At 46.3% G+C, this 144,179-nt stretch overlaps 2 protein-coding genes across 11 annotated transcripts; both read left to right on the top strand.

Moving 5' to 3' along the window:
• The first annotated feature begins 2,464 nt into the window (after positions 1–2,464).
• LOC142566679 (uncharacterized) lies at positions 2,465–7,702 on the top strand. 5 transcript variants are annotated; one of them, XR_012825092.1, is made up of 4 exons: positions 2,465–2,928; positions 2,998–3,162; positions 5,074–5,190; positions 5,982–7,552. XR_012825092.1 is itself a non-coding variant. In XM_075677510.1 (3 exons), exons 1-3 carry the CDS (start codon positions 2,836–2,838, stop codon positions 5,131–5,133), a joined length of 318 nt encoding a protein of 105 aa, XP_075533625.1. In that variant the 5' UTR covers positions 2,465–2,835; the 3' UTR covers positions 5,134–5,194. The 5 variants fall into 5 exon arrangements, 2 of the variants coding, with proteins under 2 accessions (XP_075533625.1, XP_075533624.1); XR_012825091.1 differs by lacking the exon at positions 5,982–7,552 and adding an exon at positions 7,559–7,702 and having other exon boundaries at positions 2,466–2,928; XM_075677510.1 differs by lacking the exon at positions 5,982–7,552 and having other exon boundaries at positions 5,074–5,194.
• Positions 7,703–30,304: 22,602 nt separating this feature from the next.
• On the top strand, positions 30,305–136,341 carry LOC142566730 (uncharacterized). 6 transcript variants are annotated; one of them, XM_075677593.1, is made up of 7 exons: positions 30,322–30,452; positions 38,440–38,487; positions 49,753–49,839; positions 63,376–63,523; positions 96,705–96,834; positions 104,475–104,531; positions 136,103–136,341. In XM_075677593.1, exons 3-7 carry the CDS (start codon positions 49,753–49,755, stop codon positions 136,206–136,208), a joined length of 528 nt encoding a protein of 175 aa, XP_075533708.1. In that variant the 5' UTR covers positions 30,322–30,452; positions 38,440–38,487; the 3' UTR covers positions 136,209–136,341. The 6 variants fall into 6 exon arrangements, with proteins under 6 accessions (XP_075533707.1, XP_075533708.1, XP_075533703.1 ...); XM_075677592.1 differs by lacking the exon at positions 38,440–38,487 and having other exon boundaries at positions 30,305–30,452; XM_075677588.1 differs by lacking the exons at positions 30,322–30,452; positions 38,440–38,487 and adding an exon at positions 30,463–30,611.
• The last annotated feature ends 7,838 nt before the right edge of the window (positions 136,342–144,179 follow it).

Here is a 144,179-nt window from a genome sequence, read left to right as displayed (position 1 = left end):
TGTTCCAAAGCAACACTCCTAGCTGGATCAATCACTTTTGTTGATATATTTTCATGTGACCCTAATTGGCTTCGGGCAATACCTCACACAAATGATGCAACACCTTGGATGATGCGTCATACAAAGTTGAAAGTATCTCATGATGTGATCAAACGATAACATTGCCCACTGACTTGGAAGTGTTAACATGCTGTTTGCGTGAGAAAGTGCAAATTGATTCGTATAGGTGGCAAATTCATCAGTGTATCTATAGCCTCAGGTAATTCTGAGCATCTATGCTGACTTGCAACTGAGAAGCCACTGCACACAAAAAGGTATATTCAAGTAATGGTCCATGCAGAATAATTGCCCACCTAATATAAAGGCAAACGTGGCAGGCTAATGGGCCAGAGCAAATAGATTGATAAATTCTGATAACACCTCCAATGATACTATTGAAATAGGTGATAAAAAACAGCACAGGTAAAATTGCAGTTATGACAAAATTTTAATAGCACCTCTGCAAACTGCTGGAACCATCAGCATCATGCCTGTTCTACACGCACATATGTTGCAGCGCAATCTGTAATAATAATATTTGGGGTTTTACGTGCCAAAACCACTTTCTGATTATGAGGCACGCCGTAGTGGAGGACTCCGGAAATTTTGACCACCTGGGGTTCTTTAACGTGCACCTAAATCTAAGCACACGGGTGTTTTCGCATTTCGCCCCCATCGAAATGCGGCCGCCGTGGCCGGGATTCGATCCCGCGACCTCGTGCTCAGCAGCCCAACACCATAGCCACTGAGCAACCACGGCGGGTCAGCGCAATCTATATCTCAGACGCAGGCGCCTCCACAGATCACTTTGTGATCTCCTCACAATAAGGTTAAAAAACAGTCTGGCACAAGCTACTTGATGCGATTCATTTTGCAAGCGCCAGGCAAGTGCTGATGGTGGTAGAGCGAAATTGAAGTTTGTCCTTGTATGGAAGCCTTGGCCCATGTTTTATCAATTCTAGCGGCAAAGCACACGTTTTACAGCACACGTAAATCTTAAATTAGACTGCTTGCTGACGCTGTACAGTAAGTTCCTGTCAAGAAACTAAATCACACAGAAAACATTTAGAATACCAAACTAATCAAATACTGGCTTGAATACATTTGTGCATTAGGGAAGCAAGGTGTAATGTACACTGTTGTAGAAAATTTTTACTCATGTATGGAATACTTCTATGACACAGCAGAGTTAATTTGTGAGTTCTTGCATAGCAATGACTACCTACAAGTAAATTTTGTAAGGCTTAGGGAAACTAATTATTAGTAGAACTGTGTATGTACACTGGCACTGAGAAATTGGTTATAATAGTGGCAGCTTATAATGGACCAGTGCAAAAAAATGGCCGTTCGTGAGCCACCAACTAGGTATTTTACCACGAAGCGCTCCCTGGCCTTAACCCATATAAAAAGCACTGGGAGGACCAGAGAGGGTACAGTACATTGGCTTACAGTGATCATGATGATGTCCCATCATCCAGCTAGCGCCAAGGTACAAGAAGGATGTCCAGCCGTCTATAGAGTGAAAGGGACAAAATAAGATAGCATCAAGTCAGTTGAAAGGCAGATTTGCAATTACAAATAAGGTGACCCAGTCACAGTCATTCATTAATAAATGCCGAGCTGTCGTGATTTCACTCCCAGACGAAGCACCTACTAGGTTGAAGGTTTTGCTGCTTATTTAGAACAAAACACAAGTGAAATTTGTACATCAGCAGACGATTTAATTTGGAATTGTATAGATTAAGTAAACGCTGCAGTTATATTTTTTTGTTTTGCTATAATATGGGAACGCTACAAACTGCATAGTCACTGACACACGCGCGCGCACACGTAAGAACAAAAGGACACAAAATAGGGCGAGTTCAGTCTGGTTCAGCATTACAGCCAGCGCGTCGTCATCGAATGTACTCCTTTCGGTTGCTCGTGTTACGTTAACCAGAAAGACCAACAAGCAGGGCAAAGTTCTGACTGTTGTTGCGGAAGTCGTGGAGCGCGGTAGTGCTGAACGGCTGAACACAAGCAGAACCCTCGTATAAAAGTAATGACGAAAACTCGCAGGGCAGAAGAGCCCATATATCAAGAATTGTCGCGGGTAACACCTAAATATGTTCATATTGTTGACGAAAAACGAAGCGCAATGTATTTCACTTACTGGAAAAAGTGTTATCCGAACGTGCGACGTACAAAGACGCACCGAGACACGAAGGCGGCGAACGCAGATCCCGCCATTGTGGTAGTAAGCCGTCGGCGAAAACACGCAATACAGCCGATGTCACAAAGCACTGATGCAAAACACACGGCACACAGCATCAGCACAGCTAAATGACTCCAGTTAATGTTCAGTATAAATGTACAGAACGGCTTAGAATGACGCACAACAGGATAACGAACCCACGACCGAGACATAGCAGGCGGCAGAGAAGCGTATCCCCGCAGGCTGGCTGTACCCGGTTTGGAGGCAAACCGGATGTGACGTAAGCCAGTGGCGTACTCCCTGCCCCCAGATAGGTACTTGTACGCCTAGGGAAGGACGCTGCTAGGTGCTGCTGCTAAATCCCTGTGGTGTGTGCCGGCCACATGCCATGTACATGCGGCCACTGCCGGCTCACGTAGGTTCGTTCGCGTGGTCTTGTTACGCCTCGCTGGATCGTGTTCAGTCATGCCGTCCTTGCGCGGCGTCATTGTCGGGTTAAATTCTTAAATAGGTCGCGCCTGCGCCTAATTGAGTCTATGAAAGCCTGCACATTCAGTTTTGTGGGCTACAATGCAGTGCGGCTGGCGTGAGCTGTCTCCACGATGCGCTTCGAGCGTGTCGATTTCGCCGTTCTTTATGTTGGCGGAAACTACCTTGAAAGCAACATGGATCCACAAGAAATATGCGACATCAAGGTAAGTCTACTGAAATCACAAAATTTGAAACAATAAGCGCTAATAGTTGTGTTGTCTTTTAAATTTTAGGCCTTGATCAACGAGATGGCCCCCGTCGTGCTGGTTTTCAAGGAGCTCCCTCGTTGCGTAGAACATGCTGATGCGGAACAGAAAATGCAAAATCGTCGCTTGCTCAACCGCAAATTGACGGCTACGCTGAAGCGCATGCCGTGTCTGCGGAATTTGAACCCCGAGGTATGGACCCCCCTTTTTCCAGCGGCATGCCGTTACATACTGTCAGGAACACGCTTGGCTTATTTCTGACTCGGTAAAAAATGTTTTTTTTCTCGCTGCTCGCTGCGGAAGAAATGCGGACCGTTTGTCGTAGTTGTGTCTCCATTACAGGGTGGCATTACTGCGGTGAACAAAGCAAGTGTTGCCGTACATACTGTGCGCATTTCACCCTTTGTTGGGCGGTCGGAAAATATTGGTCCCACTTTTCAGGGCAACTTCGCTACTCTGTAGCGGTGAAGTGTAATTTCTACCATTGAACATTCCTGTGTAGATATGTTTCTGAATCACGTTAAGCACATTTTTTCGTCCATTTCTTTGTCAAACAACGCGATAGAGCGATTGCGCAGATTTACTTCCCGTTCTACAATGTTTATTTTATTCTATTCTATCGCCTTCCTTCAAACCACCACAGCGGCAAATGGACTCTTTTTATCGGAATTCCGTGTTTTCATATAAGCTGAATTTTGGTGCGGTTAGGTGTCTAAATTTCTCGTGCCCACAGCTACCAAAACAGGTGATCAAATTATTAGCATCGCGAACAAATCGCATTCCTACATATGCGAGCTGCTACATACGAGCCCTCAAGAATTCTCAAGAAGCATCTTTTTTTCTAAGAACCCTTGTGATATCGGAAAGCCCTGATTGAGGATTCTCACACAAAGCATGCTCAGTAAGTATAATGAAAACGTGCACAAACAATGTATACTTTACTGGGTACTCTGGCTGCTTGTAATCACATTACAGGTGACCACGAGTAGGTAGAAACGGGCCTTGAGGCTGTATAGTGGGATGTAATATTCCCACTTTTCGCTATTACAGAATCATAGTCAGCTTTGAGATTTTGCGTTATGTCAAAAATACCTCATAAAAAGAAAAAGCACTTGTAATGTCTCGGACACAAAGCGGCCTGTTCTCTGCTTGCGTCTATGAAAGGGTTAAGATGCACACACTATTCAAAGGTCGCATTAAGGAAGAAATGAGCGGCACCGTACTGCCTTCATTTCTTCAAACCCTTCAACAAAGCTTGAACAAGAAATGCACGCGAGGGTGTCACTATAGACAGCTGCGGCAACACTGACGCATGCGCGAGAATATAAAATGAGGTGCAGCTGTGCGGTGCACGCTGCCGTGAAGTTCGAATTAGTTTCCCCCTTGCAAAACTACCGGAAAGGATATATTGCATCCATCGGTGTTAATATATTTTCTTGTTTTCAGCCAACATACACATCCCCGTTAAATCAAATAGATCACTGTAGATGGTGGCCACAAGCATATTACAAGAACTGTGAATTGGAAGCTGTTAGCTGCCTGTGGCACAAAGTCATGCAAGGGTACATGTAGTCTTTGTGTGCACATTGACTTCATGTTTTACTAATTTGACTGGCTCCTATTGCACTCTGGCTGAATAGCAATAACACACAGGCCACTTTACATTCGAATTACTTGAAAGTCTGCGAAAGCTGAAGGTACATTCATAAAAGTTCATAAGTCCATGGCATTAGTGAAAACAAATCTAAACCTTTTCTGGTACAGCTGTGCGTTGTCAGAAGTGGCTCAATGCATTGCAGTGATTGAACAGGCACATATTGGCTGTACCACTTGGATTTCAGCCTGCATGCGTTGGCTGGACAAAAAATTCTACCATATTTTACCTCCAAACTTTTGCTCATGAGTGGAAAGCGCTGTTTCTGTTGTAAATAGATGTGGCTTGCACACAAGGTATGTGCATGCTAAGTGTCTTGGTAAAGAAAAGTAAAGGTATGCTGCACGAACAGAAGGTGCTGCAGCCACATAACCTGACCTTTGATCTTCATTATGCTCGCAGATTGAAGGGATGGAATAAATGCGTGTCTTTTAAATGCTTGATTTCAGCCAGTTAAATTTGCCAACACGGGGATTCAAACCACTGGTGTCCATCTGCTGTTGGGCTGAACTCTCAATTTAGTGAGAATACTAACCACTGCGTTCATTGGTGCTGACAGATATCAGGTCAGTTGTAGCTTGGCATTACTGTATTACGTCACCAAAATGCTAGAGAACCACTTGAAATCCTTCGATGTCAGCATCCTCATAATCAGTGGGCACCCCATAAGAAAAATAGGTCAATTTTGGATGGTATCCTTGCAAGTGTGAGAAGGCTAGGCCACAGAAATTCGTGTTTCTGATTTGTGTACTATTCAGCCACGTTAAAATATGGGTAGCCTAGACATCTAAAAGACGAGGAGCAAGCAAATTGAATGCAGCTACCAAGCAAAAAATGTGGAAGTGTAAGCTGTTGATTTTCTTACTCTAAAGGCACGTTCACACTGAAGACAAAGCGGCTAAACCGGGCAAAGCTCTTGGCCAGGCGGATAAAAGCAGGCATTAAATGAGGCGGCAAGCCCGATCGCTCGCGGACCACTTTTTTTTCCCGCCCGCCAGAGCTGTCCGCTTTGCCGCAGCCAATCAGAACACCAGACGACGGTGGCGTGATGACGACGGTGGCGTGTGCGCGATAAGGATGGACGACCGGTGCCACGAGACGGCGACAAGTGCGCCACAAAAACGTTTGATGCTCCGCCTCGGCGGTGCGGGCAGCCAGGCAAGCCGTCCAGTATACAGGGTGTTTCAGCTAATTTGTGCTGAGGCTTTAAAAGAGAAAGACGGAAAGAAACTAGGCCTGCAGTACTCAAATGCAATCAATTCAGTAAACTACCCTTTTGAGCAACTTTAATACTTACAGCTCATTCAGAAACATCTGCTTTATTTTATGAAGATAGCTGCTGTGGTTATTTTTTCAGGACAAAAGAAAGTGCACAAGATCGAAAAAACTACCATGCAACTATGCACTTTTGAGCAGTGACGAACAAATGAACAATGCGGCATGCAGACAGGATGTAAAAGATATGCAGATCCTACACACTGAAGATTATGTAACCAGCTTTCTTTGCTGCTTCTGTTCATTGATGGCATTTGGCAGTGATATGTTAAATGTTACCTTGCATGCACCACTTGTGTTTGTAGTACAGAGCTCACAGGCAGACGTGCACTCCGATGCTCAAGGTGGTGTTGTGCACCATCCATATCCTGTGAGAGTAGTGGCACTGTCATTCCCTCGCATGGCGCATCGCATAGCGGGTGACGTAGAGAAATCCGTTTATTTAATCCTTAGGAGAAATAGTTGCTGCCACGTCCTGTGCCCGACAGAGCAGCGCCTGCTGGCCACCCAGGCTTCTGTCATGCAGCATGGCCTCCCAGTGTTGCAGTGTAGGGACATTGAAGTTTTGATGCTGGACCACCACTTGCATACTGTCGTTTTGAGGCCGTGGTGCTGTATTGCAGCTTTGCATCTGCACATCCTGTGTCAATTGCTGGCATGGACACACTTGCAGTGTTTATTTTTTCAGAAATAGCATAAACATGCCATACCACACCTTGAACTATCATAATAATATTTTTAGTTTGCCACCACAACTGTCACCATGTCTAGTTGTAGTGTTTTTCTTTTAAAGAGACTCTATACGAAGGATGCTTTCTGATGGCATCTTTACCTTCTCGTATGATCATTCAGCGACACAAAGTGCTGCAGCTTCTGCAATGCTTTTGTCTATTCCTTCCAGGCACACTACTCTCAATGTATCATTTGCGCTGAAATAGAATACCGCCCATTGCTCAAAGCAGCTTCAATATAGATTCCAATCGGAAGAATAGGCAGACTTGTGGCAGTATGACTTTCTATAGCCATAAAAGGCAAGCTAGCATAGTGGGGCATTTCAATGCTTGTAAAAGCATTCAACTGCATGTATCTCGAAATAACTAAGCTCAAGCAGACACTATCAAAATTCGTGCTTGTCACGGTGAGTTGGTGCGGGAACTTGAAGGTGTCGCTTTTCCTTCATTTTTGTGTGTCTCATGTTTTTGCTAAGGCTCTTGCCACAGCAAAGTTGCACTTGTGGTATTTTAGGAGGGTAATTTACTAATCACCTAGGTGATGTCATTTCCTTCATTTGGTTGCACTTTGTGCATCAGCGCAATAAATAGGTCAAACGGCTTAATACGAAATGTTGCCAGGCCATTTTGGCACAACACTTGTGGATAGCATTTTGGTGTGGCTTGGGCGAGACTGAAAGAGAGAAATTGACACATACAAGCACAAAGGCCAGGCACTGTGGCCTGCACAACCACTAGAATAGCAGCTAGTCTTATCAATTCATACTGAGTATCACAAAGTGTAACGTTGCAAGAACTGTAGCTTGGTTGATGAGACAAGGCACTTACAGCTGTAGCTGAAACATGTGTGATCAACATGTACAAGGTTACAATACTCTACACCCTTTTTGTATTTAAGTTTTTAACTTTGCCCACAATCTGATTACAGCTTTCCAGAGTTCCTTGGAAAATCCTCTCATGCACCTACCATGTGGCGTGCAAGATGGCAGCAGCAGCTGTGGGAACAGTTGAAGAGGCGAAGAAAGGTCCACTTTATAATAGGTTGTATGTAAATAAAACTGATTGAACTCAACCGATTCGGCTTCCACTTTTGTCAAGACAATTGTCAGCAAAGCAATGGGCGATACTAATAAATAGTGCATAGAAATTCTTGGAAGCCCCGTCAGCTTTCTTGCTGTTAACGGGCTGTGTTGGTGAGGTGGTTTAGGCAGGGAATGCCAATTCATGAGGGATGGTCATGGCCACCATGTTCAATGTATGTGCAGCATTAATCAGTTCTCTAGACCGAGTGCACTAATGTCATGGCAGGCCAGCACTTTGTCACATGATACATTTTCGAACCTCGCATGCTTTCTTTGGGGCTGAGAAAATTAATGAAGCATGAAACTAAAATCGGCATGTTGCAGTTTTCAATTAACCATCACTGCATTTGTCCATTCTTGAAACAAATTTTATTGTACCAAATGCATACAGAATGAATTTGTGGAATATCCAAAGTACATTTTGCTTGTTTTGGTCAAGCAGCTGGCAGAACAAAACCACAATGTTCCAAAGCAGAAAGGTAACACTTCTTTTGAAGTACACAATTGGCGAAACAGTGTTGCTAACACACGAGTGCAAAACTTGCGGCAGAGTAAAAAAAGAAGGGAGCTGCTACACACCACTTGGTTCCTTGACCATTCATTTTTTTCTTTTGTGGCTGATTTTTAAAAATCCTTGCTATAGCAAATGCAAGGACATCAGAAACTCAACGCACAACAGATATTGGTGCTATGGTGTAAAGTAATGAAGATATAATTTTGCATGCACATTATTTAGTCTGAAATAGAGGGATACAGCACAAACATTACTCTTCAATCCCAATAAAAAATATGGAACTCGAGGGCTATGGATAAATCTTGAGGGCCTCGGCTTCTGTAATGTGCAGCTATACTTAAGTACACAAGCGTTTTTGAATTCTGCCTCTACCTGGGTGCAGCTTTGTGACCTGGAATGAAAAGCCACAGCCATCGAGCTGCTGCAGTGGCGACATCACAGTAAAAGGTGATAGCGAAAAATTAAAACAATAATATGGCCATGCAACTTGCACATCAGATAGGTCACCTGAAGCTTCTATTTCCAATTTTTCTGGTGTTGCATAGAAGGACAAAAATTTTGAAAAGTAATAGTGTACGATTTTCATACATTACCAATTATGCATATCTAGTTTTTTTTTTTTTAACCATGCTGATATTTAGCAAAAAGTTTTGAGCACGGAGAGCCCGGCGTTTTTGCAAAGGAGTTTCTAGGTCAGGTGGACACACTTTGCTGCTAATGCGAGTTTCAGAAAATTAATTTTGAAAAATTCAGTCACTTTTTTATTAGTAACTTGGCGGCAGCCTTCTAAATGGCATATTTGGAGGCAGTCGCATGTGAACGCACACCCTTTCTTTTTCTAAATCTCGAAAATTGCACTTATTCTGAAATATTGATTATCGCGCTCAATTGAGTACAATCAAAACTTGGTGCATCCTCCTCCACATCAGGCGGCAGTGCCCTGTCAAGAAGTGTGGGACAAAGCTTAAATGATAGCCTGACATGGCACACTGACGCACATGCTTGCCAGGCAGAGTGTGTCGTATCAGCAGCTACAATGACTGGCCAAGATGTTTCCATCTGATGAGATAGCGGGACCTTCTTTTCTGCGCTCCCAGCACACTCGGTTCCAATATTGCCTCGATTTACCAGTAAAATTCAATGATGAATATCTTGAATTAGGTGCAACTTTCAAGATTTGTAAGAAATGAGAGTGCATTAAAATGTGACTGCCTCCAAATTTGTGGAGTTCCAAAATAGAGGAATTCCTCTGCAAGAATGCCACATTTGCCGCGCTCATAACTTTAAAACAAGAAAATCTGTATGGTAATAAAAGACACCCTGCACGTAACAGTGTGCATTGGAGCATTTCATGCAACCAATATTCAAGCACCTTCTGTCTACAAAGAATTCATAAAGCAAATTTATGCATTAAGACTGGAATCAGTTACGAGCACTGGAAATGCAAACACTGTTACGAACCCTGGTCACATGCCAGGCATTGTGTTGCTGCTCTCTGCGTAGGGCCTATGAATAAAAACCACCTTCAACATCGTACAGTAAGCTACCAATTGCTATGTGTAGGAAGACTTACAGTTCTTCCAATGCAATTATGACCTAGACATTCTAAAGCTTTTCTAATAGTGTACTTTTAGTGAACAAGTACCCCAAACTTGAACAACTCTGAAGCTATAATGCCATTATTATCTGAAAGATGCACTACACATTTTTTTAACGCAGTAAGGAAACATTCATAATCGACAATGCCACCATAGACATGAGAGTCATAATATTGCACTGCGTGCAGCAAGGATAGCACAATCTCGCACAAAAGATTAGTCTCTCCCGCAGCCTTTGAGGCCCCCTTTATTATGTCTCGCTTATGATGCCGTGACATGGTACGAAACCATGATGACGTAACTTATGGTCATGAGTTACTCTTGAATGAAAGCTTGTGCACACATGCATATTCCTGCATTGTAATTCTGGAGTGCACTTACAGTAAGGACACTGTGAAAAGAAGAAAAGGCCAACAGCAAGAACCAGGCGGCGCAGTGCTATTTGCACCTTCTCGGCTGTTGTCGGTTTAAGTCACCTTCACAGCAGCAGAGTCGTGTTATGCGGCGAAGCATATTTAGCATCATGCAGTGAAGCATATCTGAAGTTAAAGGGGACACTGTCACGGGGCCCCTGCTGGTGCTTATGGTTACCCGACACTATCAGCTTAAGTACTCGTACTGTGACCTCTTCATGCATTTGGACAACACCAATCGCCATGTGAAAACCTCTGTTCACTGCTAATCTCGCTAAGAGCCTAAATTGTTTCCAAACTACAAATTTCACCAAGTGGCAAACTTGGCAATGCTTCTGGAACCTCATTCTCAAGTACTTTAATACTACCAGGATGCTTCAATGTCAAACTGGATTGAAAACCTGGGATGAGATTGCGCAAGCTTCTAGCTTTCTGACTGTTTGCTTCACCTTCTACATCAGTGAGTAGGCAGTGTTCAATAGGCGCTCCCGCTTCACCAAGCAGACGACCGCTGACGAAAGCACGGTGAAGGCGAATAACGAGAGCGCAAGCAAACATTCAGAATGCAAGATCTCGCCCTTTGATTTAGAGAAAGGAAGGATAATTTCAACACCAAGGAACCCAAGTATGCGTTCAACAACAAAAGCTTCTGAACGGGCCACTTCCACATCAGCACTGCGGAAAGACTGATTAGCTTATCACCCAGCAGAAATTTTCACTCGTGGCAGAAATTTTCACTGCCACAATCGCAGGTTCAAAGATATTTGCATGATGAAATTTTGGGCCAAAAAGAAGATCCGTTTGAGTGATGGTGTAAGCGTGGTGCCCACTGTTGGCTCGGCTTGTGAAGAGCGACCTGCTGATACCAGACACTCTAAGCAGCTCTTTTCGATGTCTGAATCGATGGTGACATGCACTAGGTGTCCCTGCTCTTTGAACATGTTGAGCTGTTGTCCTTGCTTCATGAAACATTAAGTAACTACAGTTATGACATTGTCAAACAAAAGTGTTGTATTAGAGAATTTTGTTAACCACGAAGCATAATATCCCTGTACATTATTTGCTATGCAGTAAACTATTTTGCACCTCTGGTTGGTGAAAAAAAATGGATTTTTGCAATACCAGTAGTATTCATATTCGAAAAATATTCGCTTCGCACTTAGGTTTCATTATTCAAATTAGCTTTGAAATTGAAAAATTCATATTTCCACACCCATAGTTTTGCTCAAATACCTGGAGCATAAGTCATTTGAGGACGTAACTTCAGGATTAGCAACAGTATGCCACCAAAGAGTCAACACAGTTCAAATTTTTTTACATTCTTTTACAATTGTTTCCTAATGTACATTCATTAAAACTATCTTAAGCCTCAATAATTGACTAAACTAAACTTTGATAACAGCTGCATGCTTGGATCGAACGGTGCATGTTCCGGCCACTCTAGGGTAGCAGTTTAGGGGAAAAAATATCCGTTACTTAGGAATTCCACTTGGTGACCTTGTGCAGAGAAACCCCGGCTGGACCTTACCATCTGAATCTGCTTCACAATGGCTATCACTGGCTTTTTTGGTGTTCTCGATGGCATCCACTTGCTTGAGAAGCTCGACCTCAATGATGTCTGACCACTGGCAGCACTTATTTCTGTTTATCACAGATGAAAATTGCCTATGAGCTCTTATTTCGCCCAAAACACAGACTTTTGCCACATTTAAGAAAGTGGCACTCTCCAAGTCAGTGTGGTCAGCATGCCTGGCATGCACTTTCATCTCCTGCGTCAGAGTGAGTTACTATCCCAGATTAATGTGCTACGGAGATGACAGAGAGGTTGGCGAAGAAGTTGTGCCCAGACAGATAGAATGATAATATTTATGTCTATTGCAATTCAAAGCCATCTATTAGAGCACCTTGCACCACCAGAGAAATCCTAATGGCTTCCTTTTCTTTCACCTCATAATGCGGGCGGTAACACCCCATTAAATGATCCCTAAGATGGTTTTTGTCAACCCTGAGGAAATCTCTCACAGAAAACTTGTAGACAGTCTTAATAAGTGTTGTCAGATTACTTTTCAATGTGTTCTTTATCATCACTGTGGTGGTCGTAATTTCAATTCATGTGCAGCACTCACACAGTGCGCACTCCTTGCAGACATCTGTAACTAGTGGCAGTTCACCAGCATATTTGAAGGGAGGAAAAAAGAGCATGGCCACACCAACCACACCACAGCATGTGTATGCATCAGATGACATTGTGGAACCTAATTCTATGTCAGCAGGAAATGCATGGCTTCTGTCGCTATTTTGAGTGCAAATATTTGTCCCACGGGTACAGAGAAGTCATTATGGCAACCACATAATCCAGGCAGCTTAGCGCTGGGCAACTGCAATATTTATGAAGCAGCACACTGCATTCAAAGCCAGGCACTGTCACACTTGTCTGGGAAAATCGGTGCTTGTATACACAGGGGCCGGACCATTTCAAACCACAGTCACGTTGAAACTCTGTCCACTCTTGTAGGGTGCATTTTCTGTGTAGTCGCTGCCACTGCAGGAATAATTTTCTTCCAACTGCACAAAGAGAAAATTGCAGCACTGTGCTCTGCAGTGCTTGGTGCAAAGGCAGAACAGCCATGAGCCTTCTCCCATCCACAATTCAGAAATCCGCCAATACATAGATGGCTTACAGTGGCATCCCTACAGGCAGCACACACCACCTATATGCCGCCACTTAGTTTGCAACACACTGAGGGTCTCCATGCCTTTATGTAAATGCTCAAATATACTACAGGACAGGATCTTTAGGGAATAAAGGTTGTTTCACGGTCCTCACATCTATGCTGTGACAAAGCCAACTCCAACTGCACAGGTAGAAATTGCTGTGGAAAATTAAATTTTACAGTTCCATGTACCATATTTTCCATACAGTACTATAGTCTGCAGGATCTAATTTGGGCTGAAAAAGCCCCTCTCATTAAGCACCATGGCAAATATTAGTTATAGGTACATTGGTACGTTGGAAGCCGTCAAGGGAGCATTTTCTCAAACAAATATTTCTAATTAGTTCATTATTAAAGGAAATGGAAGAAATTGAAATGTTGCATTTTCACGCTGCCAGGAGGAGAGTGCTAAAAGCAACAGCACTCAACCCCTTTGCCTCCAAGTGATCTTCCTTCTTCATCTTCCCCCATGACGGAGCCAAGGGTTCACGTCACACTCGCATGACAAGCCCAGTCTTTTCTTTCCTTTTTTTCTTCTCTTCCTTTTTTGCTGTGGGGCACACATCCAGGGATGGCATTTAACATTGTTTGGCTTACGAAAGTCACGTGCCATGGTTGGTGATATTGCAGGCAGCACGTTTTACATAGAGACATTTGTGCATGTAACCTTGACTCTGGCTGAAGCAGGGCTTCATTGCGACCATGATGGCATTTGTTTAAAATTTCAGCTGTTTTCCCACTGTGCATCATTTTGATAATTTGGAGACAGGATTGTTAGTGTGTGATCTATGCATTGCACTTGTCGGTTTGCAACTTCTAATCTTGGTGAGACGCCTTTTCAAATAACAAAGTGCGACTGAACTTCCTGAAGGCATTTGCCTTCAGGAAGTTCAAGGGAAGCAGCCCACATCCGCATACCTTATTCACAGCTGTCAATTCTTTTTTTGCTGCTGCTCCGTATTAAAGATGGAAACCCAAGACTGTGGAAGTAGCGTGGGCTTGGTGGTCTGGAGCTTACCATCGGTTGTCGGATCGAACCGCTGGCACCAATTCTTACAAACTGTGCACCCAGGTGCTCAGGATCGTGCCGCTGACTGCATTTTGCAGCGGCTCGTGAGTCCTCAGGGGGCCAGGCAGGAGATACGGCAACAAGGCAACGAGTAACAATGAATGTTTACTTCACATTGTTACGGAGTGGTCAACTCTGCAAGTTTCCCGATGGAGAGCGACAGACATGCTAGTTTGATCAAAAACTGAAGGCTCAATTCCATTGGCGAAGACGTCCTTTATAGTGTTTGGAATACCCTTGCTCAAAAGAAGGAGAGAGAAAACACTTTCTACGCTGGCGGCCACCGCTCGATACATGGAAGTGTTCAACAAATTTTCTAACCCCCACTGGCTCAGCAGAAGGAAAGGCACTGAGGTGCGCGCACACACACACACACACACACACACACACACACACGCACACGCACACACACACACACACACACACACACACACACACACACACACACACACACACACACAGAACGCTGGCACCTTCCCTGCCGAGGACGAAGAGAAAGAGCGAATGCACACACGAAGCTTAACCGTCCCACTTGCTGAAGGGAGACAGCACTGTGGAGACTACGCAGACATCAGGGTGTTGTGCAAGCCGTGGGTAAGAAGGTGAAAATGCCTGTACAAATGATAAGGTCTTTTTGCTATTAGGGCCTCCTAGGCGTTTTCCAACGGTTGCAGGCGGTTCGGCGTATTTAAAAGGTCCAGCCTTTCACTGTTGCTTTGGCGCCGCGACACAAATCGTTGACCACACAGGCCAGTCATAACATCAGTTAGACTAGTTCTTGCGCACGCTCAAGGACACTGAGCTTGAACGACGCCATGAATGCTCTGTCTTTTCAGTGCTATTAGAACTGTTCTTGTATTTTCTGTGTATACGAAGTCGATAAATCTCTTGTGCATTTTGCAATGTGGCCTTAGATATCCAAGCACTGAAACGCAGCCACATGATCAGAGTGAGCAGCATTCACTTGCATATCGTGAGTTGCCAGAATAAATTGAAGATATTGTGCTGCGACTATCATTACTGCGTCATGAAGCAACCAGAAATGACAGTACCATGCTTCACAATGCGACTTTCATTTCTCCCCTGGTGCGCTTGTACTTCTCTGGTCCCCTTTCCACTGTGTAGGGCTCCCAGAAAAGCTTTTCTCAGGACAGGGGACCATACTGTGCGCTCAACCAGGTGGCACCCATCACCACAACATTGCCCCAATCAGACTCACCTTGTCATCTCTCGTCCTGTCCAGTGACGTCCTTCACATTTCAAGGATGAAGGTTTAGCACTGTGTTTCCGATGACTCTCTTTAGAGCTCTGGGACAGCGCTTCCGCTGCCAGGGGTAATGCTACAGAACAGCGATTCCACTGACCCCAAGCAGGTACGCCATGTTTGAAGAGACAAAGATAAAACCTTGTGCAGGCTGTCCGGCATGCATATACATCTTTTTCTGCGCCTCTTTCTAAGCAACAATACTTTCACTGGTGAACAGGAAGGCAGCCTTTGTTTCTTTTTTTCATTATCGTTTCTCAGTTTTACAAGGCCATAAAGAAAAATAAAGAAAACAGGAAAGATTGCAAACCAGCCCTGCAATTTTCCTGAATTATTGGAAACGAATATGTGCGAACAGAGGATGCCAAATGAAATGAACAGCCAGGTGCAACAACAAGTGACATCATTCAGGTGGTGCAGGCGGTTTGGCGGGCCCATAAAATGCCTTAACGAGATTTATTTGAGCGTGAACATGGTGAGAAGGCTGCTTCTGCCTTGCAGTGGTGTAAAGACTGCTGCATGTCTGGAGGTCAAAATGCTCATCATTCTATCATACATGGAAGTATTCCGACTATTTAGTGGAGTCATGGGAAAGCCACTCAAGCCTACATTAGCAAAATGTGTAGTACTGATTACAGCGAACACACTCCCTCCATATTCATGCAACCGAATGCAAACATACTGAAACCTGAGGTGTACCTGACGAGCGTACCTGCCAACAGCCCATAGGACAGGAAAGGCAAATCCCTGTGCATGCATAGTGAATTCGTCACTGCTGTGCATGCTCATTTCGGCAAACTGGCATAACAGATGAATTGCGAGTGCAATATGTGACTGTAAAGCACGTGGCGCATCTTTGTCACCATAACTTGAGCTTGGTGAGAATCAAGTGGTTTGATAAATGTACAACAGAGTCAGCAATGGTGGGACAGTTCTTAGAAACTTCACAGCATGCCCGTCTGCCTCTACAATGTAAAAAAAAAATTGGCTTTGATCCAAGAGCCAGATCTTTTTGACTGGGCAACATTCATGCACCAGCTTTGTCAGTTTTTTGATGCTCCCACTACTTGTGCTTAGGTCGCGAGAAAAGCCCGGAGAGAGTATAAAATTCGAGAATCATGTACCTCTTACATTGTGGATGTCCTTGCACTGTGCTGACGCATGAACACCACCACGTCTCAAAATGATCGAATGCGACATATTAAAGGCGCAAACACTGTTACCTTATACGTCCTTGGTATGCAGAACCCCAGCACCTCCACCACTTCTAAGGAACCGCTTTATTCTTGCCGAGCTAGAGCTATGGCGAGGAAGAAGCGACACACACTACGTACGGATGAGGAAGATGAAGGAAAGTCACATTGCGCTCACAATATCGCTAACGTGGTAGTTTCCCAAAGGAAGCGGTCACACCACTGCATATAAAGTGTATGCACAGGGATTCTCATATGTCTTCCCTGTCCAAGGGACTGGTGGCAAGCACCACAGAGCAGCACTGGTCAGGTGCATTCCAATTAAATTCTTAAGAATTGAGAAAAGGCCGATTCAACACAAAGCAACGACCTGACACCCTTGCCAACAAACCTGTTGCACTGGCATTAAGTTTCAGATATTTGCGGCCACACATAGGTAAACCAATGGGCAAGGTTCTGACTGGTGTTGTAGTGAGTACTGCTCCAGGAGGGCACATGTAACCGGCAAACAGAGGCCTCAGGAGAGCATTAGAATATAATCAAGGAGGCGGCAGGGTACCTAAGGGGCAGCGGAGGGATCATAACTGGAAGCAGGGCGGTCCTAAACTGGAAGCAGGTTATGTTGCTCCAACTCACGGACCACCCTGACTCCAGCCTTGTCCGCGAAAGCGGACAGCTGATCTTAAAATGCGTCAGAAAATTCGGAAAGTACGACTTACACACAGCCTACAGACATCATAGATATACTACTAGCACGCGCAGGCCTCGGCGAGCCCCAACCCATAGACCAGTCCGCGTTCTAGCTCTGGTGTCCCCGTTATCGATTTGGTGTCCTGGAGACGCCGCCAATAATATGAAATAGTGACACGTTGTTACTAGTAAAAAACACGATTTAAGCCGCTAACGCTACGTTCAGCACTGCCGCGCCCAACAACTTCTACAACGCCTGTGAGAACTTCACCAAGCAATGGTTGTTCTTGACAATACTAAGAACTTGTGAATTTTGTGTACCGCTCATGCTTAACTTTGTAGTGCACTGTGGCTTAGTGAAGCACTACGATTGCGTGTAGCATACGTACACATCTTACCTGATAGACGGTGAACAGGGTCTTGTACAAATATCCGCTGAAGAAGAAAAGACTACACCTTCACATGTGTTAAAACACATGCCAAACTTGAAAAAACAGACGTACAATGAACCTCCACACGTTAAAATAGCAAAAGCATCACTTAAAAGGCGAAAACTATTGAAAACTTTGCAAGCGCCATGGCAAGCGCAAATCCGCCATTGCTGCTGATATTGATGTTGATCAGGCTGTCCCCTTGCGATCGAGTCGGCAAGCGCGTGGAAGCGCGTTTCCTTATTCTATGGAAGCGCAATTGGCGCAATGTAGCCAAAATAAATAAAGAAAACTGCATCAACTCCAAATACACACACGCAAAAGAAAATCGTCGGGATTCTCTATAACGACGTTTCCAACCCCTTGACCGATATTTCATACAGCTCGTTGCATTAATTAAAATACCCGCAGTGCATTGTTTTCATAACGCGCTAAAAAAATTTTGCGCTTAAGCTTACCCGCACAAACACGCGGCGCAAATTCGTAGAACGCCACCAGTGCAGCCCCCCACCCCCCAAGAATATATATGACTAGTCAATAATAATAGCATGTAATTATAACGTGAGCGTCGGCGCAATCAATGGAGAATTCAATTTTATTTGTTATAGAAAATCAAATGCAATGCAGTAAACAATGGATAGAATTAAGCATATAGCTTCGAGTCTAAAAAAAATCTGCCTTGAAACTTGACGTGGTGACGCGGCAAATTGTGAGTATATGATTGAAAATAATTGCTATAGTGTGTTCGTGTATGAGTAAGCTTCTCAAAAGGAGTTTCAAGTGTTTCCATGGTATGGTAAGCTTATATCTTGATTCCTCAAGTTTTTTTTTTATTCATATAGGTCAATTATGTTTAAAAAGCGAATTGGAAATCCCAATGGTTTTGTTTTTTACCGGGGGAACACAGAGTTGAGCCACTGTTTTGAAACAAACTTTTATGTAAAGTAGTTACAAGTAACACCGACACCCTCGCTCATAACAAAACAACTTTCACTCACTGTGTCCAGACACTTGGTTCAAGTTGCATGTAATGCTTCATCTCCAAGCTTTGCGTGGTTTCTTAAAGGCATTGTGAAATCTACACGGTGTTTTTATTTTACACCTCCTCATCTCACAGTACAAGATCTGAAATGCGTGAACAAGAAGAATCAGGCCAGCACATATTCACAGAAATGAACTCTTCACAGTGCAGTTGACAAGTGCAAAAATTACAGCAGAAACTGCCAGTCACATGATATGAGCAAAACATAACTGTTCTTTTTGCGGGAAAGCCTCCGTCCCATGCCGACATTAACCCATATGGTGGTCATCACTGGCAATGTTTGAAAGATTTTCATAAAATAGAGACTGAATGTCTGTAGTATTTATCATAAGGGAAGTAGAAACTCGCACGTCTTCTAAGCAGCCCTTTGCAGTGCTAAATGTATGCTGGCTATTGATAGTAATAAATAGTATGACTGTTACAACTGTTAAACAAGACAAAAGCTCACAGGAATATGAAGGCTTGAAGTGATAAACAGTGTTTGGAGGGAGAATGTAGCTGGAGTGAACCTTTTGACAAAGATTTGTCTTCGTCAGTGCCGCAATTAAGTTCGGCACAGCAATCTTTATGCACCTTTAGCTCACTTTCCCACACCCTCAATGTAGGATGAAGAGGAGAATAAGATAGTGCGTAGAATGAAGTTGAAGTGTAGAAAAGAAATGGGGATAGAGAAAGTAGGAGCACTGTTGTAGATTATTCTTCCAAGGTTACTCTTCCAAAAGAAAGAAAGAAAAATATTAAATGTGTAAGGAAGCATTGCCAATTGTTATTATGCCTACTCAAGTAAGAGATGCACCATAAGGGATGCAATATAAAACTGATCTGATATGTAGGGTGGCCTAAAGCTTTCTGCATAGTCTTTACAATCATTATGACACTGTCGGCTGCAGCTAAATATGCAGTTTTAATTGAGTGCTCATGACCAGAGCAACTTATCCAGACTGCACACAATACCATTGCATATGCCCTCTATTTTGGTAATCTGAAAAATAAAAGTTTATTCAAATGGGCAATAAGAACATCACATGGAACACAAAATCTAGATCGAATTATGAGGCATGCCACAGTGCGGGACTCAGTATTATTTTTGACCACCTTGGGTTTTGTGATGTGCACTTAAATTCAACTACACACTTTTTTTTTTTTCATTTCACCACCACTGAAATGCAGCCACCTTTGCTGGGATTGAACCCGCAAGCTCGAGCTCAGCAATGCAACATCATAACTACTGCGCTACTGAGTGTTTACACAAATTTATAAGTAGCAAAACACATTGGAGGCTTTTGCACTCTGAAGCACTACACACCATCCAATGCACTTCCTTACATCTATGTACAGACATACTTACCAACGGTTCATATGACAAGCATGGAGACGTGCTCTAACACACTACCATCCAACAGCTGCCACATACCAGAGATGACCACTGGGTTTGTACCTATTTTCACAGAACACTTACCAGCAGCTCATACAACAAGCATGGTGGCCTCTCTCGTGCTCTAACACACATACCATCCAGCTGTGACATATGGCTGCACACCACAGACAAAAACAGACGGGCTAATCATCAGAGACCACATGTCATGATTTGTTAACATGCGAGCCCTCAACCTGCTTCAATAAGGCATGACAGCACAGCACTACTGCACCACTTCGCTCTTCCTAACTGCACTGGAGGCTTGTTACCAGTAATCGTGCCCTGCTGACGTGGTTATCTCTTCAGTTTCTATGTTGCTGTCCCTAAGCTGTTATTTAAGGACTTCCTTTTGAGCTTCAGTGGGCCTTGAAAGGCTAGATGATGGCTGCCACAATCTAGGGTTTTTTGTAGAGTGAAACCTTAACAGGCGCACAACTTTTTTGTTGGCTGGTTTATTTGAATGGTCTGGCATCTTTCTTTTTGGGTCACTTTCACTTTCAACAAGCATGAAAACTGGCTCAAACAAATTGTTTGCCTTCTCAGCCACACCCTCAGAGACTTCACCATCTGATATTTCCTGTCTGACTGAGTCCATTTTTGCTCTTAAGAGTGCTGAGCTGGACACTGCTTTGGCTGCTTCCAGCTTTGTTATACTCTGTACAATGTGCAATGCCCGACTTGCCTCACATGCTTCTTCGGGTGAGCTCTCATGGGCCTTGTTGCTGCTAGTTGGATTAGCGTTGACCACAAAGTGAATGTGCTTGCACACTGTAAAGTGTATAAGATGGTCATAGCAAGTGCACATATAAGTATGCACACACACTGCGCATTCCTTGCACCTCAAAGGACAGCAAGCACCATCTCCCACTTTTGACACTTTATATGAGAGCCCTTTAATAGACTGAGATGGCACAGCCCATATGCCATCTTCATTTAATTTGGCACAAGCTGCCATTTCACTGCCAGACCTGTAGTTCTTCTGAATTCTGCTCAGCTTCTTACCCTTTGCGCCTTTCATCATCTGGATAGCCCTTTTCATTAAAAAATGATTTGTCAAGTCCATGAGGACAGAAATTAGTTTGTCACCATGCTTATTCTGTTTTCTCTCCAGCATAGTATGCTTTAACGTCCTGTGCTTGCTCTCAACGTGCATGTTAGTGTTGACAGCTGCTCTAGTCCTAAAGCAATAGGCCCACTCTTGCGGCCTAACTGCATAGTGGTCATTGAAGTACTTCAGGAAGTCCCTCAGTTTTTCTTCCTCACTAGAAAGGAATTGCTTAAAATAATCTTCAAATGCCTTTTCCGCGAGGAACTCTAAGAGTAGCCACACACTATGGTAAACATGTGGCCTTAGCTGTTTCTCTACACACTCGAGTATCTTCTTACGCCAATTGTTATCCACATGCCAGGCACAGAGAAGTTTCTGTTGTGCAGCACCCATGACCATGGACCATGCTTTGTAGAATTGCGACGCATCATCAGATATAAATGTCTTAGCAGCCACTTTTTTGGCCATGGCTGACTCCAGATATTTGAAGAATGCTGTCAAAGTTTGCTCGTTCATCCGGTTGCAGATGAAATAAGCTATAGCTACACCTGATCCTACTTTATCTAGCACCAGAAGAGTGGTCAGCTCAAACTGGTACTCTGTAGTTCCATGTGTGGATTCAAGACATACAGTACCTGCAGGGCCCAATTTTTCTAGTAGCTCCTTCTGAGGCTCTGTCATCAGAACAAGAGCAAAGTCTGCTGAAGGAAATGTACCACTTGGGTCCACTGCACCTTGTGCCTTGTACAGGCGGACAAGTGTTTCACCTTTTTCTTTCATCACAAGCACCCACGTGTCTACACTGATAGCGTCATTAGTGTGACAATGTTATGGAGCAGCAATGTTAAACTGCTGTTTGTTGTTATGCAGGGTTGAGCACTCTGCCAAGTGCACTGGCCTCAGCTTGGATGCCACAGATGTTCTTACTCGCTTTAGAATGGTTTTCATGGGCACACCCCTTTCTAGGTTCTCTGCTACGCTGGCCTTTTCCTTGTCGCTCATTCTCAAGTGCTGAATTTCTGGCTTATGACCGTAATGGTTTCTTTGATACCTGACTTTTATGGTGGTGCCTTCAGGTGTCGGACTCTGAGTATTGTCCATTGTGACGGTAATAAATGAAAGACATATCTTACCAGACCTACAGCTCCCCTGACTTTTCTCCCGACGGTCACTATGACCTTCCTTTTTCCTTGCCTCGCCTGATCTATTACAGTGATAGTGGATCCTTGTCCCTCCACTGGCCAGCTTTTCGGAGCCCGTGCGCAAAATGACCCAGCAGTTCTGGCTACTCTCTTCTTCTGCTTTCCATTCATGAAATTCTGTAATAAACGCACAAAATAACATTAGATAGTGACAAGTACCTTGGGGAGAGAGATACAAACAAAAATAATCACATTGAAGGTCTTGGACATGGGCTAATGTAGCATTTATTTTACTCCCTCACCTTCAATTCGACCGTGTCATGAGGTCATCCTTGATATTGCTTAAGTTTCTGTTGAAATTGAATTTCAAACGCGGTGCACCATAACTTCAAAAAATTTATCATATTAGTTTTGTTTTAATAAGAAACAAATATGAAACTTAAGCATGATCTATGCTCACTCCTTCCTCAATATTGAATAAGACTGTACATTCACAGCAATGCTGTTACAATAAGACAAAGACGAACTGAGAGCACGTGGTGCAAGCTATGCCCCAGAACAGTGTGAATCCCTTCCCTCAGTTTCTTCTTGAAAAGCTCCTTCTTTTCAAGAAGAGCTTCATTTTTTACTGTACATAGGGGCTTGGCGAGGGAGTGTTCCATCGTCACGCGGTTATGATCTGGCTTGGGCATGCGCCTGGTTCGAAGAGGCAGCATTATGTGCCATTTCAATAAACCAGTTGCTAGTCTGCGTTCTTCCTGTCTTCTTGTACGTTGGTGTCTTTTCCCAAGCGCAGTTTACGTTCACAAAAAGATGTCTTACCAAGTAGCCTCTCCTAACACACTCTTCTTAAAGAAAAAAGGATTGCGCGTGCGTCAAATTTCGCTCTACCTTATGAAATCTACAACCAGAGTCCTTCAATTGAAGGACTGTGGTACTACTAAAGAATTTTCCCAAAGTACGCCGGGAGACCAAGCCGCTGACAGCCGCAATTGCAAGTGTGGTCCTGGACCTACGTCGGCCTGCATTCGAACCTATTGCGGCCTGCACTGAGGCGAAGACTACACCACGCACGCAAGTAGCGCAGAGCAACGTCAGAACGCAGAGCAAATTCCTCCTCTTGTTTAAGTAAAAAAAAAAGGGGGGGGGGTTGCGCGAGCGTCACATTTCGCTCTATTCTATGAAATGTACTGCTAAAGAGCTTGCCCACAATACGCTGGGAAACCATCCCGGCGACATCCGCAAATTCAACTGTGGTCCCGGTTCTGCGTCTCTGCCGCATTGCGACGTGCATTGAGGCGAAGACTAGGCCACGCACGCACGTGGCACAAAGCAACGTCAGAAAGCAAAACAGCTTACTCTTGTCGCTTAAAAAAAAAAAAAGATGTACAAACGTCAAATTTCACTCCACTTGCTGTGCAGAAAAGCAGACCATGCCAAACGTATGTGTTGTAGTGCATCGCGGAGAGCGCGCACACGACTAACTAGAGATGGATAAACAAAGAATTAAATTATATTTAACGAGGATACAAACTTCAATATGCCCCAAGGAAATAGATTAGGCACCTGCGCAAAAGCTGCTCTTCGCGAAACAGATGGAGAGAGAGAAAACAAAGGCGCAAGGCATGACCAACTACTTTTTAGAGGCACACTGCGCAACAAGAAATTAAAAAAAAGTCCGAGATATAATATTGCGTTTCAACATCATTTGCTCACGATGAATGAGAATAAACTTAATAAAACTGTTCCTCACCCTTATCGTTCCGGAACACCAGGTGCACGTACTCAGCATCGAAGCTGTGCGCTGCGATATGGTGCTCCGAATACTTCTCCATTGTAGGCAGGGAAGTGCCACATACGTCGCATTTCATCAATTTCTTGACATCCACGGCCATTTTGTGAACATTCCTGATGTGTTGCAGCATGTTCTTCCTCTGGGTGAATAGTTTGCTGCAAAATTCGCAGCGACGATCGTCATCGCCGATGGCAGCTCGATCACAGACCTGCGCCATTCCGATGCGGAGTAGGCAAGAGCAGGAAACGCCGCGAGCAGAACTCGCGGCGTTTGGAAACACGTGGTTTCCGTGTCATTGCACGCACGTGGGTTGTATATTCCGGCGGCAATACAGGGAAGAAGCCTCCCCAATCACGTGACACACTAGGTATTCTGTGGCCTCATAGGGACATTTGGAAACCGACTTAGGGAACCAACATCCGGGAATGCAGGGTCACGTGGATGCTGCCTTCTATTGTTCACCGGCCTCAGCCGGCCTGCGGGGAGACGCTCGTGTTTTTTCAAACTTTTTGCCTCCCAGTGTTTCCAGCACAGAATGAGATGTCCGACAAATTTGGATTGTGCCGCCGAAGTGATCGCAGCGCGGTGGCTCTGTGACACCGCGCTGTGCAACACCGGCGTTTCGCTCCTGCTGCTGTAAATACCTGCTGCGCAAGCATAGAATGGTTTCCAGGCGTCGTGTACGCGCCCTGTATGGAAAACAATAACACGCCTTTGATTGTTGAAGTTCTGGTGTGAAATTATTTAATATTAAAGCCAATTAACTTATGTTGCTTCCAACGAGTTCGATTTGTCTGTGGCGTCTTTTATTCGCTAATGTCGACGGCCGACGGTAACCGCACATTTAACACGTCGTTTGGCATTTTATGCACTTTTAGACAAAAAGATCTAGAAAAGTTCTTGAGTTAGACATTCTGAATGCGTTTACCAAAACAGACTCTAGTGACACCAGTAGTGGGTTTTACCGCAGATAGAATATTTACTAGCATATTCCAAGTGCTGAGATTATGTTTAGAAGAAATTCTATTTTCAGTCTTATCATAGACCAAGACGTCTATAACCGTTTGTAGCCGTTTCAAGAAGTTTTTAAGAGGTTCTGTGTTTCGTGGGTAGTACTTGAGCTACCTTCTGCCCTTCCAGTATATAGCTTATGTCAATTCCTATTGTGCTCTGTTCTAGTCTCTTTTCCATTTGGCTCATGTAGATCATAAAAAGCAGAGGCGACAATGGACAGCCCTGCCTGAGACCTCTTCTTATTTTAGCTGGCTTTGTAGTTTCCCCCTCCCATTTTATCTCTACCTTATTATCTGTATAAACTTGTTGTAGGAACTCAATCATCTTTCTATCTAGACCATATTCCCTCAACTGGCTCCATAACTTTTCTCGGTTTACATTATCATAGGCTCCTCTAATGTCTAAAAAAGCTATCCATAGCGGTTTCTGCCTAGCTGTCGCTATCTCTATGCACTGTGTTATAACAAATAAATTATCATCTAGCCTTCTGTTCCTTCTAAATCCATTCTGCTGCTCTCCCAAGATCTCTTCACGTTCTGCCCATTCCTCCATTCTCTTTTTCAACATCTGCATTGCTACTCTGTATATGACTGATGTGATAGTTATTGACTTGTAGGATTTAATGTTGTCCTTGCTTCCCTTACCTTTGTAAACTAATATCATTCTGCTTGATTTCCAGTCCTGTGGAACATCTCCCCCTGCTACTATTTGTTCAATAATTTGTCGTAATTTTAATTTACTTTTCTGGCCTAATATGCTTATCAATTTCATAGGTATGCCATCAGGTCCTGTAGCTGTTCCCACGGAACCTTGTGTTCAATTCTGTCCCATTCCTTACTTGTCATCCTTCTGTACTCCTCCTCTAATTCTGTCCTGCTGTTGTCATTGTTCTCCATTTCGCTACCCACTGGCTCTGCAAATGCTGCCTCTATTGTTAACCTAATATATTCCTGAGCTTCCTCTCCCTCTACGTTTGTTCCTTCTGGTGTGGTCAGTGAGTGCTGAACCACCTCTGTCTTCTTACTCTGTTGCTTTATGTGTTCCCAAAATTTCTTAGAGGCATTTCTGTCTTTTTTTCGTATCTCTAACATCCACTGTACTCCAACTTTTGCTACCTTGGCTTGAATTAATGCCAATGCTTCTCTTTTCATTGCAAGGTAATCCTCCCATTTTGTCTCCACCTCTTCTGGTGTGGCTCCCCTTTTCTTCGCTGCTCTGTGTTTTCTGCACGCATCTTTGCGTTGCTCTATGGCCTCCTTAAAGGGGTTGGGACACCAAATTTTGAGGCTATAAAAAGCATGTTGTAGGCTGCTTCCGTATGCAAGGACACCCAGAACGAGGTATTGGACGCTGCAAACATTTCAAAATAATTTTAATTCAGCTCCAAAGAGTCATTAAAAACTCCTTCTCGTAGTCGAGACCCATCGCTAGCGCGGCAGTTACTACGTCACAGAGGAGGAACGAAAATATTGACGTCATAGCACACCAGCACAAAAACGTGACGTATGATGAGTAGCGATGAAATGCCGATTACGGAGCCTGCTGAGCCGAGCAACCGAGCATAGCCTCCACTACGACCGAGCTACAGGCATATAGAAATCGTTTCTTAATGCAAAGAAGGGGTAAGGCGTGCAGACACGGACACAAGAGGAGAGAAGTGGACAACACGAACGCCGCACGCCGGCCCGCGAACGGCAAACTGCGTGCGGCGAGTTGCCCTGCGGACGGGCCTTTACACGTTTGAGTGTAACACTAGCCGGCCGACTCCAAAAGGGACCAGGATATGCGGCGTTCGTGTGGTCTGCTTCTCTCCTCGCATAGTCGCATAGTTCGGCAGCTCGGAGCGGACTCTTCTTCGCTTGGCCTTTCCACGTTACCGGCCCGTCCACGTTACCGGCACGGAAACTCGCCGCACGCCGTTTGCCGTTCGCGGGCCCCCGTGCGACGGCGGTTTTGCTCGCGAACGGCGAGATTTCCTTGCCGTAGAGAGGACGGGCCCGGGAACCATTTGTGCGGCAGCCGTACGGCGAAGCGGCCAATCAGCGACCGAGGAGTGGTCACTCTGGCATCGACGGCAGCTTCACCGCCTCTGATCGTTCGGCGCCGCCGATATCGTCGCTAGGCCTTTTCCAGTTCACTTCAAAGCTAAAGCTTACGGCGCTTCGGAATGAATCACCGACTCTCACAAGCCGCAATATTTTCTTACCGTTGTTGTCGCTCTTCGCAATAATTACAATAATCGCGATATGCACTTCGAATCGCCAGTGGTTAACCTCTGCTGGCAGAGCACGCGTATGCGCGAGCAGACGACGCAGCATAGTTTTACGTCACTATTTTTTGTGGGCCACGTGACCAAGCCATGTTGCGTTTCCTCCTCTGTGACGTCATAGCATCCCCCGGAGCCAAGAAACCGAAACCGAAATCGCTCGGTATAATAACGCTATTTTTAAATTATTTATCGGATATATATGAATCCCGCTGTGTGTATCGTGCTCCCTGAAGCATGACGCAACGTTTGAATCAACAAACGCATGAACGAAAATTTTGATGTCTCCACCCCTTTAACTTCTCGGTCCCACCAGCTTTTCGGTTTATATTTTCCCTGCTTACTTCCTAGTTTCCTAATCTGTCCCTTCTCTAGCTCTCGTTTAAAAATACCTATTTACTCGTCGTATGTCCATGCCCTTTGCGGTTGCTTGGATTCCATGCTTTCAATGTTTTTGGCCACTTCTTGTAGCTGCCTGTCATTCAATTTGCTCATACCTTTCCTTTCTTTAGTTTCTACCAGTGGTACTGTCCTTCCAAAACTGATTTTGATTCGTTTGTGATCACTCCCCAGGCTTTTTGTACCTTCCTCATCAATTTCCATACATCCCAACCGTTCATACAGCTTGTGGGACATTAGGCAGTAGTCACGTGAAAGATCGATGATGCTGAACACTATTTGCGTTTAGAGTGACAAAGAAACAATAAACTTTCTTACAAAGGGTACAATATCTAATTAGCAATGATAATTTCGCCCTCTTTTTTATGTAATAAAAATGCTTCGGTAATTGTAAGAGAAACTTTATAAGATAAAGTTGCGCTTATTACGGCGCCTCTAGCGGAAAGTGTTCAAACCAACGTAAGCATCCTGAAGTCATTCTACTGTGCTAGTTTTCTTAGCAGCAGCGCGTGGTCGATTTTTTCGCCCTCTGTGGCCATTTGTTGAACTTGAGAGTGTGCGGGGCCCGCCCAACGTTACTAGACTATGTTCAGTTGTCAAACTCTCCGTAGGTGCCGTACATCGCGGATGCCCCCGTTTCTTGGTTTGCCGCCAGAGGGCGGGCGCAGCTCTGCGTTTGCGAAGGGGTTCGGGTCCTCCGATTTCGCCATGATTTCGCAACTTACGTACTCAGCAAGTGTTTTCACCGATGCGTTTTTAAATGTTTGTATAGTCTCGCGTCTAGGAGATTGATTAAAAAACTTTACGTAGCCGTGATAATGCTGCTGCGCTGCCCCAGTGTGCGCTGTGGAGTCCTTAGTCCAGGGCCGCAGCAGCCGCGGTCGTCCACTGCGCCCTATTAATCAGCTGTTGCTGCTTAGTACTAATTAATTAATAATGCGAACGCATGGTATGACTCATGAGGCGATGTTAGCGCGACCACACGATGGTCCAAAAAAGTCACGGGAGCCTAAGCGAACCAATCGAGGCAGTTGACGACGCCAGTTAAGTATAAACCCCATGCAAGCGATCTTGCACGCGACAGCGACAGGCGACGCGATGGAGATGGCTGTCGCGTTCGCTCGTCGCCTACAAGTTGCACCCCATGCGAGCGATGACTTCGAGCGACGTCTCCCCAGTGTTGCCGGTATGAGGGCAGCAGTATAGGCGCCGAAACTAGCGTGACGCGTGCTTTATTAACTTAAGTTGATGTATTTTACTGTAAAAAGCAACATAAAATATTTCTGAGTCTTGCAGTAGGTTCTTATCCTTGCACCTATAAAAATTCAATCGTTTGCTCGTTCCGTGCGACAATCGGAAGTACTGGAGTTATGTACATCCAGTTCCGGCTTTGCGCTATTGGCTAGTCGTTCATAGCACTTCCGGGCGACGAGCGACGAATTCTAGATTTGCAAAACCGAGCGATCGCGCGACAAGACCTAGCGATCTGTTCAAGCGACGGCCTGATCCGTCGCGCGAACCCGTCGCTCGTCGCTGTCGCGCACAAAATCGCGCTAATGGGGTTTAGCCTTTAAGGCAGCGTGGATTAGGCGAAGTTAATTAAGGCACAGTTAATTAAAATAGAGCTAAGGCACTCGAACCAAAGACCATTGGGGGAACCTTCCTAACCCACGACCATTGGGGTCAATTAGGGCGATGTTAATTAAGGCCCAGTTTGTGAGATATAGTTAAGGCGCTCGAACTCGCGGTCGTTGGTAAGAGTTGAAGCTTTGACCTTTGGTGGTGGCAATGAATTACCTAAGCGGGTAAATTAATCAGTTATTAATTATATATATATATATATATATATATATATATATATATATATATATATATAAATCATGAATTAACTACGCATTACCTAACTAGGCGCACTTAATATAATTTGAATATCTCCAAGCTACGGCAAACAGCATTACCTTGGTTGTGACCAACTAAGCGGCATTCGCGTATTTTAAGACTATAGCTGAAGTTAGCTGGGACACACGGTATATACGCACTCTTAGCACTTCATTTCAGGATGAAAAAAATGAAGCTAACACTATTTCTTTTATCAGAGCACTGCATTCGCAAGTGCAATGTTGAAACCTACGTGAGCTTTGCTCCCTTGCGAGCAGACTTGCACATTCACAGTAGGTTATCGCTGCAGGAACGGAGCATCAATATGCATTCGCGTCACCAAATAAAATTGGATGATACGACCCGTAAACTCTTCAAAACGCACAAGAGTGTCGCAAAAATGCACCGAGACTGCAGCAAAAGCCAAAACAGATAAACAACGGACAGTGCTTCGTCGTCCCGTCCGTGCCGTGCTGACCGAGCAAAGTGCTACAGCAGCGCCACGAGATGCGAGGATTGGTGGTGGGTCCACGCAGTCACGGGAGTTTGAAAACTGAACCTAGTCTAAACGTTGGGGCCCGCCGTAGCAACGTAGCAACGCCGTACCTTTGGTAGCACATACAGTAACTCTAGTGCCCATGTTCCTAGAGCGCCATCTCGTGCTATCTACATGAAGCGCCTCAGCGGCGAGCGCTTCCTGAACGCACTGTCCATATTATAGTACATACACTGCAGCAACTGTAGCCAATTGTAGCACGAGCGCGTGCGCATGTAAGCGCCTTGGTCGAGCGTGTCTTCGTTCTGGTGGGGGTTATTTTGACTGCGCCTCTTTATTTGCTCCTCCTTGACAAACGTGAGTAATATTGTATCATCGTTTCTACTTTTGCTACTGTTGATGTCACTGCTAGTAGTCTTCAATTATTCAACTTATAGGATAGGACATGCGAGCAAGCTCTTGTCCGGCACTCGCATTTGTACTTCGTCGGGTTTTGTGCTGGATATCCGCCAAAATGTGGGTATGCCACCTTGCGAATTTTAATCCTTGTCGTTCCGGCATTGTGATACGTAGCATAATTTCTCGTGTTGGGCTGAACATCAGGTTACGTGTTGGCGGTATTCAAGGGGCGCTGCCTCTCACGGCCAGTCAACTTATGGTTGGGTGGCCGTGCGAGCTTGCTCTATTTCTAGCCGAATTTCAGTTGGGTTGAATACGGCTGAAGCGCACTGAGCCATTAAATTGTGGTTTTTGCTTTTAACGTCAAATTCCTCGCCCTGTGCAATTCCTCGTCCTGTGCCTAAGGTTTTGCATGTGGGCAAGTACTGCTACTTGTCCTCGTTGAACATGCGAGCCATGTGCCTTTCCTTAGGAGTGAACGCTTTTTTCTCAGTGAGATTTTGTCGCGTTCTTGTGGGTCCACATAAACTAACATGCCTTAATTTCTGTTCATATTCTAAGGTGAGATTTGACATGACAAAATTGTAAATGAGGCGAGTTTCCTCGAAGCAAAGCATGTATTGGCTCCACAACATCTGAAAAATGCGGGATGAACTTGGTGTAGAAGCCTGCGAGTCCCAGCAGCGAGTGAAGTTCATTGATATTTGTAGGTGATGGTGCCTTGGTTATCGCCTCGATAGATGACATCAGTGGGAATAACCCTTTGGCACTGACAACATGGCCTAGGAAAGTCAACTGTGCGGCGTCAAAAACACATTAATGGTTGAGCTTGAGGCCAGCATCAGAGAGCCGTTTCAAAACAGTGCGCAAATGCTTGATTATTTCGTTGGTGTAAACCAAGACGCATTTGCATCCTTTGAGGATCATATGCATCATCTTCTGAAATGCTGACTGTGCCGATGCCAGTCCGAAGCAAACACTCTTAAAGCGCAATAGTCCGTCGTGCATTATAAACGTCATAAGATCACGACTCTTTGGGCTTAGTGGTAACTGATGGTATGCAGAAGCTAAATCTAGCTTAGAGAATCGCTGTGCACCAGCTAAGCTGTTCAAAAGTTCCTCAGTTTGTGGCCGGGGAAAACTGTCCACTACTATAGCTTTGTTTGGCTCTCGTAGGTCTATGCACATGCGAATCGAGCCATCCTTTTTTCTGGCTACGACAATTGGCAAGACCCGCTCTGAACAATCGACGCGCTCAATGATGTCCTGAGCTTCTAATTTTTGTACTTCTGCCTAGACTTGCTCACGAATGACTAGTGGTAGTCGTCTGTTTGCTGGTCACAGGTTGAAGAGATGCGCGAACTCTGACCTTGTGAGTGAAACCTTTGACAGTTCCTAGCTGCTTTTCAAACAAGTTCTCGAACCCTGAACGTAATTCAGCAGGTAGCACAGGAGTTTCTTGTGTCATTAGCAGACACCTGAGAGATGACCCTTGAATATTCATATCTGGAGCCGCAATACCATCTAAAGCCAAGAATGGTTGTTCCTCCCGACACAACGTACTGAAGGACAGAAGTGCATCGGCCTTGAAATGAAACTGGAGCAATGAACCATCCTTTTATAGGAATTGCTGACTTAGAATAATCAAGCAGCTGGATGGATGTTGATGTCAGAGGAAATACAGTAATCGAAATGACGTCGGTAATGTTCTTTGGCTAGGATTGAAACCGATGATCCAGTGTCAATCAGGAACGACACGGAAATTCCTTCAATTTTCCACACTGTGTAAATGCCCTTCTTACGGCTCCAGATGTGACAAACACTTACGTGATCGTCGGTGTCAGCTGTATCTGTGTCGTCTTTCATGACGTGCTGAATTGTTTTACAGACTTTCGGAAAGACCTGCACACCTTTCCTAGATGGCCAGTCGCCAGTCTTTCCACATCTGCGACACTTCTGTGTCTTAGCGTTGCAGTGAGGGCTATTCGCCAGATGGTATAAATAACCACGATAACATTCTTGCTCTTTCGGAGCTCGATGACTTTCAGTTGGCATCTTATAGCATGTGCACGTGCCACAGTGCTTTTCTCTCATATTTGAAGTGTTTGTGTTTTTAACGTGATGCACTTGTGCTTCATGTCATGCAAGTTCTCTCGCTTCTCTAGTCGCCTGATCATGCTGTCTCACAATGCTAAGGGCTCGAGAAAGCGTAAGAGACTCTTCCAGTAAAAGACGTTCACGCAAGTGTTTGCTAGTAGTTTTTTCTACAAGCTGGTCGCGCATCATGTCATCCGCCAAGTCACCGAAGTTGCACGCTCCTACGAGACCTCGTAGCGCGGTGACCTAATCGACCGCAGTCTCACCTGAGGCTTGTGCACGTCGGTGGAAATGGTGACGCGCTGTGGTGACATTGACAGAGCTCTTGTAGTGATCTTCAAGTGTCGCAATAGTGCAGTCGAATTCATCTGGGGCAGGAGTCTTCAACGTCCCTCCGGTGGCTCTCGAAGCCAAAATGCGCGGGTCGATCTCCGATGTGAGTCTGGAAGATACGTTGTCCTTCCAAAGCCAAGCAGTTGAGCAGAATTGCCTTCTGACACGTGGCAGGTAGGTCGGAGGCGCCTGACGCCACCATGTAGTTCTTGAACATGTGATTTGAACTCTGCTGTTAGCGGCATTCTTTGTTGGGGAACAGGATTGTCGTGCCTTCAACTTTGACCCGCCGTCTTATAGATCTGGCTCATGAGTCACACCCAGGAATTAGTCGTACCAAAGCTCGTCTTATACCGCAGTCACACAGGCGCTTTCAAAGTCCTTTGAGGTTAAGGAACATTGAGCTTTCAAAGGCACATTAGTTCAAGGAATATGTGTTGGGGGCTACACGGTCTCCAGATGGTCTCCGTTGAGGCTTTTAACAGAAACCGCAACGTATCCTTAGCGCTGCCATCGCCTCGAAAGTAATAAAAAAATATGGCCCAATTTCGTCTTATAATTAATTTATATCATTTTTTTTCAGCAATATTTATTTTTCTAATACATAAAAACATCAAAACAAAATGCACCCATAGTAAAGGCATTACTTTATTAAATACAGACGTACTTATTGTAATGATGGCCACCACGTGTACCGCTTAGTATACTGCACGTTGGCGTCGATTATTCATTGTTGCCCTTGCTTCAGCGTGAAGCAGCGGTGGCGTAGAGGTAGAACACCCGCCTCGCGTGCAAGAGGTCCGTGGTTCGAATCCCTACTAAATACAGACATACTTATTGTAATGATGGCCACCACGTGTACCACTTAGTATACTGCACGTTGGCATCGATTATTCATTGTTGCCCTTGCTTCAGCGTAAAGCAGCGGTGGCGTAGAGGTAGAACACCCGCCTCGCGTGCAAGAGGTCCGTGGTTCGAATCCCTACTAAATACAGACGTACTTATTGTAATGATGGCCACCACGTGTGCCGCTTAGTATACTGCACGTTGGCGTTGATTATTCATTGTTGCCCTTGCTTCAGCGTGAAGCAGCGGTGGCGTAGAGGTAGAACACCCGCCTCGCGTGCAAAAGGTCCGTGGTTCAAATCCCTACTAAATACAGACGTACTTATTGTAATGATGGCCACCACGTGTACCGCTTAGTATACTGCACGTTGGCGTCGATTATTCATTGTTGCCCTTGCTTCAGCGTGAAGCAGCGGTGGCGTAGAGGTAGAACACCCGCCTCGCGTGCAAGAGGTCCATGGTTCGAATCCCGGTGTGGCGCAATTTTTCACCGGATTAAAAAAAAAATCTGCGCGTTGATAAAATTGCATAAACAGGCCTGGAGTGTGGCCTGATCCCAGTGACCAGAACCAGTAACGCACTCCCTCACCAGAGCAGCATTGGCCACCCTGGTGCAGTAGTTGGCCACAACCTCCTATATGAACACCACAATCAAACCCCGGCCCTCAGTCCCCAGCAGCTGCGAAGCAACTGACCACAGCGGCGGTCAGAGCTGCGATACAGCAGAGGGTGCTAAGAATCCCTGGCTCCGGACAGGCTGCCATTGGAATATGAACCTGGCAACGTTTAACGCTAGAACGTTATCTAGTGAGACGAGTCTAGCAGTGCTATTGGAGGAATTAGAGGGCAGTAAATTGAATATAATAGGGCTCAGTGAAGTTAGGAGGCCAAAAGAAGCATATACAGTGCTAAAAAGCGGGCACGTCCTGTGCTACCAGGGATTAGCGGAGAGACGAGAACTAGGAGTCGGATTCCTGATTAATAGGAATATAGCTGGTAACATACAGGAATTCTGTAGCATTAACAAAAGGGTGGCAGTGCTTGTTGTGAAACTTAATAAGAGGTGCAAAATGAAGGTTGTACAGGTCTACGCCCCTACGGACAGTCATGATGACCAGGAAGTCGAAAGCTTCTATGAAGACATGGAATCAATGATGGGTAAAGTCAAAACAAAATACACTATACTGATGGGCGACTTCAATGCCAAGGTAGGCAAGACGCAGGCTGGAGACAAAGCAGTCGGGGAATATGGCATAGGCACTAAGAATAGCAGGGGAGAGTTATTAGTAGAGTTTGCGGAGCATAATAATATGCGGATAATGAATACCTTCTTCCGCAAGCGGGATAGCCGAAAGTGGACGTGGACGAGCCCGAACAGCGAGACTAGAGATGAAATATACTTCATACTCTGCGCTAACCCTGTCATCATACAAGATGTGGACGTGCTTAGCAGAATGCGCTGCAGTGACCATAGGATGGTAAGAACTCGAATTAGCCTAGACCTGAGGAGGGATCGGACGAAACTGGTACATAAGAAGCCGATCAATGAGTTAGCGGTAAGAGGGAAAATAGAGGAATTCCAGATCAAGCTACAGAACATGTATTCGGGAAGAGGACCTTAGTGTTGAAGCAATGAACGACAATCTTGTGGGCATCATTAAGGAGTGTGCAATAGAAGTGGGTGGTAAGTCCGTTAGACAGGGTACCAGTAAGGTATCGCAGGAGACGAAAGATCTGATCAAGAAACGCCAATGTATGAAAGCCTCTAACCCTACAGCTAGAATAGAACTGGCAGAACTTTCCAAGTTAATTAACAAGCGTAAGACAGCTGACATAAGGAAGTATAATATAGATAAAATTGAACATGCTCTCAGGAACGTAGGAAGCCTAAAAGCAGTGAAGAAGAAATTAGGAATTGGCAAGGATCAGATGTATGCGTTAAGAGACAAAGCCGGCAATATCATTACTAATATGGATCAGATAGTTCAAGAGGCTGAGGAGTTCTATAAAGATTTATACAGTACCAGTGGCACCTATGATGATTATGGAAGAGAGATTAGTCTAGAGGAATTCAATATCCCACAGGTAACGCCGGAAGAAGTAAAGAAAGCCTTGGGAGCTATGCAAAGGGGGAAGGCAGCTGGGGAGGATCAGGTAACAGCAGATTTGTGAAGGATGGTGGGCAGATTGTTCTGGAGAAACTTGCCACCCCGTATACGCAATGCCTCATGACCTCGAGCGTACCGGAATCTTGGAAAAACACTAACATAATCCTAATCCATAAGAAAGGAGACGCCAAAGACTTGAAAAATTATAGACCGGTCAGCTTACTGTCCGTTGCCTACAAAGTATTTACTAAGGTAATTGTAAATAAAATCAGGAACACCTTAGACTTCTGTAAACCAAAGGACCAGGCAGGATTCCGTAAAGGCTACTCAACAATAGACCATATTCACACTATCAATCAGGTGATAGAAAAATGTGCGGAATATAACCAACCCTTATATATAGCTTTCATTGATTACAAGAAAGCGTTTGATTCAGTCGAAACCTCAGCAGTCATGGAGGCATTGCGGAATCAGGGTGTAGACGAGCCGTATGTAAAAATACTGAATGATATCTATAGCGGCTCCACAGCCACTGTAGTCCTCCATAAAGCAAGCAACAAAATCCCAATAAAGAAAGGCGTCAGGCAGGGAGATACGATCTCTCCAATGCTATTCACCGAGTGTTTACAGGAGGTATTCAGAGACCTGGATTGGGAAGAATTGGGGATAAATGTTAATGGAGAATACCTTAGTAACTTGCGATTCGCTGATGATATTGCCTTGCTTAGCAACTCAGGGGACCAACTGCAATGCATGCTCACTGACCTGGAGAGGCAAAGCTGAAGGGTGGGTGTAAAAATTAATCTCCAGAAAACTAAAGTAATGTTTAACAGTCTCGGAAGAGAACAGCAGTTTACGATAGGTAGTGAGGCATTGGAAGTGGTAAGGGAATACATCTACTTAGGACAGCTAGTGACTGCGGATCCGGATCATGAGACTGAAATAATCAGAAGAATAAGAATGGGCTGGGGCGCGTTTGGCAGGCATTCTCAGATCATGAACGTCAGGTTGCCATTATCCCTCAAGAGAAAAGTTTATAACAGCTGTGTCTTACCAGTACTCACGTACGGGGCAGAAACCTGGAGGCTCACGAAAAGGGTTATACTTAAATTGAGGACGACGCAATGAGCTATGGAAAGAAGAATGATAGGTGTAACGGTAAGGGATAGGAAAAGAGCAGATTGGGTAAGGGAACAAACGCGAGTTAATGACATCTTAGTTGAAATCAAGAAAAAGAAATGGGGGGGGGGGCCATGGGCAGGACACGTATTGAGGAGGGAAGATAACCGATGGTCATTGAGAGTTACGGAATGGATTCCAAGGGAAGGGAAGCATAGCAGAGGGCGGCAGAAAGTTAGGTGGGTGGATGAGATTAAGAAGTTTGCAGGGACAACATGGCCACAATTAGTACATGACTGAGGTAGTTGGATAAGTATGGGAGAGGCCTTTGCCCTGGAGTGGGCATAACCAGGCTGATTATGATGATGATGGCCACCATGTGTACTGCTTACTATTCTGCATGTTGGCGTCGATTATTCGTTGTTGCCCTTGCTTCAGCTGCTTTGTTTAGTGTTCTCGCCATGTTTTTTCAAAGCAACAATTGTGAAAATGAGCTACGACGCTGAATATGCGAGAAAAAAGTATGAAGTAGCACTGGCAATTGCTGCAGTGGCATTGCTAGAAATGGACGTCCAGGCATCAAGCAAAAAGGTGCGTGATATACGGCAGCGTCTCATAGCCAACAACTGCCTGTTGACGGCGCTCGCTTCATCGCGATGTGCAGTTCAGCGACGGGTCTGGGCCTATCGTCGCCATGAAGAATGGTTCGAAAGAACACTACCAAAACTTGGCAGCCGACATTTCAAACAGTTGTTCAGGTTATCGGAAATGACATTCAGATACTTCGTTGACGTCTGCCTGCCAGCAATGCAACGGCAAGCGACAAATATGCACGAGTGCGTTGCTCTAGAAAAGCGTGTGGCGGCCAGCTTGTAGGAGCTGTGCTCGTGTGCGGAGTGCAGAACAGTAGCGGACATCTTTGGCATTGGTCGTTTTACCGTGAATGTGATCTACAAGGAATTTTGCGCGACTGTTGTTGCTACCCTCGAAAAGGAATGGGTCAAAATGCCTTCACCGGACGGCATGTCAGCTTATGTAAAAGAATTCTAGGCAGCATGTGACTTTCCGCAAGGCGTTGGGGCCCTGGAAGGCTGTCACATACCGGTATCACCGCCAAAGGAGCACCCAAGTGATTATAGCTACAAAGGCTGGTAAGTATGTCTCTATGGGTCTTTTTTGTTGTTGTTGACGTGATGAATAATTATGGCTGTAGTTGATGAAAACGTTTCACCAAATTGAAAGATTAATATTTAACATTGCCTTCGTTAAATGTTTTCAAAGCAATTAAAAGATAAATGCTAGGATTGCTGCACGTTTTGATATTTCACCAGTCATTACGCTCATTCTTAGTGGTGCACTGTGACGTGTGTAATTGTAACTCATTGCTACGTGTATTTATTTTCTTGTGCTCTGTAACTTCATAGTTATGTTGTTCATTGCAGGTACAGCATCGTATTGCTCGCCCTGGTCGACCATAAGTACCTGTTCAGGTACGTGAACGTCGGTTCACCAGGGCACTGTCACGACGCGTATGTGTACTGCCAGTCAGCATTGGCCGATATGGTTGAGGGACCCTTGTTCCAAGCCCCAACAGCAACAATCAGCGGAGTTGTGGTGTCACCGTTGATCCTGTGCGACCAGGTGTTTTTGCCGACTTCTAACCTAATGAAACCCTTCAAGAGCTTTGGAGAGAATGATCGGCGCAGCTCGTACAATTATAATTTATCAAGATCCCGGAGGATTGTTGAAACTGCGTTTGGGAGGCTCAAAGCTCAATTTAGGCTGGTTCTTAAGAAAATGGACGCCGACATTAGGAATATGCCAATGATCATAAGGGCCTGTTGCGTGCTCCACAACATATGTGAACACTTCAGACTCTTTCACAGCAGTGGCTGCAAGAGTGATATTCAAAGTATGGTGTATGTGCAACCTGAACATTCTACAGATGTGCACGTTGGAAGCGGACCATATGTTCGAGGAGCCCTCATTGAATAAAATAGCAAATGTGAAGGCCACCAAAGTTTGTGATGCAGGGATGTGTTCACTTTGCTGCGCTTCTCATCATTGTCCACTTGTACGCATACATATCCACGTTTTTTGTCTCCCCTTTTGAATTCTCTGTGAACTGCAAAGCAGTTTCTAAGTCAAAGTAAAGTAGCTAAGTCACTGAATAACAGCATGTTAGCGGGATCATCATGTTGCTTCACAAGCTATCTTTATCAGAAACAACAAAGTTGCCTGCACGATTGTGTGCATTACAGTGATGCAGAATAGTATCAAATATTTTACAGGCCTTTTATCAACATTTTCTCTAAGCCCATAATAGCTGTTACCTTCAGTCAAACTAACCATTACACAGTAAATAGCGAATTATAGGAGCTGCTGAACAGCTCCCCGTTATGTCTCTTGCATCTAGCAACTGGTATGTCACACACGATCATGATCCTCATACAGTACATTTTTTTGCTTCGTAGCAGAGAAAGTAGGAAAATTGAAAGCTGAATGACTTATCTTACACTGACCTTACAATGCAATAACAGTGCAAGACCAAAAGTTTTTTACACACCCCAAAAGTGCAAACCAGCATTTATAGGCAGGCTGAACTACGGCACAGATCACCTTTTAAGCACTACAAGCACATGTAAACATAGTGGGTAGCAGGTGACGGCTCTACTGTAGCACAGCCAATAGTTCCGACAAATTACGTCTTGCCCCATTTATTCAACTTTTTGTTTACTGAAGCAGCAGTTCTGTATCAATACGACAGGAGACTGGATTGAATGAAAACATGTTTTGTGGTCCCTTTTATACATGTGTGTTGCTGATGTGTGCCAGCTGATGCTGGCACTCCGTATATTCATAATATACAAGGTTTGTCTGGGAAGTAGTAGGACTGATTTTTTTCCCACCACGACGGGGTGAAGGAGGAAGATGTTATTGCACTGGTTGGGTGGCTTAGCTACGGTTGCACCAGATGTCTGCAAGCCTTCAGGGAGTGTAGATAGAGCTGAATCACTTTAAAAGTGCATTGTCATCTGCAGAATGAATCGTCTGTTAGAGCAGCGTTACGCAGGCAAGTTTTGCATCAAACTGGATAACTGTGAGTGAGACCCATTGCATGATGAAGTGTGTTCGAGTCACACAAATTGTTTCAGGAGGGAAGAGGGCAAGAGGGGGGAGGGGTGTAACGAGGAAGCCGAAGAGCATTTCAGTTTCTGCATTCCAGAGAGCCTTCAGTGATTGGCAAAGTCGCTGAAAATGCTATGTTGATACAGACGGGGCATATTTTGCAAACTATTAAGTCTGTGTCAAAATTGTGAATACATTTTTTTTAATTCAGTCCTACTACTTTCCGGAGAAACCCTGCATGTATGTTCACAATAGAAAACATCTATTAAGAATGCTTCTGTACTACTAAAGAATTCCAGCATCATGCATAAACAACCTGCAGCCCTGAGGCTGTAAGCTGAGCAACAGCTGCATCAGTTTCTTCACTAGGTACAAGGACGAAATGACCAGTAGGTCGCAACAAATGCGGGACGTGACCTCCCGTCAATCTTTATTAAAATACTGCTCCAGCAGGCCAACAAGTCTTCCTTGGGCATTTATCTGTCTCTCTCTGAGCACCCGCTCTTTTTTGGTTGCCAATTCCAATGCCTGCCGAAGCAGGCGTTGCTCATTAAGAAGGTCCCGCTGAAATTCGCTTGTGCCTGTAAGCTTTCGCTTTTGAGAACGACGCTGGTTCTCGTTTGTTAGCTGAGTTCTCTGATGGCACCCCATCTGCCAGTCCTGACGTGGGGACTGCTCCCGATGGCTCCAGCTCCCATTCATCCTGGGTGTTATGTGGCGATTGGTAGCCATGCTACAGATCAACTGAAGGGTGAAAAGAATTGTATCTTAAGCGCACATACACAACAGTGAAACTTGATTTAGTGGCATCCTACTTAGCTCATTAAGGCTACCTCATCACACCTGATTATCAAAACCATACATTTGTCTTCTATAGGCCTTTTTTACAATGTGGCTCTAGTGTGTTCATGACACCAAAAAACTTCCTGTTGCACATTTTCTGCACCCAGTTTTACCAGAAAGCATGTGATTTGTAGCGCTATACGTGAGAAGATGGGGCACTACCTCATTGTATGCCTGCATGCACATTACAGTGCTTGAAAGGGCATTCTTGCCTGCATATGCAGGTACATTGCTTGATATGTGGCCTTGTTACTGCTTGAGTGCACATCAGTTCATGTCAGTAAAAGTGCGACGAGAGCAAGGGAAATTGCTGAATCATTTTAATTAAGCTTGATGTGTGTAAGCAATTCATCAACAGTATCATTAAACTGCACTTAATCATGCTTTTATTTCATCTTGCTTTGCGTGCTTTTCTGTCACCTCGTCGTCATTCACTTGATGTACACAATTTTCATGCTTCTGAATAAGAAATTTTCGGGAGCACTTGCCCTGCCTCAATTGGCAGTTTGTTTTGTTTGCGTTTTCAGCCATACCTATCCAAAACTGTACCGACTTGTCCATTCTTATGCATTTAAATGCACAACATGCTGAGTATGCTTCATGCAGTTTTATGAGCATGCATTTGTACAGGTTTATCACGACGAACTTGCCTGTTCAAATGTGGCATCTGTGTGCACTTCTGCCAGTGACTGGTCATGCGCTAGCGGTGCTTCCAGAGAGCGGTGCGGTTCGTTAGAGCACAGCCGTGGCACAGGTGCCGAGCCTGTTGTGCCCAACGTCTGGAAAGGTCGGTGAACAGTGCCAGTGTATGAACTAGGCAAAATCCATAGTAAGCACACTTCATGCAGGAAAATTACAGTATGTGCTTTAGCGCTATACTTTCAAAATAAACAGTGGCCGTGTGCCAGTGACCTCGATTAACAGGGATAGGCGGGCTAGTTGGTGGTTGGTATTGGAATGCATCATGTAACTGGGCAAACAACAACAAAGAAGGAAACATACAGGACACACACCTGTGTGTGTGTTTCCTTCTTTGTCCGTTGTTTGCGCAGTTACTTGATGCATTCCAATATCGACCTTGATTATGCGTGACATAACTAGCATTTGCGCAACTCTCAAAATTAACATGCATGCATGCACGCACTGCTGCTTGAATTTTCACTGTCACTGAGCAGGCCAGCGGATTTTGCACCATCTAGTAAACATGGTTAGCAGTCTTGGCAACAGAGAATAAATACTTCGGGTGATTTTATGTTCCATCAAATCACACTATAGTTACACACTTCAATTTACGCTCCCAGCCGGGGTTTCTTTTTTTTTTCTTTGAAAGACGAGCCCAGCACATATGGGTCTGAAACGGATGCTGCGGTAGTGTTCTTTTGAGGGAATTCAGCTGTTGCTTCTAATGTTTCAATTCGGAAGGCATATCAAGTGCATCTTCACCAAATACAAAAAGACAAAGAAATAAAACAATGCAGTCACCCATTGAATGAACCACGGCCGATCGACGAAAACATGCGCATGAACCCACACACACATCTCACGACATCAATATACTAGCCTTTAATGACTGGAAATTAAGTGACAATGCTGTTTCTGCCAATTTGCAGCACATAATATTGACGCTTACCTGTACATTTGGGTGAGGTTGTCGATCTTGCTCTGCGCCTGTTTTCTTGTCTGGATAATTCCGAGCCTGGCGAGTCCTTGCACAATGCTTTCATATACTCCAGCGTTCCTCCGCTCTCCTCTCAGCTGGTCGAGATGTTCTTCCCAAAGACTTGTCAAAGTCCATGTCTCCTGTTCACCCCACATTGTTCGTGGTTGCGGTGGGGCCGTCTGTTGGGTTGCCGTTTGCGAGGAGTCCGAGCCGCTCATTCCTTGTGACTAGGCAGCGGTAGGTGCGCGTAAACTCGGTAAAATAAAGAACTACAAAACAAAAGTGACAAGGGAAGACGCGCAGAAAAAAGCCAAGGAAACGGATGCCTAGCAGCCGCTCGCCAAAGAACCAAATCGCAGATGGCACCCGTGTTTGTGTCGATCGTGTCAATGTTGCTGCTGACGACAGGCCATGCCGGCGCTGCTGTACCGGCACATTTGTGATGGAGATTGCAGGTGTCCCGAAAGTGTTTAGTACCTTAGTAATAGTATTCCGTACTTATAAGCTTGTTCTGAAGAGGTAAAAAATGAACTTCCATATTTTTGGAGATTTTTTTTTTTCTGCTGTCGGACGCCCTCTAGGTTCGAGAGTATTCCCTTGAGGTTTCAAAGGATGAACACGCACTTCTTTGACTCAAAACTCTCTTCCTGTAGGGCTCCTTTCCTATGCCTGTGTGACAACGCGCATTCTCCCTTGAAGTAAAGGATCTTTGGTTTAAAGGACTTTGAAAGTGCCCGTGTGACTGGGGTATTAGGGAGTCATATTGGTGGCCGTGCATGGATAATCACATTGAAGAACTTGTACGCACGTGTAACCTGTCAGTCATGTGACAAATCAGCACGTACATCTGCAGCTCCAATGCAACCCATCAGTCTTCCCAAGAAAGCCTGGGAAAAAGTTGCTATCGATATTGTGGGACCTTTCACGTAAGCTTTAGCTGACTGCCAGTTTGCCATTACACTTATTGATTATTACAGCAAGTGGCCAGAGGTGTCTTTCGTACAGGATGCGACCTCGTCTACATTGAGAAAATTCCTACTTGAACTTATGCAGTATGTCTCAGTAGTGTTTTTATGCAGCACGCAGGATGTCTTAATCCAGGATGAGACGTCATCATCATCAACCTGGTTATGCCCACTGCAAGGCAAAAGCCTCTCCCATACTTCTCCAACTACCCCGGTCATGTACTAATTGTGGCCATGTTGTCCCTGCAAACTTCTTAATCTCATCTGCCCTCCTAACTTTCTGCCGCCCCCTGCTACGCTTCCCTTCGCTTGGAATCCAGTCCATAACCCTTACTGGCCATCGTTTATCTTCCTTCCTCATCACATGTCCTGCCCATGGCCATTTCTTTTTCTTGATTTCAACTAAGATGTCATTAACTCGCGTTTGTTCCCTCACCCAATCTGCTCTTATCTTATCCCTTAACATGTGCAGCAGTGGCGTAGAGGTAGAGCATCTGCCTCGCGTGCAAGAGGACCGTGGTTCAAAGAGGACCGCGTGTTGATAAAATTGCATAAATAGGCCTGGAGTGCGGCCTGATCCCGGTGACCAGAACCGGCAACGCACTCCCTCACCAGAGCAGGATTGGCCACCCTGGTGCAGTACTTGGCCACAACCTCCTATATGAATACAGCAAAGACGTCATACTTTACTAATCATGCAACATAAATGAACTGCAAGTTGCTTTTACACAGTAGCAGTCTCAGTTGTGTTTTCATACAGCACGCAGTATGTATGCACACGGAGGTGAGAGGAGGGGGTGGCACGTGCCCGCTGTGCCACCCGCTGGATATGCCACTCGTTGATAGCACGATGGCCTAGTTGAGCTTCGTGGTCAGTGTTCAGTTCACGTATGTTACAGAGATACGAAATTCACTCATATTTAGCTATCCGCAATCGAAATATTCTTTATTCATGTAGGCATTTTATCATTTCTCCTTAATGTAACCTACTCATAGAAGAACCAACATTTGGGCAACTTGGTAGTGGTTGAACATCGTGATGGAGCAGCGTTAGTGACGAATACACAAGGAAGGCCTTGTGCTGCCCTGTATATTTCCTTGTGTCTTCGTCATTTGTACTGCCCCGCCAAGATGTTCAACCTACTGATAGTAAAAAGGGAGCGTTTGTGTGTGCTCAGTTTGATGAATCGGTCAAATGCAAGAGTGCTGACTGTGACATGTTCTTCATACGTAGCTATGGATCACCTATGCATGCAATATTTCTAAATATCTTTCTTTGGATGAATGTACAGTAACACCCATAAATGGTGCCAGTCTGTTTTGAAATGTTGGCAGCTGTTTTAGTTATGTAAACGATACATTTTTTCATGGCATACATAAAGACTGAGAGGTGTTCTGGTGTGGTGCTGTGTAGGACATCGCAAGGGTGTGCCACATACGTTTCCACGGTTTGGCAGAACTTTCTCTCTGGGCTGTGCAAGCTGTGTACAGGACCCTATCCCCCATGGCAACCAAGCTAGCTTTCCTGCCGTGCTGTTTCCCAAGCGAGTGGTGGCGCTGTTTCAGGCGCTGTGTGTTCATTTTTGCTGGCCTTGTGTCAAATGTCTCGATGCAGCACAAATCACTTGTCATTATTTCCAGTCTCCTCTGCATTTGCATGTCTGTGCTAACAGCGCAAGTCATTTGAGCTTTCTGAGGGGTTTAATAACATTGTCATCATTCTCCATCTCATGTATGGTGAAAACAAACATGGGAAAGATTTCATTGCATCAGAAACAGGATCCTGCTGTGCACCAAATTTCCAATTTCACTATTGTATAATTATTGGTGTAGCAATATTAATCATAGGAGAAAAATTCTATGATTAAAATTGTTACACCAAATATACAATAGCAAAACTGGCATAGCTAAAGACTGGTATTTAACACTCAGTATGTTTCAGTAAGAAAAGATCACGCTAAAAAGATAAGGCTGTACCAGTGCTGTATTAACGTTTTGAAATACTCTTTCCTAAGGCAATAGAAGGCTGGAATAAGCTGCCTAGTCATTTATTCACTTTATTATCTGCATGCCGTAATTTGTCATGTGCCGATTGTATACAATTTTACTCTTGTGGTATGCAAAGCTGTATGCAATGAATGTTTCCTTTTATGAGTGCTTCTTTTTTTGTTTAACTTTATTTAGGACTGTTCAATGCTTATGTGATGTTAATACCTGTTGTTTCTACTACTGTTTTAACAATATGCCAATTTTATGTTGGAACTAAGCCTCCCCCATACAATAATGCTTTATGGGTGATGTAGGTACGTGTAATAAATATGTCTACTGTATATAAGGCCTACACACTCCAGGTCAAACACCGTGCTGTTTTCTGATACGACTCCAAACAAATGTGTAACTTGTATGACTGCATTGTCTTTTTTCTTCACTAACAGATGATGTCAGGTAGGTAGTTCCACATGCAGATGGTGTGTAGGAGTGCAAATAAATAATAAACAAAACAGCCATTCCGCTATAGATGCACTTGAAGCCGAGGTAGTTACGTAAGCTCTGTGGCCTGGACAGAAGGACTTAAGACGCAAGGGTGTAGTTGTTGGGAAATGAGTATGAAGGCTCGCCATTATGTTGAGACCCAATGAGGGCGAAGCACAATATATTTTAGCTGTATTGGATTGGTAATTATAATTACTGGAAATAAATGCAGGAGCCCCTATTTTAACTTTCTCTTTAGAGGTAGATAAACTGGTAAATAAGGGCAGCAGATTGCAGATACATACACTCGTGGATGGACAAGTGTGGCTATACTAGATAGAACATGGGTCTGTGTGTTAAAGGGGCCCTCAAATACTTTTAGAATGTAGCAAGAAAACATTGTTGATCCCTTGATGAGGCTCCTATGAACATGCCAGTCAAATGTTATCGCACTGCATGCAGCAGAGAATGTAAAACCTGGTGCCATTGTTGCAGTTGCCTCTGGGATGAACAGTGTAGTGTAGACACCGTGGCCGCCAGGGGGTGCCGCCAAGAGCCATCTTGCTGCCAAGGCATTCAACCTTAGCGTGGGGCCCTCTTGCTGTCTCTCCTGTAGGGCTTCCAGTGCACTAGTGGAAATGATGATAGGAGAAAGCTGCTCCTCGGTCTGACAACTACATCTAACTTTGCTTGTGCTTAATGGATTAAAAAAAAGAAAGCTTTACGGCAGGGGTGTCGTGAGACGACATATTAGTGATGTCATTCAGTAATTAGTTATAAAAGTAAAGGCCCCTTTAAAAGCGTAGAAAACTAGGTATGAAGTTGTTTTTAGGCTGCATTCCATAGGAAAATGCAGCTCCGTAGTAAATTTCCACGACTGCATCTCGTACCGGATATTGCTTTTCTGAAGCAATACTGATATAGGTAATTGAAGTCGTTGGGATTCTGTGATTGTGAATGTGAGATGTCACGATGTGTTTGAGTACTTTCAACAGATGCATGTTAGCAAATGGTCGCCCAGAAAATATTTACCACCACTCTTGAGTGTAGTTGTAATGTTTGTGATCTGTTGGAAGCTGACTTACCAGCTGTGCTTACCAGAACATAAGGTAAATTATTTTCTTCAAACTGAAATACTGCCTCCGACTGCACTTCGCATGGAAGCTTGTGCTTTTTGGTGATTCATTGGAAAAAAGGGCGCAGCACGAGAGAGAGCGACATCGTGTCAGTCTTTTTTGCGCTGTGTCCTTTCTTTCCCCGACTGCACTGTCTTGAGGGGAAATAACTGGTTTTAGTAAAGAATGTTAGGGCCTCAGGAACAGAACTACATTAGGACCCCTCAAGCCACTACTGCTTTTAGTGCTTGCACTTCAAGATTATACAGGGTGTTTCACTTAGGCTAAACTTTAAAAATATGCAAATGCTACATAGCTGGACAGAACCAAGGTAGCATTGTATGCTGTTGCTTGGAGCTGCTCTGATTACTTTTTTGCTTTGTGCCCAGTTAAATAATTTGTCTTAATTAATTTTCAATTATTATACTTAGATGAAAAGTGTCAATGAGAAAATTGTGAGGCAACATGAGAGAATCCCAATACAGCTTTCTGTTGCTCAATACGTGCTGCATAAAAGTGTGTTTCCGAGCATGAAAGATGCCCGCGAATGCATGCAGTGCTTCGAGCGGCCAGTCGTGCTGTAATTTTGCATGTATTTGTGGGCATCTTTCATGCTCATAAAATCACTTTTATGTAGCGTGTATTGAGCAACAAAAAGCTACATCGGGAGTTTTTAATGTTGCTCTACAATTTTTTCATTGGCACTCTTCACCTAATTATAATAATTGAGGTGCTAAATAATTAAAACGAATTATGTAATTACGTGGGGTGCAAAAAATCTGAGTATCTCCAAGTGACGACAAACAGGTGAAATATCCTATAGTCGGCTGGAGTGCTGAATTTCAGAGGGGAAAGTCCCATGTGCGATACCACTTGTTATCCATGTTGAGATGATGATTATTGCAATGTTGTGGATGGGACAAGACTGGATGGGCAGGACAGTGACAGACCACGAGGCTGCTGCCTTTTTATTGTTGCTTCATGAAGCTAATCTTCGGTTATGAAGCACTCAAGGCCAGCGTCAGTTAATTAGTGACTCTCTTCCTATAGACCTGCTCCAGGCCATGACAGGCAGGCATCATTCTATTGGTCCTGAGCTTTTTATTGTCGTACAGAAAAAGAAGCATAACTGCAGATTACGGTGGTGACGTATTGAAGCCAGTCAACGAAAAAAATGTGACAAGTTTTTTTTTTTCTTCTGTACATGGGCCTGTGTGTTGGCAAAGATGTCGTAGGTTTCTTGTTTACTACATGAAGCTTTCTTTAAAACTGATGGTAGCGCTAAAAAGGATGAACAAACGGTGAAAAGACAACACGACGACGAGGAAACGCTAAAAAAAAAGCGTTTCCTCGTCGTCGTATCGTCTTTTTACCGTGTGTTCGTCCTTTTTAACGCTACCATCAGTTTTAAAGAATGCATCACCAACTAGCCCAGCACCAAGGTTTATTGATACATGGAGCTTATCTATAGTGGCATTACCAGGTGTTCACAAGTAAGCATCTTCATTACCATTATGGCGATATGGAGGTGATCATTTCTTGGTGTATACACCCAATTGCGGACAGCTGGACCACTTTGGCGTCAATAGCCGCACGGCTGGTTGCTCGAGGCACTTTGTGTGCATTCGCATGCTTCTTTCATGCTTGGAAAAACACTTTTATGTAGCATGTATCCAGGAAGCTGTATCTGGAGTTTTTCATTTTGCTGTACAATTTTCTCATTGACGCTTTTCATGAAATTACAATATTTAAGAAGTTGATGAATTAAGACTATGTAATTAGGTAGAATACAAAAAATCTATCTCCAAATGATAGCATACAACATTACCATGGTTCGGTCCAGCTACATGACATTTGCATATTTTTAAGTCTTGGTACATGATAGTTTGGACACCGTGTATAGGGGTCAACCTGTGTTCGTGTTCAATATGTTTTCAAGTAAATATGGTAACTAGCATCAACCAGATGGTGGCACATTCTGACACTCGTGAGATTGTCAAAGTTGCACGATCACTCATGTTTTGCTTTTGCATCTCTTCCACGAAGCCAAGTCTTCATTGTGCACAAGTGTGAGCCATTTGACATTTTAGAAATGTATTCCATGACTGTAGCCGAATATCTTCTTTATTGGCCTTTTAAGGAAGGATGGCAAGCTGACTTGCACACTTCTGAAGGACTGCATTATGTGTTACTGAAGTTTCATTTCCTCTTAACCACTTATCCGATGGATGTTTCTACTGCTATCCCTGCAACATGTCTGCACTGCTTCAACAAATGCCTTTCATGCAATGCTTCTGGAGCCTTCACCTGTTAAATGCTCTTATTGCTGCAATTTTCGGAGGCTTTCTCAGGTGTGTTGAATTTAACTAGCTTTTATGCTGATGTATAACTTCCTTGTTGTTGTTATAATACAGTACCATTTTTTTTGCGTGTGCACATTTTGATCAGTGTATGCGAAAAACTGTTATTGTGACACTGTATTATTTAGCTACATTAGCAGGGGAAAAGTGGCATCTGAAGCCACAGGTCAATGCCCGCTGTTCACCAAGTCTTTTTCTCTTCACTATGCAGATGGGAAAGGCGAGGCTGAAGGCCACCAAGTGTAACCCAGGTGACAACAAGCCTGTTCACGTGAAGAAAGGAGATTCCAAACCCGCGGTATGTATGTCCCGCTTGTATTCATGTCATGGGTGGCCTGCAGCAGGTGTAAATACTTTGTAAATACTTGGCAGAGTTGTGCATGTCCAAGTATACTTTAGAGGCTGCTGTAAAATAGCTGAAGGCAGGGGTTACGATGCATACTCGTAATGCGTTATGCATCTACTGAAGAGACCAAAATTAATTGAAACCAGGTAAAAATGGTGTTCCAAATGTGCAGTACTGAGAATGATTCAAGCTGCACTTGTCTGTTTCAGGGTTAAGATGTGCAGCAATGTGGTGCCAGCCTTGCCTCATCTCCACTTCTGCATGAACAGTTGCTGGGTCTGGTTAACCAAGCTTCTTGCCAGCTGCATGCTGTGTCTACGGGCGGCACGGCATGGGTTGCCCAGATTGTCTTAGGCCATTTTACTATATTGCATAAGAACACTGTGTGAGCCTGCCCGAAAGCCTGGGCCAGGTAAGCCCATTTTTAATGGGCCCGGGATGCCCTCTGGCTTGAAGCCGTGGGCCTGGGCCATGCCTAATCCCGCTCACTGATGAGCCTAGATTGGACCTTCGAACACATGCTGGCACTCAGCATATCTTCAAGGCATTCTATATAAAGGTCAAGTGAGAAGTTGGGAGAACTGTCTCCTAATTATCTTATCAAGCAAAATAGAACAAGTTATAATTTCAATTTTATATATTTTTGGGGGGGAAAAGTGTTAATTCTTTTTGTTGCTACAAAAACAAGGACTGTTCTCGCAGAAAAAGTTATACTACAAAACGCTGTATATAGTCCAACTTAGCACTTTTTGAGATTGCACTATTTTGTTGCTCTTGACACGATTGTTTCGTTGCACTTGTGTGTGATTTTACCACTTGTATTTAATTCCATTGACGATTGCTATATGGGTACTGCTGTTTACCTAGATAGCTTTCACCTTATAAGAGCATTAGCAGTGTTTCTCGTGGGCCTTAAATTTGTGAATGCGAATGTGTTCATTGTGTGGTCAGCAGTGCAGGGCATTTCCCACCTCAAAGAGGCCTATGTGAAATTTCAGCTGTTTTAGCATCACATATAATTTTATGCCTTTTCTTACCGTAAGAGCCATTTTATTGCGACAGCAATTAGCACACTGGATGGATGGACGGATGGAAGGTAGGAGCGTCCCTTTTGAAACGGGGTGATGACAGTTGCCACTATGCTCAGCTCATTTTTGTTTAACTGTGTTGGAATTTATTCAAATAAGCCATTTTCTTTAAATATGTTTTCCAACACTTTTAACTTTATGTCACCTCTCTGCTTTTGAGCCACCAATCCTCCGATTGCATTTTGCTAATTTCCACCACATATTTATTTACATGACTATTGTTATCTCTGAACCCTATGGCCTCAGGAAGCGTGACTGTGCCCGCATCGACATGGGGATGGATACCATCACATTTTAGTATGAGGTGTTCTATTGTTTCTGCAGATTTACCACACACAGTACACGGGTCTTCTTCGTTAAATTTCTTTTTATAGCTCTGCGTTCCAAGACATCCTGACCTAGCTTCAAAGAGAAGGGCACTGCCTCTTGAGTTATCATAAAACGCCTCCTTCCTGATCTGCTGTTTCCAGTCTCGATATAGTTCAACACTATGCTTCTTTTCCATTGAATTCATCCAATTTTTACTTTCTGCATTTTTAACCTGTCGTTTAATGCTCTTTCTCCGTCCTCGTGTCTGGCATATTTACTGGTTAGCTTCCTAGTTCTTTTCGGCCATTGTGAGTCAACGCTCTTTCTGTATAGGTATTTAAATAACTTAGCTACCCACCTGTTATTGTCCAATTTCCTCAGGCGTTTTTCATGTAGGATTTTACTCAGAGCTTCCCGTGCTTTGAACGATGCCCAGCCCATATCCCTCTGTACTGCTTCGTTTGGGGTTTTCCTGTGGGCACCTAGTGCTAATCTTCCAACAGCTCTCTGATTTACTTCTAGTCTCGACTGAACTTCTGCCCTTAGGCACAGGACCGCATTCCTGAAACTAAGCCCCGGCACCATTACTCCCTTCCAAATACCTCTCAGTACCTCATACATGTACCCCCACAATGCCTTATGTTTCATTATCCTGGCATCTCTTCGCCCTTTTGCTATGAGAGACTATTCTTGCTTTTCCGTGTACCTGTGCCCTTTGTTTATCCATACCCCGAGATATTTGTATTCGGCCACTTGGGGTATTTCGTGGCCTTGTATTGTAAGCTCCTGATCAGCTGTATCGTTGAAAAACATCCCACCGGACTTAGTTACACTAAAACTGAAACCTAGACTGTCTTCTTCGTCTCCACAGTAATTTACCAGATTTTGCAAATCACCCTGGCTATCTGCTAACAGTACAATATCGTCCGCATGCATTAAACCCGGTAGTCGTTGCCCAACAACCTTTATGCCTAATCTGTACGACAGATTATACCCTAGATTGCGTCCTTGTAGCCTTCTTTCCATACTTATCATATAAAGCATGAACAGCAACGGTGATAGAGGACAACCTTGTCTTAAACCTTTGTGCACCTCGACAGTTGTCATACTCTTAATTCCTTCCGATGTTATTTCAACATTATTTTCTCGATATATTTCCTGTAGAAAATCAATTGCCTCATGACCGATACCTTCATCTTTTAATATGTTCCACAGGAGTTCCCTGTTCACATTGTTGTATGCACCGCTTATGTCCAGGAAGGCTAAATACAGAGGTGTATTTTTCGCCTTAGCTATTTCTATGCACTGGGTAAGCACGAACAGGCTATCATCTAAGCGCCTACCACTTCTGAACCCGTTCTCAAATTCTCTGAGTATTCTATTACTTTCTACCCATGACTGCATTTTTAATTTCACCGCCTGCATTGCCAGCCTATATATAACTGATGTTATCACACTTGGTCGGAAGGATTTTATGTTCGTCTTATCGACTTTCCCTTTATAAATCAAATACATTTTACTGTTTCCAGCTGTGCGGAATTTGCTTATTTGTTATGACTGCCTCCAATGCTTTCATCAGCATTTCCTTGCTTCTTGGGCCAAGTTCATTAATTAACTTGATTGGAATTTCGTCTATCCCTGTGGACGTGCCTTTTGGAACATTTGCTTCCGCCCTTTTCCAGTTAAGATTGGTCAGTTCTAAGCTGTTGTCTATTGTGCTATACTGTGTTGCTTCCTCATTTGGGGCGATTACCCTATCGCCTTTCCTAAATGACTCGGCTATAACTGAACCAATGTAGTTCTCAGCGACATCTCCCTCTAAACAATTTCCCTCGGCATTGTGAATCTGTACCTGCTTTCTGTGATTCGCTTTACCCAGCCAGCTTATATGGTTCCAAAATTTTCTTGACCCCCCTTTAGTTGCATCGCGAACTTCAGCCAGCCAGCGATCAGAGGACTGCTTTATTTTAGTCTGGACGAGGACCTGCACTTGTTTTCTTTTGTCGATAAGATTCCCATTTTTGGCCTATTTCCTCTTCAGATAGCTGCGCCCTCTTTGCTTCTCTGTGTTCCCGTGATGCCAACCGTTGTTGTTCAATGGCCTCCCTAATTTCCTTATTCCACCAACTTCGTGGCTTCCTCTTTGCTCTCCAGCGGTGTACTCCTTTTACTACTTTTATTTTTATACTAATGAGTAGTTCTAACTGATTATAATTCCACTGTTCCATGGGATGTTTTTCTATTGCTTCCTCTATGCCGGCCGCTATTCGCGCTATTTGTTCGTCATTTAATTTTGCATTCTCTTTTTGACTTTTCTGCATTTCTCTTTTGAGCAGGGCTCCCAACTGCAGACTAATACGCTTATGATCACTTCCGAGGCTGTACTTCCCCTCTTCGTCTATTTCCATTGCGAGCTTCCTATACATCCCCTGCAACATTAAGCAGTAGTCAATGGTCGTTTGCCTGTTACGGAATTCCCACGTGATTTGTCCCTCGCACTTAGTTTCTCTATTTACTATAACTAGGTTGTGTCGCTCACTGAAGTCTAGCATCAACTTCCCATTACAATCTGTGTATCCATCCAGATCCTAGATGTGGCCATTCATGTCGCCCAGCCGACAAATATCGGCACCTTCTCCAAACTGCTTTATATCGTCATTGAGACACTTCACTAGATCCTTGTTCTCTTGCCTGTATTTGTCCCCTGTCCCTAAATAAACTACTCCTAGCCATGTCTTTTTACCGGCAATTGTACCTGATACCCAGACATGTTCTTTGCAAGTTGACTTTATTCTTTGCCAATTTGTTCCTTGATGTATCAGTATACGTGCACCTCCTCCCTTCCTCTCCGTGGTTATTCTGTTGCTCCCTTCCCAGACGTAGCCTTCAATAAACGGTGGGTCTTCTAGATCCCTGAGATGTGTTTCGCATAGCGCTTACACACCTACTTCTTTGTCCTTTAACTGCTGTTCTATTTCTAACCACTTCACTCTCTTTCTACTGCCTTGCATGTTTATGTACCTGATCCTTGTGTTAAAATTTCTTTTTGTAGTTTTCTTCCTGGACCTCATAGTGGCCATTCTATTGGCGTCAGCCTCTATTGTTGCACTTTCTACATTGTTTCTACCTACCCCTACGCCCTTAGCCACAGTGGACCCCCAAAAAAGGGGCTGAAGGGGCTCCCATGCTGCTGCCATTGTGCTGTCACGGTATTGCCGCACACGCATGGACCACATATAGAGGGTTAGAAGGTTTACATAGAGACACAGAGTGCATTTAGCTGCAAAAACATCGAAGCCAAGTCTCTCTCGTGCAGGGTGTGAGACCGGCCTAGCTGGTGTTCCATCTCGTTACACCCTGGTGTAATAAGACGGATCACTCTTTCACTTTGCTCAATAGCCTCTGCTTGAGCCAGGGCAACATTCTGGCTTCCACTGTTGCCATGAGCATTGTGCATACGCACGCCAGCATTCCTCCCGCGCAGCTGTGTACTTACCACACCGTAGTGAATACCTGATGGGAAATAGCTGTACACATGAAGCTATATCTAGCGCTGATAAACTCCAAAAGCTTTCCCCATTTTCCGCCTGCATCGTCAAGGTGCAACACCAACACCGTTGCTGAAATTCCTCATGCGACAGCATAGTGGCATGGCAGGTACAGTCAAATCTCGATATAATGAATCACCTGGGACTACCGGAAATCGTTGGTAATTCTGAAATATTGTTCTAATGAAAAACTTGTGGGTATGAGCCAGTGGTCAAACCTAGGAATGAAAATGATGCACCTTGGTAGTAGATGCATGTGTAGACAAGCATATTCTCAAATAAAAATGTTTCACTCGCTTCAAAGCTGCTTTATTTAAATAAATCAGTGATTTTCTTCTGGCACGTGCAGCACACACCACCGATTAGAAATGTCTAAATCTTCCACTTTGCACAATACCTTATTGGGTATGTCATTGCACCGAGCGATGAGAGCGCAGACTTTGTTCATGTGCACTAAAACATCTGTGCTGAAGGCACTGGGCAGTGGGCATGGTGCTAGTGAATGAGAAGACGACAAGGAGTGCTTGCTTCCCCGTTTCGATATAGCACCGACCTGTTTTAAGCCTACCGCTGCAACCTAGAGCTAGTGCTGCTAGGCGAACACCCCCGTTGCACATCATTGTTACCCGCCGTAGTTGCTCAGTGGCTATGGTGTTGGACTGCCGAGCACGAGGTCGCGGGATCGAATCCCGGCCATGGCGGCCGCATTTCGATGGGGGCGAAATGCAAAAACACCCATGGTACTTAGATTTAGGTACACGTTAAAGAAACCCAGGTGGCCGAAATTTCCAGAGTCCTCCACTACGGCGTGCCTCATAATCAGAAAGTGGTTTTGGCACGTGAAACCCCATAATTTAAAACATAATTGTTCGACACGATCTCGTCATCGTCACTGGAGACATCGTGAGTGCAATTAACAATTTCCTCGGTTGTCAGGTCCACCGCCGTTAGTGTTTCGCTGTTGCTCTCCACGTAGTCATTGAAGGAAGAGACGGCGGGCAGCAGTTCCGCAACCTCGACCCAAAAGTCTCCTGGGTTGTTGTCGGCCACCTTTTAAGCTGCACAGGTGCTGCGACGAGCCCTGCTTTGTGCCAGCAGTTGCTAATGGTGCATGCCTTGAAGTTTAGCTGAGCTCCCGTGAGCATTTCCGCTGCCTGATGAATATTGATTGCAGTGGCTCTTTTAGGCAAAGGTTGATAATCAACCGCAGCTCAAGGTGCTTACGAAATTCTGTCTTCACACTCTGCTTTGGTTTAGGGGTTACAGCAAGGATGCATTGTTTGGTGGAAGAAACTCCAAGCGAACGTTCACAATGTGAGCAGAGCAGTTGTCGACAAGCAGTAGAATTCTTCGGTCATCCCTCCTCATTTGATCAAGTTTGATGAGCCACTCGGAAAATAGTTCTCTGGTCATCCAGGCTCGCTTGTTGGCGGGGTAGTCGTACGGTGCCGACATGAAGTTTTTCATGCAGCAAGGCTTTGCGTACTTGCCGATGACGAGCGGTTTTTCTTTGTGCCTGTTGCATTGCAGCAAAGCAGGACTGTCATGCGAAGATGCGACTTCTTCCCACCTTTGCCCTGCTGCCCTTTGAAGTGCATCATCCAGTCTGGCAGGAGCTGATAAAAACATGTCCGTGTTGAAAATATTGTCTTCAGAGTATGATTCAGCCACCTCTAGAAAACAATCATTGCACCAGGAATCCACGCCTTCTGTGTCGGCAGCCTTTTCTTCACCTGAGACTACCTGCCAAGTTATTCCGTTCTTTTGGCTGAAACGAAAAAGCCAACCCGCACTGGCGTCGAACTCAGTTAATTCAAGTGCATTGGCAAATTCGCGGGCTTTTCCTTGGACCATTGGGGCAGAGATGAGAACATTTTATTTATTTTTTATTTATTTATTTATACATACTGCAACCCTAAGAGGGTTATCACAGAAGTGGGGGACAAAATTAAGGGTGCCACACACACAGCAAAAGGGGGTACACGAATCACAGGTACAAAGCAAAGCACTAGTATAAGGAATATGTTAAGAAAAAAATGATCTCAGTTCATATATCCTCATCATCATCATCAGCCTGGTTACGCCCACTGCAGGGCATATATATATGGCCATAGCATGCATATATATATGCACATAAGCATAGTGAATAACACATAATTTTAGGAATCATGGGCATCAACCAGTGATTCATCATCATCAGCCTGGTTATGCCCACTGCAGGGCAAAGGCCTCTCCCATACTTCTCCAACTACCCCGGTCATGTACAAATTGTGGCTGTGTTGTCGCTGCAAACTTCTTAATCTCATCTGCCCACCTAACTTTCTGCTGCCCCCTGCTATGCTTCCCTTCCCTTGGAATCCAGTCCGTAACCCTTAATGACCATCGTTTATCTTCCCTCCTCATCACGTGTCCTGCCCATGGCCGTTTCTTTTTCTTGATTTCAACTAAGATGTCATTAACTCGCATTTGTGCCCTTACCCAATCTGCTCTTTTCTTATCCCGTAACGTTACACCCATCACTCTTCTTTCCATAGCTTGTTGCGTCATCCTCAATTTAAGTAGAAACCTGTTCGTAAGCCTCCAGGTTTCTGCCCCATACGTGAGTACTGGTAAGATAAGCTGTTGTACACTTTTCTCTTGAGGGATAGTGGCAACCTGCTGTTCATGATTTGAGAATGCCTGCCAAACGCACTCCAGCCCATTATTCTTCTTCTGATTATTTCAGTCTCATGATCCGGATCTGCGATCACTACCTGCCCTAAGTAGATGTATTCCCTTGCCACTTCCAGTGCCTCATTACCTATCGTAAACTGCTGTTCTCTTCCGATACTTTTAAACGTTACTTTAGTTTTCTGTAGATGAATTTTTAGACCCACTCTTCTGCTTTGCCTCTCCAGGTCAGTGACCATGCATTGCAATTGGTCCCCTGATTACTAAGCAAGGCAATGTTATCAGCGAATCACAAGTTACTAAGGTATTCTCCATTAACTCATCCCCGATTCTTCCCAATCCAGGTCTCTGAATACCTCCTGTAAACACTCTGTGAATAGCATTGGAGAGATCGTATCTCCCTGCCTGATGCCTTTCTTTATTGGGATTTTGTTGCTTTCTTTATGGAGGACTACGGTGGCTGTGGAGCCGCTATAGATATCTTTCAGTATTTTTACACACGGCTCGTCTACACCCTGATTTCGTCATGCCTCCATGACTGCTGAAGTTTCGACTGAATCAAACGCTTTCTCGTAATCAAAAAGCGATATATAAGAGTTGGTTATATTCTGCACATTTCTCTATCGCATGATTGATAGTGTGAATATGGTCTGTTGTTGCGCAGCCTTTACGGAATCCTGCCTGTGCCTTTGGTTGACAGAAATCTAAGGTGTTCCTGATTGTATTTGCAATTACCTTAGTAAATACTTTGTAGGCAACAGACAGTAAGCTGATCGGTCTATAATTTTTAGTCTTTGGCATCCCCTTTCTTATGAATTAAGATTATCTTAGCGTTCTTCCAAGATTGCGGTACGCTCGAGGTCATGAGCCATTGCGTATACAGAGTGGCCAGTTTTTCTAGAACAATGTGCCCACCATCCTTCAACAAATCTGCTGTTACCTGATCCTCTCCAGCTTCCTTCCCCCTTTGCATAGCTCCCAAGGCTTTCTTTACTTCTTCCGGCGTTACTTGTGGGATTTCAAATTCCTCTAGACTATTCTCTCTCACATTATCTTTGTGGGTGCCACTGGTACTGTATAAATCTCTATAGAACTCCTCAGCCACTTGAACTCTCTGATCCATATTAGTAATGATATTGCTGGCTTTGTCTCTTAACGCATACATCTGATTCTTGCCTATTCCTAGTTTCTTCTTGACTGCTGTTAGGCTTCCTCCGTTCCTGAGAACATGTTCAATTCTATCCATATTATACTTCCTTATGTCAGCTGTCTTACGCTTTTTGATTAACTTGGGAAGTTCTGCCAGTTCTATTCTAGCTGTAGCGTTAGAGGCTTTTATACATTGGCGTTTATTGATCAGACCTTTCGTCTCCTGCAATAGCTTACTGGTTACCACCGACTTCTATTGCACACTCCTTAATGATGCCCATAAGATCGTCGTTCATTGCTTCAACACTAAGGTCCTCTTCCTGAGTTAAAGCCACCATTGAACAGGCCGCCATTGGAATCTGAACCTGGCAATGTTTAACACTAGAACGTTATCTGGTGAGGCAAGTCTAGCAGTAGGAATTAGAGGGCAGTAAATGGGACATAATAGGGCTCAGTGAAGTTAAGGGGACAAAAGAAGTATATATGGTGCTAAAAAGCGTGTACGTCCTGTGCTACCAGGGCTTAGCGGAGAGACGAGAACTAGGAGTTGGATTCCTGATTAATAAGGATATAGCTGGTAACATACAGGAATTCTATAGCATTAACGAGAGGGTGGCAGGTCTTGTCGTGAAACTTAAAGGTAGGGGTACAAATTGAAGTACGTACAGGTCTACGCCCCTACATCCAGTCATGACGACCAGGAAGTCGAAAGCTTCTACGAAGACGTGGAATCGGCGATGGGTAGAGTGAAAACTAAATACACAATACTAATGGGCGACTTTAATGCCAAGGTAGGCAAGAAGCAGGCTGGAGACAAGGCAGTGGGGGAATATGGCATAGGCACTAGGAATAGCAGGGGAGACTTATTAGTAGAGTTTGCGGAACAGAATAATATGAGGATAATGAATACCTTCTTCCGCAAGCGGGACAGCCGACAGTGGACCTGGAGGAGCCCGAACGGCGAGACTACAAATGAAATAGACTCTCTACTCTGTGCTAACGCTGGCATCATACAAGATGTGGATGTGCTCGGCAAGGTGCGCTGCAGTGACCATAGGATGTTAAGAATTCGAATTAGCCTATAGTTGAGGAGGGAACGGAAGAAACTTGTACATAAGTAGCCATTCAATGAGTTAGCGGTAAGAGGGAAAATAGAGTAATTCCGAATCAAGCTACAGAACCAATGATTGCCTTAAGAAAATTATCAAATGTCAATTTTGGTATGTCAGGGGAAGTTGGTTCCACAATTCAATAGATCGGGGAAAAAAGCAATATTTCAATTTGTCAGTGCGGGCTTACAGGGGTGTTGTATTTATAGAGTGAGAATTCCGTGTGTTAGACGCTTTAGCAAACTTAATGCATTCCAAGGATGAGCAACATGCAGAGTTAACAGTGGTGTAAAACAGTTTAAGGCTTTCTACATTACCTATTTACACAATTGTAAGTCGACTCGAATGGAAGTCGACTCCCCCATATCGCGTGTGACAGGAAAAAAGAAAGGATACCCGAGGGTGCATTCCATAGCGAAAATTTATTAGTAGCTGGCATGGCCACTTGACTACTCGTCTGCACTTGTGCCATCATCCTCACTAGTGCTGCCATCGTCATTGCTGCTACAGTTCCACGCAAGGAGGTTATACTAGTATTAGTATAACCTCCTTGGTCCCACAGCACATCATCGTCCAGCGAAATTCCAGATTTGGCAAATGACCGCACCGCGACATGTTGAACAGCAGCCCACGCCGAATGCACCCAACCACACGCAGCCGTCGGGGAGGTTCTTTTGACAGGTCATGTTGGCGTAAGTTCAGTCTTCTGCTGCCAGCCTCTCGTACTCGCGGCGGAGCAGGTCCTTAAAAGGCGATGATCTGGACTTTTTTCATGACCATGTCGCACTTCATTGGCAGGGACCGGTCGCACATTTCAGTGACGTACGGCGCACGCTTAGCCTACAGCTCTGGAGAGTGTCCCGACTTCGGCCCGTGGGAAATTCTTCGCTTGCCATCACAGGGGAAAATTTTCCTTCGCTGCACTCATCACTGTTGCACCACCCATTTAGAAACATCAGAAACATCGAACTTGCGGCCCATTGTGCAGTGATTTGTTTCTTCGGCGAATGCTGCTATGAATGAGCGCCGAATGTTTAGTGGGCCTGGAGCACTCATGACGACTGAGGAAGCATGGAAGTACTACGTAGCTGGTAGTCGAGTCGAATGCATCAAACTAAGAGCTACAGGGAAAGAAAAACATGTGAGTGGTGTCTGCTCTTCTATGAACTATCGATACTTCCTGCAAGCACCGCCGTTCTGGGGCTGCTGCTGCGAATGGAACAGCGGCACTTCCATTGGCTATCGACACCCCCCATGAGTGTTGCATGCGCTGTGAAACTCTAAAAAATGTAGAAAAACCCTTCCGAAAAGAGAACAAATGCACGGGATAATGAAAACTATGGGTAGGGCCATAGAGCAAACATAAAATCGTAACTACGTTGTAGCTCCCCTGGTATCTCATTGGTCTCGCTTTTTTGGTGGTGGAATGTTTTGGTTTCAATTTTAAGTCGACCCCCCCCCCCCCCCCCACTTCAGATTAAAAAAAGAAAGGTTGACTTACAGTTGTGTAAATACGGTATGCCGCTCTACCAGCGAAGAAAGGTTCAAGGAGGGAAGGTTAGAAGAGAGGGAGAAGTCCTTGTCGTAACGCCTGAACATAAATTGGATAGCTCTTTTGGACGGATTCGAGTTTTTTTATGTCGGATTTCAGGTATGGATTCCAAATGGCACACCCATAATCCAAGATGTAGGGTTTTATAAGTGGGCAATTTTGTTTCTTTAGGGGCTGAGCACAGGGAATGTTTTAGCAAACCTAGACGTGCTAGAGCTTTAGAACAGGTTGCTTCAATATGTTTGACCAGGATAAATCATGTGTGAATAGAATGACAAGGTACTTATATTGAGAAACGTTTTCTAGAGGAATACCATTGAAGCAGTAAGGAAGACGCAATTGCATAGTATTAAGGAAGACACAATTGCATAGTATGTGTCGAGTAGGACATGGAGTCAGTTGCGAAAATTAATGTTCATCTGCCACTCATTACACCAGGTACAAAAGTTTGAAAATACATTATTCATAATGGCGTGATCTTCATGATTGGCAATTATGTGATGGATAACGCAGTCATTGGTGTAGACAGATTTTATTTGGTAGCATATTCTTAGGTAGGTCATTTATATACAGGAGAAAGAGAAGAGGGCCTAAAACTGATTCTTGTGGAACACCAGAGGTAACGGCCATCGTAGGCGATTTTGCAGAATCGAAACAAATGTGTTGCAATCTATCTCACAGAAAACTTGAGATCCAGGTAACCAGGCTAGGATTATTGAAAACACTCTTTAGTTTATGCAGAAGCTTGGAATGTGCAACTGCATCAAAGGCTTTGGAAAAGTACAAATATGGCATCAATTTGAAGACCTAGGTCAAGTGCGTGGCAGGTGTCATGAGCAAATTCAGTTTAGCAGTGTGGCATCTTTGAACTATGTGAGAACAGCTTGGTCTACATTTTGAATGTTTCCCAGTCGCAGCCGTTTCCGCGCAGGAGTGAGTTGCGACTCCTGGTGAAGCTTGACAATCTTGTCTCGGTCATTCAAAATGGTCACGATGGTCAGTGTGGCAATGCCGCGCTTTCTGCACATGTCGATTTGCTTTTTCCCTGGGTTGATTTCCTGCAATACGTCCAATTTGTTCTGCAGCAAAAAACTGCTTTCGGTTCTTCTTGGTGCCGTTGCTAGCTGCATTCATCGTTGGATCTTGCGTGAACTTCACAACAGCTTTGTGGGGAAGCAGTTGGCACTCGACATGGTGATGATGATAGCTACTGCACTCGCGGTTTGTTTCAAGTGAGAGTTGCAGCGCTGTTACTTTTAGCCGAATTCCTAATACTGATGTACCTAGGTTATAAACAGGGAAATAAATTATGTGTGTTATTCTGAAATATGAGCTGCATTGAAATTTGTAGTTCTGAAATATTTTTATATTGAAAATATAGGCAATCTGGCAGGGATTTTTAAAATATTAGTAAATTTGACAAATTCGTTAATGTGGGGTTCGTAACAAAATTTGGCTGTATTTTCCTGTTGTGCAGCAGCAGTAATCTCGCATGTTGCATCGCGCCATTTTGCCTCCACATAATGTTAGAGCACCAGACGAGGAGCTATGGCGTAACGCTAAATCTTGTTATTGCTTGCCAATGCTTCCTCTTCAGGTGAAACTGTCACATATTTTACAAGTGTCTGACCTGGCCACAAATTTTTATCCCAGGTTTTGCTTTTGACGGCCTTTTCATATTAGCTGTATACATACTTTGTCGGAGAAAGTTTTTTGCAATGTTTCATTGTCGCTGCAAGCACTTTTAGCGTAATGTTTTAGAATACTCCACCTAAACAATGGCAGTTCTAATGCATATATATATATATATATATATATAATAGGTGCCTCAGACAGTCCCAGGTTTGGCAAGGCTGGCACGTCAGGGCTCTGTATTGCATATCTTAAGCGCTTTAACTTTAGCAGGACATTAATTTTGCACTTCTGATTAGACTATACACCAAGTGCAAACAAGTAAAAGAAGTAGGCACACGACTAGCAAGCAGCCTTAGAAAGCTTTAAAAATCTAGTAAATTCTTGTTTTTAATTTCTCTTCATGTCTGTGTTCTGCGCATGCCTTTCAGGTTGCTGGTGGCCAGCCAGAGGTGCAGGGTGGTGCAACTGGGGAACAGCTGGGACACAGGTTAGGACTGGCCTTCTCTACTGCCAAGGCAGGGATAGCAAAGACGAAGAAAGAGAAAAGGAGTATGCGTCATGAGGCCTTCATCCGAAGTGAGTGCATTTTGGTGTACAGCTTTTCTACCCACATAGGCAGGGGCAAGAAAGTCTTTGCCCTGATTTTTCTTTTTAGCCAAATTACGGCTATGAATGCAAAGTCAATGTATCCATTCCCAGAAGTGGACTTTTCTTGGACCGGCCCAGCCTTATCTGCTGGTGGCTCCGCGGCATGGTGCTGCTGACAGTTTTTGAAGATGGCGGTTGGGCAGCACACGTCCACAGTATGCGAGCAATAAAGTGTGATTTGTTTTCTATAGAGCAAGGGACGAATGCCCATTGAAATCCACAGGGAAATGCAGCCCAGATGTGGGGAAAGGTGTCTCACTTTTGGACGTGTGAGGTGGAGGTATTATGAGTTTGCAAAAGGGCTATCAAGACTTGCATGGCAATGAGCATTCGGGCAGGCTGTGTGCATTGCTGACTGACGACAGGGGAATCTCTTATTTAGTGCTGCGATGGGAGAAATGTCTGAACCGGTGTGGGGACTAGGCGGAAAAATAGTGCAAGGTATGTAGAATAGTACGTACACAGTAGAACCTTGTTCATACGTCTTGGAAAAAGCCGCAAGAAACAATGTAAAATCAGAAGTAACTATCGAATTTGACATACTTGACTATTGTTGACATCTATGTTATGCGAGGCATCGCGTGGATCGTTGCAGCATGACACGCCGGCGCATGTCGAGCTGGTGGCCAGTGCTCCGGTGGCCCGAGACGCGTTTCCTATTGCGTGGTGTTCTGAGGACGACAAGAAACTGAAACGAAATTGAGCTGGTGGTTGTTCTGGATGCCGCCGAGGCGAAACATAATGCCCACATCGCGCCGCTTGCAGCAGGGAACATCGGCATGTTTGGATTATCCCGTACTGGAAGTGTGCAGTACACTACCAATGGCACTACGCACCGCACGCTGTAAAACAGATAGGTGAAGATGGTTATCGTGATAGCTTTGGCAGCAATAGCTGAGAATGCGGCATGCGACAACCCAAGCGAAGATTTGCGGGTACTGGAATAAGATACTGTGCGCGCCGTCGTTTCCACGTCTGACAGCAGGCGGCTATATACTGTTCTCGATTGTGCGTTCCTCTTGCCTTTTCTTGTTCGCATGGGATCTAGCGGCAAGAAAACATATAAGATCGCAGTCTGCAGCAGGGAACGGCAGCATGTTTCGGTTATTGCCTGTTGAAAGCGTGTACTACGCTTCTGACAGCACCACGTGCTGTGAAACAGATAGGCAAAGATGCTTATCGCAATGGGATTGGCAATGACAGCTGTGACTGCAGCGTGCGATGACCCCGGAAATGATCTGTTGTTACCGAAATGAGAAACGGAGAGTGCGCCGGCGTATTCACGTGAGACGGGTGGGTGAGTATGGCAGTTGAAGTTGTCGTGGCGGGCAGCCATATTGGGTCGAGCTCCACCACTGGAAAAGCTGCTGCCACCGTTGGCGTGACGTGGCATGAGGGATCACGTGGACACAGCAGCCGCATTGGCTGCTTCGGAAGTGTAGAAGCTAACTGACATCGAAAGTTTAAAGTCTCACTTGGGCTGCGGTTCTGATTAAGTGGTGAGGTTTTCCTGCCTTGGGTATCTGCTTGACAGCATTTGAAAGCACTAACAAGTAGTGGCCGTTTTTGGAGACATGCAGCATGGTAGCCTACTGCTCGGTGCCGCAGTGCTGGACGTACGCAGCGGAGCCTGGTGTCTGCCTTATTCACACATAGCCGTAGGACAAGAAGCTGCGTGAAGCGTGGCTCGCAAAAGTTAGAACAGGCAAACAGCCATCGGCTATAGTGCAGGTGTGCAGCAAGCACAGACGTAAGGAAGATTTCTGCTATGGCGTCAAGACTGCGATGTTCAGTGAGCAGCAGGAAACATGCACTGAGACCCTTGCCCTCACCCGCTGCGCCACTAATGTCATGATGCTTTATTTGGTCTATGAACTTGTTGATGCTAGATTCTGGCAAGTTTGCTGGAATGGAAAGTGAGCGGTAAGAAGCACATTAAAGAAAAGCATGGCAATAGTCATGTTAGTGTTATGAATTAATGTACTGGATTACAAAAAGAAGCAATGGGAAATTGCACGCTGAGAGGATTGATAAACATAGTGTGACGCAACTTGAGAAATAATATTGAAACATCCAAGAATTTAGAAGAAAAGAAAGCAGATTAAATTGTAGCGACGGTGCATTGCAGCCATGGTGTGCATCAAAGTCTCTATAATAAAATTATTTTTAACAACTCTGGTTACTTGGGTATTGTCAAGTGCTCATATCCTGTGGCCTAAAGCTCGCGGCACAATGCGAAAACGCGCTCGCAATGAAAGCAAAACATCGTGTACAGACATGCATGCATATGTACAGTTGGTCGCTGCATTGAGGTTTCATTCTGTTCTGCTCCATTCGGTTATTCAGACAGCCCACTATAAGAACACATTTCACAGTTTGCTCTCACCGTTTGCCTACCTTTCACGCAAGAAGCTGGTTCAGGAGATTCCATCATGGTGATCATGCGCAGTGGTGTTCACTCTACATATTCAGTGAAGAGAGAGCATGTGTAAACGATTCTGTGCTTTCAGTTTGCCCATTATTATTTTAACGGTAAAAAACTCCCCTCATTTTGAGAGTACTTAGAGAAATGTCCAGGAGGGCTGCTGCGTGGTTTTTATTGAGTGCAGTAAGCCAAACCTATTCGGAGTGCACTGCATTATCCATCATCCCTCATACTATTGCAAGGAAGGTGCTTCCGACAGATGGCCACTCTGCAAGTCCTCACCCCCAATACTGTTGCCAATCACACGCGCCTCGTGCGTTTTCTTATTTGCATGGGATCTGGTGCCCAGAAAACTTATTATATGGTAGCAGTTTGGTGACGTACTGAACGTTGGTGCTCAAAAATTGTTTTTCGAAAACGTATGAACTGGTAAAAAAATGAGCGTAACTCTATTGGGTAATTTTTTGTGTTCAGGGTTTTGAACGTTGGCGCTGAGAAAATGTACGTAACGGGAACATATCAGCGAGCTTCTGCTTATTTGTAATTACCTGTACGTACCTTATTTTGCCTAATAAAAAATAGGGGCAAAGACTTTCTGATTCGCCCTCGTACTATGCTGCTGTGCTGTGGTGTCGTGGACGTAACTGATTGCAATTTGGAACCAGTTCACTTGCACATATTCATCTGCAAAATTGTGCGTTGCTGTTATGGATGCAATAGAAAACAAATTATAAGCCATTGGAAGTCCCATAGTGAGACGGCATTATTCAGGTTGTGTTGCATTGCTTGTCTATGTTGAGGTACGGAAGAGGATTAAAGCGGTGGACACACAATTTAAGGGTGTCTACCAACCGGGAAAACCTGGAATTCTCGGGGATTTTGAGTAGTCTGTAAAAACTCAGGGAGAACTCAGGGAATTTGTGCCTCTATCACGGAAAATTAGCTGTAATTTTATTGAAAGGGTCGAAAGTCGCGGTAATGCTGGCTCGAGTAACAGACAGGGATCGTAATGAATCGTCTTTGATGCACTGTCGTCGGCTGGAGGAGTTGCCAGTGTACAGTCAACGACCGACTTTCCGGATTCCCGATAATTTGGACGGCTTCGCGGAACCGCCACGTACCCCATAGAGTCAATGTATCAGAACGTCTGAAATTTCGGACGCGAGAGCTCTTCACCGTCCAAGTTTCCGGACGTTGCCGTGACCACAGATCCAAAACGGCATTAATGAAAGCCACCACCGCTGCCATTTTTATTAGCTCGCCGCCTCGAACCGGCGCTCTCGCACGCAGATCCGCTGGCAGCCGCAGCCACCACTGCGGCAACGCTAGGCCTAACCGCTTCGACGTTCGCTATGAAGCTTCTTGCCATTGGGTGCCGCGTTTTTTATTGAAGGAATTCGCTGCTGGTCAGCAATGGCACGGACTCTGCCTTTGTGGTCCTCGCGATTGGCTTAGAAGCTTGGAAAGCACGGTGCGTTGCATAATGCAGGTTGCCGAAAGTCAGCTTTGCCTCTGTACAGAAATGTTTCTTGGTGAAGCATACGCGAAAATATTGCAGTGAAGCATAACAACCGTGGGAAGGGGCTATTGCCACGGTACACAGTATGTATTCCTTAATTAAACACGCGTGCACCTGGTATTTCCTGTGACAGTACGAGCACCGATATGCCTAATACGTGTACCGACAGGCCTGCAGAGCGTTTTTGAATGTGCCTATGGCGGATTGAGCCCTTAAGGGAAGTAAATGACATGCATTTATTTTTTCCAACCGGCCGATTTTTTGGACGTTCTCGCGGCTCCTAAGGAGTTCAAAAAATCGGATGGGGACTGTGCAACTGACCAAAAAGAGGCTTCAAATGGTCCGTGGGGCGAACGAGCGGCGGAAGGCGGACAAGGACAGAAAGGACCTACGCATTGGGGAATGAACGGGAAAGGAAGCATACTGCCGCCATTTTGAGCTAAAAAGACAGTGTTTGCTGATGCTGAGATGCAGGTGTCCCTCATCCAAACCAAAATAAACTCTTTAAAGAGTATGTCAGGACAGTTGAGGTTGACTTACGAGCTGTTGAGAGAGAATCTCAATTGTGACAAAGTTCGGGCCTCCTACCACTGAGCTTGCTATCAGTGGATAGAAATAGCTCTAATTAGAAAGTATTTGCTTCTGTATGCATCTCCTTTTTATTTGTATTTCAGAATGTCCGACTCGATTTGCAATTTTTTTCGAAGACATTTTATTTGCTGTGCATTTTACTAACCCTCCCTTCTATTCTTTTTTTGAATAACATAAACACTACTCCTTAGTATTCAAATTACATTAAGTCGTTTGAAAAATTTTTTTTCATATGCTTACTAGAGAGTGACAGCATCGGGCGATATGGTTTCAGCCCGTCTTGACATAAAACATTGTTCTGCACCGCTCGGGGAATTTCACAAAGGCACTCAGGGAAAACCTAGAAAACTCAGGGAATTTGGAAATGCCAACTTGGTAGACACCCTGAATTTGTAGCACTCGTTTTACATTAGGCACAGGTGCAGACGATGGCACATTCATTCTGGCTGTAAGGGAGTGGTGTTGTGTGTGTTTATTTTGTTGAAGGTTCTGTTTGTGTTGTTATATTAGATTGGCATCTGCTGCAGCTTATCCTGCCATCCAGGCAGGGCAATCCAAATACACACCTTGTTAACTCTTTCGTTATTGTGCCTAAAGAAATTGATCAGTTCGATCAACAGGTTTTCTGCATGTTAGTAAATATTTCCATTGGAATTCTTCTACTAGCAACATCTTGCACCATCTGAACTGAACTGTGACCATTAGATTGCAGCTCTTAGGCACCTGTGGCGAGCGTTGGCATCCCACCCCTGAACCGAGCACAGTGCAAGATGAGGGTGCAATGGGGGGGATGAGAAAAAGCAGCAAGAGCGAAGAGAGCATGAGGAGGAAAGCAAAGAAGGAGGGTATGGCAAAAGCGTGAAAAGCGTAATGCCGTGCACAAGGGGCTTTGTGGCGATGATTGCTACGAGAAGGTGCCAGAGTAGTGTGCGTCATCTGTATGGAAACAGAGCGCTGCATGAGCGGAGGTTGTCTGCAGCGGCTGCTGTGAATTGCACCCATGCGTCAGCCACGAACTTCCTCTCATGATCTCCCGATTAGTGAGTCAGTTGTGCCGCATTTCTCTCCGCTTGTAATGTGCCACACAAGACTGATTGTCCGTGCCAGTCGATATATAGTGAAATGAAAACGCATATACAGCTGCACCCAAATTTCGCATTAGGGAATATTGTAATCGTCGGTAGAGCTTTTTTGTCAGATTTGATAAATTTTAGCAGATTGGGGAGTCAAAATATCTGAGAGGATGCTTAAGCTTCATCTTTGAGAGAGCAGAATACGATAGCATACAAAGATCCCCGACTGCCTCTCAGGCTTCCCGGGAACTGCAGCTTATGTAACCGCAATGTCTTCCTGGAAATGCTGGTGGCAAACACTATGCACGAAGACGAGCTTTCTGGTTCTGTTTTTTGATAGTGTAGCAAAGAACCAAGTGAGCCGCGCTGCTCCTACTAAGACAGACCTCAAACGGCAGCTTGAAAAAGGGTTTGTGTTCGAGTTTCCGCGTAACAGAGTTGTTACAATCCGATGCTATCATGTCCAGGTTGTGTGTACCGTAACATTCCGAGGAAGCGCCCTCCTTCAACCAAGTCTAAATTACTGGCAAAGGGGGGGGGGGGGCGCTATCCTGGAAGTGTATTTACAATTGCTAGTAGGTACAGTGGGGCGTGGCACTTGCGGAGATGCCGGACGTGTGCGTGCATGCGCGAGTAAGAGCGGGGGTGAGAGAGGAAATATGGGGACTTTTGCTCCTTGAATATATTGTGACACGCTGACAAAGATGTTTTAATCATCGTCAGAAGAAAACAATGTTCTGGTCTTCGCGCGCTGTCTACCATCTTGTTAGCTGATATAATTATTGTAAATATTCTGTAAATACACGTCTGACTGTTTTTAACCCTGTAACATTTTTGGTGGAGATTGCAAGATCATTATCAAGGCGGATTTATGCAGCGGGCGCTTCTTGGCTGCATCTACAATGCCAGCTCAAGGCGAGGATGCTTCGGGCCCGTCAGCACCCACACCCACCGTCATTCTAGCACAACCCCACGACCAAGGAACCTTTTCTGGCACCGACGACACTGATGTTGAAGACTGGCTTCAACTACATGAGCGGGTGAGCGCCAGCAACCACTGGGACCAGACCATCATGCGCGCGAATCTGATATTTTACCTTGTGGGCGCGGCACGCGTCTGGTTTCAGACCCACGAAAAGGAACTCACCAGCTGGGACATTTGTAAACAGAAACTCTAGGATTTGTTTGGCAAGCCTGATGAACGTCAGCACGCCACCCAAAAAGACCTCGCTTCGTGTGTCCAGACGTGCACTGAATCCTATTTCACATCCAGGACGTGCTCGCTCTGTGCCGCAGAGTGGATCCGAAGATGTCCGAACCTGATAATGTTGCACATGTTATTAAGGGCATAGCAGATGATGCCTTCCATCTCTTTGTCTTCTAGAATTCTTCCATTGTGCAAGCCATCATTACCGAATGCTGGCGGTTTGAAGAAGCCAAAAGTCGCCGCATTGCCCAGCCATTTCCCCGCCTTCCCAACATCGCTGCTACGTCCACCTGCGAAGACCTCCGCAGTCCGCCCATGCCCAATTGCTCTGGTGACATCCTCCATGTCATCCGATGTGAAATAGAAGCCGCATTTCCTGTCACGACCCCAACCCATGGCCCCGACAATTTCCAGGCGACCGTCTCACTGATACAGTCCGTCGTGCGCCAGGAATTGGCCAACATTGGCTTGACCAACGTCTTCTCATTTAATCAGCCTGACTACGCTCCATCCAGCACTGTCATACGCGCCCGCAGCCTGAATGTCCCAACGTGGTATCGCAACCCGGCCGAATGGCGTACTCCAGACGACGAGCCTATATGCTTCACTTGGTGCCGTATTGGCCATATTTCACGTCACTGCCGGTCTTCGTGGAATTAGACCCCCTGATCCTACCACCCATCCCACGGCCCTCATGCTGCTCCTCGGTTCGCCCCGCAAACGCAGCCAGCAAATTCTGGCAACACTTCTCGTCCTACCGCTCTAGCCGCTCTCCTTCGCCACGTCGCCGCTTCTCCCGATCGCCCCCATCACTCTGATCACCGTCCCCTAGCTCCTTTCGGCGCACCCTTCCGGAAAACTAATGGGTGCAGCACCTGGAGTGGGATGCTGCCAAACTGACCAGACGCAAAAATCCTCTTTTGACCTTGCCCACACATCGGAACCTCATTAACGTGAACGTGGATGGTGTACCTGTTACAGCTCTGATTGACACTGGCGCGCACGTATCTGTGATGAATGCTCAGCTTTGGAATCGTCTCGAGAAAATCCTCTCACCTGCCCATTCACCTGTGGTCCAAGTTGCCGACGGTGGAACACCAGCCGTTATTGGCATGTGTTCGGCTCGCGTGAGTTTCGCCGGACATCATACTTCTGTTTTATTTTATGTACTAGAGCACTGGCCCTCACGTCCTCATCCTGGGACTTGACTTTTTGTCTACACTTTCCGCTTTGATAGACTGTTCTGCTGGTGTTGTGCAACTCGCTCTACCTGCTGCTATTGACCCTCCCGATAGTGCTCCGATACGGCTATGTTCCACAGAGCATATTCACCTCCCTCACTGTGCCGTTACCTACATAGGTGTCTCCCCCATTCCACCTGTACCAGACAGTGACTACCGTATTTACACTATTGTAAGTCGACTTGAATGTAAGTCGACCCCCCCATATCGCTTGACCGGAAAAAAAAATAAGAGCATACCCGAGGGCGCATTCGATAGCGAAAATTTGTTAGTAGCTGACATCGGTCACTGGACTACTCGTCTTCACTAGTGCTGTCATCGTTGCTGCGGTCCCACAGTGCGTCGTGGTCCAGCGAAATTTCAAATTTGGCAAATGACCGCACCAGGACATCTTGCAGAACAGCAGCCCACGTGAAATGCACCCAACTACACGCAGCCATCAGGGAGGCTCTTTTGACAGGTCCAGTTGGCATAATTTCGCAGTCTTCTGCCGCCAGCCACTCATTGTACTCACGGCGGAGCAGAACCTTAAAATTAAGGCGGAGGTCCGGGCTTATTTCATGATCACGTCGCACTTCACTGGCAGGGACCGATCACGCATTTCAGCGACGTACGCCGCAAGCTTAGCCTACAGCTCCGGAAAGCGTCCATACTTCGGCATGTGGGAAATTTCTCACTTGCCGTCACACAGGTGAAAATTTCGCTTCGCTGCAGTCGCCACTCTCGCATCACCCGTTTAGAAACATCGAAATTGCGGCCCGCTGCGCAGTGATTTGTTTCTTCGGCGTATAGGATGGCAGCCCTCTTGAACGCTGCTGTGAACGAGTGCCGAACGATTAGTGGGCCTGGAGCACTCATGACGACTGGGGAAGCATAGAAGTAGCACGTAGCCGGCAGTCAAGTGGAACACGTCAAACCAATACCAATGCCTTTAAACAGAGAAAGAGAAACTCGCGAGCGGTGTCTGCTCTTCCATGAACTACCGATACTCCCCGCAAGCACCGCCGTTCTGAGGGTGCCGCCGCAAATGAGAACAGCGGCGCTTCCATCAACTATCGACACTCCCCCATGAGTGTTGCATGCACTGTAAGACTCTCGAAAATGTTAAAAAACTCTTCCGAAAAGTGAACAAACACGCGGGATAGCGAAAAGATACGGGTAGGGCCATAGAGCAAACATATAATTGTAACTACATTGTAGCTCCAATTGGTATCGCTTTTTTTGGCGGGGCCATGTTTTGGTTTCGATTGTAAGTCGACCCCCCAACTTCAGACTTTCAAATTTAAAAAAGGGGGTCGACTTACAATCGTGTAAATACGGTACATTGTATTTCCTAATCCGGATGTCCTGCTCTCGCATAACGTCGCTTTTCCTCACACTGTCGTTACCATTTCGGACAAGTCCTGCCTTCCGCTTGTGAACTTCAGACTCTGTACACAAGTACTCCTGCGTGGAATATCCCTGGCGCAAATAACACCAGCCAGACTACCACATTTCGGCTTTAACTTGTGACAGCTCCTCGTGTTCAACTCTTGCTTCGCCCCCTGTCCCTTCAGACTTGAATGCCCTAACAAAAATTATTGTTCACGATCTTCCGCCCCAGCGTGCTAATGAACTATGTTACCTCCTTGCCTCATACTGCAACATATTCGACCTTGGAGAGCGCCCTCTAGGACAAACATCTGTCGTAAAACATCGAATAAACACCGGTGATGCAAGCCCGATCCATCGGCGACCCTACTGCGCCTCACCTACTGAGCGACATATCATTCAACATGAAGTTGACAAGATCCTTTCTCGAGACATCATGGAACCTTCGTGCAGTCCATGGGCATCGCCTGTTGTACTAGTTAAAAAGGACAACAGTTGGCGATTTTGCATGGCTACTGGCAGATTGCCGTAGATGACATGGACCGCCAGAAGACAGCATTCATTACTCCCGATGGCCTGCATCAGTTCAAAGTTATGCCTTTCGGTTTATGTAATGCCCCGGCCACATTTGAACGAATGATGGACGCCCTCCTACATGGTTTCAAGTGGTCCATATGCCTCCGTTACCTGGACGACGTGATCATTTTTTCTCCGACTTTTGCAACACACCTCAAACGCCTATCGACGATCTTATGTTTTCTGTCAGGCGGGGCTACAATCAAATTCGTCCAAGTGCCACTTCGGTCGTTGGGAAATCTCTGCGCTCGGGCACCTTGTCAATTCTTCTGGTGTGCGCCCTGATCCTGATAAAATACGGGCAGTGAAAGACTTTCCCGTGCCAACATGTGCCAAGGATGTTCGCAGCTTCTAGGGCCTTTGCTCCTACTTCCGTCAGTTTGTCCGAAATTTTGCGAACATTGTGCGCCCTCTCACTCAGCTCCTCAAGAAAGATGCCGCATTCATTTGGGGCCCTGAGCAAGCTGGTGCTTTCACCGAGCTGATTGGGCTGCTTATGTCCCCGCCCACTCTTGCTCACTTTGATGCATCAGCTCCAACAGAAGTCCGTACCGATGCCAGTGGCCACGGTATTGGCGCTATGTTGGCACAGAAACAACAAGGGCAAGAACATGTCATTGTCTACGCCAGCCGCCTTCTTTCCTCTGCTGAGCGCAATTTTCCATCACCGAACGCGAGTGTCTGGCTCTCGTTTTGGCAGTGGATAAATTCTGCCCCTATTTGTACGGCCGCCAATTCAGTCATCACTGATCACCACGCTCTGTGTTGGCTTTCGTCCCTCAAAGATCCTTCAGGGCGCCTTGGCCGCTGGGCTCTGCGCCTCCAAGAATACAACTATTCAGTTGTATACAAGACCGGCCGGTTACATCAAGATGCGGACTGCTTGTCGCGTCATCCTGTCGACCCTCCTGACGTTTCTGCGACCGGCGTACCTGTCACCGTTCTCTCTCTGGAGGCTTTTCACAACATTGGAGCCGAACAACGTTGGGACGCCTCCTTGCAACACCTTATTCAACGGCTCACTTCAACGATGCCTGATCCTTCCCTTTGCATGTTTGAACTTCAAGATGGTATATTGTACCGCTCTAACATGCGCCCGGACGGCCCTGCCCGACTCTTCATTGTTCCTGAGCATCTGCGCCAGACTGTTCCCGCCCAGCTTCATAATGTATCGACTACAGGTCACCTTGGCGTGTCACGGACTTATGACCGCGTTTGTCGGCGCTTCTATTGGCCTGGTCTATACTGTGACGTCTGCTGTTACATCGCTGCGTGTGACCTTTGTCAACGACACAAAAAGCCGACCACACTCTCTGCTGGTCGCCTTCAACCACTTGACGTACCATCAGAACCATTCTTCCGTGTAGGTGCTGATCTTTTAGGCCCTTTTCCTATGTCTGCTTCGGGAAACTACAGTCGCCGACCGTTTATTCGGACCTCACGGGGACTGCGGAAATGTCCGAATAAACAGGTGTCCGAAAAAGCAGATTAAGAAAAAAAAATGAAATCCTTTATTTCCACGTGCTAATTCGGGCTTGGCAGTAGGCTTGAAGAAATCGTGAATGCGCCGTTGCACGCTGTTCTGTTTACGCGCAGTCAGATAAGCCTGAATCTCTGAGAGGGTCGTACGGTCACTGTTTGTGTACGCTCCGCATGCGACGGCAGCGTAGCACATTGTGCGTCATCTTACGACTCGGAGTCATCGTCCGGCGGTGCAGCAGAAACCTGATGCATGATCTCGCCGTCGTTGAGTTCTGCGCATGTCAGTACTGCAGTGTCAGCACCTGTGAAACTGTCAAATGAGACGGTGTCCGAAATCGCAATGCAACCACTGCGCAGGTCTCGGCAGAACATTTTCCGCGTCAGTAGGGAGCACATCGGAAGGCGACAAATCTTAGGCCTCCTGGCACCCGCTTGCTGGCATTCCCCAGTGAAGTCTGCTCGGGCACTGTCGGCGCCATTAGACATTCTACGCGATGTTTCCGTATGCCGCGTTGGATCCCCGAAACCTCGACACAGCACACAAAGCAAACACCACCGTGCCAACACCAGTCGCACAAACGAAAAACGTAACCTGCTCGCAGCGTCGTGCGCGAAGAAACAAATCAGCTGCTGGATTGTCTTGACATGGCTTACTAAGCTGAAACTGGAACTGCTGTAGAGCCACTCTATCGAACCAGGCAGAAACGATGATGATGAGCGGGGATTACCAGTAGCGCCACTTCGTGGGGCAGCAAGGAGGCTCTGTTCAAAACAAAAATGGCGTTCAGCAAGTCGAACTATGCGCCGGTCATAGTTGGTGCATGGTGCTCTCGATTGATTTGGCTCAAGGAGTGTCCAAAAAATCAGACGAGAGGTTGCAATGTGTCCAAAGTTTCGGCAGTTATACATTATGGTCTATGGGGGCAATGGCGGTGCCGCGAAGCTGACCGAATAATTGGGCATGTCCGAATTTTTGGAGTCCGGAAAATCGGTCGGCGACTGTAGTCGATTGCTGTAGCAACAGACTACGCCACCCAATATGTAATCACACGGGCTCTTCCGACAAGCTGTGCAACCGATGTTCCCGACTTCCTCCTAGAAAACGTCATCCTTCACCACGGCGCCCCTCGACAGCTCCTCACCGAACGAGGCCGCTACTTTCTTTCTAAAGTTGTCAATGACATTCTACTTTCGTGCTCGACTAAACACAAACTTGCTACTGCTTACCATCCACAAGCGAACGGTCTAACCGGGCGCCTTAACCGCGCCCTTACTGACATGCTGTCCATTTATGTCTCCGATGACCATCGCGACTGGGACGTTGCGCTGCCGTTCGTTACTTTCGTCTATAATTCGTCTCGCCATGATACTGCAGGCTTCTCTCCATTCTTCCTCTTGTTTGGCCGCGACCCTACCTTACCTTTTGACACCGATCTGCCTGCTAGTCTGAATTCCACATCCGAGCTCGCCCGTGAAGCCATCCGCAAAGCACAAGAAGCACGCCATATTGCTCGATGTTGACTTGTGGAGTCGCAGGACAATCAGCGGCACTTGTATGACGCCCACCATCGGGACGTCCATTACACACCGGGCGCCCTGGTTCTCCTTTGGTCACCGTCGCGACGCGTTGGCCTCTCGGAGAAGTTACTTTCACTCTACTCCTGCCCTTACCGTGTCTTGCGTCAAGTAATTGATGTCACATACGAAATTGCCCCTCTTGAGCCAACCGTGGCTCAGCATCGCTCCGACGTGGTCTAAGTCGCGCGTCTTAAGTTGTACCACTCGCCCACCTCCTAACTAGCACCAAGCCGGTGCTTCAGCCGCCGGGGGTCATGTGACTCGCTGACGAAGATGTTTTAATCATCGTCGGAAGAAGACAAACTTCTGGTCTTCGCGCACTGTCTACCATCTTGTCAGCTGCTATAATTATTGTAAATATTCTGTAAATACACGTCTGACTGTTTTTAACCCCGTAACAATGACTCTGCCTAGGCACTACGAAGGAGTTTCTTAGCGCGTGTTCTATGCGTTTGTCCCTAGGCGTGCCGCCAGAAGCCGCGGGGCATGGTAGTGCTGAACTTAGTGTTACAAGTTGGCGGCTATACGTAATTAGATTTATTCAATTGTGTTTTTTAGTAATTGAAACAATGTGCTATGATTTCGCATTATTGCCGGTGCCTCCAGGGCACCATAGTGGCAACGGGGACACCAAAGCTAGAACCCGCGCTGGTCCGTGGGTTGGGGCTCACTGAGGCCTGCGTGTGCCAGAGGCGTATAAGATCAGCTGTCCGCTGTCGCGGACAGCCGCCGACGCGATCAGCTGTCAGCTGTCGCGGACGCTTTGGCCTCCGCGTCCCCAACCTATGGGCCGCCATGCTTCCAGCTTTGATTCCCCCTATACCCCTTCGGTGCCCTGGAGATCCTGCGTCGCCTGCTTTATTATAACCTCAGGTGCTCTCCTGAGGCCTCGGTTTGCCGGTTACGTGTGCCCTCCCGGAGCAGTGCTTGTGAAAAATGCAATCTATTGTCGCAATGAAAAAAGTGACCCGCGAGTTATACAACACCAGTTAGAACCTTGCCCCTTCAGACACCGCGATCGCCAAATCACCAAAAAAGCCCATGCCTACTGCCTCACTGCTTGGGCAGCCAGCAGCAGAGCATAAACAAACTGGACTGCACCCTGCAATGCGGGCATGTCTAGGGGACATACACATACAACACGTGCTAAGAAACCTCCTCTATTGGGGGCGAGCTCCACCACTGCAAAAGCTGGCACCAACGTTGGCATGACGTGACATGAGAGATCATGTGGACACAGCGGCCGCGTCGGATGCTTCGGAAGCGCCGAAGCCAGCTGAAAACGAAAGTTTAAAGTCCCACTTGCACCGCGGTTCTGATTAAGTGGTGAGGCTTTACTGCCTTGGGTGTCTGCTTGACAACATTTGAAAGTACTATAATAGGTATTGGCTGCCTTTGGAGGCGTGCAGCATGGTAGGCTACTGCTCGGTACCGCAGTGCCGGACGTACGGAACGGAGCCCAGTGTCAGCCTTATTCATATGTAGCTGCAGGGCAAGGAGCTGCGTGAAGCTTGGCTGGTGAAACGTAGAACTGGCAGACAGCCATCGGCTACAACTCGGGTATGCAGCAAGCACAGACAGGAGGAATATTTTTGCTACAGCGCCGAGACTGCGAGATGTTCCGTGAGTGGCACGAAAACGCACACTGAGATGCTCACCCGTGCCCACTGCCTAGCTAATGTCATGACGCTTTATTAGGTCTATGAACTTGTTGATACTAGATTCTGACAAGTTCACTATAATGGAAAGGGCGCAGTAAGAAGCCCATTAAAAGAAGGCATGGCATATGGTCATGTTTGTGTTATGAATTAATGCACTGGGTTACGAAAAAGAAGCAAAGGGAAATCACACGCTGAGAAGACCGATAAGCATATAGTGCAATGCAACTTGAGAAATAATATTGAAATGTCCAAGAATTTAGAAGACAAGAAAAGATTGAATCGTCACGATGGCACATCACAGTCGCCGTAGGCGTCGAAGTCTCTACAACGAAATTATTTTTGAACAGTTCTGATAGCGTCCAGGCAACAATGGTTGCTAGTGTGCTGTCAAATGCTCATATGCTGCGGCCTGAAGCTCACGTCACGGTGCGAAAACGCGCTCACAGCGAAAGCAAAACATTGTGCACAGACATGCATCAGATGTGCAGTCGGTCGCTAGGAACCCGTGCGATAGCTGCATTGAGGTTTCATTCTGTTATGCTCCATTTGGTTACACAGACAGCCCACTGTAAGAACATATTTCACATTACTCTCAGCGTTTGGCTACCTTTCATGCAAGAAGCCGGTTCAGGAGACTCCATTGTGGCGACCGCGCGCAGTGGCGTTCACTGTACGTATTCGGTAAAAAGATAGCGTCTGTAAACGATTCTGTGCTTTCAGTTTGCCTGAGATTATTATATCGACAGTCAAAAACTTCCCTCGTTTCGAGAGTACTTACATATATGTCCAGGAGGGCTGCCGCGTGTTGTTTTTATTGAGTGCCGTAAGCGAAACCTATGAAGAGCGCACCGTGTCATTCCTCATACTATGCAAGGCAAGCGCTTCCGACAGATGGCAACTCCGTAACTCCTTGCTGCCAATAGTGCCTAGGCAGAGTCACATATTCAAGAAGCAAAGGCCCTGAGAAGATTTTCTCTCTTGCACCCATTCTTATTTGCGCCTGCGCAGAAACGTCGAGTGCCGCGAAAAATGCCCCGCCCTGCTGTATCTACTAGCAATTGTAAATATTAATCCTGGAAAGGCACGAAAATTCAAGACGGTGATGACAAAATTTTCCCGCAAGAAAGAAAAATGCAGTGGTGATGGATTTAAAATTTTATTTGACATGAACTTTATTAAACCAAAGGTTTGTTAGCGCTGTTCATCACTCTCAAAACAAGTGGAACTCAGCTGCAGTGCAGGGCTACGAACGGTTCACAGCGAACAGCGGCTTGGAGATGTTCGCATTGCAGCTAGCGGTTCTGCAAATATCGGCATGTTTTCCTCTTCGTATGAAATTATTGCAAAAAGAGGCTAAATCGGCAACAACGTTAACAAAACGTTGCTGTTTGGGAGTGTCAGCGGTTCGTTTTAAAGCGCCATTTGCTACAGATTCAAAGCGCATCGGAAAAGGCTTAGCGACGATATCGGCAGCGGCAGTAAGCATAGCCGCGACCGCTCCTGTGTCGCCAAGTGCCCATGTCACTGTGCCGCAGGGAGATCCTCTGTACTGTGTGACAGGTAGATCTCGCATTTTGCCAGTAAGACCGCTGTCGGCTGGCGGTCCAGGAACTCCAACCTGTGTGCGGCGAGCTGCCGTGTCACTAACGGGAACGCGCCAAAAAAAACAAAAAGGAAGAAATAAAAGCACGAAGACTTCTTTTTGTGTACTGAGTGTGTTAGGTTACCACAGCAGATTATCTCTAAAGCAGGGTGCGCAGCTGCATATGCGCTTAGCCACACTTACAGCCATGTGCAGCCATGGCCGTGATGCGCACCGGAAATCACGATGCACGCCAACTTAACCCCTCTCCCCTCTTTCCGTTTGCTTGCGCGGGAAGGCGGCACTCATGAAGCCACCATCTTTCTTGTCTCATCCTCGCACACAAAGCACAAAGTGTGTGGGGCGCAATAGGATCTTCACACTTGGACTTTACATGTAACATGATGCTGGTCCTCTTCAGTGGTGGCTTTTGCCATGTGTGATTTGAGGGGTGCATTTGCAAGCAGGCATTTGTAATGTCAATCATTCGACCGTCTTCGTCCGCGGAAGTTTCCATTTATTGTCTCGGCATTCCTTTGCAGCGGAAGCGAAATTTTGTTATATTGAAATCACATACAAACGCACTTCGTTATATTGAGGTTCTAAATACATGGTGTTCTATGGTCAAAAGATTACGAAAAGGTAAATACTTCTTTATAGTGAAGTTCGTTATGTCAAGGTCTAACTCTACCTTAGTAACGCCTAACTGCCATGCGGAGGGCCTGCGTGGTTTGGGATGCGTGGTTAAGGATGATTTTCTCTGCCATGGACGCAGACACTGACACTGGATTTTCCGGGACGTGGGGCCCTTAACGATATCGTGTAAAAACAGAACTTTGACTGGACGTATCTTCCAAACAAGCTTCCAGTGCTCTCAGAACTTTAATAAAAAGGCGCAAAACTTGCACTTCAGTCAACTCAGCAACATAATTTTTAAATGACAGAAGCTTCTCTTGGGTTGTCAATTTCCCAATTGGACGTATTATAGGCTGTTTTAACGGTGTCTCAAACAATGTTAGGTACTTATGAATGCATGTTATTTTGATAATTGTGTTCAGTTAATATCAAGTGCAACTCCCTCCAAATTTAGACAGTTACTATCAGACCATTTCAACCCAAAATAGCCACTTTTCCTCACGTTTCCTCTGCAGCAATCCGACTTGCTTGTGTCATCGCCTATTCTTCCTTTTCTTTCTTGCCACTTATGTTTAGCGTTTTTCATATTTACGTGTACATTTTTCTTTTAATTTATTGCTACTCTGTTTGAGATATTTTCATTGTTCTGTTTATACCTGATATTTTCTACAGTTATTATTTATTTTTCTGCTACAATTGGTTTGCTTTCTTTTTTTTGAGCCGATGTATGGCACTTTCCCATCGCTGTCTCCCCCCCTTATGTAATTTCTCTGAAGGGCACCCTTAAGGGAATAATAAATGATGAATGATGACCTTTATTTTCCCCACCATGGATTGCTTTTATCAATCAGCCCTTCGACAGTTTATGTACAAATTATTACGAGCAGTCCTTCCCATATTCATTGTCATACAATATTGTGCACATGCCACATTACTGTACAACACTGTTCAGGAACTGAATGAAGCACGTGCAGGTTCCAGCACCAGTTGAACGCATGATAGACCACATTGCTTGCACAGAAAAGCTGATGATTGAATGCAGTAATCAAGTATGAGGAGGCTTCTGCATGCTCCCTGACCTGAGAACCAGCCTGAAGAATGCAGTGAAAAGCAAATCAGATGCCTGCTGCAATGAGCAAAATCAAATGCTCCCTGTACAATAGGAGCTGACCTGTTTGATGCCTATGCTATGCAGGAAAGCAGTAGCTCCGCAAATGTGCACTGTGGCCAGTATTGATGCCGACAGATCTTTATAATAATTTGCATGGTCTGAGTTAAAAAAGTTGGGAACTAGAAACCAGGTGGATATTTTGTATATTTCAGATTTTTTAAAACTCCAACAAATGGCAATGCGGAAATATTTTGTCGTGATATCATCAAATACATAGCATAAGAAGCCAACAAACACTGACACCAAGGATAACATAGGGGAAATTACTTCGGCTTAATAAATGAAATAAAGAAACGATAAATTAATGGAAATTAAAGTGGATGAAAAAACAACTTGGGTTCGGTTGTGGGTTAGGTTCCCACTGGCAGCAAGTTGTTTTTCTCTCCGGCAGGGCTGCCCAGGCTGCTGCGACCTGTCTATCACTACCTTTGTTCTCAGAGTCTGAAGTCTTGGCAGCCTGCGCAGTGAACCCAGCATGGCGAAAGCAGTTGCAGATTATAGCGCTTCTCATTGTACACCACGAAGCGGCAATCATTTAAAGCGCCATAAAGAGGTCCACTTTTGTTTAGCAGCCCAACTGCATGTTCAGAAGCAGCCTTTGAATAAGGCGCTCATGGTAGGCCCGCTTGACGCTCTGGATGACCCCTTGGTCGAGCAGTTGAATGACAGGGGTGCAGTTTGCTGGGAAAAGCTTTTAACTGCACGCTTTCCAGCTTGGTGTCCTCTATGATGTGGGCTGAACAATTGTCTAAAAGTAGACAAACCTTTCGGCCTTGCCTGCCTGTCTCCCGGTCGAAGGCTTCGACCCACTCTCCGAAAATAACCCTGGTCATCCACACCTGAGTGTTAGCCACATACTTCACGGGAAGGCTCCGATATCCTTTGAAGCAGTGTGGTTTGACACTTTCTCCGATGACCAAAAGCGGCCGCTTGTCCGAACCGTCCATTTCAGCACACAGGAGTACGTTTATTCCCTACTTACTGTGCTTGCCTCCGTGTCAGCGCCTTAAAATGCAGGGTCCTGGTGGGCAGGCTCTCATAGAAGAGCCTGGTCTCATTGGCATTGTAAATATCCGATGGTGTGTAGTCTTTCAGGATGCCTGCGAGGCTGGCTGACATCCTGTGATGTGTGGTGCGCGACACGGTGCGGTGTTCGGGACGGTCAGGAGCAGACGACACTGGGTGCACGCGCGCCGAGGTGGAAGGAGGAAAACAACGACGGCGAAGAGCGTCCGGCACGAGAACGTGCGGCGCAGGAAACAACAAAAAGAAGAAAAGCAACCAATCGGAAAAGACCACGGGGAGTCAGGCAGCCAATCTGAGAATGCCGAATCGGCCAGACCAGAAGAAAAAGCGTGGTGCGCTGGCAGAAAGGGCGGACACTCGAGGACACGCAGGGACACGCCGGGGAGACGCCAGGAGAGTCCCAGGAAGCGACGGCAGGAGGAGGTCAACCACCGGAGCGGGCGTTGAAGACGGGCCGTCGGGTTCCGGACCCGAGCCCACCAGGACTTCACCCGACCGGGGCCTCCTGCCAACCTGTTCCTGTGCGTCGCCCGTCTACCTGAGCGTGCCGCCAGCTCCTCGAGGCCGGTGAGCTTCTGCGCCAGTGGGCAGGACGAGAACAGTCGGGCTACGGGCCCGAGTTCTACGCCAGCTGCCCGGCCAGAACGCCGCCCCGTCTGTCGTGCCGCCTGCTGCCCGAGGCCAGCGTTCGAGCTTCCGTGCCCGTGGGCGAGACGGGAACAGTCGGGCTTCGGGCCCGAGTTCTACGCCAGCTGCCCGGCCAGAACGTCGACACCGCCTGCTACTGCCACCCAGCCGCCAGCGTTACCTCGCCTAGCCAGAGCTGGCGCGCTCCCGGCACCCGGTCAGTCAGCCTACGCCGCAACCTTTGGTGAGACCGGCGCCACCCCTTCTGCCAGCTTGTCGCCGCGTTGCCGTGTGAGACTGCAACGTGTCCCCGCCCTCGTGGCAAGCCCAGACTCGCGTCCTCGCTAACCACATGCAAGCCCTATGTGTGTTCCTTACCGCAATGTCCGCTTGAGTGTTTATCTTATGCATGCTTTCTGTTTCTTTTTATTTGCTTTATGCCTTTTTTAGTTTGATTAAAAGTCTTTGTGTGTGTGCTTCAAACCAACGGCTTTGTCCTCAATTGGGTTCTCGGAGGCTCCGCCTAAGAGAACCAACCGAACCATTGAGTACACGAACCTTTGCCCCATATTAGGGTCATCACACATCCATGCAATGTCACTATCCGCAAGGCGGCTTCGCACAAAACTTTGCCGAAGATGCTGTGGCATGACTTGAACCTGTTCAGCCAACCTACACTGGCCTTAGTCATCTATTCCTAACACACAGGCATAATACAACACTTTTTGCCGCACAATGTCGCCGCTAAGGGCGATTTTCTTGGCCCGTGTCTCCATGAACCAGGTGTAAACTGCCTTGACCAAGGCCTCGTGCACCGGCTGAGTCACTTTCTTGTGCTTCGCTGATGTCCCTGAAGCTAACGCTTTGGCTATAGCATCCTTGCTCTTCAATATTATCGAAAGAGAGCTCTCCAGAATTCCAAGTTCTTCTGCGATTACTGATTTTTTCTTTCCAGCTTCAGCCTGGGTGATAACTCGAGCCTTCTCTTCTAGCAACAAAAACTTGCTTTTCTTTGTCAGCTGCAGCACACTTCAGCTGACGATCCAACAGCTTCGAGAGACAATGACCAAATGGTGTGCAATCGTTCGTTATGAAGCGTGCATCACCCCCTGAACGCCTCGTCGCACACTGCCGGGTTTTGACCTCACAACCACTACTATGTATAGTAACTACCGGAGCCATTTTTGCTAAACTTTGTAGAAAATAAATAATTAAAAATACTATAAAAATAAAAATATTGCGTGTATGTTATTTGTATGTGCACCATTTTTCAAACCAATATGACCCAAAACATTTCCTCGGATCTCTGATGCTCCTCTATAAGAGCATCTTGCGTTGCGATCACCAACACGCGGCTTTCTGTTTTGTTTACGTTGTGTCATGGCTCGAGCAGCTCCAGTTTGGGTATTTTTTTGCTATGAAGGTCGATAGTTTGTCAAGGCATGAAAAAACAGCTTGAGAGGTTTCGTTGAGCTACATTTTAAATAATTTTACTCATGTGTGCTCCGTAAAAACTTTGTTGAAGTGAAAATGTGTCTGCGAAAGTAGTGAGTTTTGGAGGGAATTTCGATGCATCATGTTGGGACATTGACGGGAAGCAAAAAAATATTCGTTGTGGCAAAAATTTCATTGAAGTGGACTTCTTTGTGCTGGGATTCGACTGTACTACATCCGTCCTGAAATAAAATCTTGAATCATTGGAGCACTGAAAACGACCACATTTCTAGCGTTAACGAAAGAGTTAGCAGGGAGTTTTATAATAGGGGCCCCGCAGAAATACTGCCGTCGTAGCCACCGTGCATGCACTAGGTGCAAACTGTGTTTTGTGATGGGCATGCTACTTCACTGATTTAGCGGGAGCCCCAAAAGCTGCCTCAAAACAAATATGGAGGCACCCATCGAAGCGATGTCTCTTAACCTACCACCAAACTGGACTCGATTCGTGGTAATGCGGGAAGTTCGTAAGCTAGGAGAAGTGACTTCAGTTATCGCTTTCTCTTGACTGTGTGTAGTGAAAGCTGATTGATTAGATGCCACTGATTCCGAATTCTATGGTCAATTTCATGGCTCGTAGGCCTAACACGGCTCACCTTGGCTGGTGAAGGCACGTAAAGTTGCTTACTCAAAATTAAGTGCAGCAAATTGCTTGCTGCTAATGGAATAACCTCTGAATTGTAATTAAATGGGAAAACACGAAAGTCAAAATTACTATTCTCATAATAAAATCCTACATTTTACTTAGTAATCTAAATAGGTTTTCTTTGATGCCGTGGTGGTGCTTGAAGCACCAGATGCTACCTGCGAATGTAAACTCCTATTCTGGAGCTCTCACTCCTGCGTGCCCCAATGCCAACACCCACAAGATTCTTAAGGGCCCCAAACTGTTGGGGGCCCCTATTCTGAAGTTCTCAAGTTATAAGTTGAGTGAAGTGTAAATATTTCAACTGAGGGATTTTCAAATTATTCGAAAAGAAAAATATCTTGGGGAAAAGGAGCCTGTTACTTTGTTGCTTTGCCATGCATCACATTGGTTCACCTGCTAAACATTTGTGTAAAGGGACACTAGAAAAAGAAATGAGTTGAGCAGTATTGCCACATTTAGTTGAATGTAGGACGATACTTCTAAATTTAATATAGGAAAGCTGGGACTCAGCCTCGTTTCGAGTGTGTGGTTTGTCTGCAACCTTGGCGAGACACTGTCGACCGAAAAACTTGAATATGATGAGGTTGGAAAAGATGTAGATTTTTTCAGGACGCAAGGAAAAGCCGGAATTTGCGTAATGACAGAGATCATACATGTGAAGGCAAGGGATGCTGTAAACCTTGTTGCTTGGAACAAGCTCCAGTCTACTTTGATATGCCTACTTCACTTAGGTGGGGAACTAGATGGTGATAGCATGGAATGACCAATCTGATGATGCGACCATTCCCAAAGCGCAACATCCTTGAGCATACTGAGGACCGTGCTCTGTGGGAACAAATCCACCAATTTGTTCGCTCGAAAGAAGCCAACAATTTAGATGAAGACGGCGACGTGTTTACGTTTCAGGTGCTCCCGACGAGCATTGGGAACCGTCATAAAATGCATGTTCTTTCCGCTGTCGAATGCCTTTTTTCGTTCGGCTTGCAATACAGATTTTTTTTTTTTGTTTCCTGACCTTCCGAATTTGGGGTGTCTGCCTAGAATTGAGGCGAGCCTGGTTCCAGTAAGTACAGTGGTGAATTACATGACACGACCACGACTGGGTGAAGCGGTCTTCACTGCAGGACTCTGGAGACCATGATAAAGGCAGGCATCATGAAGATGAAAATGAGAAAATGTTTTTATTTGAAGTGTACTGGATAGTGACGCTATCGAAGGCTTGAGCTGTTCTGGTTAATCATTTATTGACCAGTCTTGCCCACTATCAACATACCAGAAGATTTTTCTCTTGCCGAGTTTTGTATTGAGTAAAATGTTTCCAGCTACATGTCTTTGGCCAACACTGAATGACAGGCAGCAAGCTTCATTTATTGATTTAGAGCAGGAATACAGGACAAGGAAGAAGCTCTTTTTAAAGCATAGTCGGCATAGACATACATATGCAGGATCTCCAACTACAGTAGTGTCAGGTGTGATGTGAAGTAAATTTTTTTATATGAGAGCTGTCTCTCCCAATTCAAAATAAAGCCACCACATAGGTGGCTTGGGGTGATGCCCACTTTGTTTTCTGCCTGGGGCTTCCCCCGTATTGCTGAAAAAGCGTTTGCAAAATATTTATTTTCTTTGATTATGCTTATTCTCGATGTGTACTGCACATTTAATAGAAAATAAACATTTTCTTCAGGTATTTGTATGGGCCATTAATAAAGGGGTAATCATGAAAGAGACCTGAAAAGAGCTCTTGATAGCAACTCTGAGGAAGGGTGGTTTTTCCCCTGTGTTATCAGAGTCGTCTCGGGATGTGGCTGTACACAGTGGTGTTGCTAGTGTTTGAGCATTGGTTGCAGATGCTTGGTCCTTTTGTGACATCGGTGGCCTGTTCCCCCTCGTTGCTTATCTCTTCTGCCTGGGCCATCTTGAGGAGTGGCCATGTGCAATAACCAGGGCCAGATGGACACTTGTCCAGTCTCAACATATTGGCCATGGGTGCACACGATCAAGTTTCCCAGATGCCTTATCGCAGTTTGTAGTTTCACTGCTGCCATCTAAGAATGTGGCATACCACACCCGAGAACAAAAGTGATATGGTTTTCTCAATGAAAAGGGCAATTAGCTGTACAAAAAAAAGTGAGTTGGAAGCATTGCCCAGTGTTTGAATCCCACCGATGGCAACGGTTGTTTGAATCGCACCGCTGGTACGAGTTGTTGTGGTCGTACCCGCTGGTACGATTTGTTGGGAACTCGGCGCTGACGCCCGTGGTTGCACCTGGGTCGCAAGCCCCAAGGGTAGCGTTGGCCTGGCGGCCTGGGGTACAACTGGAAGCATCCGAAGGTCCCGGCAAAGCATGAGTCGACTGGTAACAACAAAACAACTTGTTTATTTTAACATCGCAAAGAGTTGGCGGTCAGGTTGACCGAAGTAGAGAGACGGGAGAGCACTTTACTCAACAGAAGAAATCGGAGCCCTCCTTTTGGCGTCCGGGGGCAGCTGTTTTTATACTCTCGCAGTTGAGGGCAAGAAGGAACCCCTCAATAGACGAGCACGTGATTGTACAATGGGCTAAGGTGACGCACACTGTCGTAGCGCCGCCGGTCGGGCACAAAGACTGGGAGGAGAAGGTAACTTCGGCTCTCGTAGCGCCTCTGGTCGGGCACAATGACTGGAAGGAGAAGGTAACCTCGGCTCTCGTAGCGCCTCTGGTCGGGCACAATGACTGGGAGGAGAAGGTGACCCCCTGCTGTCGCATCGCCGCCGGTCGGGCACAATGGCACATACACTCACACACGCACATGAAGACACGTGGCATCGGAACATGCCTGGAAACGCCTGGAAACGCCTGGCGGGGAGCGTTGCGGCGACGCCGAACGGGCCAAAATGTCTGCCGCTTTGTCGCAATCGCGCCGGCTAAACCGCGCGTCGTAGGCGAAACGTAACAGACCGCCCCGCCGGGGGAAGGAGATCCCGATGGACAGGGGACTGCATCCGCTGTCCGGAGGGATGTCGCTCGATGATGCTCATAACCGAAGTCGGGCGTCCCTCGATGTTTCTTGAGCGCAGCGCACAGAGAAGGCCTCGTTCTCTCGTTCAGGTTCGCACAGGACACTGCAAAGTGACTTCGGGAGAGTTCACATTTTTGTTCTCGTTCCCGGCAAGCGTTAGAACTACGCTGAAACTCAACCGCTCAGTCAGCAAGCACGGCACAACCCTCACTAAGCCCTGCCAGGCTCTTTCCCCTTTTTATACCACTGCCTAGTTCCTTACAGTAGTCTAGCATCACTCAGAACGCGTCCACAAATTGGAAAATTGCACTAGAAAGCATATCATCACTTTGAAACACTAAACAAAAGCAATATGTTAAACAATCCTGCCTCAGGAAGAAAAACATCAGTAACAAACAATTTTGAGGCTGATTCCTACGTTAGGGGCTTCGACTTAAGCCATCGGCGTTACCGTTGAGACTCCCCTTTTTGTAACGCACCTCAAAGGAATATTGTTGCAAAGCGAGGCTCCAGCGCAGGAGGCGGCCATTTTTGGGAGAGATGGTCTGCAGCCATTGGAGAGGGCAGTGATCCGTCTCAACGATAAACCTCGAGCCGGCTAGATAGCATGACAATTTCTGAACGGCCCACACGAGACATGCACACTCTTTCTCGGTGGCGCTATACGCCTGCTCACGACTGGTCAGCTTACGACTAGCATACAGGACGGGGTGTTCTACTTCTCCCTTTTCCCGTTGGCACAGTACAACGCCCATGCCTCGCTCACTAGCATCGCACTGAACAACGAACCCTTTTGTATAGTCTGGCGATCGTAGCACAGGCTGGCTTGTTAGGGCACTCTTTAGGGCGCTAAAAGCTCTTTCCTTTGTCTCGTCCCAGACGACTGTTTGAGGCTCTGACTTTCTTAGAGCATCCGTCAGGGGAGCCGCGATATCAGAGTACCTGGGGATGTACCTCTGATAGTAGCCGGCGACACCTAAGAACGACCGAATATCGGTCTTCGTGCGCGGTTGCGGAAAGTCTCGCACAGCGGCCACTTTTATTTCAGAGGGGCGGCGACGACCCTGACCAATCACGTGACCGAGGTAGACAACCTCGGCCTGTGCTAACTGGCACTTAGGAGCCTTTACTGTCAAGCCCGCTTCGCGCAGGCGGGTTAGCACTGCCCGCAAGTGTGCCATATGCTCAGACCAGGATGCGGAGAATATCGCTACGTCGTCTAGATACGGTAAAGCGAATTCTTGCTGTCCCCGCAACACTTTATCCATGAGGCTTGAAAAACAGTATGGCGCGTTCTTCAAACCAAAACTCAACACTTTAGGACGGAATGTTTCCATTGGTGAAATGAACGCCGCATACCTACTAGCCTCTTCTGTAAGTGGAACCTGCCAATAACCCCTGACAAGATCTAGGGTGTAAATAAACTGAGCGCTACTAACTTTCTCAAGGCGCTCCTCGATGTTAGGGATCGGATAAATTTGATCCTTAGTGATGGAATTAAGCCTGCGGTAGTCGACGCAAGGACGAGGTTCCTTGCCCGGTACCTCAACTAAAATCAAAGGGGAGGTATAATCACTCTCACCTGCCTCAATAACACCGAGCTGTAGCATTTTCTTTACCTCAGCCTCCATAATATCGCTCTGGCGGGGTGACACCCGATACGCCTTGGATCGTACTGGCTCTGGGGAGGTAAGTTCTATATCATGAGTAAGTACAGAAGTCCTACCAGGCCTCTCAGAGAACAGACCTTGAAACTCTTGTAGTAGCTGGTGTAGTTCGGTTTTCTGCTCAGGCGACAGCGGTGCTTTACTGATAAGGTCACTAATGACTTGACCGGTGTCTTCCCTGTTCGTCACTGAGCCTAGTCCCGGAAGCTCGACCGGAAGCTCTTCAGGAACGTTTACCATCATGCACACCACTGCTTCCCTTTGTCTATAAGGTTTGAGCAGATTACAGTGGTAAACTTGCTGTGCTTTCCGCTTTCCTGGCAGACTTACCACGTAGTTAACGTCCGACAGTTTCTGAACAATTCGTGCTGGGCCCTCCCACTGCACGTCTAGTTTGTTGTTTAGCGATGTGCGCAATATCATGACCTCATCGCCCACCTCAAAACGCCGGGCCCTGGCGGTCCGATCATAATAAACCTTGGCCCTCTGCTGGGCCTTTGTCATGGCTTCACCTGACAACTCCTGTGCCCTTCTTAAGCGTTCGAGGAGCTTAAGCACGTACTCCACCACGACTGGGTCGTCGCCCCTGCCTTCCCATGATTCTCGAAGCATGCGAAGCGGAGACCGAAGCGAGCGACCGTACACCAGTTCAGCTGGCGAAAACCCCGTAGCCGCATGCGGCGCGGTCCTTAAAGCAAACATCACCCCAGGCAGACACAGCTCCCAGTCAGTTCGATGTTCAAAACACAATGCTCTCAACACGCGCTTCATGACGGAGTGGAGCTTCTCAACGGAATTCGACTGTGGGTGGTACACTGAGCTGTGTAGCAGCTTTACCCCACACCTTTCGAGAAAAGTTGTCGTCAAAGCGCTAGTAAACACTGTGCCCTGATCTGATTGGATTTCCGCAGGAAAACCAACTCGTGCAAATATGGACAGTAGTGCATTGACTATCTCAACTGAGCTGAGTTCTTTAAGCGGCACTGCTTCAGGGAACTTTGTCGCTGGGCAGATCACAGTCAAAATGTGTCTGTACCCCGTGGCTGTTACCGGCAGAGGTCCCACTGTATCAATAACGAGCCGTCTAAAAGGCTCCGTAATGATAGGTACCAATTTCAACGGCGCCCTCGATTTGTCCCCTGGTTTGCCCACCCGCTGACAGGTGTCACATGACCTCACGAAGTGGTCTGCGTCCCGAAAACACCCTGGCCAATAGTACTCTTGCAAGAGACGGTCCTTAGTTTTCTTAACTCCTAGGTGTCCGGACCACGAACCCCCGTGCGACAAGCGCAACAGATCCTGACGATAGCATTGAGGCACGATCAGCTGATCGAACTTCACTCCTCTGCGGTCTAGATACTTCCGGTACAGGACTCCACCTCTTTCCACAAAACGCGCATTTTTCCTGGCGATACCTTCCTTGACATTGCAGCGTATGTTTTCTAGGCTACCATCCTTCTTTTGCTCGGCTATCAAAGCCGACCGGCTGACTTTTAGCAACCTATCAAGTCCGTCTGACGTAGGCGCGAGGAGCAAATCAGTAGATAGCTCTTCTAACTTTCCCGTGTTGGGCATTTCCTCTCCAGTATCTGGCGCCTTCAACGCTACAGACTCAATTTTATTCAGTTCGGGCGTGCTCTGAATATCGGCTTGCTGCGCCTCTGACCCTTTCTCATTGTTCGATAACGTCGGCCCCGCAACTACCGCCTTTGCAGCGAGCTCCCGAACCTTCGACCTGGTTAAGGCCTGAACACTAGCTTCACCAAACAAAAGCCCCTTCTCGCGCAGGAGGTGATCGGACCTGTTTGAAAATAGGTACGGGTACTGAGGTGGCAGCATAGATGACACTGCGGCCTCTGTCTCAAGCGCTCCGAAAGGTCCTTCAATAAGCACTTTTGCTACCGGCAGACACACGCTATGAGCTTCCACGGCTTGCTTGATCCATGCGCACTCGCCCGTGAACATATGGGGTTCTACATAAGACGGGTGAACTACATCCATCGTAGCTGCGGAATCGCGAAGCACTCGGCACTCTTTCCCGTTCACGAGGAGGTCTCGCATGTAAGGCTCGAGAAGCTTCATGTTCTCGTCAGTGCTGCTTAATGAAAAAAACACAACTTTTGGTGTTGTTTCCGGACACTGCGCCGAAAAGTGACCCGGCTTCTGGCACGTATAACAAACGCGCGCTCGCCTCATCTCGAACCGCTTTCTGCGTTTGGCTGCCGCCGTCTCTTTACGTTTGGTCGGACTGCTTTCACTCGCATCCTCACTACGCGTGTCCCCCTTTAATCTCATGGGTGTGAACTTCGGCCTCTCAAACTTCGAGCCAAATTCACCCTTTTGACCGTCCTTAGCTCCGCGAGCCCGACGCGTCACAAACTCCTCGGCTAGCTCAGCGGCTTTAGCCACCGTACAAACGTCTGGCCTATCCAAGACCCAGTACCTCACGTTCTCAGGTAACCGACTATAAAACTGTTGTAGCCCGAAACACTGCAGAACTTTATCGTGGTCACCAAACGCTTTCTCTTCTTTGAGCCACTCCTGCATGTTTGACATAAGCCTATACGCAAACTCTGTATATGACTCACTTTTGCCTTTCTCATTTTCCCGAAACTTCCAACGGAACGCCTCCGCAGACAGCCGGTACTTCTTTAGCAGACTCGATTTCACTTTGTCGAAATCCTCTGCCTCCTCTCTATCCAAGCGAGCGACTACGTCGGCCGCCTCGCCGGGTAACAAAGTGAGCAAGTGCTGTGGCCACGTTTCCCGAGAGAACCCCTGCTTCTCGCACGTTCGCTCAAAGTTAACCAGGAACAAACCAGTGTCCTCTCCAAGCGTAAACGGCCGCATCAGGTCAGTCATTTTGAACAATACGCGTTCTCCTGCACCGTGTGCCCGACTTCCATTACGAGCGCGTTCCATCTCTACCTCAAGACGCTTCATTTCCAAAGCGTGTTGACGGTCACGCTCTTGTTGCTCTTTCTGTTCTTTTATTTCGCGCTCCTGTCTTTTTGCAGTCTCCCTCTCTTCAATGGTCTCAAGGCATTCCGACAGCTCGTCATCCTCAGCCTCTAACTCAAGAATAGCCTTTAGCAGTTCAGGTTTTCTGAGTTTGTCTGAGACATCCAGACCCAACTCTCTTGCAAGCTCCAGCAATTTCGGTTTGCGCAACGACTTCAAATCCATGGCTGCTCTGAATGCTGCTTTCTCTACTGCCTAATATTGTCTTGCCGCAAACTAACCCGGCAGCAACGACAACCACAATTACCAGCTCTGTTTCTGACACTAACAAAAGCCTGGCAAAGCTCAGAAGAAGAAAGTCCCGCACTCACCAAACCTCGCAGCCAAGAGTTCCGCGCAGTCGTTCCGCTGCAGGCAACCAGTCATCGCACAGGGCTCGTTGCACTGCTCCCGGATCGTTGTTGAGCTGCTCAGCATACAGTCAACTGCATCTCTTCGCTGCTGGCCTCCGTTGTCGCGATCCCACCGCTGGCAGACAGTTGTCTGAATCCCACCGATGGCAACGGTTGTTTGAATCGCACCGCTGGTACGAGTTGTTGTGGTCGTACCCGCTGGTACGATTTGTTGGGAACTCGGCGCTGACGCCCGTGGTTGCACCTGGGTCGCAAGCCCCAAGGGTAGCGTTGGCCTGGCGGCCTGGGGTACAACTGGAAGCATCCGAAGGTCCCGGCAAAGCATGAGTCGACTGGTAACAACAAAACAACTTGTTTATTTTAACATCGCAAAGAGTTGGCGGTCAGGTTGACCGAAGTAGAGAGACGGGAGAGCACTTTACTCAACAGAAGAAATCGGAGCCCTCCTTTTGGCGTCCGGGGGCAGCTGTTTTTATACTCTCGCAGTTGAGGGCAAGAAGGAACCCCTCAATAGACGAGCACGTGATTGTACAATGGGCTAAGGTGACGCACACTGTCGTAGCGCCGCCGGTCGGGCACAAAGACTGGGAGGAGAAGGTAACTTCGGCTCTCGTAGCGCCTCTGGTCGGGCACAATGACTGGAAGGAGAAGGTAACCTCGGCTCTCGTAGCGCCTCTGGTCGGGCACAATGACTGGGAGGAGAAGGTGACCCCCTGCTGTCGCATCGCCGCCGGTCGGGCACAATGGCACATACACTCACACACGCACATGAAGACACGTGGCATCGGAACATGCCTGGAAACACCTGGAAACGCCTGGAAACGCCTGGCGGGGAGCGTTGCGGCGACGCCGAACGGGCCAAAATGTCTGCCGCTTTGTCGCAATCGCGCCGGCTAAACCGCGCGTCGTAGGCGAAACGTAACACCAGACTTCCAGTTCCGAGGCCGATCATAATGTCTACAACCCCCCAAACAAAAACACTGCCATGCGAGGAGGCTTGATAAGCCAGAAAAGATGCATAAAACGAAAGACTGGTAGTTATGCCACCTTGAAGTTGCTGCACCAGATTTTTGTGGCATCATAAATTTTGATGGCGTCTGCTTGGGTCTAGTTAATTCTGTTTCTGTAAACATGGACTACATTGTATTCTAAAAAAGCCATAGCAACATTCAAGAACTTTTACTGTGTCACAATAGTTGCAAACCATGATGCGACATGGACGTACAAGCACTGGGGCTTTGATGCAAAATTCAAAACATGAAAGTTTGACCTTCATTTTTCTCTCCTAATAGTCCTCTTACCTTGCATATAATTAAAATGGAGTTTTTAAAAGAATACTTGATTAGGTATTAACTGATTTAGCATTTATTTTGCATCTTAAAGCACACATTATTGCTGGAGTGCTAGGTATGGTCTGAGTCTATGCTTATGCTGTCATGTGTGACCCCTGCAGCATTTAGGAATTCTCACTGTTTCGCTTGGAAAAGCTGGGCATTGTATGCGACACACACCATGAGGAGTATATTTTGGTGATGAAGTGTTTGTTTTAACATGGTGTGATGTGCAATCCGTTACGCCACAGTCTCTGTGAACAATTCTTATCTACACATGCACACCAGCTCTGAAGCATCCACACATGGCAGCTTGGTGCTGTGCACAACAGCACAGGGCATTGTGCTGGAATGCTTTGACATTCGAGAGATTTAAGAACAGGAGCCCAGAAGAAAGTGTTGCTGCCACTGTGCGTGTGCAAGATGCAATCGTTGATAGAACTTAATGCTCCTAGACTTTCCTTATCGTGGCTGCTGGCTGGGTGCTATTGCTGCTGCTGTCTTGATCATGCTAAAAAAAAGAAACATGAATTCCGTACCCAACACTTGTATTGAACCTTGGCCCTCCAGCACAGCAGCCTGATGCTTTGCCATTAGGCCGCAATCGAACGTATACTTCTAGCGTGCTAATGTGCACGAGGTCGCGGGATCGAATCCCGGCCACGGCGGCCGTATTTCGATGGGGGCGAAATGCGAAAACACCCGTGTGCTTAGATTTAGGTGCACGTTAAAGAACCCCAGGTAGTCGAAATTTCCGGAGCCCTCCACTACGGCGTGCCTCATAATCAGAAAGTGGTTTTGGCACGTAAAACCCCATAATCTAATCTAGCGTGCTAATGTGAACCAGCTCTTTGAGATGATCGTCGCATGATGATGACGATGATTTGCACACTATGGCACATACTCACAATGGGCATGAACTGGGTGGTACATTTAAATTTTGTAGAATTAAATTAAGAAATACAAGCCAATATAAGAGTTGTCGCATTTGCATAGCAGGGTGGGTACACGATTCCTTTACACCAAAAACAATGGATTGAAATGGGCAAATTTATAGCATTTCATTAACCGCCTCATGAAGCTGTTGCTTCAGATAAATTCGAAAATGTGTGTTGGATCTGCATAATAATTTGTTTGTGGGCATGCTATTTCTTGTGTATAGTGTGCCACCCCAGTTGTGCCAAAAGCTTTGCATGCATCAACAAACACATCAAAGTGACAGCTCTCGTTTGGCACGAAATCTCATCAAATTTCTGAGTAACTTGTAACATTCATAACCAACAAATGAGGCAGGTTATTGCTTTCTCTCATCTCATGTAAATAGACATGGAACAATAAATTGGCACTCTTTTCTAGGTTGGTTATTGGTTTGATAACTCGCAGGCTTAAAGGTTTTGGTTGGAGCACCACGTTCATGGATTTCCTTGGCTGATGATGGCAAATAAGTTATTCGCTAAGAAATTTGCACAACAAATGGCTTGATGCTAGTGTATTAAAACAAAAATCGTATTAAAAACTGAAGTTGTCATCATTTATTATGTATCATAGCTTTGATGTATCAGCTGTCCTCTTGATGCATTGAAAGGTTTTGAACTGTGGAATGTGAAATCACTTGTGCTTTAGAATAGGAAACTGGGCAAATTGGTGAACTTTAATGGTAGCTACACAAATGAAGACAGAAAGAAAGGAAAATAGAACATGCACTGTATGCAGTGTATGTCCTATTTTCTTCTGTCTTCATTTGTGCAGTGCTGCCATGAGACCAGTATTTGTGTGGCTTGCTGGTGCATGATTGTAAATCTGCCATCTGCGTGTTTGTGCCACTCAGAGCTTGAGGCTGGCAAGATCGTAAAACACAAGCGCCGCAAGAAGAAAGCATGTGTGCCCAAAACTCTGGACCTCAAGAACCTGGTGGATGCCCTGCCCGCCGTGGTGGAGAGGACAGCTGTTAAGCCAGGGTGGGTGTCTCTTGTGTTTGCCTAGGGCATTCAGCCTAGCATTGTACCGCTGTCTGGGCAGACAACAGTTTGTGTGCAATGAAACTTGACCCTAGGATGCATGTGCACCGTCTGGGTTCATTGGGCTGGCTGGGCACTGATGGGTCCAGTGTGCGTCCCCCAGCGGCGACTCTGGGTGTGCCTTGGTTGGGCAGCTGTGGTGCTGGCGACAGTGGCCTTTTGCTTGACTGCCACTCGTGCAGTGGCCAAAGCGGCGATGCAGCAGCAGGTCTGGGACCAGCATGGAGACCACAGGGTCCATCGTCAGCACTATGCTGCGAAGCGCAGGCAGTTCCATGTGGATACACAGAGTGCCAGCAGCGGTGGACAGAAGCGCAAGTTGGAACAGCTCTACTTCGAGTAGCACGACAAGCTGGCTCAGTGTGGCTGGGGCTGCTTACGGCAAATCCTGTAGGAATCGGAAGCCTCTGTTATATTTACTTCTTATATATCTACAACCTTCACCGATACACTTGCCGTCTCAGGGATCCCAATCTTTCGGGCGCACTACATTCAAATTTAGCCATGGGACTACAGCATGCTCTGTGTGGTCAATGTTTAGAGCAACCAAAACCTTGATTGGAGGTCTGTTTGATTTTTAGGCATAATCTGTGTGTTCAGCATTGGGAGTATAATTGTAAGTTCTCATGGCAAAGCAATTCTTCAGCTTCCTGAACACTGTTTAACTGCCAAACATTGTCAACGTAAAGGAAGCTGAAATTCATGCATGCAGCCTTTCATCTGATGGTGCTTTGTCAGAGATAGGTCTGCAGTTGACAGCTATGAGGAAGTTTGCAAGTGTACCTAAAATTCTGGCAGTCTGTGATAACGTAGCGTGTTTCCACGAGCTTTGGACTGAATTTATGAACTGTTGCTGATGCCCATGGCACTGCATGTGAGGTGAACATGAAATTTTTGGTTACAAAATACTTTATTACACTTGACCAGCAGAGAAAAGAAAAGTGTGCAACTGACACTTCTGGATACTAGTGAAGTAAAATACAACAAAATAGTTTTTTCCTTAAATTCATTTCTCTTGGCTGCTCAAATGTTTTGAATGACTTCACGGTGACCTGCTGAGTCTGAAAGATGGTTGGCAACTGTAATCTATTGACAACTACATCCTACAAATGCTGACAAGAGGTGCTGGTCCGACTTCTGGCACTTGTGCTTGTCAACATAGATTGTGTGGGCCACCATGTTGAAGTATGCGCACAGGCAATGTGGTTTCCATCCTAAGAACAATGGTGGCTATGTAAAACATGGTTGCGTTTATCTACTTGATTAGTGTTAGCATAGGTACTCTAATAGAGTAAGTGTACTTACGTGTGTACAGTTATGTTTAAGCAGTTGTTTAACAAGGACACTAAATATTGAGTGTTTTAGCTGTGCTGTATTGCTGTACAAAATGCTTCTGGCCATATGGTTGAACTCTCCTGCAGAATTAGATGCTGATGCAGTAGCTTTGTGGTTCATTGTCCGCCTCGACTGCAGGAGGATGTGGGTTCAAAACTGTGCTGCCGCTGGTTACCCACATGTCCTCCAAATAGGCATGGGTGTCCCTCGGCCCGGCACTTTTTTTCTATAGGCGTTAACGGTCCTGGGAAAGGAGCCTGTGCCATGCAGATCTCGTCGAACCCTCGGGACATAACACAACCCTGTCATTGTAGGGTCTGGGCCACTTCCATGGCAGTAATTTTCCATGCAGCAACCCAAAGTACCTATTAAGTGATATTCACATGGGGAAGCCCTTGATGCGGAGAACATGACGTCAGGAGCCATCATGATGCTTTGTACTGTTCTCTCACTCACACAGACTGTGTGGGGATGTCAATCTTGGCAGATGGTTATGTTGGCGTGTACTCTGAAGACCAAGTGTACACGTGGGCATGGGTATGCTGTGGTGAGTGGGATGAAAAAAAAAAGTTGTCCGATGGTTACGATACTCCTTGATGCAAAATTTGAGTGCAGCTCGATACATGTTTTAATTTCGCGATATATTGAAGCAAAGAATTTGAGACTAAAATCACCGCACCGACTGGCAGAGGAAGGGGCAGTATGGGAATGCTGGCGGCATCGGAGCCAGCTGTGGAAGAAGACGATAACAATGACCGCGCGAGCAGTGGCATCAGCACATCCGTGCAGTTACGCCAAGGGACGCCTACAAGCCAGCTGTGGAAGAAGACGATAACAATGACCGCGCGAGCAGTGTCATGAGCACATCCATGCAGTTACACCACGGGACGCCTACAAGCCAGCTGTGGAAGAAGGCGATAACAATGACCGCGCGAGCAGTGGCGTCAGCACATCCGTGCAGTTACGCCAAGGGACGCCTACAAGCCAGCTGTGGAAGAAGACGATAACAATGACCGCGTGAGCAGTGGCATGAGCACATCCATGCAGTTACGCCACGGGACGCCTACAAGCCAGCTGTGGAAGAAGACCATAACAATGACCGCGCGAGCAGTGGCATGAGCACATCCGTGCAGTTATGCCAAGGGACGCCTACAAGCCAGCTGTGGAAGACGACGACAACAATAACCGCGCGGGCAGTGGGATGAGCACATCTGTGCAGTTACGCCAAAGGACGCCTACAAGCCAGCTATGATAGAAGACAAATGCACGAGCAGTGGCATGGGTGCAGTTTGCCGAGGGATGCTGGCCCAGGAATGGGTGCCGAAGAGCTGCACCATAAAACAGAGTTGCTTCCTCACTGAGTGTCAACAGCAGACATTCGTGCCACTGGAAAACAATCACTGCATAGTGGACAAGACTGCCAGGCACCCGCTAAGGCAGCGGTCCCCTCTGTACTCCTAGTAAGTGTGGCAAGATAAGTTGCTAGACTAGTCGGGAAGATCTCTCTATGTCCCCTGGCAAGAGGGGAGATTTCGCACCAGCTCAGCAAAACATCTCCAATCCCCTGGCAATGTCTAGGTCAGCCCTTTGGCCCTGAAAAGGCATCACATTGTCGCGTGATGTGCACTCCCTGTTGCGAAGCGAGGTATTTGTCCTTTGTGTGAATACTGCCTCATGTGGGGATTTTGTCAGGCTATGTGGAGAAACACCCCTTTCCAAGTGTCCTGTAATGGCTGAACACCAGGCTGGGAGCACATCTGCACCTATTTTACCAGTAGGCACCAGGTGGCAGCTCTAGTCTGCCTCCTACAGCTGCAGCAGATGCACCAGGGCCGTCTTTGATTTAACAAGGTGCACACATAGACCACACCTAGAAATCTCTATGGGTGCCTTTTCAAATTGCAATCCTCCACAAGTAGCTGAACACCAGGCCTGGGGACATATCTACCCATTAGAAAAGCTGGTGGCTTTCTGGCAGCACCGGGATTTGAACCAAGTGCAGTAGAATCTGTGATGCAATCACTCGATGTCGGGATATGAATTTTTCAAAAGTCCCGGCTCACGTCCATTGGCTTACAATGTGCTGAATTTCAAGTGTTGCAGCACAAGGCACCGACGTGCACTGAGCTGGGCTGCTATCTTGTACACGTTCGAAAAGCCTTCGATTTCGCCTCACGCAATTGGACTAGATTGGCCTAAGCCGCCATATCGGCGCAGCCTGGACAATTGTGTGAGGCGAAATCGAACGTCGGCTTTTCGAACCTGTACAAGATAGCGGCCCTGGGCAGTGCCCAAGCGGCCCGAGACTCGCATTGCCATTTTTGTGGCTTCGGCTAGCTTACGTTAGCACTCCTGAAATTCGTCCTGTGTGTCATCAGCTTCTCCGAGCAGGGCACTTTAGCAGGAAGTTTTGATGTGCTTGCTCAGCACGAATCGCTGCAGCATGAGACGCCAACCCATGTTGAGTTGGTGAAACCCAAACGACCCAAGGCGCACATTGTCGTTTTGCAATTGTGTAGTGTTTTAAGACGGTGACAGGAAGCTGAAATTAAATTGAGCTGCTGGGCAACGCCAGAATACGATGCCTATGATGCCGGCAAAGTGAAAGGTGACGCTGCCTGCGCTTTTAAAGAGTCTGTTAAAAGCGTGCAGTACGCTTCAAGCGGCCATGGAAATGGTTGTGAAACAGATGGGTCAGGATGCTTGTTGCAATAGGATTGGCGGCAATAGCTGTGAATACTTTGTGTGATGACCAAGGAGAAGATTTGCTGGTGTAGTAAGAGAAACTGAGTGCGCACTAGCGTTTTCACGTGAGAAGGGCAGCAGAGTGCGCAGGGAAGCAGCTGCTGTTCTTGATCGTGCTTGCCTTGTTTACACGGGACCTAGCAACCAGAAAATGTATCGTGCGATCACAGTTTGGCGATGTACTGGCCATTGGTGCTAAAAGATGGTGTTTTCCGGGAACGTATTCACCTGTAAAATAGAAGGGTATCTATATTGAGTCATTTCTTGTTCTCGATGGCAAATGTTGGTGTCGAGTAATTATATGTAACAGGATCATATCGATTTTTTTACATTTTCAGGCGATGCGAATTGCGGGTGATAAAAATTTTTGTACGGTTCTGAGTGATTCATATAATTCAGATTCTACTGTATCTGCTGCATCCGAGGTGGATGGCCTACCATGGAAATGGAGGTACAAGGTCTATTGCAATATTAGTTACAGCTAAGAGAACATTTCTTTGCCACTGACAAGTTCCTCAGAGCAACTAGCAATAGCAGTCATTGACTTCTGGTGCCAATATATGGCATTGTGCTTCTTTTTCGTGGATCCAGTCGCAAACTACAGTAAAACCTCATTAATTCGAAATCTCGGATAATTCGAAGGTTTTCTGCGGTCCCATATTTTCCAATGTAAATTTGACCGGATAATTTGAACTGGCGGCCTAGGCCAACCCGGTTAATTCGAAGATTTGGGGTACTATGTGGCAATTCCCGATCCCCATTTTACCGCAAACATGATGAAACGGCGGTCATTCGGAGCTGCGAGATGCTGCCGCATAGCATTCGCGATTACTTATAGACGAAGCGCCCGACCTGTAGTACTGCTAGCACAAAAATCTGTACATGGTACGCCCCGCACACCGCCGAAACGCACACCTGCAGAGAAGACGTGCTTCACTGCAACGCAGCGGGCATACCGGATTTTGTCACGTGCTCTCGTCCCCACTCTGCACGCTCCTCGCAGTCACAGTGGTCGCAGCGTCAGCACGTGTTCTGTGCCGCTGCCACTGGCTGCCGTTCGCCCATTCTCTCTCCATGTCTGCGGTGACGTGTGTGCGTGCAATGCTGGTCTGCGCCGTTTCTTTGTGTGTGGTGGTTAGGGGTGCTGCAGCTAGCGTGGCATCTTTTTTTCTTTTTCCTGAACTGGTGCAGAAGGGCCAGTGAGTGAAGATGCCAAAGTATAAGACTTTAACACTGTAGCAGAAGTTCTGCTTGATCCAAGAAGCGGGTAAGAACACATGTTCCAAGACCGAGTTGGCTGAAAGGCACAGCATGCCCGTAGACGTTGTCCACAGTATTGAAGAACAAGTCGAAGGTACTGGAGGCCTGCAGCAAGACATATGCTTCGAAGCGGTTGCGAGTACAGGCTCCCACCTACCAAGTTGTGGAATCAGCTTTACTTCGCTGGCTGCAGAAAGCAAACGTAGCCCACCTTCCCGTCAATGGAACGATACCGCGGGAGAAGGCCTACAACTTGGGCAGGAAGAGTTCAAGTGTAGCAATGGATGGTTCAGCCGTTTTAAAGAGTGCAGTAATTTGACCTTCCAAGCCGTCTGTGGTGAGAGCGGCAGCACAAACGAGAGCGTAGTCGACGACTGGAAGAAACGCACATTGGCTCCGTTGCGTAGCGAGTATAGTGCAGACGATGTGTACAACCTTGACGAGGCAGCCCTTTTTTACCAGATGCTGCCCACAAAAACGTTCGCAGCGGACACTGGTGAAGGGTCGAAAACAGGGCAAGGAAGAAAATTACCGTTCTGCTCAGCGCGAACATGTGTGGTAAACTCAAGCTGCCTCTACTTGTAGTTGGAAAGAGTGGGAAGCCTCGCTGCTTTAAAAATGCACGGCTGCCGCCAAGGGATGAGGTTATCTACCGGCACATCAAGAAAGCCTGGGTCACAGGCGCAATATTTGAAGATTACATTCGGCAGCTTGACCGCAAGTTCGTGGCCACAGGCAGGAAAGTACTCTTCGTTGTTGATAATTGCCTGGCGCACGGTGACACCCCACATGTGAAAGCTATCAAGATGGTATTTCTTCCTCTGAACACCACGTTGATCTCGCAGCCAATGGACCAAGGTATCATTCACCACACGAGGAAGATTTACAGCCACCACCTGCTCAAGCGCATGCTCCTTCGCTATGACAACGGCAAGGAGTACTCCATTGACCTCTTTGGGGCCATATGTCTAGTGTATGCATGAAAGTAAGTGGAACCCACTTTGTCCATGCGATGTTTTGAACACACTGGCTTCTCGAAGGAAAGCACAGTCTATGCTGATGCTGACTATTCATGTGCACTTGATAAAGAAGGAGCTGAGTAATGAGACCGCATCAATGCACTCTGCGCAGAGGATAGCGAATCCAGTGCAGTCGGCTTCACCGCGTGCCTGAACTTTGAAAATGATCAACAAACATGCTACTCAGACCTGGAGAGGGAAGCTACCGCTGATGCGATCAGGTGCGTTGACAGCAACGACGACGATGCTAACGAGCCCTCCCAAGCACCTGCCCTCGGGGAAGTTATCAGATTGCTGTACGTTATCCGCAGTTTTGTTGAGTGCTAGGGTGGAAATTCTCAATTGCTGCACGTAGTTGGCCAACTAGAAAACATGGCCCTTGGAGCCTTGAACTACAGGACATGGCAAACCAGCATCTCTGATTACTTTAAGTAATCCATAGATTGCCGAATAACGGTAGCACATTCCTGAAGTGAAATTTTTTGCCTGGGTTGCATTTTTTTGTGTGTTCGGTTAATTCGAAAACTCGCATAATTCGAAGATTTTTTGTGGTCCTGATGACTTGGAATTAATGAGGTTTCACTGTACTTTTTGCTGATATAAATGCACTTTTTGCTGATATAAATGCACACTTTTATAAGGGATAATATTAGATATAACCAAGGTATTTTAGTGGTAGCTGCAATTTAGTTATAATTAGGTTGCACATTGTAAGTGATTGGCTGTTTACCTTAATATAACGAGGTTGTACTGTATAGTCAATTGGCTGTTGACCTTAATATATCATATTAACATCTGTCGGAGTAGTAGTATCAGAAGCAAAGGCATGACACAATGCTGCTTACTTGGGGCTCTCCTGGAGTTTGTCTCTGTATGCACACCTGGGAGAATCTTGTCACCTTGCTTGGCTGTAGTATATTCCAAGTGTCGTTTTGATCCGAATCCATCAGCTTTAATTTATGTGAGCAGTTTACCATCGTGGCGCTTGTTTTTTTTAATGGAGGTGCGCTTCGAAGAGTTTGCTTCCTGGTTTCTTGTGAGCAAAACACGTTGACATGTCGTGCTGGCTAAATTCCTTGCGTGGAGTAAGCCTGTCCTTGATATGGAGTTTAAAAATGTTTGTGCAGTGAATCTCAGTCATGGAATTATCTGCTTCCAAAACTGTAGCATCTCTAGGGAAGTCCTTAATTTTGTGCTGCATAATCTCTCACTACATTTCAGGAGGACACGACGAAAGCCTCGGGCATCTAAGAGCTTCCAAGCAAGCAATAAGTTACTGTGAGTCCTGTGCATGTCTATTAACACTGGAATGCTGTGCGCCTTGGGAGGGGGCATTTTGAGTGAAAAGCTAGCTTTCTCTGGTCACCTGCAAGTTTTTTTTAAAATGCGAAAGTATTACTTGGCTCATTGTGCAACCCTGCTATGATAAAAAAGCCGTGGTAGAAAAATGGCTCACAAATTACGTCATCTTCAGCTAACTAAAAAAAAGTGGCCTTAGTGAGGATTCGATTTTATGCCCCAAGCCACTGCTACCGCTCTGTAGGCGAGCGCGCTAACCATTGCAACAGGCGACAGTGATGAATATCTTTGAGACAGTGCACGCGGCTGCGCTCTGCCTGGTGGGCTATTCACTAGATGGCACATCACAGGAGTTGCACCACCGCTATGGGGTCTTCATCATTTGAAATTGCTCACATCTACGTCATCATGTGCGACAGCAAAGTGTAGCCAGAGGTGCCAGTTCACTGCCGACGAAGTATGAGACCACCACAACGCAGAAACATGTCAAGCGAGCTACAGCAGCGAAAAAAGTTCACCAACCAAGCCCCCGCGAAAGGCAGAGTGAGCGGTGTTAGGATTTGGAGGACAATACCAATTGCTGTCCCCCAGATATTTGGACCTTGCCGTTGGGTGCGGGAGTTGGCCGAAGTTGAGGAGGACTTAGAATGAAAACTGGAGGTTTATTTACATTATTTACAGTGCGAGTACAAAGAAATTAAGTCGGTCATTACGGGCCGGCAGCAACTCGGACGCTGCGGCCCGTGGCAAGAAGCTCGAAAAAGATGAATGAAGGAATGCTCTCTTGCTGCTCCCGGTCTTTGGCTTTTAAGCCCTTCGGTGTCTCGAAGACACGTCACGTTCGGCCAATCGGCGAGCCTGCTCAGGTGACGCCATTTTCGGCCAATCGGCGAGCCCGCTCAGGTGTCATTTTCGGCCAATGGTAGGCGCCCGTGCGATTGTGTCACACCCGGCGCACAGGGTCGCTCCTTGTGCCCCAATTGTCCGAGCGCTTACTTCTCTCTGCAGTATTGCCATTCTGACTTGCAAGCACAGTCACAAAGGCGGATGGGGGCGACGTTTCAGTGCTACAAAGCAGCTTTGCTCAGGCCCTGCGTTACCTGGAACCGTGCCAGGCTCCCGCTACACTTTTGGGAAGAGTCAAGCAGTGAATAGCTCCGCCTGCAGCGCACGAGGTGGGGGACGCCAACTCGTTTGCACGTGCCGTGCCTCGGGAACGGGGTAGATGTGCTTTTGCGCTCCTTAATTAGCTGTGACGCGATTCGATGTGGTCTGGTGAACTCGAAGTAGGCTCAGGAAAAGGTCCCGTATCTAACAGCGGCTGCAGAGCGAGCATGGCAAGGTTCAGCGGCTGCAACAAGACAATGTGCACCCATACTGCTGTCAATCAACTTGGACCCGTAGATGCTGGAGCCCAGGGACTGTGACTCGAATAAGATTTCAGTCGCAAAAGACATAGTAGACAAACAATCCAGAAGATTTGCTGCCAGTTGTCTTGAGACAATAAATTGTAGAGAAAGAATTATGTTGTGAGCTGCCAGTGATTGTCTAGACCATTTTTCTATAAACCCACTGTTGCTTTGTTGTCTGCTGCCATCGCATTCTTGTTATAAACAAAAAATTGAGCCCCGTGATTCCCCTGATGCAAATGTCTCGACTTGGGCTGCTTTGGTGCCTCATGGTAGAAAATGAGGGTTTATTGGCCAGTTGCCTGCTTCTGAGATCACGTGCTATGTAATGTGGGTGTTTTAAAGGACACCTCACATCTGCCATCATGACTGAGTGCTGCTGCCTAGCATTCCCAGGGCTATGCTGAGTACAAATGCGCAGCTATCCAAGAAAAGTGATATTGGGACAACCGCTGCTGTAGCTCGCTTGGTAGCAGGCAAGCACAAGGCAGAAAATATGGATTCAGCTCCGTTGTCTCTTAATGCAAAGCATTAACATGATCTATCTCCAGGTTTCTTTGTACGTCTGGCCAGGTAGCCTTAATAATAATTAGTGACGTGCCTGATGGTGGGTTGTGAAACTGGGTCCCTAGTGCAGCAGCCCAATTCCTTACCCATTAGGCTGCAGATACATGCATAGGGCGCCAGATTAATTTCACTGGTTCTCCCGTAGCAGCTAAGGCTTTCAAATGGCATGTGACACAGAGTTTGGGATTCACTCGTTTCATCTCAGATGCAACATAAAGCAGGTGTTGTCTGCTTCGGTGAAGCATTGTGCGTGCAATTGTTCTGGTTTCTCTATGTTGACGTATTGTGCTTTGTATTTCATGGGGTGTTGGGCATTATCTAAATCGCAGCATAAATGCTGTGCCCATAAAACCAGTTCTAGGTAGGTGCTCAAGAGTGACGTGAAGCTAATTCTCCCCCATTCTGTCTTGCATACAGCAGGTAGTGCATCCACTTTAATGCTGTGCACATGTATGGGGCATTTTCTTGTTTTTATTCTGCTGATGTGTCATGTGTTGTACATAAGGGGAAAGCCAGTCTTCCACATCATGGTTGTCAGTGCTGCTGAATACAGTGCAGTCTCGCTGCCTTGACGTGCCGTAACAGCTGACATGTGGGGGTGGCGTAGCATATTGCTGTCCCTTTTCATCAGGCATAGCCACGGCTGGAGGTAGAGTCCACATACAAAGTTCTAGGTTAAAAAGTACAACGAGCACCCGCACCAAATGTGAGCACAAATTTAGCTCTAAACGTGATTTATGCCAGGAATAAAGATTCACGAAAGGGGCTTGGCCAATGGCCAAGCAGAGTGAGCATGAGCACCAACAACCATCTTGTTTCACATCCTTTGTTGGCACTTGTCTTTGTCGCTGCATAGAAATTAATTAGTAGTTAGTTTGCTAAGCTATTCATAACGGAGAACTTGCTCGAGCATAGAAAAAAGAACATGATTATAGGTACCTCGTGTTTCTCATGTTTAAATCACAATTTTGATGTATCAAACAAAGCATAACATAAATGATACTTTGGGCATTGCAACCCTGTAATGTGCACATTGAGTGCCTTTTTGCTTCTTTTGAGGCTGTTCAAGATTTCTGGTTGGGTTGCCTTAAATCTGTTAGCTCAGTGTATCTTCCTTCCAAAGTTAATCCACTAGAGATGTGTCCTCATGGTTCAGGCTACATCTGACGATGAGTGAACGTTCTTGTAGCTATGATGTGTGATGCTTTAGGACACACATGGTGCTCAATTCTGAATTATTGTTGGCATACTTTTTCATACGTTGTTTTAGTAACATAATTGCACAGGCAGTGCAAAATTCTTTGCCTCCAGTATGTTCGGGATCACCGATGGTATATAAAACAGTGGTGCAGACCAAGCATCACAAAGAATTAATGTCCCCTCACTTTCTTGCAGGCTGCTGTGTTCCAACTAAATCTGCTTCTCCTGTGTTCAGTGGCCTTGTCGCTCAATTAGTGCTTGCCAATTTCTGTTACACTGCAACCCACTAATGTTAAAACGTGTTGTCTCCCCGCTCTTTTCTTGTCCTCCTGGCCTTTCACTCTGCTGCAAGCTTTTAGATTTCAATGATTAATACAAAAATTGATGCTACCATATTATGTGATGGCTGTCATGATGGCAATAATTTATGTGGACCTGAAACTAAAAAAAAACAAACCATATAGGCATATATGAGTAGGAATAACTTCCTTGTAATCAAACTGGCTCAATGCTAAACTTGAGGTCCATGCCTCAAGGAAATTGGTAGAGTCTGAGACCCTTTTCATGCTCTCGTGACTGTCTATCAGGCCTGATAGACAGTCACGGAAGTTGCACAAAAAGGAGTGCCTTTCTCTTGGGGAACTGTTTTTATCACAAGTATGCTATACAGTGCCAGTTGTGCTATGAGCAGGCATAACTGCACGTACAAACTACAGCCTGAACTTTAAAATAATTTCACATTTATTTGTGAACTTCTCATGCCACTTCACAAATGCAAGCTGAACCTTATGTAGGCTGTCTCAAGGTCATGACACGTATTTTGGGGAAGCTTAAGAATGCATCCTGTGACTGAAGTTTGAACATTTTGAGCCCACCATTTGGAAATGCTTTTTATGTGCACTCAGTAGGAGACAGTTCTTCAAGCTTCTTGACATGATCTTCAGTGATACTACAAGCAACACTTATTGAGTTGAGTTATTGAGTTGTCTTATACTAATTTTTCGTACTTTTTCTAATATACTGTGGTCACGATCACACCGCATTGTTTAAAAGGTGTTTAGAATAAAAGGCTACTTATGTGCACTAGTGTAATTTAGAAATAGGCAATCTGCTGTCTAAAAATTGAAAAAAAAAATTATGGTCGCGACATTCACAATCACTTTAGCTGCTCATAAAATTGTTGAAGTGCATGCAAACAGCCTCTTTGTTGTGTCTGTTATAAACACTATATCGTGCTGCAGCATTATATAATGCACATTAGCTTTGTGCGGAAGTCACAGCTGTTGCAATGTGCTGCACCGCAATGCACCTTGGTTATCTGGAAAAGCCACCGTTTGCAATGCTGTTTATTGTTATACATGTCAATCTTGTGGCAAAGCCACTGCAGTTGCGATGTGCTGCACCTCAAAACATTTCAGGTATGTGGGAATGCATACTTACTAACTCTTGCATGTGCTAGATTTTGGCATTTCTAATGTAAAGAATTCTTTCTTCATACCAAGCACTTTGCAGTAGGCAATTTTATGTCCCGGCTCGTTTCGGTCTTCTGCATTGAAAACAAAAATGTGTGACAGTGAGCCCGAACCTGTCTCCCAGCATGACAACCTGACGATCTAACCATTTGGCCACTGTCGTGCACGTACTTCTCGCTCACCAATGCACAGCTGGGTGTATGGGATAGTGGCATATGTATTACGGTCCATAATATGTGTCGGAGCATGTGTGCATATACAAGTTGCTTATCAAAGTGAGAGCATGTCAGTCTCTCACATTCTTCCTTTGTGCCGGGACTTTGAGGTGCTTTGTTAAATTGCACCATCTTTGGGATTCACTCACATTTCTAAGTCCCCTCATTGTAGCAGCTAGCACAACATGGACACTGCAACATTTTACTACCTTTATGCTGTAATGCTTCTTCACTGGAGTACAAAAAAGAATCGTGTAAATCCAACGTACATGTTAAAATTTATGCAAAGTGGTTAATCAAAGTCTATGAAACATGCATATCTAATGCATTGTTTCAATCCAAATGATGGAAAGCGTATTTGAAGAGCTACCAGCAGCAGATGTCACAAGCATGTTATGTAGGGAAGCCACCTCATCGCCTGTAGCTGTTGTCTGTGCAGCAAGTATGAAGGTGATGTGTGCTTGTTGAGTGGAGAACGTTGACAAGAGATGTATGCACAGAGACGTAAGATAAGGATCTTAATGTTACATATAAGGCTTGTATACTTGTGTCGCATCGACACATACCCATTCTTGGAGATGGGCCAAGGCACATGCCCATTTGCGCATAAGCAGGTGTTCCACTCGGCAAAACAGCACCACGGAGTGGTAGGAAAGAGGCCTTTGCCTTCGTACTCTCCTCCAAAGCTTGTCATACATGCAATCACATTGGTCAACACTGCAATGTCTGGCAAAACCCAAACCAATGCTACGTAGCCATTTACCTACAAAATGCTTCCTGTAACATAAGTCCCCACAGTGTTTGAGATCTACATAATTTTTAATTTCTCAAGCATTTGATGCTAGTGGCCAGTGCATTAGACAGAAATCCTGCTACACTGCAGCAGTGTTCAAAATGTAGTACAAGGTACTCTCTTAGTTTGTAAGTTAGAGATAGAAATTATTTTAGTAGTTAAGATATAGCAGCTAGTATTGAAACTACACATGCACTCAAGGCTGAACCACATCATGAGAACACGGAAGCGCAGACACACACGGTGGTCACTTGAGCTGGCATTCTGTGTACCTTTACCGACAAGCCCAGCTGTACACTGAAGTAAGGCATGCTGTTGGGCTAGTCAGTTCATAGCTTCAGCAAAATTTTAAAGTGCGTGAGGAAGACAGGACATGAACAGAAACAGACGCACACAAAGTGCAGACTTCTGACTGTCTTTATTATTACCTGGCACTCTTTGGTCATAATAGGCCCTTGCGCCATAAAACAACAAATTCATTCATTCATTCAAGGCAGAGAATTCATAAGGTTCTTCAATATAGCAAAACAAGGAACACTTGCAAAGAAATCATGCACGAGGCAGCGACGAAAAATAGCAAGGCCACGTGTGCATTAAGAGTGCAGTCGAGACTCACTGTGCCCATCTGAGGATTCTATTTCTTTCCTTGCTAGGGATTCCTTGAAGGTGAGCTAACGGAGGTGTCACCCGTTTTAGCATTGTGGAATGCCTTGATGACTTCTCTGCTTTTGATTTTGCCCTCGAAAAGAATTTAGTTTGTTCCATATATGGCAAGCAGCTTATTCTGTCTCGGCTCTTGCACTGCAAGAGGAGATTCTCAAGGAACGAAATAAAATTCTTAGGCGGGCACATTGTGACTCTCCTGCACTACTAATGCAAATATAGCCTTGCTATTTTTCGTCGCTGCCTCGTGCACAATTTCCTTGCGATTGTTCATTGTTTTGTTATTTTTAAGTACCTTATAAGTTCCCTGCCTTCGCGAAATAAAACCAGTTGGAAGTTTGCGTTTCGTGTGTGCGTCTGTTTCAGTTCACGTCATGTCGTTGCGCAGTTTAAAATTTTGCATAACCAGCTGTATAGTTTGTGTATACGATGAGTGATTAATATTATAATGACTGCAGCAAAACAGTGGTCTAGTGGCGTAGTGTCGACCTCGTATAGACGAGGTACTAAGCTAAAAACCTGAAAATGCCATAAATCGCACAGTCAACCCTTATCCCTCGGTTTCCTGCAGCTGCAGAGACCCCTGCAGCAGTCAGACACGCTGTGTATTGGAGAGTGCCAGGAATTGCGAGATCGAGACAGGCTGCCACTGAAAGTTCCTTGGGCCAGGCGATACCGCAAATGCGTCCAAATATTTCTTTATTGGCCACCGCTACACTAGGATAACCTGCTTCTAACCTGTGGCTGAGCGCCTAAAGAAGTCTGTTTCGAGAGTGAAGGACGTGATTACAGAAAGCAGTAATAGCAAAAAAAGAGTAGTGGCTATTCCGTATATTCATTCAGTGTCGCACAGGCTTAAAAAAGTTGCAAGTAGATATGATGTTAATGTTGCTTTCACTGCTCCCGATAAGCTAGGTAAGATATGCGCTGCCGTACAGAATAAAAAGGAGCGGGTAAAAGGCAAAAAACGAACAGATTTTTGTCCAGTGAAGCACAATAAGAACAACAGTTTTACTGACTGTCGTATGGGTGTGGTGCATAAAATTCCCCTTAGCTGTGGCCAGTTCTACGCAGGGCAAACGGGACGGTGTATCAATCAGAGGCTAATGGAACATAAAAGGTCGTTAACCAGTGGATCGCCTTCTAATCTTTCGCTACATTGACAAGATTGTAACTGCACGCCAGAGTTAGATGATATTGTACAGGCATAAGAATGAAGATATACATCTTATAGTAGAGGCATGGCATATCTATAATGGTGGAAGTGCGTGCGTGAGTCAGCCTTCGATTACTTCGCATTACAAGTGCCTTAACAGTTATCTCTCACGTAGTCCGGCACGTGTACCCAACTGACACGTGGTGTTACCATTCCTGAGCATGGCCAGATGAGTTTTGTGTCTTCCTTCTTTTTTCGCCTCAGTCAGTTGATAGTCGGCGTTCGTGTTGTCCGCTTCTCTACTCTTGTGTCCTGTCTGCACGCCTTACTTCTTTTTTGCATAATGAACTTTTTTGGGCATAGGAGGCTAAGCAAATGGTGATGTGGCAACACTGTAAAGAGTGAATAAGATGGATGACTGCTTCTGTAACAGAACATCTGTGATTGTTGTGTGAAGAACTTTTTCCGTGCTTTTTCACTACTTGAGTAAGAATACAAACAGTGATGTACCATAGGTAACTTTCCTGGTGCTTCATCATGTGATTTCTAGTCAAATTTTGTTAATTCTACCCTCACGAGACCGATGGGTCGAATTAAGATGCAAGAACCTGCCGAAACACCGTTGATTCATTTGGCAGTATGTGCTTGAGTAACATGCCTCCGAAATGAACGCCCGCCAACTTTATATTTGTCCAAAGTATAAAACTAGAGAAGACTTGTAACTTCGAACCAAAGTAGAAACCTAACGCGTACCCGATTTTTTAGAATGGCAGGTGATTTTCTTAAAGGGGTTGGGACACCAAATTTTGAGGCTATAAAAAGCATGTTGTAGGCTGCTTCCGTATGCAAGGACACCCAGAACGAGGTATTGAGGCTGCAAACATTTCAAAGTAATTTTAATTCAGCTCCAAAAAGTCATTAAAAACTCCTTCTCGTAGTCGAGACCCATCGCTAGCGCGGCAGTTACTACGTCACAGAGGAGGAACGAAAATATTGACGTCATAGCACACTAGCACAAAAACGTGACGTATGATGAGTAGCGATGAAATGCCGATTATGGAGCCTGCTGAGCCGAGCGACCGAGCATAGCCTCCACTATGACCGAGCTACAGGCATATAGAAATCCTTTCTTAATGCAAAGAAGGGGTAAGGCGTGCAGACACGGACAGAAGAGGAGAGAAGTGGACAACACGAACGCCGCACGGCGGCCCGCGAACGGCAAACTGCGAGCGGCGAGTTGCCGTGCGGACGCGTTTGAGTGTAACACTAGCCGGCCGACTCCGAAAGGGACCAGGATATGCGGCGTTCATGTTGTCTGCTTCTCTCCTCGCATAGTCGCATAGTTCGGCAGCTCGGAGCGGTCTCTCGTTCGCTTGGCCTTTCTTGTGAGGGCCTGCCCACGTTACCGGCACGGAAACTCACCGCACGCCATTTGCCGTTCGCGGGCCTCCTGTGACGGCGGTTTTGCTCGCGAACGGAGAGATTTTCTTGCCATAGAGAGGACGGGCCCAGGACCCATTTGTGCGGCAGCCGTACGGCGAAGCGGCCAATCAGCGACCGAGGAGTGGTAACTCTGGCACCGACGGCAGCTTCACCGCCTCTGATCGTTCGGCGCCGCCGATATCGTCGCTAGACCTTTACCGGTTCACTTCAAAGCTAAAGCTTACGGTGCTTCGGAATGAATCATTGACTCTCACATGCCGCAATATTTTCTTACCGTTGTTGTCGCTCTTCGCAATAATTATAATAATCGCGACATGCACTTTGAATCGCCAGTTGTTTAACTCTGCTGGCAGAGCACGCATATGCGCGAGCAGACGACGCAGCATAGTTTTAAGTCACTATTTTTTGTAGCCCACGTGACCAAGCCATGTTGCATTTCCTCCTCTGTGACGTCATAGCATCCCCTGGAGCCCAGAAACCGAAACCGAAATCGCTCGGTATAATAATGCTATTATTAAATTATTTATCGGATATATATGAATCCCGCTGTGTGTATCGTGCTCCCTGAAGCATGACGCAACGTTTGAATTAACAAACGCATGAACGAAAATTTTGATGTCTCCACCCCTTTAAGTCAGCTTTGCCGCATTACAGCCATGATATGCAGTAAAGCATATTGTCGCGTGGTGGTGACGTTCAAGAACACATTAGCAATACTGTGAAAGACAAAACTAACTTTTATTCGGCGAACCTGTGCCCACAAAAACAGGCTACACTTATAGGACAACGATAGCGGCAAACACGGTCGGCGATCGTTGAAAATGTGATCAGCGGGTCAAGTGTGTCGGCTTTTATACAGCAGTCGTCGAATGTTCCAGACTAATCGTTCGGACCCGCGTGCCTTCCACAAAGTTCTACACCATTCGCGTCATGCTATGAAATCAGATAACACAAGGTTCGGCGACAACAGACAGCCGGGTATAGAAGCATCAATAACTTTCCAGAAACTTCGTATACATGCAGGCGCGTCCCGCGCTGTGCGATTACATTTGTTAAGTGGCGAAACGTGATCGCCCGATAAAGATAAGTACACGTGTCAATATTGTCACGTTGCACGCCTTGACGTCGTCGCCTTGGCATGCCTTGGCGCCGCTGTCGCATGCCATCAAGGCGTGCGACAGCGGCGTAGGTCATCGCTTCTGGCTGGGGCTGCGGTAATTGAGGTTGCACCTCAGGAACCCCAAGCGATCGCTGAACCTCATCTTTCACGATGTTGGCGATCGACGCCACTTGAGGCTACGACGAAGGCAGGACCTTGCGCAGTTCTTCGCGCACAATGGCCCTGATGGTCTCTTGAAGGTCGTCCGAACCCAGTCCTTGGATGGCGTACTGCCGCGTGAGCCACTGGCGGTTATATTGCTGGGTGCGCATCTCCAGAGTTTTCTCGGTCCTTGGATGGCGTACTGCCGCGTGAGCCACTGGCGGTTAAATTGCCGGGTGCGCATCTCCAGAGTTTTCTCGATCATCGATGCCTCCGCAGAAAACTCTGCCACAGTCTTCGGTGGGTTACGAATAAGTCTGGCAAAAAGTTCTTGCTTGACGACCCGCATCAGGAAGCGGACTTTTTTCTGCTCCGACATTTCCGGGTCGGCGTGCCGGAAGAGACGGGCCATCTCCTCCGTGAAGCTAGCGATCGTCTCATTTGGCAGCTGCGCTCTGCTTTCTAGTAGAGCTTGGGCTCGCTCTTTTCGCACCACGCTTGTGAATGTTTGCAAGAAGCCGCTTCGGAACAGGTCCCACGTTGTTAAGGTGGCTTCTCAATTCTCGAACCACGTCCTCGCAGCGTCTTCCAATGCGAAAAAGACATGTCGCAGTTTGTCGTCGCTGGTCCTGCTGTTAAATGCAGCGACCCTCTCATACGTCTCGAGCCAGGTTTCCGGGTCCTTGAATGTTGATCCGTGGAACGTCGGAGGTTCCCTGGGCTGGGAGGGGGGGGCTGCAGCACAATGGGGGACGCTGGGGCTGCCATTGGGGTTTTGGCTACAATCTTCTTGGTCTTCTCAGGTAAAAGTCCGTGCTCCGGGGGCAGCTGTTGAAGACGGCGGCTTGCTCGATGCTCCGGGACTACGTTGGTGTTCTCTTTGCAGTCCGGGCTTGGATCACGGCTTGTCGGGGGCGTCCGGTACATGAACAAAAAGCACCTCCACCAGATGACACGTGGTGGTGACGTTGAAGAACACAGTAGCAAATACTGTGAACGACAAAACTAACTTTTATTGGGCGAACCTGTGCCCACAAAAACAGGCTGCGCTTATAGCACAACGACAGCGGCGAACACGGTCGGCGATCGTCGAAAATCTGATCAGTGGGTCAAGCGCGTCCGCTTTTATACAGCAGTCGTCGAATGTTCCAGACTAATCGCTCAGACCCGCGTGCTTTCCACAAAGTTCTACAGCGTCCGCGTCACGCGATGATATCAAATAACACGACGTTCGGCGACAACAGACAGCCGGATAGAAGCATCGATAACTTCCCAGAAACTTCGGATAGATGCAGGCGCGTCCCGTCCTGTGCGATTACATTTGTTAGGCGGCGAAACGTGGTCACCCAATAAAGATAAGTACGCATGTCAATATGAATGCCACAACCGCGGTTTTAGTTTCACAGTCGATTGCACAGCTAGGCAATTGTCGGCTCAATTTCCTTCGAAAACAAAAAGTGCCCGATAGAATCGGGTAAATACCCCAATTGGACATTGTCAGCTACCGTTATTGCTGGAAAATCTTTCTTGGGTGGGTCAAAAAGAGGCATTTTGGACAGGAGATGGCATTTGTTTAACTCATTCACTGTCCCCTAAGCTCTGCTGAGACAGATGCTGCCACTAAAAGGGGTCGTTATTGGGGTCTAGTCAAGTTCGCATTATCCGGCTAATGCCAGTTTTAGGATTGAAATGATAAATGTTTAGGCCCATAGAAATGCATGGGCGCCGGCTGGGACCTTCGGCCAGGATTGAATTAAGGGAAAAATTAAATTAACTGGAGTCGGATTAATGGAAGTTTCCACCCTTTTCTGTTCAACAAGGAGTTACTATTTTAATATGTTGTTTTTTGTATCAGTGTGGCAATGGTGCTAAATTTAGCATTTTTTCAAATCATCCATTGTTCAAATTAAAAGGACCAGTTACAATGTATCACAAGAAGCCTAATAAAAATGACTAATAAAAATCGGGACCCTCGGTTAACCCCCTCTCTCCTCGTCAGTTACAATGTAGAGGCACACGTTGATACTTGAAATAATTGCAAGTATAAAGGCAGGACACGTTAACAGCTGTCCAATTACTGTAAGTTAGCTGTATTATCTGCATGGCATGTGGTTGCTTTTTTGGAGTGTGGTCATTCTGTAAAACAAAGCTGCATTTGTTTCACATAAATTGCTGAACTCTTGTTTGTGTGTTTTCTTGTGCTCTCTGTTCTGATTGCATTTTTAAAAGTGCAGTGAGTGACTAGAGAGTGAAATGCACAAGGCTTCACTTTATCGTGCCAGGAAGCATGTTGGCTTGACAAAGTAGCCTCAACCCCTTCCACGCACACAATTTTGTGTAAATCAAATGAAAGACACTGACCTCATATCATGTATTTTAAAACCTGGCAGTGTTAAAAACAGAGAAATGCAATTTACTGCTCAGTATTGCTCCTAGGACTTCATGCGTGTGCATGCAGTGCTGGCTGGGCCTTGGTGGAGCCCTGAAACAGCTTTGAGCACGCCGCTTGCCACGTGTTGCTGTGTTTTGCAACCTGAGGGCAAAACTACAAATCTCTGGAAGTTCAGTAGCGCAATTGACAGCTATTTCCGCATGTTTGATGCACTCCTGGCCAAGGATTTTTTGTCCTGTAGGCAAAACAGATGGTCGCCTCGGACGCCATTTCGGGAAGAGCGCAGCGTACCTTGAAAACCCCCTCGCAATGCTTCACCAGCAGGTGTTACCAGTGAGAGTGGAGAGGGGCACAATAATTGGACTTTGCATGGTGTGGCACAATGCCTTAAAATGCTTCTGGCTCCCATCTACAATGGCATGCTGCTTGTGCACCTCAACATAGAGCAAGCCCATTGTACTAAAATTCTGAAGTATTCTACCAACATGGTGTGGTGTGGCTATCTATGATCACTGTATAAACCTGGGGCAAACATAGCAGGTCTAAAAAGTACAAGTGCTGGTATAACTGTAATGAATAACCTGCAGTCATCCGAAATGTGTAAAATCGCAAGAATTGGTCAAGCTCATTTAAACACTGCGGAGTTTTAGTCCTAGCACAAATTTTTCTTATGCGTGTGTAGCTGTCATTCAGTTAATTACACTATGAAACTTGAAATTTCTTCTATGCACAACAAATATATGTTTAATGCAAACATTTAAAAATGTGCCAAAGGCAGCATGGCTTCATGATCTGGTGACATCATTGCATGGTAGGTCACAAAAAATGATGCATGCTCCAGTTCATGAGTAAGCCATGCCATTATTAGGTCATTGAAAACCGAGCATGTTAGGACCTCCCTGCACAACATCGGTTGTTCCTTTCTGTCTTGGTGCACATTTGACGGGTGATGGGAGGAGCCACTTGGAATGTGGGGGTGATGCTCCCTGAGAAGTGGCAGTAGAAAAGCTTGTAATGTAGACTCGGTTTGCGCTAAATGCAAAGGAATGTCTGAGAAGCATCGTGCTGCTGAGGTCATGGGCTCGATCTTGGCTGTAGCGATTGCATTCGGATGGGGGGGAAATACAAGAAAGCTTGTGTACTGTGGAGTGGGTGCTCTATAAAAAAACTTCAGATGATGAAAGTTGAGCCGGAGTCCGCGACTATGGCATGCCTCGTAATCGTATCGTGGTTGTGACTTATAGAACACCAGAATTAAATGAATTTTAATTTAGATGTTTGAAGGGTCAAAAGAAATTTTATTTAGTGAAGCAGGTCCTGGCACACATTAAGAATCGCTCAAAGCACACCCAGCTTTCAGTGGCATGGTGTGGTCATAAAAGCTACCATGTGCAACCAGATTAATATAAAATTCAATATAACAGTTTAATGTTAGTGCTCCTTTACATGTAAGCATGAGGGACACGTCTTTAAAGGCATCTAAATCCTGTGTGTATTGATGAATATCAAATGGCCCTACCCCTAAGGGGATTATAGGGCGTTAAGACAACAGGAAGGCACAAGATTTTTGTTGTGCACTTTTCCTATAGAGATAATATAGGGTAACAGCAAAATAGTTGAGCTGAGCAATTCATTTAAGACCCTTGCCAATTTGGCAGGTTCACTATTACTAGCTATTATGAAGGCCAAACACGTTGAAATGCATGCCCAAACCTTATCAGCACTGAATCACTTATTTCAAATAACATTTATATAGTCATTTTGTCAGATTGAAAAGTTCTCGAAACCAGCCTAGCAGGTTTCGAAAACTTTTAAGAATGGTTTGGTTCCATTCGAATGCAGCATAGTCAGTCTCATGAGCTAAACCCATCTTTACAAACATGCAATTAAGTAGATCAAAGCAGGTGCTGTCAAAGTGCATGTGACAGAGTGTTTGGAGTGGGCAACCCTGGGTGATGTTGCCAAGAAGGCAGTTATAAGCTTAATGCACACAACAGCTATAGCATATGAAAACCAGCACTTCAATTTTTTACATACCGCATACCATTAGCCGGGCTTGAGCTAATGCTGGTCATAATCTACTGTAATTTCAACCATATATGGCCACTGTCAGCACATTTTTTTTATGGTCCTACAATTTATTCCTGCTGTGTACAATCAAAATCTCTGCCAAGGACAACAGAAACGGTATGATTGGAAACTGCATAATTCTCCACCTGCGGAGGTGGCTGGTTGATTGCCTTGCGAGATGCTTTGTGAGGTGGCATTGATGTCTAAATGTGAACTGCTCTGTAAGCATACAAAATAGGCTTTGGGATACTTTCACCACAAACAGAGAGACTAGAATGACTGTTGCCTGTGACATATGGCACATACCCATGACGAGGGATCGGCTAGGATTCCCCATGAATACAGCATCAAATAACTTTATATTCCCACTAACTTGATAGTACATACTACTGATATATAACAAAAATAAGCAAAGTAACTGAAAAATAAACAGGCCTACTATGATTGAGCCACAAGGGGAAAGATGGAAACATTTGTGTTGTATGAAAAATATGTGCTTAACATGTCATCCTCCCAGCAGCGACAGTATGATAATGCACATTCTAGCATTACTCTTCAGGCACACCCCAGGCTGCTCACACCATTATCTACAAGTTTGAAGGCCAACATGCAAAAGTGGTAGCTGTCAAATTTTTTCCTCACCTTAATTTTTCTCCTCGCATCCTTTTCTCGGCACTACGCATTCCTGTTGACGGCGTCGCGCGTGAGCTGTTTTGTTCGCACAGCGCACGATTTTGCGCACTGTGCACAAGGGAACATGACTAGCGGTATAATTCAGCGCTACACGAATACTGAGGCAGAACAAGCGGATCGCAGAGCGTGATCACGAGGAGCTGGAGCACGGTAGAAAATGGCATAGTTTCGGAACCTACGCTCGTGACCGCACGACCGCGAGAACAAGCAGACGAAGCGGAAGTACATCTCTCGCTTCGATGCGAAGTAAAAAAAAAAACGCAGGCATTCCGTTTGTGTGTTTTATTTCTCTAAACTTCAATTCGTCAATTCAAGCAACAGATCGCACAGATGTCTTGAATAAATCTTGAAGCCACGTGTCACCACGAGCGACGTCACACTGTGGACACGATTACGTAGGCGCAGGGGCACGATTACGTCACCGTCCGGCTTGGAGCGCAGCGGCCGCGAGTGAAGAGGAAAGCGGCGTTAGGATTGAAATTTCAGATGTTTTCGCGGCACGTAGCGATGTAATACTTTGCAGACATGATAGTTATCGCTCAATGTATGCTCTGCGCTGGTCAGCTCAAAATGGCCAGACCTGGTGACGGGCCCTTTAAGGTCTAGCGCGCACGGAATCACACTGGCACTTAGTTCACAGAACACGATGCCAGAAGTATCCACAGGCACATACGGTTCACTTCCCAGAGACAGGAGGGAACAGGTTGTTGACAGGAGGGTTCAAACTTCTCATTTGACGCGCATCTTGGCTTATTGAATGGCCCAGCAATTAGCTGGTTCGTTTGACAGTCGACTTGGGCGGCTAGGAGCAGCTGTAACACGCATTCTTCCAGGAGTTTCTTGATCTTGTTGTCGTGGTCTGTGGTCAAGCTGCATCGAGCAACCAACCGCCGCTTTACAACCGCGTATTGTTCGTCAAACATTTCGCACAACGGCGTCACCACTGGTCTGTCCAGTGGGTTGTATACTGACACCTTCACGAAGCTGAAGCAGTACGCCGCAGGAATGCGGGAGTGGCTTGAAGTTCTCTTATCCCGCTTTTAGATCGTAACAGTCACTGGCACAAAGTCCAGGAGGAGCACTGAGAAAATTCACCAGGAAAGGAAGTTCAGTAAAGTGGAAAATTGGGCTAGTTGGTGAGTGATCATCATACCTTGCTGGTGAAGCAGTGCACTGACACGGACACAGTGAAGACAAACAGGAAAAGCAGCGAGTGTGCAACGAGTGTCGTCTTTTCCTGTTTGTCTTCACTGTGTCCGTGTCAGTGCGCTGCTTCACCAGCAAGGTATGATGATCACCAGGAAAGCCTGTAAAAAACCGCGTTCTGCACAGAAGGCTTGCACATATGGTCCTGAGAAAATCCAACGCGCGAATAAGCTGCTGACAATTTTGTCGAAGCCGACGAAGCGGACACGACGTGCTGTATTTATAAAATTGCAGAGCACGCACATCCGCACTTGCGGGCTAGTATTCAACGGGACGTCGTGCGATGCCGAGCAAGTAGCAGCGTGACTTCTCCCTACGGCTGTCATGACTGTATCTCTGCAAAACCTTATCTCTAAAGAGAATACCTTATATGTTTCATACAGATGTGCCCTAAAGAAACATTGCATTGAACAATTGCAGGACAGCCCGCTTGATTCATTAAGTATTGCTTTGAACTCTCGAAAGACCTCCATGTGACCTTCACCGTGATCTTGCGTTAACCTTGATAAAGGACATAAGTATCGGTTTAAATACTCGTTTATCACCCAAACAAAGCTTCGCTTGACTTAGATTCCAACAAGCGTGCTGGATGTAATTTTTTCCTCCTCGTCTTTGTACCTCAACCTTTAAGCTTTGTGTGTGCGGCCAGGCCTGGTTCGATCGTGGAGCGTTGTTGGAGATTTTTCTAGGCGAACTCTGCTTGCATCGTGCTTAGAGTCGCAACCAGAGCTAATGCTGTCATGTTTAGCAACGCAAATAGGATACTTTTTTGTGTGTGCTGCATTTATTTACTACGAGGCACTGTTATGCTTAATACGTGCTCGTCGAATGATGCCAGCGCCTGGGTGTATAAGACTTGGACGTTTCAGATTTGTCAGCCACAAGTTTTAACCACAACCAGTGGGCTGGCTGTCACCGCATCATAGGCGGTCTCTGAAGATGTAGTTAGCGATGATGTGCGCACGCTCTCTCCTGACAGCGGTTTAACACTAACCGTAAGTTTGTGCACTTAAAAGGCAGAACGTCTCGGAAGGTCCCAACTAAATTTATGGACTATCTCCGAGGCTGATAGCTGGCACGATCGGGTTGCAGAGAATAAGCGCAGAACAAGACTAGAAATCATAAGATTGGTGGCATACCATATCCCGTTTGAGAAGGGATCCTTGTACTATCCATCTGTAACTCTGCGTGAATTTGCATTTTGCGCGACGACGCATGTTGGAGAAAGTGAGACATGTGAAACAGCGAAAATGCTGGCTAATTTTGTCACAATTTAGCGCACGACTGAGCATAAGGTACTTAGCGAGCATTCTGGAGTAAAGTGCATTAAAATAGTACTGAATGTGGTGCATTCTTCAGCTCTCTCCCCAAGTTTTTAACGTCGTTGTCTAGTTAACCTCCATGCCACAACTGATTGGATTGTGGGCCGATGTATTGCCGCGATGTACACATAATAAGTTTTCTTCTTTCGTGTGCACCAAATGGCGCGCCTGGCTTAGCGTTGTGCATTTTACACCACATGGAATTGTTTAATGCGAAGCATTTTTTTGCTTCTTACCAGGTACTTTGCAATTGGTTGCTGGATATGCCCCTTTCTTGGCTCACACGGCGCCTCTTCAAATAAGTTACCCATGTGGTGGTGAGATCTGAATCAAGGTCCCCCGCTCAGTAGTCTGGTACTCTACCCATTAGGCCGCAGAGGCATGTCTGGAATGAGAGAATAGCAATCTTACCCTTTCCTAGGGCAAGCAATAGCGCTTTGAGGCTCTTGGTGTGTGCACCATTTGACAACAACAATTAGAGAAGAGCACACCAGTTACTGCACCCTTCCCTGTGACAGCTAGCACCTTGAGGCGCTATACATAACATTGCACCTTCGAGTAGACAGAGTTTATTCAGTGCAGTACCTTCGGAATCGACCCAGGTGGGAAAGGAACAGATTTTAGTGCTTCCGGGCAGGATTACAATAAATCGGTAATTGTTATCACCTTTCTGCTGTTACCACAAACGATCGCGTCACAGACACATCCCTATGGCAAAAACCAGCGTCATCCAGTGTGAAACCCGCACGTTTTTTGACACTGGATCGCACTGGGGACGCTGGCAATCACTGGGAGTGACTGGAACACCAGTGAGATAGCGGGATATGAACTGGGTCACGTTAAACGAGACGCTGGTTTTACTGCTATGGCTCTGGTTCTCGCTAGAATTCGCTCGCTCCAACTGGAGACTGCGCTAGTTGCGTTTTTGCCCCTCTGTTTCTAGTGTGAAGGAGCATAGGCGCTGTTGAATATAAACTCTTAAACTCTAATGTTTATTTTGAGGTTATACACGTCTGTTTCCTGTTACCGCTTGGAATAAAGGTGCATGAGCCTCCTCGTTTATGCATGTGAATGTCTCACGGCATGAAGATAACTTTTCTTTTTGCGTTTCCATTTTGACTGTGCGGATAGCTATGCCCTTGAACGAAAATGCCCTTGAACTAATAAATAAATTATGAATAAAAAACGCAGATAAAGCAAAGTTTTTTAGTTGATTGTACTCGTTATTTATTTATTAATTAATCTGGCATCAATGAGGGCCCATTGTTTAGCAGTAGTGCATGTTTACATTTCGTGGACGTTCACTGCAATTCATATGTCAGTGTCCGCGTCATCGTTTTTATTTCCTAAGCGATGACGCAATCGATGACTGCGAGTTGTCGCAGTGTTGTGGAGGCGTTTGATAACAGACCCCAGGGAGCTTGTCGCTGATTGATATTGACTCAATGCTGTGGGGCTCCCGCACCGCGGGACGGCGCGCGCAACGACCGGCGCCATGGAAGACGACAAAGCGCGTACGCTTCACGCTCTTCTTCTGGCCCGCCATTAAAGAGAATCGTATATTTTGTAACACTCGTCTTCAATCTACGTTACATTTTTCTGGTGGAGGTGCGGGGTACATACTACCACGCCCAGATCGAACGCCGTCTACAAGCTCAGTACGAAGTCCGGTCGAGCTGACTCCTGTTCACGTACGGACAAGCCGTCGACTTCAGGGACTGCCACCTGAGCACGAGCCTCTACCCAATCGAGTCGGAAAGATAAGTACATCAGTTCCATCTTCTTCCTCAACCGCACCGACCGAGGTCGTCCTTAACCAGCCGTGAATCCCCACATCCTTCCATGGGGACACTTTCGAGGATGTTGAGGACTGGCTCGATCACTTTGAGCGTGTCGCAGAATTCAACGGCTGGACTCCAGAGCGCAAGCTATGCAACGCCTACTTTGCCCTCGAGGACTACGTGCGGACATGGTTTGAGAACCGTGAGGCGGCTTTATCAACATGGGATGAATTCCGACGCCAGCTAATCAGCACATGCGCCAGCCTCGATCGCAAGGAGCGAGCTGAATCTGCAATTCAGGTGAGAGTACAGCGGCCGAACGAAAGCGTCGCAATGTTTGTCGAAGATATGTGCCGACTTTTCCGACGTGCGGATCCATCCATGCCGGAAGAAAAGAAAGTCAGGAACCTGATGCGTGGTGTCAAGCAAGAGTTATTCGGTGGCCTAATACGCAACCCACCAAAGACCGTCGTAGAGTTTCTCGCGGAAGCCATATCAATGGAAAAGGCACTGCAGCAACGAACAAGGCAGTACAACCGTGACGTGTCGTCCCTATCGCGTGAGCCTCTCGCTATACCCTTGGACAATACCGACGCCTTGCGGGAGCTCATTAGGCTTGTCCGAGAGGAGCTCCAAAAGCTTCATGTGGCTCCGGTATCGGTACCGCGACTCGCTCTGGCTGAGGTCGTCCGGGAAGAAATCAGGCAGGCAGTACAAGTCCCGAAGCGAAGCGAGGCATCACAGCACGAGGTACGGCAGCCAAGGCCTCGCATGTCGTATGCGGAAGCTGCGCGAAGTTCGCTGTCTCCGACTTTTCACGATGCGCTCGATGTCCCGGACTTTCATGGTGTGCGCGCCGTTGAACGAGCAACTGCCGACTTCAGGACTCGCCGCACGCCATTCACGGCTGAAACACGACCACCCCGCAAGAGCGACGTATGGCGCACTGCAGACCGGAGACCCTTGTGTTTTCATTGCGTTGAAGCCGATCACCTCTACTGGGCCTGTCCTTACCGCTGAGCTGGGCTCCGTGGATTTTCACTGAATGCGCCTTGCCCACGCAATGGTGAACGCCCCCCCCCCCTCCAAGATTGAAGCCTACCTCGCGGACGCCAGGAGCTCGTATGGCCCACGATTCCGTGACCCCCGGTCACCGTCACCTGCCCGACACAGGTCTTCCAGCCCCGTCTTCACGCCGAGCGCAACAAGGCGTCGCCAACCCAGCCCTGCCTCCCGGGAAAACTGAGTCCAGCGACCTGCGGAGCTGAGGTCGCTGACTTTGCGAACGCTGAAGATCCTCCATTACGATGACCGCGAAATGACGCAATTGAGACGCAGAGAAAGCAGTGTAGTTCGGTGTCAGTATCTTGCGACGTACCAGTTACCATAGATGACCACGAAGTCACGGCACTAATCGACACGGGTGCAGACACGTCTGTTATGAGCCAGAATCTCGCACGCACACTGAACAGTTTCGACACAATGGACCGGAACTCAAATTCGTACTGCAGGAGGGCACCTCATCACTCCTATAGGCCGGTGCACGGCACAAGTCAACATTCGGGGCTTCACGTACATCGGCGACTTCGTCATTCTTCCTGAATGTTCAAAGGACCTTGTACTCGGCATGGATTTCCTTCAGGCGAACGGTGCCATCATCGACCTGCAAGTGTCCAGAGCTAGCTTCGCTACTACGCAAGCCATAGCGAACAGTAGTGATAACGACAGTGACATCACGCTTCGCGTAGCTGACGATCACGTCACGTTGCCACCCAAGAGCAGCGTGCTTACCCTTGTCCGATGCGACATGGAAGACTACGCCGAAGCAATTGCTGAGGCCTACATCCCCCTGCTTCTTGAGCGCCACATTTGCATAGCCAGAGGGCTTCTTCAGGTGCGAAACAAATGTTCAGTCGTTTTGCTAAGAAACTTTAGCAACGAGTATCGGCATGTACCGCGAGGAATGACAATCGCATTTCTTCGCGAAATCATTGATGTCACTGACATTGCCACATTGGAAATCGCATCGTCTCAGCAATCTGAATTACCCAGCCTAAAAGAACGGATTCACGTTAACGCTGCTCTGCCAGACCATGAGAAAGACCATCTACTGAGTCTCGTGAATGAATTTGTGGACTATTTTTCAATGTCGTCCAAAGTACGACGCACGTCCATCACAAAGCACCGCATTATTACGGACGAGTCTGCACGTCCTGTTCGTCAGCATCCTTACAGAGTGTCTCCAGTGGAACGGGAAGCGATCAAGCATCAGGTGAAAGAGATGCTCCAAGACGACGTGATCCAGCCGTCCACAAGCCCGTGGGCCTCCCCTGTAGTGTTAGTCAGAAAGAAAGATAACACACTACGGTTCTGTGTAGATTACAGGAAATTGAACAGTGTCACCAAGCGCGATGTTTATCCATTGCCCCGCATCGACGACGCATTAGATCGTCTACAACATGCCAAGTTTTCTTCTTCCTTGGACCTTAAATCAGGGTATTGGCAAATCGAAGTTGATGAACAGGATCGTGAAAAAACAGCGTTTGTGACACCTGACGGGTTTTATGAATTCAAAGTTGTCACCTTCGGTCTCTGTTCCGCACCTGCCACCTTTCAGCGGATGATGGATACCGTGCTTGCTGAACTTAAATGGCAAACCTGCCTCGTATACTTGGACGACGTCGTCGTGTTCTCTAGCACGTTTGACGAACATCTCGCACGACTCGAGAGTGTCCTTGCTGCGATCCGTACTGCCGGCCTCACCATCAAGCCTGAAAAGTGCTACTTCGGGTTCCAAGAGCTCAAATTTCTTGGCCATGTCGTTGATCCTAAAGGCGTCCGACCAGACCGAGACAAGTTAGCTGCCGTCGCCGAGTTTTCGCCACCCACAGACAAGAAGGCTGTCCAACGCTTCCTTGGTTTGTGCGCATATTATAGGCGCTTTGTCGAGGGATTCTCGAGAATTGCTGAGCCTCTGACACGGCTTACACGCGACAATGTGCCTTTCATTTGGGCGGACGAGCAGCAGCAGTCGTTCAATGAACTGCGCCAGCATTTGCAGGCGGCCCCGATACTTGCTCATTTCGACGAAGAAGCTGACACTGAAATCCATACTGGCACCAGTAATACGGGTCTTGGTGCAGTTCTTGTGCAGTGGCAAGCTGGTGCGGAACGCTCCATTGCTTATGCAAGCCGCAGTCTCACCAAGGCTGAGAACTACTCAACCACTGAAAAAGAATGCTTAGCGATTGTGTGGGCAATTGGTAAATTCCAACCCTACTTGTACGGTAGACACTTTAAGGCTGTCAGCGATCACCACGCCCTGTGCTGGCTTGCCAACCTCAAGGATCCTTCAGACAGACTAGCCTGTTGGAGCCTGCGCTTACAAGAGTACGACATAACAGTTGTCTACCGATCTGGGAGGAAGCACAGCGACGCTGACTGTTTGTCACGTGCACCACTCCCTACGATGTCATCGGTCCCTGACCATGACTTGCCATTTGTCGGCGTTATTGACGCCATAAAGATGGCTGAGCACCAGTGCGCTGACCTTGAGCTGCTGCCGCTGATCGAGCACCTTCAAGGAGTTGAAGGTGTTTTACCCCGCTCGCTCGTGCGCGGCTTATTATCGTACCGCTTGCACAACAACGTCCTTTACAGGAAAGCTGCGGAAGCGGTCCCAATACGTACCTCCTTGTGGGGCCGTCGGTGCTGCGCCAAGACATTTTGCAAGCCTGCCATGATGAGCCATGCGCGGGACACCTGGGATTCGCTAAAACATTTGCAAGGATACGACAGAAGTATTACTGGCCCTGGCTTTATTCTTCTGTAAAACGGTACGTGAAGACCTGCCGCGATTGTCAGGTTAAACCGGCTGGCTTTCTCCACCCTGTGGACCCTCCTCAAGCACCATTCCAACAAATAGGAATGGATCTACTTGGGCCATTCCCAGTGGCCTCTTCGCGCAACAAATGGATAGTCGTCTCTACCGACTACTTAACTCGGTACGCCGAAACCGAATCTATTCCGCAAGCAAACTCGTATGAAATGGCCAAGTTCTTTGTAAGTCACATCGTCCTACGACATGGTGCACCGTCTGTTGTCATCACCGACAGCGGTACAGCATTTACAGCCGAACTTATGCGGGACGTTCTCCAGCTGACGCATTGCTCTCACCGCAAGAGCACTGCGTATCACCCTCAGACCAATGGATTAACGGAACGTCTGAACAGAACGCTGGCTGATATGCTCTCCATGTATATCGACGTAGAGCACAAGACGTGGGACGAGATTTTACCCTACGTGACCTTCGCGTATAACACTGCTGTACAGGAGACTATGCAGTATACGCCGTTCGAGCTTGTATACGGCCGTCACGTCATGTCTACACTTGACGCCATGCTACCTCTGGCTGATAATAGTCCGACCAGCGAACACGTAGAAGAGTTCGTGCAAAGAGCTGAAGAAGCCCGCCAGCTTGCTCGGCATCGTATCCGGAGCCAACAGAATGCCGACACCCTTCAGTACAATCAGGGTCGACGCGACGTCCATTACAATACCGGCGCCTTCGTGTGGGTCTGGACGCCCGTCCGTCGCCATGGACTCTCGGAAAAGTTGCTCTGCGGGTATTTTGGTCCCTACAAGGTTACACGCCGCCTCAGTGACGTTACCTACGAAGTCGTCCCCTGCAGTTCTGACCCGGTTTGCCCCGCCGTCGTCCTCGCGCTGAAGTTATTCATGTAGTGCGTATGATACCCTACTATGCGCGTACGTGAACGCCGAGATGCACCTGCGGAGCTCCATTTGTTGTCGCTGAAAGAACTTTTTCACGCGACCGAGACGGTCGCTTTTCGCATGGAGGGCAATTGACACAATGCTGTGGAGCTCTCGCACTGCGGGACGGCGCGCGCAACGGCCGGCGCCATGGAAGACGACGAAGCGCGTACGCTTCACGCTCTTTTTCTGGCCCGCCATTAAAGAGAAGCGTATATATTCTAAGACTCGTCTTCACTCTACGTTACAATATCGCTCCCAGGTGAAGGGAGTCGGCTTATGGGAAGTCTGATAAATAACGCTGAGTATAGGATGGAGGCAAAAGGCGTAGCGCATCAGAACCAGGACAAAAGAACACAGAAAAAGAACACAGACGGCACACACATTTGGCGCCAAACGTGTGTACGGTCTGTGTTCTTCTTTTGTCCTGGTTCTGATGCGCTACGCCTTTTGCCTCCATCATGATATACCAGCAAGCCCAACGTGAAACTGAGTATGGGGCGTCAACACCCAAACAAATCGGCCTCCGTGCTTTCAGACGAGAGATGGTGCTCGATGCTATTAAAGGGTCACTTATGAGGATGTTTCCGAGATAGCATATTTTATGGCCGTTGGTTAGTCTGCGTGTTATAAGAATGCGGAGGGTACAATAATTAGTCATGCGTGGCCTGTGTCGTCATTTAAAACATGATCAAAAGTGCAGGCCTGTCTCTTTTTTCGAAGTACCTAGAAAGCGGTGTCTCGCCGAATTCGATCACATTTTGGTGGCAAAATAGGCCGCGCATGGCAGTATTTTGTTTATTTTTGAAATGCTTAGATAACGTAGATTACATTCGTAAAAAGACAGTTTTGCAAAGCTTCTTATTGACCCCATATTTTTTTTACTAAATAAAAAGACCCATTAGACACACGCACGCATATATGACAACACAAATGCTTTGTTTTCAGGGTTGAAATGCGGCACTGATTACACAATGCTTAAACGTTCAACTCTCGAAGCCGTTACTACACTTCAATACCGGACGGTTGAGGTGCACGCGGTTACTTTATTATTGATATCCAAAATCCATTTAAACAATTGCTAAAATAATTACACACACACACAATAATTTTAAGCGCGCAACATGTACACGCCAACGTGTAACCGCAAGGCTTAAGCATTTCACGAAACCTTCCAGCCTGATTAGGCCAAGAAACAAAGCACTGCACAACACTGAAATAAAGACCGGAAAGAGTCACTTTTTTCAAGTTATCTTCGGTTTCACTATTATAACTTTCACACAGTTACAAACGTGCGTTGCTCTCAGTAGTAGAATGGTAGCGTTTCCATCAGGTCTTAATCGTAGAGAGACTTCTGAAACATCCTACAGCGATGTATTGTGATAAAATTGCTTGAGACTTCTGGTTCAGTGCCCATGCTTTGCTAGACGTGGCTCATCAGGAGACCCGCCAGCCGTTCATCTGTCATCGATCGTGTGAGTCATAGTGCGGCGCAAGGCAGAAAAGCTTCTCTCCGCCTCGACGCTTGTACATGGTAAGGTCCCGCCATTTCGCAACAGGGTTTTGTTGTTCGGAAGCACGTCTTCATGCGTGGACTTGATCAAACTGCCAATATTGTGCTGTCTGTCAGTGTATTCATCTCGCTCCCAAAAGTGTTACCATTCTCTCAGCTCCATTATGAGTGCCGACAGTGACGGCTTATCTTTTCACAAAAGAGCAAGTCCTGTCTTAGGTTCCCAAAATCAGCTGAGCCAACAGCGGACGGCAAGAGCCGGAGCAGCGCAAACCTCACTCAGTCGCTTTTGGGGAAGCTAGTGTCCATTTCTTTCGTGACATGATCGAGAAAGGGAACAGCAACGTTAAGGCAGTAGTATTCGCTAGCATCCAACGATGGCATGTTCGTGCGGTTACGCTGAAAGCCCGCAATTTGTGGCTTCGTGAGCTATGTGTGGACAGATTTAGAAAGCTGTTCAACCATCTGAAACCAACTGCAGAACTCTGTCGATTTGTTCACGCACAGACTTGAGACGAGCGATGGTTGCGTCGACCATATTGTAGGCGTCAACAGTGTCTCCATCTTGTTTTTGAAGTTTTGTTACTTGACCGATAAAAGACCTATACTTTTCTGAGCATTATGAACGTCGCGATCATGTCGGACATTTGTGAGCTGCAAGATAAGCCTAAAGCATTTGAAACTGATCTCGAGTCGAACTGCCAGAAGTCCCTGTCAAAGCCATGAGCCTCTGGTGTTGCCATTGCGTCAAGGCAGTCTACAAGGGATACGAAAAGCGAATGGGTGGTTTTGAGAGCAATATGCCATTCCACCCATCTGTTTTGCAGAGCCCCTTAACTCTCCTGTTACTGCGCTGCCAGACTGAGAAATCATGAACTTCAAGAAGGCGGTTTGTTTCGGCGAAGCTTCGAAAAAGACGAGACGCCTCGTTGATAGTGTCAAGGGCAGCTCTGATGCTTAAAAGTCGACGTGCTATAGTGACACACAACTTAAATCGATGAAAGTGACAGTGCACGTACAGTGCCAAAGGGTATTTCTCTGGAATTCGCCCCTGCGTGCCGACGCTCGCTGGCGACATCAATGATGCTCCATCGTGCGATTGTCCGCAGACCGACGTGACATCCAGCTGATGCTTAAATTGTGAACCCAGTATTGCCTCAGCTATTGATGCTCCAGTTGTGCGCTGGAACTCAACAACGCCGAAAAGAACCTCTTGAATGTCGTCCGAAGAATCTACGAACCGCAAATGAAGCGCGAGAAATCCATGATTGGCGTATGGCTCTGTGACCTCGTCCGCCATGATTGAAAAAAATCTGATTGCTTCGAATCTGCGCTGCAACTTCTACTTGAATCAGATCTTTCATTATGCTGATCGCCTCGTTTTGAGTAGTCTTAGATGTTAACGTGGCATTGCATGGCGCTTCCTAGAGATGCTGCTTTAGCGAAGGATCCTGCCTTGCAAGAAGAGTCAAAATCGCCAGGAAGTTGCCCTTGTTTTTGTGATCGCTTGACGAGTTGTGGTGGTCCCGAAGGGCAGTTGTTTGCCTGGCGCAGAAGAGAACTGTTTCCGCGATACTTCTCAGCATGTGCAGTCCTTTTTGAACAGTGCTCGGTTTGCTTTAGAAACAACAGTGGGGATATATTTAGGTGGGTTTCCTAGCGCTGATCTGAAGATGCTTGCATCATTGCATCTCTGTGAGCAACACTGAGCTCATGAGAATGGAGGGACCCTTCTTTCCCACACGCCTTGCACAGGTTTCTGAAAACCATCTTGACGAAGATGTTTTGTTTTAAGAAGAGCGCTGCGTCTTTGGGGGAAATAGGATGCAGACCTTGCACAATCCACCATTCAACTGTTTGCTGTAAACTAGCTAACTGTGCTTTTCAAGCCAGTCTCTTCAAAAGCTGAGCCGTTTTTGGTGATTTCCATTTCGGCACCGTTTGCGTGAGCAGGTGTGCTTGCTTTGGTAGAACAAAAGGATATTTCAAAAATGCCAAGCGTTAGTCATCACACAGTACTTTCAGGTCGATAGTCCCGTCGGCAATGTATCCAAGATCTCGGCTTGCTTGGTGCGATTCCAGCCCATCGGTACTCAAGGAAGGGTCCACCGAAGTTCTGGTACTTGCAGAGCCTTGATTGGGACATTGTCGGGCACTGTCATACCGGTCTGCGGAGCTATTGGTTCCGTCGACGTGGGCTCTAAACGAAAATTGCATATAAGTTCATAATACATAAAATATGTATTGAGAACACATCGAGCATTGGCACCAGAAAGTATACATATCTTTAGTTTTATCGCTTCGATGTTTTTACATGGTACATGTAAGGGAAGACGAGAACATACAGCAGTAATGTTGTATATGTGTCTTCTCTGTACATGTTATTTGATTACCCAAGCGTGGCCGTGATCCAGGCATCAATGTAGAGTCGAGCACTGTATTTACATGTGGTGTGCGCGCTGGCGTCCGTATTGGCAAATCTTTAAAGCAAAAATTTAAACAGAATGGTATGTTGCACCCGCGTTCATCGTCGCTTTATGTTAGCCATTTAAAATCTTTCCAACCCTCATGGCGAATGCGTGTAGGACGCGTGACTGCAGTTGAATATGCTCCTTTGTGCAAGAAACATTTGCATTGTGAGTATGAATAGTTCGCATAATTTGCGACAGTTAAGTCACTGTGAAAACATGTTTACAGTATACCACAGCGAGGCCATCTCATTTAGAAATGTACGCAGATGGCTCACGCGAGGTTCAACAAGTCAAATGATTGGACTTACCAGCTGAGGTGTCCTGTGCTCATTGGCGTTTCGAAGATCCACTGTCGTCTGCCTTGCCCTAAAATTTGGACAGTCTCTTTTGCTTCTGTGACATTCTGGAGGTTACGCCATGCGATAGCGTGGACCCAGAGATATGGAGTCATATCGTTTAGAGCTAACTCACGTCGGTGAATGTAAGTTATAGTGGTGAAACCATGAATATATTATATATGCTGAATTATCCGCCCATTTGTTCCTGCTCGTGCGCTGTAAGTGGTCGTAGTATGCCACCTTGCTGGAAACTTCTCGTGCTTCAAAACTTGACCATCCTGATCACCTCGCACAGCTTCGTTGGCAACAGCCTAGCTCTATGGCAACCCACGGCAATCCGAACTGCTTCCCGTTGTCAGCCTGCCAGTCCATTCCGACATTTTGCCAAGAGGCATACAACTGTATTCGCAAAGGTTAACTCAGGGACGTGGATGATTTTCCATATGGTTCTCACCATTACATAGCCTATTGGATATTGGATGCAGAATTTTTCGTATTATATTGATCCCTGCAGTGCGTGTGATCAACATATTTTTTTTCCAGGACTGCTAGGTTTTTGTTGGGTCTGAAAAATCGGTCGGTTGTTGTCATATTGGCCTCGAGCTCCACCACTGGAAAAGCTGGCGCCACCGTCGGCGTGACGTGCTAGGAGGGATCACGTGGACATAGCGGCCGCGTCGGCTGCTTCGGGAGCGCCGAAGCGAGCTGAAAACGAGTTTAAATTCCCTCGAACGCTGCGGTCCTCATTTAGTGGCTAAATTTTCCCGCTTCGAGTGTCTCCTTTACAACTGAAAGCCCTACAATAGGTAGTGGCTGCCTTTGAAGGCGCGCAACATGGTAGGCTACTGCTCGGTGCCGCAGGGCTGGACGCACGTAACGGAGGCCGGCGTCAGCCTTATTCACACGTAACCGCAGGAGAAGAAGCTGCGTGAAGCTTGGCTCGCGAAACATAAAACCAGCAAACAGTCATCGGCTAGAACTCGGGTATGCAGCAAGCACAGACGCGAGGAAGATTTCTGCTGCGGCGCCCGGTCTGCGATGTTCTCAAAATACGCACTGAGACGCTCGTTCGAGTCCGCTGCCCGAATAATGTCATGACGGTTTGGTCTATGAACTTGTCGATACTATAGATACTGGCAAGTTCAGTGGAGTGGAAAGGCAGCGGTAAGAAGCACATTTTAAAAAAGCATGGCATATGGTCATGTTTGTGTTATGAATTAATGCACTGGATTACAAAAAAGGAGCAGCGGGAAATCACACGCTGAGAACCTCGATAAACATACAGTGCGACGCAACTGAAGAAATAATATTGAAAGGTCAAAGAATTTAGAAGAAAAAAAGAAAGATTGAATCGTCGCGACACACATCACAGTCCCCGTAGGCGTCGAAGTCTCAACAATGAAATTATTTTTCAACAGCTCTGATAGCGCCCACGCAACAATGGTTGCTTGTATACTGTCAAATGCTCGTATTCTGCGGCCTAAAGCTCATGGCACGGTGCGAAAACGCGCGCGCAGAGAAAGCGAAACAGTGCGCGGACAAGCATGCAGACGCGCCGTCGGTCGCTGCGAATCTGCGCGATCGTGCATTGAGGCTTCGTTCTATTACGCTCCATTTAGTTATACAAACACTATAAGAACATATTTCACATAGTTTGCTCTCAGCGTTTACCTACCTTTCACGGAAGAAGCCGGTTCGGGAGACTCCATCGCGGCGACCGCGCGCAGTGGCGTTCCTGTACGTATTCGGTAAAGAGATAGCGTCTGTAAACGATTGTGCGCTTTCAGTTTGCCCAAGATTATTATTTAGACAGTAAAAAACTTCTCTCGTTTCGAAAGTACTTACAGAAATGTCCGAGAGAGCTCGCGCGTGGTGTTTTCAGTGAGCGCTGACAGCAAAACTTATGAGGAGCGCGCCGCGCGATCCCTTATACTACGCCAGCGAGGCGCTTCCGATAGATGGCGACTCCGTAACTCCTCGCTGCCAATAGCAACGAATTGTATAGCTTGGTACTTTATTATACCTAACTGCCTTTGTTATCGAACATTGGTTGAAGCAGTCGAGTAAAAACGAAGAACCGACGGATTTTGGAAATGTATGTTATGGACACTATAACATGGCGAGTTACACCATAAACGTTTGCTGGGAGTTTGTACCTTGTATAGAAATCTATAATGACGTCGCTGGGGGTAAAAAAGAAAGATGCTACCTGCTGCATGCATCAAAATTGCATTCATCTGCCGCGGTGCCACCACTCGGGGAATATTGTCTGGGATCGGCATAGAAAATGCGTCAGGAACACGCTTGGAACGCCGTCGCCCGTGGAAGCCGACGCATCCCATCCCCGAGAACTAGCGCCGTTCGGCCCTGTCAAGCAGCTGGGAATGCAACTACGGCTGTCATGTTCGTTCCCATTGCAGCCCGCCTGATGCGGCAGGCCGCACTTTTTTTTTATCCAGCGGTCGTGGTATAATGTCGAGGCACCACATGTACTGCGTCCCAGCTAATGTAAGCCAAGCTGTTCAACGATAAAAAAAATAAACATGGTGCAAGATAGGATTTAAAGACCTACGGTTTTCGCAGACCCACGATAACCGAACAGCACCGGTCTTACTGTAATTGTATCATACACTGTTCTTTTTCACATCTTTGTTTTTTGGACAGCTTGGCTAACGTTAGCTGGAACACCCTATACAATATGCCAACGCTCTAGATGCCATGGAAGTGAGGTGCAATCCTCTTAGGCCTTTCTTGTGAATCCTGATGTGCTTCGATCAGTGTGCCAGGCATGCCTTCCTCTTGCTCTGTGCAGGGAGAAGGACATGAAGCACTTGGAGCGAGTTGTGAACCACCCACAGTTCCAAGCGAATCCCATCGATGCGGTTTTGAACCACTTGCGGCAGGCATACAAGTCCTGAAGCTCCTCTGACAAGTGTTGCATATTGTGCCCATATTTTTTGCAGCCAGTGTTATTGTGCATTGTGGACATTATATTTGAGCGGCTGCTAGATGGATTTTTAATATATTGGCAGCTATGGCTGCAAGAAAGCCTTCTGCGAGTTTTTTCGTTTCAATGTCGCAGTGTGTGCATTGTGGCAGCGCTAAAAGCAGATATTGTAAACCTGGTGTTACGTAATTTTTCTCCAGTCCCACTGATGAATTATTGTGGTTTGGCATTGTTGGTATTTTGCTGGCTATATTGAACGTAAAAAAGACATGCGATGCTTCAGTGTCAATAAGTTCCGAATGGTTCTCTATGAAATGCCGAGTCGAATGAAAATTGCGCAGGCATGCATGCATTAGATAAAAATTTAGATCTTACGGAATTCGTGATACCAAAAATGAAAAGAAAGGCTTTCCCCTCAACACTATGAATCACAGCAGTGGTTCATGTGCACATGTTAGATATGCTAGTCTGAAGGTGGTATTGATGGCTTTAGTATGTGCTTGCTGTTAACTGCATTGTTTGTTGGGTGGATGTGTAACTTGTGCACATCGCATGCAGAGAGACGCAAGGTCCCTGACCTCTCCTTTCCTTTGATCCGTTTAATGCTGGAGGAGCAGGAAAACATTCTATTTTTGTATACTTTCTTTTCATCTTGTATGAGAGCGTTTAGTGAGAGAAAAGTTGATTGTGATTGAGCTGAAGATGGCTGTGCGAGAACACTAAGTTAATGTGAAAATGTCGTGGGTTTTAGTTGGACTACCTGCTGATGTACCAATACATAAATTCAGAAGAGGGGCAAAGTGAAGTCAGTTTCTGAACCGACATTTGTGTCTTTAAGGAAAGCATGTCTCATACAAAAAAATAGGCCAGTGCTAGTTTTAGGTCGGAACAGACAGTAAACGAATTTGATGCATTTTTCCGCTGACTGGAGCACCGCAAAATAAGCAGCGCGACTTCAGGCATGCCTAAATTGCCCGAAATAGATGCCTATCTGAGTACCCATCACCAACGCTTGCTAGAGTTAGTATCATAAGTTCCTGGAGGGACTGCTGGTGCTCGTGTCTGGGAGGTGCATATACCTGTATGGCAGTTCACCCAGTGTGAAATGATTAGTACTACTATAGTAGTGCATGGATTTGCCTAAATTTAATTTTTCTGGCTTTAAGTGACTGCACCTTTCCAAATTGGTCATCTTCAACAAAATAGTGTGGTTTAAAAGCGACTGTTCAGAAAGATTATACGTTTGTGTAGAGACTTAATTGCCCTTCTGTATTCAGAAAACTTTTGCTTGACAATTTAGAAAGTCAAAGCCTTATAAATTTTGCCACAAGAACGTCGGAACGCAAATACAAATATTAGACAAATACACATACTACGTTAGTTAGATAAGGGCAGTGTACTAAGGGAGCACTTGCTTTTCAGGCGCTTTATGCAGAAGGCACCAGATTGCACTGTAGGCGTATGGGCTGTGAATACGACTGTAAATCGTTAGGATTTGATCTATCTTACATCCGTAATGGGCCAACAGTGCAACAGAAGGTCTCTGGGCTGGCGTGACCGTACTATGTAGCAGTAGTAGCGGAAAATGCAAGATGGTCGTAGAGACTGGCGAATATAAGTGCAATGCAGTGACGAATATAGGCCTTACGTTTAGCGCAGATCAATCGGAAATTCTGATATTTAATGAAGAGACGAGTAATGACGTATTGATTCAACAGGAAGGCAAATACCTTGGTGTATACATAAATGAAGGAAAGACCTACTCAACTGTCCACCAGGATAAGCTAAAAATTAAATGGAAGCGGAATGCAGCAGTTATGAAACAGCAATTTGGGGCTACAACAAATACGAGGTGCTGCGAGTAACTTGGAAAGTGTAATGGTGCCAGCGGTACCATTTACAAATGCAAATCTCTGCTTTAAATCAGAAATCTTACCGGGGTTGGAAATTAACCGGAGGTTGGTGGGTCGACTGGCTTTGGGGGCCCCCGCTAAAACCACAAATGAGGCAGTGCAAGGTGATAGGTTGGGCCTTGTGAAGTCGGGCGCACACCGGATTTGGGTTTCAAGAAAGACTGAGGAACATGAATGAATACAAATGGCCGGCTAAAGTGCACAAATACATGTGACCTAAAAGCGTGGACATGGAATGAAGAAGTCAAGAAAGTTGGCAACCAAGTCCAAGGTAATTGAAAGTGTAAATAGAGAATTATGAGTCATTAACATGAATGAAACAAATGGCAAATTGGATGCAAGTAACGGGAAAAAAATGACTGGAGATTTACAAATATGGCAAGAAGAAACTTAGGAGGGAAAATCTGTATGATAACACAAAAGGCAGTAGAGTTTTAGATTAATAATCGCAAGTGGCTTGCTTACGCAAAAACTAGGAGCCACGGTACTGCGCATGCGCAGTACCGTCGCCCCTAGTTGCGTATGCATGCGTCCCCTAAAACTCTCTAATGACTTGCTAATGACTGGCTGTCTGAGGACAAAAACATACTGGGGCAAATTTGTGAAAGAAAGTTGTGTGCTGTGTGCTGCAAAAAAAAAAAAAGCCTGTAAACATCTTGGCACGTTGTGATAGAATGCCAAGATATTCACCCATCGAGACCCCTAGAAAAGGTCCACCTTCCAGAAGCACTGGGATTCAAAGATGGAAGGACTAACTGGTCAGCAGTCAATAAGAGATGTTTTGAATATTGGTAGAAAAAAAAGTCAGTCTAGAGATTGATAGAACCAGAGTCATCACAGGCATAGGTAAGTAACTCTACAATATAGAGATTAAGGTGTGAATGAAGAGGTAAAAGATTAAGGAGAGATAGGCAAAATTGTAGACTTTTGTTCGTGTAATAGTACACCTGATTAGCTCCAGCAGGCTAGGTGACTGTGGCCGCCCCGTTTAGAAGGGGATGCAAGTAGAAATCATCTGTACGGATGCAACTTGCGCAAATTAATAGTGTCATTGCTCACACCGCGTGACAGGATACTGGGATTCTCTGTTGCAGGTATTGCTCGCTGGTTTCTAAGACGTGCGCCGAGAAGCCACGTCTTCGAGAAGCCATATAAGAGAAAAGCTACATAAACGTCTTATGAGTGTGTACGCTCCTGTTTCTCGAATTTGGTAGCTAACCTGGCAGCAATAACCAAAATATCCAGGCCGTTCAATTTGTGCTGAGCCGTGCTATTTTGAAGGACTTTGAAGGCATGATTTCTGCAATAGAATGAGAAAGGAAACTGATTGAATAAGGCGGTTTATTATTAAAAAGAATCTTCAGGAGAGCCTTCGGACTGACGCTCACCACGTGGTGTTCTTTGACGAGCACATAAATATAGGTAAACGGGTGTTTCTGAGTTTCGCCTCCATCAAAATGTAGGCTATACTCTACTAATTCCATGCTCGGAAGTAGTTACTGAAATAGCTACTGAGCAACACTTGTAGACGGGCTAGTTGCATATTGTTATAGCCGCTGAATCGCCGGCTGTGAAGAGTATGAGACAAATGTTCTGACAGCTTTGAGCCGAATGCCCATTTATCTTGGTACTTGCATTTTTACTTCATTGATGTTTGGCTCTGCTCTTTTTTCTGCTATGCAAATCCACCATAAAAGTACATATCAGTGGCATGATTTTTCTTTATTTACTAGATAAGATGGTTCAGACACTGAGGCTTAAGCCTCAGTGTCTGAACTATCTTATCTAGCAAATGAAGAAAAATCGTGCCACTGATTTAGGTGGCAGGCACGGAGAAGTACAGAAACTAAATACACTTTGGTCAGTCTGATACATCCAAGCAACTGCTTTACAGCTTACTTATAGACCGTTTCATCGGGCGAGGAGGATAGGGCGCGCGGAGAGCCTTTCCTCCTCTCGGGCTTGGGCGATCCGGCGCGGCGCTGCTTGAAAGTATTGCTGTCGCGTGCTGCGGAGCGATTTTGAGATGTTTTAGATGGTATTTTGTGAAATTTACGCCGTATCCGTTCATAAAAGGTCGTCAGGGAAGCCTTTCGGTGCATCGGTAACTACAGTAGGCGGAAATGTCTTTTGGGAGCGCAGAAATGTGACGCGTTTTATAAGCCGCGGTGTACGCACATTATCAGTCGCGGTGTGTGTATGTGTTGTGAACTATTTTACTTATATCGGTTTTAATTCAACAAAGAAACCCGGTGTCTCTGTATTAGCAGCATGAAATGGTAAATCTGCTCAATATCTGATCGCTTGGCGTAGGGAGCAAAGCATAAACATAAGAGCGCATGCTCGTGCACGGCCAACCTAAGGCAACCACGAAACATCTAAGCGGCAGGCGCAATCAGATATTTGTGATGCACCGGCATCGTTCTCGCGCATTTCAAGTCTAGTAGGCTTCAAATTACCATATGTCTACGCTAGCCTTCCTGCATGAGGCCGACGGCGCTGCTCAACACAGCAATCACTGCGGTTTGTGAACCAGCACGGTACATATGTAAGCTGTGCGCTTCGGCATTGCCTTTTTTGCCTGCATACAGCCATAATATATGAAGGATCGCATAAAAAGAATGCGATGCCTATTTTTGAGGACAAAATTTCCGTAATGCGTGTGAGTGCGTCGTAGTGAACGGAACAAACACAACGGAAAAAGAAATTCGGTTATAATCCTCTTTCTCGAAAAAGCAAGAGAAAACGGGCTAACGCCGCAATAGGGCCTCGCATAGTCACGCCGCACAACGTTTATAAATATATAACCGCAGATGCGGTATGCTTGGACCATGCGGTATATAGAACAAAGATATATGTAATCCAGCACTTACCACTGCTTAGGACACTCGCGCAGTTCGTAAACAGTCCCTTTGCTGGACAAGTGTAATTCAGACTGTAAGGTATGCTGCTATCACTTGCCAAAACTATTTTATTCAGGTGCGGAAACCTCACCCATCGAACCAAGTAGTCACGCAATGTAACCTGCAGCGAACAGTTTGAATGCTTGCCAAAGTATAACATCACAGCTCCTATCGTAGCAGAACGGTACCCACGATCACGCTGTTATGATCGTCGCGTATGTTTCCGCAGCTTAGAAATAGAGGATAATACTGCAATAAGGTCACATTAGTGACTGGAACATTCAGAAATACACAATTCATCTCCGAGGCTGATTGCAGACTCGAATATGCGCGCACACATCGCGTTGCCTGTTCTGTCCACCTCAACGCCAGCGGAAATTCCGGCCATGATGCCTTAAACCACTTCAGCACGTCTCACAGAACCGTTTACTACGTAGAAGACGCACGTCATACTAAACAGACCGCACGACCGCGAAAACAAACGCCAGAAACTGCCGCCAAGCGTATACCTGCCATGCAAAAGACCGCTTTCACCCAACCCAGTATGGCGCTGCTCATAGGCGGCGCCACTGCGTTCGCAATATGGCGGCGCCTTCGCAATATGGCGGCGCCTACGAAAAAACGGTCTATAAAATGTGCTGGTACAAGGTGATTGTAATGAGGCTCAACTGTGAAATAAACACTCGTGGCCATGAAATCCTGAGAAACTCGTACATACGACATGGTACACATGCATGTTAAAGGGACCCTGAAACGATTTTGTACAAACGTACTTAGTCGTTAGAATACGTCCTTCTGATAATTAATTGATGCATCTAAGTGCTTCGTGTAAAGTGTGTAATTTATTATAAGGTTTTAAAAATGTAGGTCGCTGCCGATCGCAGCACATCGCTCGGCTGAATTTTAAGCCGCACCTAATCATTTGACGTAAATTGCCCTAATGACGTTAGGTGGGCGAGCTATCCGATTGACTGTCTAAGGCGCGCCATCGATAATTTTTCGAACTTTATGGTGAGCAAATGTTGTTAGTAATAAATGCAATGTTAGGTAATTGATTTCTATAAAAAAAATTAGAAAGAGAATGCACAAGAATTGTTCTTTACACTTGAGCACTTCCGGCACACAGCAAGAGTCGTCTGCTTGTGTTACAACGTGCTCCGTTTTGACGAGAGCTCCGCGCTCCGTGTCGGTCAGTCTTTTCGCGAGCACCAAAATTTGCTTTTGTTGCGTTGTGGGCTGCAAACGTATCGACTGGCAATATGCCAAACTGCGACATCGTGTCCCTCTGCAAGGCATCAGACGAGCGGAGTGACTGCAGCGCATCGGACTGTCGCTATGCGATCGGCGCCAGGATTTGCGTGTTTGCGGCCGTGATGCAGCGGTGGCGTAGAGGTAGAGCATCCGCCTCGCGAGCAAGAGGACCGTGGTTCGAATCCCGGTACCGCGCAATTTTCCACCAGATAAAAAAAAATCCGCGTGCTGATAAAATTGCATAGACAGGCCTGGAGTGCGGCCTGATCCCGGTGACCAGAACCGGTAACGCACTTCCTCACCAGAGCAGGATTGGCCACCCTGGTGCAGTACTTTGCCACAATGTCCTATATGAATGCAACAATCAAACTTCGGCCCTCAGTGCCCAGCAGCTGCGAAGCAAATGACCACGGCAGCGGTCAGACCTGTGATGCAGCAGAGGGTGCCAAGAATCCCTGGATCCGGACAGGCCGCCATTGGAAGCTGAACCTGGCAACGTTTAACGCTAGAACGTTATCTGGTGAGGCGAGTCTAGCAGTGCTATTGGAGGAATTCGAGGGCAGTCATCAGCCTGATTACGCCCACTGTAGGTAGGGCAAAGGCCTCTCCCATACTTCTCCAACTACCCCGGTCATGTACTAATTGTGGCCATGATGTCCCCGCAAACTTCTTAATCTCATCCGCCCACCTAACTTTCTGCCGCGCTCTGCTACGCTTGGAATCCAGTCCGTAACCCTTAATGACCATCGGTTATCTTCCCTCCTCATTACGTCTTCAGCCCATGCCCATTTCTTTTTCTTGATTTCAACTAAGATATCAGTAACTCGCGTTTGTTCCCTCACCCAATCTGCTCTTTTCCTATCCCTTAACGTTACACCTATCATTCTTCTTTCCATAGCTCATTGCGTCGTCCTCAATTTAAGTATAACCCTTTTCGTGAGCCTCCAGGTTTCTGCCCCGTACGTGAGTACTGGTAAGACACAGCTGTTATATACTTTTCTCTTGAGGGATAATGGCAGCGTGCTCTTCATGATCTGAGAATGCCTGCCAAACGCACCCCAGCCCATTCTTATTCTGATTATTTCAGTCTCATGATCCGGATCCGCAGTCACTACCTGTCCTAAGTAGATGTATTCCCTTACCACTTCCAGTGCCTCACTACCTATCGTAAACTGCTGTTCGCTTCCGAGACTGTTAAACATTACTTTAGTTTTCTGCAGATTACTCTTTAGACCCACTCTTCTGCTTTGCCTCTCCAGGTCAGTGAGCATGCATTGCAATTGGTCCCCTGAGTTACTAAGTAAGTCAATATCATCAGCGAATCGCAAGTTACTAAGGTATTCCCCTTTAACTTTTATCCCCAATTCTTCCCACTCCAGGTCTCTGAATACCTCCTGTAAACACGCTGTGAATAGCATCGGAGATATCCTATCTCCCTGCCTGACGCCTTTCTTTATTGGGATTTTGTTGCTTGCTTTATGGAGGACTACGGTGACTGTGTAGCCGCTATAGATATCTTCCAGTATCTTTATATATGGCTCATCTACACCCTGATTCCGTAATGCCTCCATGACTGTTGAGGTTTCGACGGAATCAAACGCTTTCTCGTAATCAATGAAAGCTATATATAAGGGTTGGTTATATTCAGCACATTTCTCTATCACCTGATTGATAGTGTGAATATGGTCTGTTGTTGAGTAGCCTTTACGGAATCCTGCCTGGTCCTTTGGTTGACGGAAGTCTAAGGTGTTCCTGATTCTATTTGCAATTGCCTTAGTAAATACTTTGTAGGCAACGGACAGTCAGCTGATCGGTCTATAATTTTTCAAGTCTTTGGCGTCCCCTCTCTTATGGATTAGGATTATGTTAGCGTTT

The sequence above is a fragment of the Dermacentor variabilis genome, unplaced genomic scaffold (genome assembly GCF_050947875.1).
Source record: "Dermacentor variabilis isolate Ectoservices unplaced genomic scaffold, ASM5094787v1 scaffold_13, whole genome shotgun sequence".
NCBI lineage: Eukaryota > Metazoa > Arthropoda > Arachnida > Ixodida > Ixodidae > Dermacentor > Dermacentor variabilis.
Note: the sequence above shows the minus strand (reverse complement) of the source record. Positions and strands in the feature narration are given on the sequence as shown.

Coding starts and splice junctions, on each gene's coding strand:
- LOC142566679 (XM_075677509.1), top strand. CDS start 2,836: ATGCGCTTCGAGCGTGTCGATTTCGCCGTTCTTTATGTTGGCGGAAAC. Junction 2,929..2,997: donor AAGAAATATGCGACATCAAG/GTAAGTCTACTG, acceptor TTTAAATTTTAG/GCCTTGATCAACGAGATGGC. Junction 3,163..7,558: donor TGCGGAATTTGAACCCCGAG/GTATGGACCCCC, acceptor ATCTGATTACAG/CTTTCCAGAGTTCCTTGGAA.
- LOC142566730 (XM_075677588.1), top strand. CDS start 30,495: ATGTCACTGCTAGTAGTCTTCAATTATTCAACTTATAGGATAGGACAT. Junction 30,612..49,752: donor TGCTGGATATCCGCCAAAAT/GTGGGTATGCCA, acceptor TTCACTATGCAG/ATGGGAAAGGCGAGGCTGAA. Junction 104,532..136,102: donor CAAGCAAGCAATAAGTTACT/GTGAGTCCTGTG, acceptor TGCTCTGTGCAG/GGAGAAGGACATGAAGCACT.